This window comes from Callospermophilus lateralis, unplaced genomic scaffold (genome assembly GCF_048772815.1).
Source record: "Callospermophilus lateralis isolate mCalLat2 unplaced genomic scaffold, mCalLat2.hap1 Scaffold_2079, whole genome shotgun sequence".
NCBI lineage: Eukaryota > Metazoa > Chordata > Mammalia > Rodentia > Sciuridae > Callospermophilus > Callospermophilus lateralis.
Window position 1 is genome coordinate 133145 of NW_027513056.1, and position 144179 is coordinate 277323.

At 32.5% G+C, this 144179-nt stretch overlaps 1 pseudogene; it reads left to right on the forward strand.

Annotated features, from left to right (window-relative positions):
- Positions 1-11556: 11556 nt before the first annotated feature.
- Positions 11557-100063, forward strand: LOC143387546 (ephrin type-A receptor 6-like; annotated as a pseudogene).
- Positions 100064-144179: the final 44116 nt, after the last annotated feature.

The following is a 144179-nucleotide window of genomic DNA, read 5'->3' on the forward strand; positions in this document are numbered from 1 at the left end:
GTTGTCTCCATCTTGATTTTTAAGTAACCAAGTCTACATCTACAGCCCCAACCCCATACTCTCTCATCTTGCCTCTTCCTAAATTCTCTTTTTATCCCACCACACTGACCTTTTTAGAGTCTCTTCTATTTTCTGGGCAAATCATCGTGTTGGTCCTTTGCCACAGTCTGTCTGGGCACAAAATCATGAGCCACTCACAGCTTTGTAGATTCAAACAACAATTCTTTATTCCTGAACTCACACCGGCACTCTACAAACACGTTCAGGGGAAATCCACGGTCTGGGCCAAATCCAAGTTCTCTCTGAATCCTGGGAGAACTCACCGGGAACTACAGGATCGGGCAGGCCTGAGGCAGCAGGATATGCCCTATTCCCAGCAGGGTACACCTTAAACCTGGAACCGCCCTAAACCCTGATCTGCCCTAAACCCAGATCCGCCCTGGTCCTTGAGCAATTTTGAGACAGGGTCTTGCTAAGTGGATCAGACTAGCCTGGAATTTGTGATTCTCTTGCCACATCTATCTGGGCAGCTTTACAGGAGTCTGCCGCCAAGTCTGGCAAGATTTTGTTTTCTTAACTAGTAAAATGAAGGTAGTAATAGGACTTCTTAGTTTTAATAAGGTTGAAATAAATAGCAAATGAGTTAATATGCACAAAATATGTTTAGCAATGTGATTGACATGCGGAGATCATTCAAATTGTCAGCTAAAATTGTTTTATTACTAGTTTTAAAAATGAGACTTGAGTTTAGCTAAAATTCCTAGGCCAGGAATGTAGAGATGATGATACCTGCAAATCTCAACATACTAGTGGTACTTACTAGACTGTTTCCTGTGTGGCTTGTAGTTAAAGTTTTCTTAAAAACCTATTTGTCCAGCATTAGAGATGTCCAGTGTCAGAATTTCAGTTTTGTTGGCGCGGGGTGTTGTTTTAGATTAGGGAACACAAAGGAGGAGACATAAAGGGTAATCATAGTTCACTGCATTTTGGGTAGCATAAGGATTATGATGGAGTCTATGATATAAGTATCATGGGATGGAACAGCAGAGGCAGAAGCAGGCTTGTTGTGCCTGGGAGTCAGATACACATTGCATGCCATAGATATGGAACAGTAAGAATGGAACTGTCCTGGATCTCTTTAGAAGGAATACTGCCTTATAAGCTCATTTGGCTTCCTAGTCTTATGATGTGATCTAGGAGCTGAGGAGGAACTTGAACTGGAAGAAGCAGTATTTCTTTCAGGATCAAATTTTTTACAGCAGGAAAATTTCCTTAAAATGGTCACCGAGGAGAGACTCCCCTTTGACTATCTTCCAGTCTTAACAGAAAACCCAGATCAAGACCCAACCAGTCTTACAAAACCACACCCCTTGACTACTTATTCCATTGGCTTAATTTTGGTGAGTTGAAAATCATAGCCAGCTAGTGAGAGATTATGAGGAGAATCTAAACACATACTCCTTTAACACTGTAGGTTTCCATACCTTTGGCAAAAATCAGATTGATTGAGGAGAAAACTAATAGCAGAATTGTATGAGTTTTGAATTTTAGTCATTTTCTTGAACTTAAAATGTCCTATTTCTAAAATTTATAATATTATGAGCAAAAAGGCATGGCAAATTAATGCTACTGCCTTAAGATTACATTGGGTTGCAGGGTAAAACTGACTTACAGATATTTCTTGAAGGAATAGTAGCAGATAAATAAAATCAAATAAAATATACCTAAAAAGATGAACATACAAAATATAAGTAAAATAATATTGAAGTATAGCTCTTCCAATAAAAAGAATCACCACTTAATATAATCAAATATTCTTTGAAAACTATATGACACAGTTGTAGGAGATAAATGTCTTGCTGTCCTGCCCTGTATAAGCCCAAATATGTTGAAAAACATGGAATGTTCTGGAAGCTAGGAATATAGAATTTTTACAGCACAGTGGTAAAAGCACTATACCTAGGAATTTTAATCTGCTACTAAAATTACCTGAGTGATCTATAGTAAGACTCTTGATATATCAGGGTTTCTTATTCCTTATTAGTATGATGTTATCTTCCTTTTTTTCAAAAAGTGATAGTATGAATCAGAATTGGTATATAATGATGAATAAACATAGCATGTGAATTCTCATGGTGAACAAGAAACAGAAATTGACAGATATGTTAAATGTTGATAGGAAGGAGAGTTTACTGTGACCTTTCATCAGTTGGGGGAATTTTTATGCCAAGGTTATCATCATTTCTTATTTGGATTTTTATAATAGCCTTTTCATAGAGCTTTGCACAAGAATCTAGAAAAAATGTTGATGAGCAAGATGATTAAAGTTCCTAAAATTTTTAGTCTCACCATGGAGGTAAATGATCAAGTAGTTAACCTTGTTCACGCATTTTTGTCAGGAAATGTGTCTTGGCCTAAGGAGACCCTTTAAATGTGCTACTTCTGCACCATTAGACATAGGATATCAGGAGAATCATGTAAACTGAGACTGAGGATGAGTAAGTTAGTCATAAAGAGAAGAGCATGTTGGCTTGAAGGAAGGCTCAAAGAGTTTAATATTTTTGAGAAATAGAAGTTTTGAAAAATATGTTCAATAAGTTCTGGAGTGCTTCAAGGAATTTATTAATGGTAAGGGAAAATAAAAGACTTGGGAGTTGAATGTCAAAATATTGTATGAACAAAGCATAATATTGGTCACTTGAGACTTGCTCCTAATATATGTTGAAATTTAAGCAATACTGAAGAAAAATACTATATTCAAGAATGTTATAAGAAAGCCTCAAAGAATAAATGTGTATTTGTAAGCTGTATCTTTAATTGATCAGATGTTTTAATTAATGGTCGACCCTGCATATAGTGTATGATATTTTGGAATTGGTCTGGAGCACCTGATCTATTAAATTTCTAGATAAGAAAAACTGTTAAGAAAAAATTTTGGTTTAACATGAGTTCAGTACTATATAAGGAGGGCATACATTGAAGTTTAATTTTCTGGACCAGATGAATTTGAAATTGTCTCCTTAAATTACTGTTTCACAAGTTTAAGTCAGTTTACTAAATGTTCTCAGTTGCATTTCCATGATTTTGATAGCTCCCTTGATTACTTAATTTTTGGAATATCTTGCTCACTCCCCCAAAATAACTTGCTAATGCAAAGTGTTTTGCTTTCTATCAATTTGTTGCCCTTTATTCAAAATTTATTTGAGTTCCCTGGGCAGTAAATCTTGGGTTTACAGAGTATTTGCTGAACAGATATTGACCATGGTGTTAATGATAAGGCAGATATCATTGTTGTTGTTTCTCACATTGGAGCTTCTTGCCTAGGATTGGGGAATTAAAATTATTTAGTATTTGGGTTTTCTTAGTTATTTTATGAGTTCCTTCAAGTTAGCATAAACTTTTTAAAGGTAATAGTACCCAGTTCTTTGTAAATAAGTTGACTGGATAGAGAATATAGTGGATAATAGCTGATAACCCTACAGTAAGAGTATGCTACATCTTGCTGATTATTGTGATTTGTACTCCCTTTCTCAGAATGGATTACCAAGAAATAATATAAAATCTTGGCTCCCTAGAGCCTCCTGTGCTTCTCCATGTTCTCAGCTTCTTCCAGGCAACAGAGGTTATGTCATCAAAGTTGGTAACTGTATCTTACAGCAATGAAAAGTGTGGAGATTTATTTAAATTTATTTTCTGATGTTTCAGTATACCTAGTGTCTAATAAATTACCTTTACCAAAAGTTTGAATTTATATGAAAACTATATTGGAGCTCTGTTAAAGATATCATTCTGCCCACTTCCAGATGAAAGTGTCAATTCGGTAGGATCCCTATATTTAACTTCAAAGAAGTTGTAGCCACTTCTATAGCTCTTTTAAAATGACTTTAGATGTCATTTCATGTTTCTTTTCTTAGACAGTGTGTTATGGCCACTGAAGTTGGAAAAAAGCGATTTTTTTATGTCGGGTGCATCATAAGACTTAGTTTATTATGGATAGATGGTTCCCACTGTTCTTAGCTTTTTTTTTTTTTCCTGAAGTACTCTTGAGTGTAAACTTTTATGTTTGCATTTACATATAAACTAATATAGATAAATATTCCTGTGTTCCCACTGATTTATTTTGATCAAATTATTTACATGCCTGGATCATGTTTTCTTTTCGATAGTTTTTTTTTTCCTTTCCCATATGATCAGGACTTCAAGATTACTATTGTGACTTTGTCAGTGCTCTAAATTTTTTTTGGCACAATCTGACATAAAAGTACAAAGTATTTTTATTATTTATTGCTTGTGAACCAATAAATTTATAATTATAGTCTTAGCTACTCCTTCTCCAATGTACTCTTTTCAATACTCTTTTTCAGCTACTGAAAGTATACCATTTTTTCACTTACTCCAAGTTAGCCATTTTTAATCACATTTGAGCTATTTATTAACTGCAGATTTTTTATATGTAGTTATTTATAATTCATCAAACATTTATTTTCATTTTATAATTTCATTCAAATATTTGTATTTTTTAAAAAAGCCTTTCATTTTTTTTTCTGAAAATGTTTATTTCACTTTTAAGATAATTTTTTCCTACATACGGAATCCAAGTTTGACTTGAATTTCAACTTTCTGTTATCCCTAGCACTTCAAAGGTATTCCATTATTTCCTCCCCTTCATTGTTTCTGATGAGAAATCAGAAGTAATTTGTATCATTTTTTCCCTTATATGTATGTATGTATGTATGTATGTATGTATTTATTTTTAAGATTTTTTTTATTTCTTACATGACAATAGTGGAATGCATTACGATCATAATTTTCCATTCACAGCACAATTTTTAACAAAGTCTTTCATTTTTAAGAGCAGTTTTAGGTTCACAGAAAATTGAGAGGCTGTTATTTCATTTTTAAACCCTCAACAATGGGGAAATATATAGAAGTGAAAATTGAGTTCTGGCCTTCAAGGAATTCAGTCTATAGGAGGATATTTACACTAAGAAATGCATATATCATGGCAAAGTAAGAACATTACTCTTAGTCAAGCACTATATACAGCTTTCAGTGGATCATAGAAAGGAGGACATCTCCATCTTTTGGGGGTAAATTAGGGAAGGTTTTATATGAAGTCACATTTAAGCTAAGCCATAAATAGTGACTAGGATTCTATTTGTGGAATCAGTAAAGCAAGAGTATTCCAAACATAAAGGAATAGAATGAATGGAATGGTGGAACTGGAACGTGAGAAGGCAAGGTATGTTTGAGGATTAACAGCCACCATAGTAAGACCTAAAAACAACTTTAGTCTCTTACCTGTGGATAATGGGTAAAATAAAAATGGTGTATGCATACAATAAATAGAATAATATTGTAGAAAAGAAGGCAGTTGTGCTACATTGGACAACATGGATGGGCATGGAGGACATTATGTTAAATGAAATAAGCCATTCATCAAAGGACAAATACTATATGAGTTCATTTAGATGAATATCTTGAATAGATTCATTGAAACAGTAGAAGGTTGGCAAGGCCCGAGAGGAGGAGGAAATGGAAAGATGCTGTCCAATGACTATAAAGTGTGTTATGCAAATGAACTCTAGGTATCTCCTCTAGCATAGTACCTATAATGCTGTCTGTATACTTAACATGAGATCTCCCCTATTAAATTTTTTAAGTATTTTTTAAACAATCTCTCTCTCTCTCACACACACACACACACACACGCAAACAACAACAACAACAATAACAACAACAACAAACCCAAAACACCAAACAACCCAAAATGAAACCAGAGAAACAAACACAAATTGACCAGAAGAAATATTTGGAAGTGGTGAGGTGGTGAATGTTTGTCCTATACCTCAATAAAGCTTTTTCAAAACAAAGAATAAGGATCATAAACTAAAATTATTGGAAGTACTCTATAGACAGCAATCATTTAAATAGAAATTTAGATCTTTGTCAAAATAGGGAAAATTATTATTCTTTATATACTTTACATTATCAAAGATAATTTACATCATCAAGGATAATTTACATCATCAATGATTATTAAACTTTTGTAAAAATGTTTATAAAATTTTTAGCTAAACATAATAACACCCCAAAATATTCTTATTAAGGGACTACTATGAAATTATTAGAGGATAGATGAATGAGGATCGTGGAGACATGAGGTTAAGAGATTAGTTATATGAAATGAGCACACTGTACTGACTCCCCACATGTTTTCTTTTCCAAAAAGCCATCTGCCTGCAGCCCTGCCTGGCCTGAGTGGACAGGATATGTTGCAACTTTCAACAAACTGAGGCAGGGAGCGAGGGTCTGGCAGTCAGTGTAGGTAATGAATAAGGAGGTTGAGAAGATGAGGGTTGGTTATCAAAGCAAAAACAATGGGTTGGTAACAGCTAACACCACTGGGATGGCACTTTACAGCATAAGGAGTTGCTGCTCCTTCCTACCCTTAGGCACATATATGGAGAAGAATGAGAAAGTAGTTCATTCTGGGGTCTATAAAAGAGCAAGATGTACCCACTCCAGCTCTGGGTCCCCTTCTCTTCAGAGAAGAATCCTGCCTCTGTGTCTTTTAAAGTAAACATGCTTTCTACACTTGCCTTGGTGTTTCTCGGGTATTTAATCTTCAACACCAGTGGGACAAGGACCGATCCTGATCTACAAGACTGGTATCAAAATGTTTTAATGCATGTATACATTATGTAATGTTTAAATCAGGTTAAACCCATCAGTCCCCTTAAACATATATATTTATTCTGAAAACTTTCAAAATCCTGTCTTCTAGCTTTTTAAATGCATAGTAAGTTATTAAATCATCTGCAGTTTCTGTCCTGTGGAATAGCATACCAGAACCTCTTGCTTCAAAGTGTAACCTAAGTACCTGTTTTCTTGACCAGCCTTTTCTTGTTCTCCTTCCCCTGCCCCCAAACACTGTCTCTGGCCTGTGGTAACTACCAATTCATGCTTAACTTCTGTAAGGTCAACTTTTAGATTCCACACACGGGTGAGAAAATGTGGTATTTGTTTCTGTTCCCAGCTTAATTTACTTTGCACAATAATTTCCAGTTCTATCCATGTTGTTGAAAATGACAGGACTTCATTTTTTACAGCTAAATAGTACTCCACTGTGTCTGTTCCACATTTTATTTATTATTCACAGTTGATCAGTTGTTTTCATATCTTGACTATTGTGAATACTGCTGCAATGTACATAGGAATGCAGCTGTATTTTTTTCAAACTATTTTTAGTTGTAGATGGGCACAATACCTTTATTTTGTTTATTTATTTATATATTTTTTAATGTAGTTCTTTGGATCGAACCAAGTGCCTCAGGCATGCTAGGCAAGTGCTCTACCTCTGAGCCACAACCCCAGCCCCAGCTGTTTCTTAGTGTACTGATTTCATAAAGATCTGTTTAAATGGGAATATAAAAAAAAAAACTTTTAGAACACTTTGGAGATTACATGAAGGATATGCTATGTCCTTATTTGGTGACTGTGTATTGTCATTTTTCCCACCTCTTAGGGAAATAATGAGCTATTTCAAAAGTATGAAATAACATGAAACTTCTCAGTACTTTGAAGTAAACATGGATATTACATCTCTATTCTTTTGAATAGTGGATTATTTAGGATTCTTTAGAGAAACAGAACCAGCAGAATATATATGTGTGTGATTACAAAAATGGGATGTATTTCATTGGCTTACAGGATCAGAAGCTTAATAGTCCCACGATGGCCTTCTGCAGGCTGGAGACCCAGAGAAACCTGTAGCTCCTCAGTCCAGGCAGCTGGAGCTTCAGAAGAGGCATCAAAGATGCAGCTCCAGTTCAGTACCAAAGGACTGAAACTTCCTAGGGAGTCTTTGGTCAGAGTCTGCTTGGAAAAGTGAAGGAGCAGGAGTCTTAGTTTCTCTGGGAATCACACTAGCAATTGGAACATCTGCTCAAGAATAATAGCCTTTGCATCTGTTTGGCTTCCTCCTCCTCATTTTTGTTCCATCCAGTCCCCAACCTATTAGAAGTTGCTGTCCACCTTAGGCTGAGTCTCCCCTTCAGCTTGACTCTGTCATGCCCATAATTCCCAAAAACAAACTCATGGACATGCCAAGAAACTTCTTAATTTTAGGCATCTCTTAATCCAATCAAGTTGACAATCTGGATTATCCACCAGAGTACATACCAAAAACAAAAAGAACGTTCATTCAGTAACAAGATAATCGCATTGCTATTACTGTTTTTTATAGTGCTGTGTTTATCTTTTTGTCTAATATGTGAGATTATTTTTCTTGCATTGAATGAATCCATATTCGTTCACAGATTTGTCATTGTGTTGTGTGTGTGTGTGTGTGTGTGTGTGTGTGTGCATGTGTGTGTGTTTCATCCTTACTGTGCTTTTCATTCTGTTACTTCCAGGTTTATTAGAATTGTGTGGTAATATGGAGTAAATTAAACTACAAAAAAAAGACTTTTTCAAAGCTCTAGCTCTTTATATCTCCTTTTATTTCTTTCTGTGATGTTAGCAGACATGGAAAACCATTACCTAAATATATTTATTAATTATTACTAGCAAATGGTGTAGCCTAATTCAGTCATTCCTTCTTAATTTATTAACTGGAATATTTCAATAGGAGAAATGTCCTTCATTAACTGTTTTGTTGTGTAGAAGTAGTTCATGGAGAAAAGGATAATAACATATTTTACTCTTTTCAGTTTACTTAACCAGTTTTAAAAATGTTTTTCTAACATCCAGCAAAAGATAACACTAGGTATATAGTCAATTTGAATGCATGGATTTAAGCATATGTGAAGTGTTTCAGTCTCTTATGGTCATTAACCTTGTATATGCTCAAATTATTTATTTTTCATCAGTGGAAGCGTATGAAAGTTGATTGCTAAGTCGTTTTGTTTTATTTTCATGTTGATATTTTCCCTATTTTCTGGGATGTGGGCTCTGAAATACCACCAATGAAGTTGGCAGACCAAAAAAGAAAAAAATAAGTGTATCTGATCAAGTCACTAGATATAGATATATCTACCTATCTAAAGAAAATGGAGGAAATGAGGGAGTTGTTCAGTGGTATTTCATGATCAATTAAGAAAACCTGGAATGTGGGACAAAACAATCTTTTTTCCCCTAGGAATTTGATTTAAAGTAGTGAAAAAATAATTATTTAGTCATTAAGGGACATACATAATAAAACAACAAAGAAACTTTATAGCACCTCTGTCAGAACATCTTTAAAAGGAACTGGCTAATACCAGGGCCTGATAGGTGAAGAAAATGTAAAACCATACATTCTGCTATGGGGTATGTAAAATTTTGTGGCCATTTTGGATCCAATTTGACAGTTGTTTTTTTTTTTTTTTTGATAAGTATTCTCTGTATAACTCAGTAATATATCTCCTAGTTACTTCCCTTGTAATAATGAAATAGGTATTTTAAAACTTTATACATGAAAATTCATAGTGGCTTCATATACAATTTTCCCAATTAGAAACAGTCCATATGTTCATCAAAAGGGAATTACATACACTGGAATCATTGTCAGAGTAAAAAGGAATTAATACATGAAGCCACATATATGGATCTCAAAAGCAGAGTGCAAGAAACAGGCTCAAAAGGCAACATGCTATATGATTTGAAATTCTGGTAAAGAAAAAATTATAGGGACAGCAATCAGACTAGTAATTTCCAGAGGATAGTATGGGAAAGAGATTCACTATAAAGAAAGGGTCACAAGAAGTTTGGGAAATATTTTATAATATATATAATAATTAAAATATTTTATAGCCTGATTGTAGCCATGGTTAAATGAATGTGGGGGTTTGCACAATTCATAGAAATGTGCATTTTAGAAAGGGTGAATTTTATTGCAAGTAAAACCAATAAGTAACTGGAAAATATAATGGGAGATTTAATAGAGGAATGCCAGCTCATTGTAATATATAGCATTTATTTGGAGTTTGATTTCCTGTTGATTTGAGACAACAAAGCGTATTAAACATTGACTTGATATTTGACATTAAGGAATTATTGTCTATTAATTAAGATATAGTTAATATAAAATATTTTAGAAAATAAATCTGAAATTTTTACAGATGCAATGATATAATTACTAGAATTTGTTTCAGAGAAATCTTTCAGTGGAAGAGAAGGTAAACACACATAGATAAAACAAGATTGACCATACAGTTGGTAATTAATAAAGTCACGTGAATATTATATGAGAGATCATTAAGCTATTATCTCTTTTGAAATATGTTTGGAAAATTCTACAATAAAAATTAAAAAATTATAACTTAGTTTTACAAAAGAAAATTTTTAGTACCGGTATTCTGCAATGAGTAAATGTTATCACAGAAACTTAATGATAGTTTCATATTCTAAAGTTTATTAGTAAAATGTACCATATAATGCTACTCAAGTGAAGCTATGGAATCCTTACAAAGACACTAAAGAGTAGATGCCAAACGTCATAATCACATTGGCATTGTAATTTTTTTTTTTGAGCTCAATAAAACCCACCTTCTTTGCAAGATTAACTGAAATTAATGATGAGATATGAAAGCATTGTTTCTCAGTATAATCCATTGCCTACATACTTCTGTGGGGCCTGGGAATTAATAGATGAAAATATAGGTCTGATTATATCTATATTTCTCTCTATATATATATTCTTTCTTTCTGGAAATACTGGAAACATTACAAAATCTCTAATCAGGCAGTCTCCAGCCCCTTTCAGCATTGTTTCCAATCTCCTACTTCAAAATAATTTCCATTCTTAGTCTCCAGAAATTGAACAACTCTTTTTAGTCATGTCTCAGTTACTTTATAGATGGTTTTCTAAAATAAAAAAAAAACATTTTCACTACATGTGATTGAAGACCTTTGTCTGGCCTAGCTCAAGCTTTATGTCCTTTGTGAAGCCTTCCTGAGCTGCTTTCTCAACCTTAGTTCAACTTAATTGCAAGAGTGCTATTTTAGAATTTTAACAGAATATGTGCTTACTATTTGTTTACATGTCTGCCTTGTTTTAAACCAGATGGAGTTACTTTTTGTTACAAAAAAGGCACATAATTTTTGTTTTTGCATCCTTTATTAATTATTATATATCTAGTTATAATAATATAGTCTACTTTAAAGATAGCAGTTCATACTTTGCTGATAACACTTAAGGATATTTAATAACATAAAAACAGAAGTTTGTTGGCATTAAGATATTTTTTTTTAAAGTAAAAAAGACAATAAAGTGGAGATACACAGAGGTGGTTTTATCATTCAATATCTGCTATAAAAGGCTTTTAAATAGTTTTTAATTACATTTAGGTTTAACAATGCTGAAATAAGTATGTATATTATTTTAAAATTATCACTATTTCATTTATCAAATCATTGATCTTATTATATGCTAATATTTAATATGTAAAAACAAGTAATAAAATTATTTGGGCTAATGTGATAAATAATAAGGGTAGGTGATATTGATTTAAATAATTTAACATTTTTACAGAAGTTGAGAAATTCATCCAAGTCTTATTTATTTAATTCCAGTTGTGTTGCTAGATACGACAACTGTGCTGGGAGAACTAGGATGGAAGACATATCCATTAAATTTGGTAAGTTTAAATGTCTTTTAAAAATTATCATCCTTGTTAAGGTCTCTTGTAAGAGTTGAAGGAACAGTAGACTTTTGGTTCTATTTAATATGAATTTTGGCTTATAACTTAAATCCTATAGAAAAGATTAAAATATCATTAAACTGGTGATTGAAGGGGGTGATTCTAAATTAATGATTTAGAAGCCTTGCTCCTAAATTACATCTTATCCTTTAATGCTGTGTTTTATACATTGTAACACTAGAATTCCCCCATGTTTTCTTCAGAAATAAATTTTCATGTGTAGTTTTAGGCACTTTTCTGTATGTTACATTTGTTAATCTTCTGTTTGTGCATAAACAAGCTCCAGAGTATCACAAATTTGGTTTTGAATAGAAAATATGTCTACTAATGCAGTATATGTTTAAACTTGACAAGATGATGTACTGTGTTCTTAGCTGGAAATAGTTGATTTTGAAGGTTTATTGGGATGTTTGATTTACAAAATACAGTTTTTCATGTACTGACATTTTAGCTATGGTTGTAGTTGACTTTTCGTTTTGGCCTGTTTTGCATTTTCAAATTGCAGTGAATTTCTACATCTTTTGTTGATATTAGGCTAATATAAAAAAGTGGTTTGTGAAGTTTTTACTTGATATTTTTCTATTTACTTAAACTATTCAATAATAGGAACAAATGTTTCAGCTATGCTTGAGTTAATCTTTTTTCATAGAAACTGTATTTTCGCATTCATGATATTCTTTGTTCATAAGTTTTTCATTGCTTCTACCACTAAATCTGAAATTTAAATTTGAAAGGAAAAGTTGATATTTTTGGGGGGGATGTTTACATATTGCTGTTGAAATTTGACATTTTATTTCATTAAAATATATTTTTTCAACTCATAAAGCTTAGCATTAACACTTTATCATCCTATTTCTTACAGATTTATGTTCTGTATTTTTTCAATTTTCATTTTATTTCAATAAAATGCTCATCAGTCCATTTCTGAGAAATATATCTGTAAAAGTAAAATTATGCTTTTGTCATCATACTCTTCCATGAAAATTAATAAGCTTCAGTTTTGGGTTAAATAAACTTTGAGTTAATAACATCAGTTAATTAAGTATTAAATGGACCATGTTTATCATTAAGTAATAAAAAAAATGAATGAACATTTCTTTTAGAATATCATTCCAAGGTGTGTGTATGCTTATATACATATAATCATAAGAGATATACATCTATCTATCATATAGATATTCACAATGTATAAATATATACATAGATGTAATTTCTACAGTATACAAAATGACTTATAAACACTTCCAAACATTAAGTAGTGTAAAGCTCTTTTTTCCATTTTCTGAAACAAATGAGAAAAAGCAATTAGAGACTTTATTCTTGGCCTCATGTAGTCAAAGCCAGGTATCACATGAGGAACAGAAGATATGAATTTGTTCTAGTTAATCTATGTATGGCTTGATCAGGCTTCATTTTTGAGGAAACTGCTAATGCAGATACTTGGAGAATCATAAATGAAGTTGCTGCTGTCAGTCTTGTGATGAATTTTCTCTGGATATTATGAAGTAGATTTGGGAGATATGGAAGAGAGAGGGCAGGATTGTCAGGAAAGGAGCCACTTAGCTCATGGTTTTCTATTTTCCAGACACTGCGCTCAGCGTATTTTGTTTTCACAATGGCCTTTTGAAGTGTGTCCTATATTTATTTTCTTGTCAGAGAATCCTAGTCCTAAAAAAGAGTGAGGAATAGAAAACAGTAACAAATTTTGTAATACTAACAGCCAAATGGTGAATGGTGGAATATAAAACTAAGATATTTCTGACTCTAAACTTGTGTCTTTCTGGTGACTCTGCTAAGAGAGAGGCATGAAATCTTCATGAAAGACCTTTTACAAATGTGCAGTTTTTACCTAATTGATTCATATTTCTTTTCTTTGATACACTTACACAGACACAAACACACACACACACACACATACACACACACACACACACACACACAATATTTACAATTGGGACACTACTTAACTATTACCAAGAGGAAAGAGAGAAAGAATAGGGGGATGAGAAGAGTAAAATAGAAAATGAATAGATAGAAAAGATAAATAGAATGAAGTAGGAAAGTATTTGATGGTTATGTTTTATTGGACATTTGCCACATGCTAGACTTCACCTCAAAACACTTTACTCAGATCAGTCCTGTACATCAAATATAATTCATCCTCATTGGTACATGTGGAAATTGAGGACTCAGGTGCATTAAATAACATTCACAAGGTCACAAAGCTAGGAGGTAGTTCAGCAAAAGTCCTAAGCCAAATATATCCTAATATTGACACTTATGGATGGTCATTTCACAGCTAGTTACTTTTTATTTCTTCTAAGATTCTAACAGGTAAAGATAAAGGTCCATGACCAACATATTTAGACTGTGGAAGGAAAAGTAACATGTGGATTCAAACTTTAAAAAGTAAATAACTAAACCACGTTAAAATGTTATCATTAGTATGGGCTATAATACTTTTAGGTTATCTCCCAAATAATAACCTATATTTACTAATTGAGAGCAGTAGGACTATTTGAATATAAAAGCTCCTGGATATATTTCACAATATATGTGGATGAAACTATATAAATTTTAAGGTAAGATCAAGGGAATTCAAGGGAAAAAGTAAAATGGATAGAAAACAGTGTTAAAGAAAATGTACAATTTAAATTATCTTCTAATAAGGAGGATAGATTACTGGTAAGTATCAAACTTAATGCTATTTATAGGCTAAATGAATCAAATATATGAAATATGATACGTCAAGAGCTATGTAATGTTTTGAACAACTAATAATAAATAAAAAAAATAAAACTGCTGGTCCAAAAAGATGGACCCAGGCACAGATAACTCAAAAAAAAAAAAAAAAAAAGAACTAATAAGTAAGAAGGAAGAACTTTGAAAAAAGACTATTAAAAATTCCAAGAATGAAAATAATCTAGACATAATTGTAGCTTAAATGACTTATAAGATCTGTGGGAACCATTTATTACTATAAAACATTTAAACAATAATTTCTAGTCACTTATTAAAATTGAAATTATATTTATTTGGATTTATAAGACTCTTGAGTTCTTAGTTTTACTGAGTCAGACTAATTTGAACGAACAATTTTAACTATTATCTTTTTCAGGCACTAATTTAGGTAGTTTAATGAATATGTCATGTGTGAAAAAGATGATTAGATAATATAAAAAAGTATATCTAATATTTCTATTAGTAGATAGTAAATCTTGTATTTCTATTATTTCTATCTAACATATTCTACTATTCCTGTGAATTATGTGTTTCTTTGTAATAACTTTTTTAAATTGAAAGCTTTCTTTCTATATAAGAAACAGAACTGAGATGAAATACTAAAATGTACTATATAAAATAAAATAAATGTAATCAGTAATTCCATAAGTCTTTATTTTTTTCCTCCATTTTTAAGTTAAAGAAGCCAGATGACCAGGAGTGCTATGCTGATAGTTATAGGAGTAGGCATTCACAGTATGCCTTTGAATAGAATTGCTATGATCATTGGAGTAGGGGGTGAGCTTCCCTATTTTGTGAACATGGAAAAGGGATGAATAGTCTTGAGTGAATGACTTCATATCTTACAAAAGTGGAAACAGAATATGTTAGTTTTCTGAAACATTTGCTTGTATCAACATATAATTTATAGTTTATTTTCTTTTAACCATTTTCAGAATTCAATTTAACAAACTTCTTTTTTATGCTCTATGTGCCATGCATCCTGTTAAATGTGCTTAAATAACAGATTTTTCTAGCCTCAGGCAGTCTTACATTATAGAAATTATACTGCACAATCAGAAGGCCAAAGAAAGTGTCTTCACAGAGTTTTGTGTAATGTTTTGTGAAAGAATATTAAGGGAAGGAGTAATTCTGGTGAGAGAAAATTGGGTATGAGAAGTGTTCTATCAGCTTTTTTTTTAATAAAATGTGAAGGAATCACATATGGTCTGGAAGAGAAAATAGAAGGCACTGTCTAGGCAAAGGAATGGCTCCAGAAAAAACATGGGATTGTTAAACGTACGTTCTTAATGTGTATTATTATCAATTCTTATATATTAGTTCTCATACAATTCTTAATGTGTGTTAAGCTTCAGGACTGTTGAGACTCATTTGTCTCCTTGTAGTAGGGGGTTGCATTGGGAAATACAGCTGTCATCACAGGCTAAGCCACAGTGCAAAAGACAGAATTTAAGTGTCTTAGTTGATCTAATAGTGTGTATTTTAATTCTAATAAGTAAATGTGAAAATAAAACCTTTCTCAATTTACTTAAAAATTACTGAAGTTTTCTTTTGCTTAACAGAATAATGCAGGCCCTTGGAAATGAAATAGGCTTTGGAAAATTGGAAAGATGCTTTAAATATAAATGACATGACCTTCCTCAAATTATGATATTTGAAGCTTGATTTTAACATAATAAAATATAAAAGTCAAAATATATGCCTGTATTTTATGTGGGTGAAAACACTTTTTTAATGCTGCTCAAAAATTTAAATTTGTGCACATTTTTCCATTGATTTCCCTAGTATTCTGTTAGCTACTTTGCAAGACCTTAATCTTATCATCTTATTGTATTACACTGACAGATAAGGAATGGAATAAATTCCTAGAATAAAGTTCTTAAAAATTTTGAATTATTCTAAACATTGGACAGAACACTGTGTTAAGGCTTAATGACCATCGATTCCCAAACTCTGATTGAAATGTTAACTCTCATCTCATATGGACTTCTTTCCTTTTGAAGTTTTTACTTTCTCAGTTTACTTTTAGTCACTAAATAATTTTATAAACAAAGGGAAAATACAATTATTATAATAGGACCCATAGTTAAATGTCATAACTGAAACCCCTTCTATCCATTACAGCTTAGACCCCATTTATTATCACACAGCTGTGAGTCTGTCATATTGGAGCATCTTGGCCTAATATTAATTCTAACTAATGAGAAGTAACTGCTATGAACCAGAAGATTAGAAGTCTTCTCACAATACAAAAAGGAATTTCATGATTTAAAAATCCAATCTTGTTTCCTTTGAGCTTTGATAATTAAATTTACATTACTTGAAACTTAATAGTTATATATTTTCAGTTTGGTTCTATAATTCAAAAGACAGCTGGCTCTTTAATACATACTGTTTAGTAAGAGTAATTATACCTAAATAAAGCTTGATAATTATAATATATAGAAATTTCTTAAGAAGATTTCCCTAAGATATTTATTTAATCTGTAATTACAAATTACTGTTCTTGATAAAAATAATTTTATTTTTAAATACTCCATGAATTCATCTGAAATAGTAATTTGTTTTTATGTTTATAGTGATATTTTAAGCAAGAAAATAAATATTTTCTTGTCTCTGATTTATTTTCACTCTTTTGATTACTAAGAGGTAGTTATCTTTTAAAAGTTAGTCTTTAATGTTCAATGTTTGGTGGTGGATCATATCTTTGTTATGTAGTTGTCCTGGTATTAGATATAATCATCCAACATTAAAAATCAAATTTGCATTTCAATATTAGATGATTTTAACTTTAACAAAAACTTAAGAAAAATTTAATGTTAAGATAAAAAAGTATTTTGGATGTTAGTTTGCATTTTATTTTAATGATGAAAATTAGAGATTGATAAAAATCTGTTTTTCATATGTCAAATGTTGGTTTTAAATTCATTATATGTATTTTTTGTGTTTGTGTCTTTGATAATATTTAGGGCTTGGATAATGAAGGATCATGCAAATTATATGATCTTATCTGTTAGACATAGTCAGTTGATATTAGAGGATTTATCCTGAAATTCTTAGTGTATTAGAGTCCTCCAGAGGAACATAAAAAAAGGAGATGTTTTGGGGGTAGAGGATGTGGAGAGACTTCACTGACCCAAGCAGGATTGAGGCTTGCTATAGGACCTGGTTTATGTGATTATGATGGCTATATCCCCAAATGTGTTGTCTGCAAGTTGGAAAACAACAAAGCCAGTCATGTAACTCAGTCTTAGTCCAAAGGCTCAAGAACCAGAGAAGACAAGGGTTTCTCTCCAAGTTCAAGGACTGGGTATAAAGCTTACAAAAAAAGGTGTACTGATGAAATCAAGTCCAAAGGCCCAAGAACCATAAGTTCCTGTGTGTGAGGGCAGGAGAAGAGAAGATGGATGTCCTAGCTCAAGATATAAGAAGAAATTATAATTTCCTCTGCCTTTTTTGTTCAGTGGGTTCCATATTTGTGAGGAAGTACCTGCTTTGCTTGTTCTGTTGATTCAAATGCTAACCTCTTCAAGAAAAATCATCAGGGACACACCCAGAAATGTTTTACCAGCTGTATAGGTATCTCTGACTCTACTCAAGCTGACATAAAATTAATCATCTCAGGAAAATAGGAACACATGGTATTTATGTCTACATATTTGCTACAAGTGAACCTAGTAACTAAGGAATTCTATGATTAAAAAGCATACATTATAATTAACCTGTGTAGAAGCATACTTTTTTTCATGAATAAGAGCATCATTTCCTAATATCATTGTTTATGAAATTTCAAACACTGAATATATTAGAGAATGTAGTATCTAGTAATAATTTTAATTTGATATTATAGTTTCTACATTTCATATAAGAATGAATTTATCATGGTATAAGACTTCAGTATTGCATCTTGATTCATTGATAATTCATTGAAATGTTTTCAAACTACCATATGTTTGAATTCTGAAAATATGAACTTTAGTGATAATTTATACTGTCAAAGTGAACTGTTACTATTTTCAAAACTGATATATCTAAATGGTTTTCCACCAAGAAACTTCACAGCTTATGTGGTAATGTTCTAAATGTTCATCATGTTGATTTTAATTATTTTGTTTCATATTTGAAAAAAATGCATTAGGTTTCATGAATAAGTTTCAGTGTTAGCATCTCAAAGCTATATAATTTCTAATCTCCATCCATACAAAGGGCAAGGTATGATAATAGTATTCATTTTATTAGATTATTGTGATGATCAGCTAATTTAATATATGTAAAGAACTTTAACAGTATATTGTTCATAATCAACATTAACATCATTACTACTACTATTACTACTACTATTGTTATTGCAAGAACCCTAAATATTTTGAAATGAAGATTTCTGTATAGACTTTTTTACTTTCTTACTTTATACTGAATCACAATTTCATAATGTATTGCATATTTTTTTCTTCTAGAGCCACAAAATATTACTTTTTGCAGCTTTTTATTAAATAAGTACTTTTATATTTTCATTTTATCTAAACATATATAAAATATAAATATTAGCTCATTAATATAGTCACTCATGGCACCTAGATCATAGGAAAACCATTGTGCTGAGTAGTAGAGGTGGTAGTTGGGTGGGGTTGTGATAATTATAAAGTTACTGCCTTAACTGTAGTCATGGTCTTTATCTGAGAAGTGCATTCAGCTCATTATGTATAACATATTTTGATGATATATGGCGAATTTAACCTCACACCCAAGGATTGCCAAAGCAAATACTGAGTATAAATACAGACTCACTAACTTTAGTTATGAGATGCTAGTATGATAAAAGCCCCATAAAAGTTGTTGAATTGGAATTACCCAAGAGATAAGTCTGGAGGACAGTTTATTCAGTTTAAAGTATTACTTGAAAGCAACTCAATAGGAAAAGAATAAACCTGGGTTTCCCACTGGGAAGGGACTAAGGAACTACATGCAATTCTCACATTTTGTTGTTGTTGTTTTTGTTTGATGACTTTCATATATTTTGAAAGAGCAACCTGTAAATAAACAATCTGTGCTGGATGACTGCTGAGCCTTTTGATGAGGGTCAAGTGGAGTATCCAAGCATTCTCTTCTATTTATTCTGATTGAAGGAACATGATCTGAAAGCCACCTTTGCTTCTTGGGATTGCTCCTTTCAAGGGCTTGTCCCTATTTGAGACACATACCAGCATTGGTGAGCTCAGAATTGCCTGGAGACCTCCTGTGGCGCCTGTGGGCAAGAGAAAAGGGAAATTGGGCTATGAAAGATAGGGAAGTTTTTGAGGTTACATTTTCCTCTGCTCTTCCTTTAAGTAGCTCCAGATTTCTGAGTGTCTTTGTTTTCCTTCTTTCTGAAGAACTTCGTCAACATTTTTTGTAAAGTGTGTCTAGTAACACATCCTTTCAATTTTTTTGTCAGAAAATCTTTTTCTTTTTTATTTTTGATGGACATTTTGTAGGGTACATATTTTCAGATTTATTAGTTTTCAAATCTTTGTTTTATTGCTGAACATTACATATTTTACTCTATACTATTCTTGCATGATTTCTGGATAGTCAGATGTAATTTTATCTTTGCTGCTCTATAAGTAAGGTGTTCAATTTCACTGACTTTTTCCAAGATATTTTTTTTTATCTTTGGTTTTTTTGAAGTTTCATTATTATGTGCCTAGGTGTAAGGGGTTTTGTTTTGTTTTCTGACATCTATCCTCCTCAGTGTTTTCTGAGCTTTCCGGATTTCCTGATATTACCCACTATTTGCAAGGACATCCTTCTGGAGTTTTAACTATCAGAATTGTTTATGCTACACTCCAAGAAATTTGTCAATTAAGATTAGGTTTAACTAGAATTGTTCCTACAGAGTTTCTATAGGTAGGTTTCTGCTTCTCTGGGTTGTGATTCTCTGTACCCATTGTCTCTCCAATTTGGGGAGGAGTGGATTGCCTTGTGATTGTACTTCTCTGTTTTAAGAAGAGTTGAATTTTCAGTTCATTCAGATTTTTACCTATTAAAATGGAAAAGTAACTTCTATTTTTTTTGTATTTATTCATATTTATTACATAGAATAGAGGGGTAATTAAGGCACAGTGATATATGTGTATAACATAATTTGATGAACTTTGCTTCCCAGTACCTCTCCTTTGCTCTCCCCTCCTTCCCATTGCTTCCTTTCATCTACCCATTGGTTTCCCTTCTACTTTAATGATGTCCTCCATACCCCACACCACTAGCTTAGGTATATGAGAGGAAACATAAGACACTTGTCTTTCTGAGTCTGGCTCACTTTGATTTACATGATGGTCTCCAGTTCCATCCATTTTCCTGCAAATGGCATAATCTTATTCTTTTTTTGAAAAAAAAAGGTAGAAGAGAGAGAGAATTTTTTGATATTTATTTTTCAGTGGACACAACATCTTTATTTTATTTTTATGTGGTGCTGAGGATCTAACCCAGCACCCCACGCATGCCAGGCAAGCACATTACCGCTTGAGCCACATCCCCAGCCCAAATTTCATTCTTATTTATTTATTTATTTATTTATTTTGAGAGAGAGAGAGAGAGAGAGAGAGAGAGAGAGAGAGAGAGAGAGAGTGCAGAGAGAATTTTTAAATATATGTCAGTTTTTGGTGGGCACAACATCTTTATTTTTATTTTATGTGGTACTGAGGATCGTACCCAGCATCCGCGCATACCAGGTGAGTGCATTACTGCTTGAGCCACATCCCCAGCCTAAATCTCATTCTTTACAGATTAATCTAACTCCCATGTGTGTGTGTACAAAATCATATTTTATTTGTCCATTCATCTGATGATAGACACCTAGGCTGATCCCATAACTTGGCTATTTGTTGTGCTGTGATGAATATGGGTATGCATGTATCTTAACATTAGTCTTTAGTATGCCAACTTTAATTATTTTGGTATTTACCAAGGATTTGGCATAATTGGATCGTAGAGTAGAATTATTTTTAGTATTTTGAAAAACCTTCATACTGATTTCCATGTAGTTGTACTAATTTACATTTTCACCAAGGGTATGTAAAAGTTCCTATTCCCCTGCCTCCTTGTCAGCATTTATTATTATTTGTATTCTTGATGATTGCCATTCTTATGGGAGTGAGGTGGAATCTCAGTGTAGTTTTGATTTGCATTTCCCTGATGGCTAAAGATGTTGAACATTTTCATGAAAATGTTGGACATTTTTACTTATTCTTTAGTAACTTCTAAACTGCTTACAAGCTGAATTGAGAAAAAACTATTGTATTTTTGACACTCAAAATCATTATGTATTGGCTAAAATATTTGCTTAAAAGTTTCATGAATTGTGACTTCACTTAATTTTTGCTGACCTTTTTTATTTCAATGCACTAATTCTTTTCATTTTCTCTGCACTTCAATCACTATTGGTAGTGGTAAACTTGATTTTCAAGTTCGTTGAATTTAAAAAATAAATCACTGTTAGAACTTTGTATGCAGGAATTATTGTCATTATTCCTAATTAAAAAACAATACAGAAAGGCTTTGGAGTTTTTCTGTGGCGCACAATCTAAGCAGTAGAACATGACACACTCAGGAGCTCTTAGAAATTTAGTTCCTGACTTTACAGGAAGAACCATGTAAATTTCTGCCCTAGAATATTTAAGTTATTAATGTGGTGTTAGTCAAAAATAAGAACTGCACTGAGGTATTTTTTTTATATTTAGTATTTTTTGTTTAATCTTTGTAAATTGATGTAGTGTAAATATTTTTAGCACTATGTTATAGATGAAAAAAACTGACCCTGAGACAATTTTCAAAACCTGCCCAAGTTTGTAATAATAGTAATTAAAACCAGGGTTACCTCAATCCCAAATCTAGAACTCTTATCTATTATAAGATACCTATAACTATGGGTTGATAATTGACATTGATGCTGTGCAGGGTATAAAAAAACCTGTAAAACTGATCTAGCAAAGACTGAAAATAGTTTCAGTGTTGTTTGAAACAGATTTTGTTTGATGATACACGGTTATAGAAAAGTACTGAAAGGTTAATTCATCTTTGAAAGCATCTTAAAGCTAAGGATGGTTAATTACTATACATATTTGTTTAGTGAGTTGAATAAGGATATTTGTTGCATGTTTGCATTGAAAAACTAAAAAAAATTTCATAGGTGTGTCATTTTTAGTTTTATCTCTTTGTGTTTATATATTGCAACTATGACTTTATTACACACCTATTATTGCTATAATTTATAATTTAGTATAAAATATAGACAAATATAGTAAAAAACATACCATCCAGTAATAAGTACACTAGAGATATAAAAGTGTCTGTCACTCTCAAACCATCTTCTAAGTAAGTTATCTAATCAAAATACTTGCTAAGGAATATCAGTACCAGTTGGTGCTATAATGCCCTAGTGCATCAATCACATCTTATTTGAACAAAGATGGATACCTCATATAAAGGCATCTCAACCACTGAGCTGCCTGTCACCTCTCACATGTGGATTTTCATAAATGGCTAACCTAATTAGATTCATTTTGTTAGCAATTCAAGATTCCTATGTTAAGCACCCAAGGAAAATCGAAAACAGAGTCTTCTGCTGTAAAGATGTACAGAAAGATGCATGTACAGAAAGATACATGTACAGAAAGATACATCTGTAAAGATGTACAGAAAGATACTCTAACCCTTGTTAGAGTAGAGGGACTTTGATAAACTAGTCATGCAAATGACAGTTCTGGAACAGAAAAGAGCAACAGTGAAAGGGCAGCCATCAGTAGTAAGACCAAAGTAAAGGTAGAAGAAAAGCCATGAGAAAAAGAAACACTGGGGTAGTCAGTAACTCTTGAGCTAATTATGTTGCTGCTGAATCTCCAAGTCCAGTTCTTTCTCTGATTTGCTCCTTACAAAATGCATACTTGCATTAAATCATCACTTTATAATGTGTAAGTATGTACAATACAAGCATTACATGTCAGTTTTTTAAAAAAGTGAGTTCTTGGGCTGAGGCTTTAGCTCAGTGGCAGAGGGCTTGCCTAGGATGTGTGAGGCACTGGGTTCCATCAGCAGCACCTCATAAAAATAAATAAAGGTGTTCTGTCCATCTACAACGACAATTGTTTTTAAAAAAGTGAATTCCCTTAATTTAGAAGGCCAGATTGTAAATGCAGATTGTAATACTTCCAGTGGTAGTAGTAATAAATAATAATTACCAGGAATGAGCTACTGGCACTATTTTGAGGCAGACCAATAAACAAGAAAAGCCATGGAAGGTAGAATTTTCTCAAGGAGAACAGGGGAGAGCCCCTGGCTTATGCTGTCAACTCATGCATGAGTAAATAACCTTTCCTGTGTACAGGCAATGTGGGACACAGGTGATTGAATGTGCATAGTTTATTAGAGTGGATGAACTTTAAAATATTTAATATCTAAGCAACTACATAATTCATGTCACTTCTCTCTCTCCTAAGAGTATTCCTTTCTGTGAAGCATCATCTGCAAAGAAAATGAAATGCTGCCTTAATTTTCATTAGCTGAAAGAGCATGTATTAGATAATGATGGGCTTAATTCTATGATAAGGAAGAGAAGTGATGGAAAAGCAGCTTATAGTGATTTAGGAAATCAGATGTGAAGTGTTCACTGAATCTGTGAACATGTCATTAGCCTCATTTTTTGGTCAGCTGAAAGTATAAATCTATAAACTTCATTTCTCTGGTATCTCTGCTATTATTTTATGTATGGTCCTGAAAATTTCTTCCTGTAAACATACATTGTTAAAAAGGTATGAACTGCTTTAAGCCACATATCCTTAACTTACATCATATAGTAGTTTTTTAATTCTTTTTATTTTTGCATTACTACTTCAGTAGTTTCACTTCAAGTCTCCTACTTCTAAGAGAAGTTCTCATTTTTGAATATATTTATTTTTTATTTAATAATATGTGGAGATGAGGATTGAACCCAGTGCCTCACAAGCAAGAGGTGGGCACTCTACCCCCGAGCCAATACCCTAGTCCCTGAAGTTTTCATTTTTAAAATATGGGTTTCTATAATATAAAATCTAAGATTGTTTTATAAGTGTTTTAACTAGAATAAAATATAATATATTTCATTTTTAAATGAGTCTACATCTTAATCAAAAAAAAAAAGACATTCAAAACTCTAGGAGACCATTAGTGAAAGACCAGATAAAACGTGTTAGACTAGATGATTTATAATCATTTACTATTTTAAGTGACCAGTTTCTTCTTAGACCCCCATATCTAGCTACCATATCTTGTTTATTCTCTTAAAACTCCTTCAAGTATCATCAGTTTCATCTATTACTCTGTTAATAGTTTGACTCTTAATTATTTCTTCTACATATTGCCATGATGTGTCCTAAATTGATCACTTGCTGTCTTTCTCCAGCCCTTTCTCCAGGCTTTTCAATGCATACCTCAACCTGTTTGTAGAACTCATCTTCTAAATTGAATGTTTTATACCCATATCTCTGTCCTACCTCCTCCTACCTACCATTTAACCTGTAGATGCCTTTCTGTCTTCATCTTCTCACATCCTCTGATCTTGAACCATCTTGTTGCCAGCTATTCAGAAGCTGAGGGTTTCTTCCCTGAGATTTGTTTCTTGTTTCTGGATGAAGGATCATGTTATTGAGTCTGTCTGGAAAAACCTCTTTTATCTCTCCCTTTTTCAGTCTCTACCTTCTGGATCTCCCTTTCTCCTATTGGTCTTTAAAGGCACAAATGATTCTTCCCCTTTTCTGGAAATCTTTACATTGTTGAAGATGGAATTAGAAAACAACTTTTTTTTTTGGAACACCTGAAATTCATACCTGTCATTGCATTTATCTCACACTGTTCTAATGTCTGTCTCTTACTGGATTCTGAGTCCTTAGAATGATACTTTGTTTGATTTCTGTGAGTTAGGAGGCAGAATAACCACCATATAGCGGAAGCTCCCTAAAAATTGGCTGAATAGCTAAGTGGATTCACCAGAGGCACCATTTTAGATAGGACATTGCTTAAAGGGTGTATTTTGCAGTTATCTCTGGAATGGAGATAGTTTTGGAGGTATTATAATATACTGATTTCTACAGAATCAGCTGTTTAAAAGGTGAAAATTGAACTGAGTTCTTTTCATTTGTTTTGAGTACAAGTAGAAAAGTTAATGTATAAACTTTTATATTTGTATTCTAGACAATCCAATTCATCGCCTCATTATCAAATTTCTCACCAGAATGGGAGTTTAAAGGTGGAAGAAAAAGATATTTACCTATGAAATAAAAAAGACTATAAAAAAGCTTATAAGCTATTTAAGCAACACCAATCAAGGCATAATACACTTTCAAAGAATTAATGACTGGTTTAGAGCAGTTGATGATTGAATCACATGTGGGAGATATTAACCCCAGAAGGTTATTAATCCTGCACCTTGTTATTAAGATGAGAATAAAAAGAAGAACATATGGATCTTTAATGGTTGATAGATGGACTGCAAATTTTAGAGAATTTATACTAGCCAGTCAAGCTTTCAAAAAGCCCAGGTCAGCATTAAATGTTAAATGGGTTTTTATAATCTGTTTTTCATGCAATTAGTATTTTGAAGTAATGTACCATAGTAAGCAAAATAGGTTCTTAAAAGGGTTTGACTTTGTTTTATTTCAGCAAAGCAAAACTATTGGCTTATAAATGTAATGCTTAACATAGTCTTCATCTCCCCCGTAATTAAGAAGCAATGTATATAAAAATATTTCAATGAAATTTAAGTCTTTCAAGTAAAAACATAAAACTAGGAGTGCGTGTGTGTGTGTGTGTGTGTGTGTGTGTGTGTGTGTGTGTGTGTGTGTTGCTTTGAATATACATTCTTAAAGACAGTGTTTTGGAGAGCAAGAATTAAATCCATCATTGAATTAGCTCACTTAGTAGTGTTATTAATATAATTCAATTATATGCTTGCCTTAAATTCAGTACTTTCCATTGCACATTAGAAGGAATTTCCTTATGTTTACCAGTGAGAAATTGCACTATGAAATTTCCACATTATAAATCTCTAGTAAAGAAAGCTGCACAGCCAAAAGATTATATTTATTTTTTTTATTCCTGCTATTGGTAAACACTTTACTAATTGTTTGGATAGCCATAAGGTCTGGCTTGCCTGACAGAGTTCTGGTATATTTCAGTTGTCCTGGAAAAATAATGAATTGTGCCACAGATCATTTTTTAAAGTGTAAGATAAATCACAGGAGGAGGAGAATGCACACAATGTACTCCATGCTTAGGCCCAAACCTGACACATCATTTCTTACAGTGCATTGGCCAGAACTAGCTGGATGTCAGTTCACATCAAGGGGAGTAAGATTTGGAGGAAATTCAAGGAATAATTGGTGGGCATTTTTGTCAGTGCAATGTCAGCTCAAATCTCAGAATCCACTTTTAATTTTACGACTCAAGGGGTTTTCTTGTTTCTTCTCATCTAGAAAACTCTCAAGTATCATTCCCTCGTGAGTGCCATGAGATAAATGTTTGAACTTTTTAGTCTAGTCCCTATATTTCTTAAGTGCCCTTTCATGATTTTAAATTCCTTATCTCTCTCAGGTAAATCAGGATAAATAATTAGTATTGTATTCTAATGTCTCTGATTCTTTTTGCTGTCATCTCTTTTTTTTGCTTCAAATCATTCTGTACCCCCCTTTATATTTTCATTAAGGAGGTTTTTCTGTCATTGTCACTATTTGCATCTTACATGTGCTTATTAATCTTTTCATATTTATTATGAAATTATTTTCATCCATGTTTACTTTATGTTTTGGTTATTAACTCATTTGATTCACTTCTTTGGCCTTTTACTTCCTTTCTTCAGGTTGGTTCAGTTCCTTGCTGCCAAATTAAGTCTGCAGATTGCTAAGCACACAATGTTTGTTTTTAACTTCTTTTAATGTGTTGAAGTGAGTAATGAAATGGCATATAAAGTCAGATGTCCAGCAGTAAGCTTGGCCCCTATCTGCAGTATCACATGATTGACTTTTGTGGTTTTTGGGCTGACAGAAAAATTAAAAGTCCCTGCTACCAATCTTGGTCTTGCTTTCATACCAGAGTCTCTGCAGGCCTGTGGCATCTAGTGTTCTTAGTGCTTTGCATTCGTGTAGTTTTTCTTCTATGATTTCTTATTTTGTTTTTATCCTGTCTGTATGACTTTCAAGTTTTGCATTTTATTATTTGTTGGAAAGGGCAATGGGCATAGGAACAGGGGATTATGGTATCACTTTGATGGGAAATTTTTGAATATGAGGGCCTATTGTCTATCTAGTTTATGCAAAGTTTTAATTCATTAGAATTGAATAGTGTAAGCCATTTGTTTAAAATTTTAGAACTAGCCCTTTTGTAAAACAGCACTCAAGATTATATTTAAAAGCAAAGAATGTGAACATTTCTGCTTTATCATTAAATAACTACCACAAGCTTGAAATATCTTTCCCCAAATATCATTATAGCTTTTCAGGGAAAACATCATTATGAAAATATTTTAATTTTTTTGTAATCAAGAAATATTAAAAAAGAAAGTTGTTTAGAAATATATACTATTGCTATTCCTTCAAAGATATCCACACTTGCCAACACATTGTTGATGAAATTTTTATTAAAACATCATTTGGCATTCAATGCCAGTAACCTATTTGATGTGTCATATGAAGCTTCAGTTCAGCACACATGCCATTTAACAAGATTGTTGATACAAAATAGTGATCTTGCTATGTGTATTAGAAGACCAAATTTCTTCTTATAGTACCTCTTTGAGGACTATCTTATTTGTTTTCAAGCAGACCTAGGTAGGTACTAAAACCTTACCTTACTTACTTAACATACTTACCCTTTGTTTCTTTCTTTTCATTTTTCAGTTTGGAAACAGAAAGAATGGTATTCACTTTTAAATATATCTTTATGTATACTCAGCCCTGAGACTCACTCTCTGTTTGAAAAGGCAGTCTGTCCAGGTTGAGTCTCCTGAAAATATACTTTCCTGCAGCCTGTTATTCTGTATGAAACTAAATATGTCATTTGTCACTGAGTAGATGTTAACAAAGATAACAGAAACTCTAATACAGCTGCACATATAGAGATAATAGCAAAATAAATGGGGAGATGTGCTAATATAAAAATTCAGTTCATGACTTCCTTTATTTAAATTTTTTTCCAAATGGGTTGCGAAATGTATAAGTATTTTTGAGTGTTTTGATCAATATTATCAATCTATTACAGAAATCTTCACAGAATATCTTAGCATCTAAGGATATGTTAATTTGATAATTTCTCTCTTTGACCACAGAAAGTATAGTGGGCATGATGGAATGATGAGATCTCATTAGTGAAGTAGTTACTACTGTTACTTAGTGCCAGGCATTTCTCAAAACCTAATTGTTAAATCCTAAAATCTTTAGATTTTCAACCTGTAAATGAATAAAAAGGAAAACATTGATTTTTATCATGTTTTACATTACTTGGATTTTAAGAAATTACATTGTTTTTTATTTTGAAGTAAATATTGCTATAAAAAGGAAAGATCTGTGAAAAACAATGATGCATAGTTGAAATTTAACCCTTAAATGGGACACTACTGGAAATGAAGTTTAGTTCTTACATATTGTATTTTTTAGCTGTGCATTACTGTAATGATATAACCTGAGGCAATTAACTTATTAGCAATTTGGCTCATAGTTCTAGAAGTGTTAGTCTAAAATTGGGTGGCTCTATTCTGCTGTGCATCTTGTGAAGACACCAGATGGCAATGGTAGAGAATGTATGGTGGGATAAGCCATTTGTCATGGGCCAGGAGACAGCAAAAGAAGGACCTTAATCCTCCTTAAAAGCATGCCCCCCATGCAGTGACCTAGTGACCTCCCACCTCCTAAAGTTCGACAGAACCTACCCATAGTACTACCCTGGGGACCAAGCCTTTAGCAAATGGTCCTTTGGGATGGTGGACACTCACCAAGCCATGACACATATAATAAATTTACATTTTAATATTTATTATTCCAAATATACTTAAAATATTAAAGTAATAAACTCTACCTGCATAATTACTTTTGAGTATTTATATTGTGATTTAAATATTGTTAAAGGGAGCCATGCTAACTGTAAGAAATAAATTTATGTTGAAATAAAAAAAAAATACGGATAGAAGAACTCTGTTTTAACATACACAATAGGAGGTAATTTTGCAGCTTTGGAAATCTTTCCTCCTGCATCAATCAGGTTTCTGTAACTCTAACAAAATGCCTGAGATAATCAACATATATGGATAAAAAATTTATCTTGGGTCATGGTGTCAGAGATTTCAGTCCATGATCAAAGGACCTTTTGCTTTTGTTGGGCTGTTAGCAGTACACATGGTGAAAGCATGGTAGAAGAAACTGCTCACCTCATGGCAACCAGAAAGCACAGAAAGAGAAGGGGGCTAGTAGTGTTCTAATATCCCCCTCAAGGACATTTCCACAGGGACCTAACTTGCTTCTTCTAGGTCCTACCTCCTAAAGGTTTCACTAACTTCTAGTACTGCCACAGGCTGGGGATCTGGCCCTCAATACATGAGTCTTTGGGGGTCATTCAAGCTCTTAACTATAGCATCATTATCCACTAATTCCAGCTACCGTATTTCTCATTTGAGGAGTCGGTTTTCTCAAAATTTCCAAGGATTCTTAGGTTTCCACTGTTTTACATTCATAAATTATTTAAAAAATGTATATGACCAATGAATCTTTGTGTATGCATGTAAGAAGTGTAATTTGTAGATAATTCTAATAACACATTATGAGTAATCAGGAATTATTTTATAATGCTATATCTTAATTTCCTGTGGCTACCTTGACAAAGTATCAGAAACTGGTTGTTTTAATATAACAGAAATTTATATCATAGTTAATTTCATCTAACTATGAAATTAAGTTATTGGTAAGGCCAAGCTAGTCTCAAGGCTCCAGGAGACCATCCTTTTGCTTCCTTCCAAATTTTTGGTGTTTTCAGCCATATTTAGCTTCTTTTGCCTAACTTAGCTACATCATCATCCTACCTTCTGTCTCTACCTTCTCATGGCAATATTCCCTCTCTGTGTGTAGGAGTTTTCAGGTGGCCTTGAAAGAACTGTAGTCATAAAAGTTAGGATCTGTTCTAATTTATTATAATCTTAACTTGATTATATATGCAAAAACTCTTATTTAAAAATAAGGTCACATTTACAGGTTCTAGGCCGATGTGAAATTTCCTGTGACACTCTTCAACCACTATATGTCAGATTATTAATTTTCATTGTGATATAAAATTTAAATTTATGATTTAAAGTATAGCAGTGTAACAATCAAATACATCAGCAGATTCAATATGAGGTTAATACTTTCATTCACTGTCTCTTCAAGGTTAACACCTAATACTCTGATTTACTCATTAAGGAAAGCTAAGGAGAATTAAACACATAAGCATTAATAAAAACAATAATAATAGTAGTAGTAGTAGTAGTTATTTATCTGCTAGTGAAGTAATTAATTGTTCTGTGTCTTCTGTCCTGCATTTTATTATTAGCAGTAGTCCTATTGTCATTGTAGATGCCACCTTTAGTGAAGTCTGAAGAAATGCTATTAAATACAAGACACAGAAGAATGGAAACAAAGAGATGTTGCAAATTTTTCTCTAAGTTGATGAAATAATCTTAACTCACAACTTAGATATGGCCTCCAATAGCTCTTGCATGAAATTTGAAAAGTTTCTGAAATATGGAAATACATAATAATTTCTCAGTCATTACTAGTGGTCTTACACATTTCCCACTATGAGGCTTTGGTGTATTCTCTACTACAAATCATGAGAAATTAAATTATTATCCAACTTGTTTCTTTTGAGAATGAAGTGGGCACTGTTATTAATTACTCTGGGACAATTCATGTAAACAGAATGTTCAGTTCTGCTATCTATTTATTATCTACTAACTTTTATTGGAATAATATTTTTCTGTTACATGCTTTAACAGAGAAAAGTAATGACTAGATAAACTTTTTTAAATCATGGTCAATGAATCATAGTTTGTGAACGAACAAGAAAAAAAGGTTCTAATCAGTGGTATGATTGTGTAAATTGATGTTATCTGTTTGTAAAATCCCACAGAAGGTAGAAATTGCCTGTGTTACTTGGAGGAAAATGTAAAAGTTGCTGTGTGCTTAATTAAATTCTACATATAATGAATTAAATATTTTTCTTACATGCAAGTCTTTTTGATCTCAGTTATATTACTGCAGATAAAATTAACTGGTACTGAAAATCATTAATATCACTGAAAGTACTTTGAAGGAAAACTTAATTTTTTAAAAAATTAAAGAAAATTTTCCCCCCTTTAGCCAAGGTAACAACTCTTGCGGGGATAAAGGAAAATTATTTTTTAAATTCTCTGTTTCACATGACTTTAAGTTCAGTTATATGAGGTTATCTTTTTGAATATGAGTCTCCTTTAAAATAAAGGGTATTTTAAGAGATAAATATTTCATTAATATATTTTTGAGTCCTCAAGTATAAGGTAAGATAGTTAATAGAGGGAAAAGGAAGAAGTTAGTGAATACAATGAATGTGAAAGTGTAGGAAATGGGAAAGAAATAGGGGTTATGAGGAACGGAGAATTTGATGGTACTGGCAGGCATGGAAAAATATGTTTGCTTTTGGAAATTCCTCATTATCTTAAGAATGTTACTGAATAAGAAGCTTTACTTGGAATGTCCTGGTCACAGGAACAAGCTGTGACATGTGCCAGTGAGATTAAGCATCCAATTCATCTCTGTCAATCGCATCTGCTCAAAGACTGATTTACAATAATAACTTGTTATGAGGAGGAGGACATGAGGAAACATTTGAAAACACAAAGGTTTAGTGACATCATCAGTCAGTCCTGTAGCTATTTTTACAGTGTGAGGAAAAAAATGGAAATAACTAGAATATCCATGAATTCCCTCTTTCTGAATCATATATGAACATAACAGGACATAGTTTGAATATAAATTTGGTTTCATGACGTGATAAGAAGTTGGTCCTATCTCTTTTATTCTAAAGGCAACTCACATGTTGGCTGTGGCTCCACATTTGGTTCAGAGTGGAAGAGAGCTTGTATCACTTCTGTGCATAAGTAGTGACATTGCGTGATTGGAGGCAGCCTGCATAGAGAGGCTAATGCTCAAAGAGATTGAATCCTTCTGTGTCAGTTTGGGCCAATTTGATGAGATTCATCATCCAGAAGATTCTGAAAATCTCTGCCCTGGGCCCTAAGTTAATCCTAGTATAATAATGTGACCAGCAGTAGGTCCAAGCATTTAAGGATGCTCACTGTCATAAAAAGGGGAGATTGATAGATTTATATGTACAGATTTGTGAGGGATAGTCATGATATACGTTTGGCTAAATAAAAAGTTATTAAAAAAAGGATATATGTGTATCTCATAACCTTTGTAAAAACAATGCCTATAAAAATTTTGGAATTATTATGTTTGCAAAATATGCACACAAACATAAACAAATTATTTGGTGTCCTCTAAATTGTTTTATTATGAGAAGCCAATTATATCCTGGATTCAGGGTTGGATTTAAAGCACTCTGGGAGAAGATGGCTTTTATGTTTTTGTTATTTCTTAAAGTAAATAACATTACAGATGATAGTACATACATTTATATACTTTTATAATAAGTAAAATGTTTGGACCTGCAAATTTATTAGAATTATAGCAGATACTAAAAACAAAACCCTATGATTTATAACTTAAACTCCCAATGAAGGGATAGTATCCCTCCCGTGTTGCCAACTGGATAGTAGTGTTTTGGTTCTTATGTATAAAAGAGAGATGGTGTTAACAAATGTCCTATTGAATGGAAAAGAGAAGATCTTGGCTTCATTTATTGCATAAAATTTTGCAAGTTATAGTAATGATTTTTAAGAATTCTCAAGTCACTGTTAATCACCTTACAATCAATCTTAGAAATAGTGGTATAATGAACTATTTGGTTCTTTGAAACAGTTAACTTATGGGCTATCAGAACAAAATATTTTATCATAGTTTACCTGTACATTGCAAAATCTCATAATTTATGTTTATTAACTTTGTAAGTATATAAAGTATGTTACCAATGTAGAAATGTTTGTGTTATGCACACATGTATTCATCATATATGTGTGTATATATTATATAATATATATGTTTTATATGGATATATATGGATCCATATATATGTGTGGGTATATATGTGTGTGTGTGCTTGTGTATACAGCATCCTGAATTCTTTTAATTAAATGCAAAAATACATATTTAAAAATCATATGACATATTATGTCTTACTGCAAATGAAATAAATTCTAAATTTAGCTACAAGTGTTTAAAATAAACTCTTTCATATAATTTAAACTCAAAATCATAAAGACAACAATTTCTCCAGAAATTGTCTTGCTACATTGTATTAAATTTTAATTAATAGGTCTACTGAGTACAGATCATATTGATAAATCAGTGTGAAGACCAATTAATTATTCAAAAGATGTTTTATTCTTTTATTTAAAAATCTAATTATCCAGATTTAATTATCAAAATTTAAAAATTGCTCAGCATACTTTTTAAGAGAGAAGTGAGAGGTAAATTCTATATACCCTGCTTTCTTCTCCCCCTGCCCCCACCTCTCTCTCTTCATATTTTAAGGTTCAGACACCCTGTGTGCCACGTATTTGGTGCCTTATCAGATCTTGTTTAAAATATGTCTGTGTCTTTGTACCTCTGTCCAAAGTTTCCAACCACAAAATTTCTTCTTCGTCTTTACATTTTATGTTGCCTTCTGGGATTTATGAGACTACATAGTAGCAGTGGAATTTCACAGTAGGTGTCTTAGGGTAACTGTTGAGTTAAAAGGTAAAGAATTTAAAGATCAGATTTTTCTCTGAAAATTTATGACTAGTACAGAATATGACTCACTGGAAGTAAATAGGCGTAACCAGAACATTGGAAAGTTTGATATGAGAAAGGACACAAGAATCTCTAAGGATAAGATTATTGGAAATAGTTTTGCAAATAATAAATGATCTCCGGAATCTGGGAGAAGTAATTTGGTATTAAGGAAACATTTATAATCAAAAGTAGGCCTCAACATTAGCATTTATAAATGATGATTTCCTATCACTTGTCTTACATTCCTGGTGAAATATTATGGAAGTTCATCATGAAAGAATCTGCAGAAATCAAAGGAATGGAGAATTATAAATAATGGGCATGTCTTTGATTTTCATTTTTTATACATTAAGATGTGTTTAGCACTATCTTGAAAATTTTATTTGCATGCAGGTCAATAATTTCTTTGTAAGTTTTTTAAGGTTGTCAATTAAGTATCTTATATTTTATTACAATGCATTGATTATTATTAAAAGTGTTAAAAATTTACTTTTATTTCTTTGGATTTTTCTGATTCATCATAATTTTTTCTGGTTCATCATAATTGTGGAAAACTTATAAACTAGGATTTATTCACTTCTGGTGACTAGCTGCTATTTCTATACCTTTATCTGTTGCTGATAACCAGGGAGAAAGCCTGATTTGATATTTGTCTTCTGTTGTTTTATAATTGCTTCATGTTTTTATTTTTTGTTTGCATTGACATTGCATCTTTTTCATGAATCTTACGTTGGCAGTGATAATTTTAATGTCTTTATCTTTCATACTTTGTGAAAGATATTAAGTTTTAGAAAAGATTTGGAGATAGTTCGTATTTTAACTTGACTTCCGGTAACTAATGGTTATTTTGTTATTTTTAAGCTATCCAGTAGTTCTCCCCAAACTTATGTATTTTGTGTGAATGGAGCAAAATGGCTCACAGTGTGTCTGGAAATACACAACTTTGAAAAATTATCATAGTTCACAGTACCATTCAAATGAATAGGGTGAGGTCAGCTTTCCTGTACTTGTCTTCCAAGAGTCCATAATACTTTTTAAAAATATAGTTCCTTCCCAATGATCACTTTAGCTTCATTTATTTAATTAGTTCCCACTTTTCTATCTGTATTATAGAAATAAAACTCAACGGTCAAAGTTTTGCAAAGTTTTTCAGACACTTCTTGAAATATTTGTCATACTGTTTCACCAGTGATAGAGAATAACAAACAAAACTTGTACAGCTTTTCCATAAGCTTGGATTTTATATTGTCTACTTCTTACATTTTATGTACTTGGATAGATTATATTAGTTGTATCTGAGATTAGAAGGGTAAGATTCTTGTGCTGAATTGTGTCTAGCTGTGGCTAACTGAGTGAGCGAAGTGCAGTGGAATCTAGGGGTAGCACAGCACAGGAGTTGGTTGGGTAAAATGATTGTTGTACATAGAAGGAACTAAGTATTTGAGTTCCTTTTGAAATTTTTTGAACAAAGAAAACCATTTTCTGTGTGTTCTTGTTATTGTAAACTGTAGATGGCTTTGAAAGGAAAAGCAATTTGGGTTGATTAGGAGGCTCTTTGACATGAAAAGATTGTCTTAATCTGATTTTAAGGGAATGACTTTGTTGGGATTAATCTCTGAGCCCAGAAATAGTTTTCAGACCTTCATAATGTAATTGAAGCAGTTGGGAAAAGTGGAGAATAGGAGCTAAATTTTTCTTTTCTTTATATTGATTTGATTAGTGAGAAACAGTCTTTGTGGCTTCAGCAGTAAATACAGAGATGGAGACACTTAGATCTTTGATGGCAGATACAGTGTTTTTCATGTAATTTAACTGGCTATTTTTGCTCAACTCTTCTCTTAAAAAGTAGTTCAGAGATTTTTCAAGACAGCTAAATTTCATATAAACTTGGAATTCATTTTTAAACCATTATTATTAGTATAGATGACAGTTATTTGGGTCCATGTCCCATATAATTAAGAAAACTGCAATAATATTTCATTTTATAATCTAGTCTAGTAGAATTTTAATCTTTGAAATAGTTTTTAAAGTAAAGATAACCAGTAAAAAAAATTCTGGAAAAAGTAAAGAAAAATACACACGAGTTTTATTTCTCAAGCATCTTTCAAATCTGGTTTATTTTTATTGTTACTATCTCCTTCTCATTGGCTTTTGGGAATGCCAATATCCATATGTAAGATGTTAAAGTAACTGTAAAATGCATAAGTGTTTGTGATAAAGGAGTGTAAATCTGTGATTTTACCTACTGAATTTTTTAATATGTTGTCTCTTTTCGAAAAGAATATGTGGCAACTGATCATAATACTGTGATTTCTCTATAAATTACTTCATACATTATGAAATTAAAGATGAAATAATTTGAAAATACCATAAGTATTTCATCTTAGGTGTTCATTTTATGTTGAAGGTACTGAATATATATGCTGTATAAATGAGTGAATGAAACCAGAAGACATAATGAATCTCAAGAACTGAATAACTTTACAGTTACATTATGTGAGCAACTGCAGCATTTTGACCTAAAGCAACAACTTTCTTAACACACAACTGTAGATGGGAGTTGCTGTTGTCTCTGCTACTGAATTTTTGCCTGACCTTGAACAAGTCTTGTGTGTATCAAGGGTACATATTTCCTCAGTCACACAGTGTGATCATTGGCCTAGATATAATATAAGCCTCTGCCTTTCATTTGGTAGTGTTAGTAGTTTGTGTTTGCATAGCCCCCTAGCCAGTCCATCTTATATTGATCTAAAGAACTATCTTCTTATGTTTCACATTGTTCAAAAATATAGTGGGTGTGTCCTTGGTATATTAGTAGAAATTGTTGATAGATATCTTATATAGGGCTAGAGAGGGCACTCTGTTCTGGTTATATATAATATATCTATCTATATATCTATCTATATCTATCTATATCTATATCTATCTATATCTATCTATATCTATATCTATATCTATCTATCTATCTATCTATCTATATATATATATATATATATATATATATATATATATATATATATATCAAGAATAACAACAAAAATAATCTACGTAATGGCTCTGTCAGAGAATCTGTGATTCAGTCTTGGATCCTTTATACGATCAAAATACAGCTTCAATCTCACATTTTAAGACTATCATCTTCATCCTTGTGTAGCAGTAGTCTAATAATTGATCACTCTCCTGTTTCTTGACCTCCTCGCCCCAGCCCCCAGTAGGCACAATATTCCTTTATATGTTGATCATTTGGCTATTTGACATAACACTTCCAATAGCTTCTTTTGACCCTTGGGACAGAATTCAAAGGGCTTACTCTTTCATTCAAGGTTCTAAATGACTGTGCCCTGCCTAACTCTCCAACCCCTCATTTGTGACTCCCTCCATTCTTCACTCTGCACAAACCACATTGCCTTTTTCTTTCTTTGAACTTGACTTTAAACTTATTCTTCTGTTTGGATGCCCCTTGCCAAAGTTTTCCCACTTCATTCAATAATTTGTTTGCTCAAACCTTTGTCATCTCCTTGGAAAAGGCTATACACAATCTGTCTACAATAACCTTCCCAATTTATTCTTCTGTAACCCCTATCCTTATGCTTTTCTTGCTGACACTAGATAATTGTCTATGTCTCCATAGTAATGTAAGCTCCATGAGGTTTATCCTGTTTACCAATGTATGCAGAATTCTGGCCACAGTTAGTAGCACAATAATTATTGGTAACTGAAAGAACATTATTTTTCTCTAAAATAATATTTTATTTTCCTTGCATTTATATTTTGTGCTTTCTTTCTTTTTTTTATTGGTTGTTCAAAACATTACAAAGCTCATGACATATCATCTTTCATACATTTGATTCAAGTGGGTTATGAACTCCCATTTTTACCCCAATTACAAGTTACAGAATCACATTGGTTACACATCCACATTTTTACATAATACCATGTGCTTTCAAATGCTTTATGAACTGTTCTATTTTGAAATATTTTCTTAAAATATAATAGTAACATTTCGACTTTTATCTGAAAGATCAAGCTGTATTTTGGGGGAAAACACTGATAGCTCTTATATTAAAATGTTAGCTTTATAAATATTCAACACATATTGTTGGCTGTATTATTTAGCTACCATTTTATAAATTTTCCACTAAATCTAATGAGTACATATTGGTATTCATAAAAATTAAAATCAGGAATAAGTTGAATATATTATTAAACTCAAACCTTTCTTACCTATAAGGTCAGAAAATTAATGCTTTTTTGTGTTTGTTCAAAAATTCTTTAATTCAGAGACACTAAAATGTCCCAACTAATCACTCTCAGGTAATCTCATTTTAATGTAAGAATATGGTATTTTTTTAATATAGAAGGCTTTAAGTTTTAAGAATATATTTTAAGAGAAAAATTATAAATATATGTAATAAAATATGAAAAATGAACACTGAGTTTAAGATAGCAGTTACTTTTGCATATGCCCATGGAATAAAGCAGGAAATGTGACCTTTAGTGGTATTTGTAAAAGTTTATTTTTTGAAGCAAAAATATTGAATTAATAAAATCAAAGTTTAACATTTGTTCAAACATGGTACTAGGAAAATTCTTTCCTGTTTTATATTACTTATAACTTTTGATATATTTAATATGCTTTAATAAAAAGTGAACATTTAAAAATAAAATTAATGCAATACCATTTAATCCATTAAGTCCCAAGTTTACAGTTCTGTGAATATTTTTTAAATATTTATTTTTTAGTTGTATTTTAACATAGTTATCTCTATTTTATTTATTGATGTGGTGCTGAGGATTGAACCCAGGCCCTCTCACATGCGAGGCGAGCGCTCTACGGCTGAGCCCCTTCTGTGAATATTTATACAAAATCGATGTAGTTGTATTAAAATAGTTTGAAAATGAGCTAATGTATATTATTATATTAATATTATAATTCTGTTCTTAGTATATAATTATATTGTATATCATGAGCAGTAAAATGCTTAAATTTTTATGTGTGTCCCACATCTGGAACAATGAAACAAAATGAGTTGTCAGTCTATGGCCTAGTAATGATTGGCTCTGTGTTTAGCTAGAATTTTGCTGTTAAAATTAGAACATGTATTACTGTAGTATAATTTAAGGTCTGGTATTGTGATGCCTTCTGCTTCATTTTTCTTGCTAAGGATCATTTTGGTGATTCTGGGTCTTTTTTTTCCAAATGAATTTCATGATTCCTTTTTTGAGTTCTATGAAGAATGTCATTGGGATGTTAATAGGAATTGCATTAAATCTGTATAGCACCTTTGATAATGCAGACATTTTAATGAGGTTAATTCTGCCTTATCCAAGAACATGGGAGATTTTTCCGTCTTCTAAGGTCTTCTTCAATTTCTTTATTTAATGTTCTCTAGTTTTCATTGTAGAGGTCTTTTACCTCTTTTGTTAGAATGATTCTCCATTTTTAAGCTATTATGAGCTTGTGAGCTATTTCTAATTTTTCATGGCACCAAAACAGACATTTAGACAAGTGGTACAGAATACAAGACACAGAGACAAACCCATATAAATACAATTATGTCACACTAGACAAAGGTGCCAAAAACATACATTGGAGAAAAGATAGCTTCTTCAACAAATGGTGCTAGAAAAACTGGAAATTCATGTGCAGTAAATAAAATTAAACCCCTATCTTTGCCCTCAACTCAAAGTGGGTTAAAGATTTAGGCATTAGATCAGAGATTCTGTGCTTAATAAAAGAAAAAGTAGACCCAAATCTACATCATGTCAGCTTAGGAATGGACTTCCTTAACAAGACACCTAAAGTGTAAGAAGTAAAATTAATCAGAAGATGGGATGGAATCAAACTAAAATGCTTCTTCACAGCAAAGGGAACAATGAAGAATGTGAAAAGGGAGTGTAAAGAATGGGAGAAAATCTTTGCCCACCAGCACCTCAGATACAGCATTAATATCCAGGATATATAAAGAACTCAAAAAACCTAACACCAAATAAATAGATAAATAAATAACCCAGTCAACAAATGGGCAAAGGAACTGAACAGGCTTCACAGAAGAAGTAATATGAGTGGTCAACAAATATATGAAAAATGTTCAACATCTCTAACAGAGAAATGCAAATTAAAACTATGCTAAGATTTCATCTCATTCTAGTCAGAATGGCAATTATCAAGAACATAAGCAACAATAAATGTTGGTGAGGATGTGGAGAAAAAAGGACTCTCATACACTGTTGGTGGGACTTCAAATTGATGCAACCACTTTTGAAGTATGGAGATTCCTTAGAAAACTTGGAATAAAACCACCATTTTATGAAGTTATCCCACTCCTTGGTTTATAACCAAAGGACTTTAAATTAGCATGCTGCACTGATGCAGTTGTTAGGAGCCATCCATGGGCTGTGTGTATGAGCTATTGTGCATATGAGGGAATAGGCTGTGTGTGTGAGCTATTGTGCATATGAGGGAATAGGCCTGGCATTATCGCATGGTGCAGGTGCGCCTCCCTCTGAAGCTCTGCGTAAGACCCCACACAGCACCCAAGATGGTGTGATTTACCAAGATGTCTTGTGGTCAACAGATTGATTGACATCAGGAAGCAAGACTCCACTCTTGAAACCTTGTCCCCTGCCTTTTTTGGTAAAGAACATCCTACCAAACTCCTTTGTTAGTTCCCTATAAAAGTAGACCACCAGGTGCAGCTCTTTTCCAGTGCTCCTTTTTAAGCACAGAAGCTGGCCCTTAAGGTCAAAGTGCTGTCATACCCTTAATATGAAAATTACTCTGTGTCCTGTGCTTTTTACCCATTTTCTTAAGCTTAATGTTGCAGCGATCTCTTTTTGAACCCAGTTCATATCATCTGCTTGGGTGGCTAGTGGGATGCAGCCACATCAGTGTTTGTAGTAGCTCAATTCACAGTAGCTAAAATATGGAACCAGCCTAGGTGCCCTTCAACAGATGAAAGGATAAAGAAAACATGGTATGTATACACAATGGAGCATTATTCATCCACAAAGAGAAGTGAAATTATAGCATTTAGGTAAATGGGTGGAGTTGGAGAATATCATGCTATGTGAAATAAGCTAATCCCCCCCAAACAAGGGCCAAATGTTCTCTCTGATAAGTGGATGCTAACACAAAATTGGAAGGGGAACAGCAAGAACAGAAATACCTGGAATTAGACAAAGGGGAATGAATGGAAGGGAGGGGCAATGGGAATAAGAAAGATAATAGAGTGCATCGGACATTACTTTCCCTTGTGCATCTATGATTACACGACCATTGTAATCCTACATCATATACAACCAGAAGAATGAGATGCTATTCTTCATATACTTGAAAGAAGAATGTAGTTTGAAATATAATTAAGAACAAATAAAAAGTAAAATAAAAGAATTTAAACTATTTTTTTAAAAAATAATATACCTGTTTCAACATATATTTAATGCTTTTTCATATTTTGACATTATTTTCTTAAAATTATTCATTTTCTACCTTATATTACTTTTATTATAGGATATATTACTTTATGTATAGGATGTCTCAATTTGGTGCCTTATAAATGGAGAATTCAAGAAGTATGAACCAGACTGTACCCATCTTAAATAAATTTAGATTATTTAGGAATAGAATATAAGTAAATGAAATACACTTAAAATATTAAGATTCACTTTTCATAAGTTTTGTTTCTTTTTAACTTTATCATCACTGTGATAAACTTTTTCCAGGTCTTTATTTCTGACTTCCTTTAGTTTCTCATAAATATATATATGTGTGTGTATGTATATATATATATATATATACATACACACACACATATATATATATATATATATATATATAGATAGATATAGATGTAGATATAGATAGATATACATAGATATTTTATATATTTTACATATATATCTATATGTATTTAAATATATGGATACATTTAACTTCATTATCATGCTATAATTATGGTATAATATTTGTTTGCCCCAGAAGAGTCCTGTCATGTTGAAATGAATGAAATTACTAAAGTAAACACTTTGAATAAATCAGGGTCTAATTCCCTTTCAGCAGTGAAAACAGTAGACTTGCCATCATGAAATTTATCATCTTGAAGGGATTACTGAAAAGTGAAATTTCAATATTTCAGGAAATTTAAATATTATTATTCCTAAGTGTATTAATGTAAAAAATAGTAGATACTCTAAAAAAAGATAGAAGTGGTGTGTGTCCTAGCCACAGAAGTTAAGAAAATCTTATGAGATGTAGCACACAATGGAAGGCCATAATGGGTGAGTAGGATTTAGCTAGGCAAAAAAAAAAAAGTGGAAATACAGAGTTTTAATAGACATCTTGGCAAGTACTTAAGCAAGAGAAAGCCCAGTGACTGAAAGAAGCATCATAGTGTTTACTGTGCCTGTTGGTTTAGGAAGGGAGAAAGAGTGAAAGGTTAGAACTGAAAGTCTTGAGTTTTGAAAGACTTTGTGTATGCCACATAAGGAATGTGGATTTTATTCCATGGGAGTAACATCCAATTCACATTTAAAAAGTATTTTGGTGACTGAAGACCCTACTCCATTTATCTACTGTGATTTTTGTTCCCTCCATACTTTTTTACTGAAACAAATTAAACTTGTGTTGAAAATCATCTAAATTCTTCTGTGAGATGAGGAGGAAGAAGTAAGGTAAAATAAGAAAATAAAGTTTTACTTTAGCAAAATTATACATCCATATTTTTTATTTAAATTAGGGGGAAAATAAGCGAGGCATCATGGTAGTTCACTTCGGTAATCCCAACTACTTGGAAAGTTGAGGTAGGAGGAACACCAGATCAAAGACAACCTGGGCTACTTTAGGGAGACCCTGTCTCAAAGAATAATTATATATCTACATATAATTATAAGATCTGGGCACATGAAGTTGAGTGGTAGAGCACTAGCCTTGTGTTTGCCAGGCCCTGGGTTCAACCCCTAGTACCACACAAAGTAAATAAATAATAAATAAATAAAAAGGAAAATGATGTCATTGTTTAGAAAAAAACAAAATTTAGACAGATGATTTAAAACATTTTGGTCAATAGTACTTAAATATGTGCACCATGATTATATGTAAGTGCTCATTAATCATAGACATCAAGGCATAGGCTTTTAAAATGTACATCTATAAGAATGGGGTACTAATTAGAATAAGATATATTTCATGCTTGTATAATTATAACAAAATGAATTCTACTCTCATGTATAACTAAATTAAAATTTAAAAAGAATAAGAAAAGTGCAGATCACTGAAGAAATAAGGTGTCACCTTTAAAGGAAAATGAAAAAAGTAATTAAACAATGGCAACTAACAATAATATTTAAAGTAAGGGGAATGTCACATTATTCAAATACTTGTTTAATTTTGTTTTAGGTTTTGAATTACTTTATTGATGTATATTAATTATTTATATCTGAGGGTTAGTAACAGGCTGCATGTTACAGGCTTACATTTTATGTTAGTGATGCATGAAATACTGTAGGTTATTCATCTATCCCAGAAGAAAACCACAGTTCTCCAATGAAAGCTGTGAAATTATTGGCAGAATCGGGGAGAATAACATGTTGCTTGAATGGAAGGCAATGTGCAGAATAAATGTAAGGAACACTTATTATGTATCTGCTATTCTAACTATATATTCAAATTTAATTCTTACCAAAATGATCAATTTTTTATTCTTAGTCTCATTTTTTAAATAAGGAAACCAGCTTAATGAAGTATTAAAAAATTCTATAATACCAGCATCTCTTTTAGGAAGTCAGGATTTAAATAGAAATATGTCTTATTCTAATACATATTTTCTTTATGCTGCCTTAGCTCTTACATGAGGTTGGTAACAGTATCATTTGCAGAAGTAGCAGTGTGTATTATAGATACGTATATACTTGTGGTACTTACTATGTTCCAGATACGGTTCCTATGCATTTTCTATATTTAATTTGAAAAAGAACTCTATGAAATATCTACTGTTTTGTCCCAGTTTTTTAACAGATGAGGGGAAAAATCTGGGAAAGAATAGTAGGCACCATTACTATGTGTTTGTGTATAGTTTGTAGGGTTTTAGAGATGTAAAGTGGTGAAATGGTGGCCTTTAATTAAAAATTTACATGTGCTTTCTATTTCTACATTAAAATATGTCCATCTTTTAATAATTTGCTATTTAAAATGCTATAAATCAAGTCACTAAAATGCTTACAAAATAGTCAATTCTCTAAAAAAATGGAGAGTAAACATCTTTATATTCCTGAATGGGTGAAGAAAGGTATGGACATATTTGAGCTTCTTGGGTCTAGGGGCACCTAAAAGGAGTAATTGATTTATCTGATGATTTAGAATCTTGAGACAAACTTTTGAAGGTGATCAGCATTGTGAACAGGTATCCAACTGGAGATAGAGGGAAATGATAATCTAGATTTCATCTGTGGATAGAAAGAGTGAGTGATGGCATCATTGGTAATCTTTATAATTATAAATTCAGGGAGTTGTGAACTGCTCTTTTAGACTTCACAATTAAAATTATCTTTACTACTTTTGTTAATATTAACAGAATGGTATTGTTGTCTTAGTTGTTGGTTTATAAAGGTCTTGCTGAACAAACTGAAGGAAAAAAAAGTTACATATAGAAGTTTTGAAGCGACCCATAGAAAAGGCAGTGACAGAAGGGATGGTGGTTCCTGGGTGGAGTAAGAGGAGTTTGAAGGAACTATCCTCAAAAGGTAGGAAATGACATCTAATACGGCAGATCACACAGAAGACCATCTGATGAAAGGACTTGTTATTGCCTGAGAAGAACATATGATAACCTTCAAAAGAGAAGGCCAGCAGGTTCAAGATACCTGGCAATCAAGATGTACCAGAGACCTCACGCCATCAATGACAAATGAAATTTGCAAAATTAGAAATCAGTCTGTTTTACTAATTGATCCATGTAGTCTAGTACCAAGTAATTTCCTGAACAGTGAGAGATCTGATGTGTTTGAATCATGATAGTTGCCTTCAGAGGCTCTAATTCTATATCACAGCTAAAGAACTTCTTTTTCCTACAGAACTCTTTTATTCTTCCTCAAAGTATCCTTAAAATTTTATTTTTTCCATAGGCAGATATTATTTCCTTTGTAAACCAGTGCACATGCATATGTGCACACACACACAGACCTATTATTTTGAAATAAAAAAACAATACTTATCCTTGTTCTATCATAGCTTGCTTTTTCTAGTTATTTTACTTCTTTTCCTCTCACCTTGGCACTCATGACCCACCAAATTGTTTTAATGACCCAATCATTGTTGAAATTTGTGTTATATAGATGTTTCAGCACACAAGTTTATAATTTATAAAAAATTATTAGTAAATTTACATATATGCTAGAGGTTAAAATAGTTCTTGAAGAAAAATCTACTAGTGACCTACCTTTTCAACTGAATAAAAATTCAAATGTGAAATATTTGTAGTTTATTATTATTAAAACATGAAAAGGTATTATTTAAATTCTTAGCTTTAAGACTTAAGAGCTGGGGTGTAATTAATTAGGAGAATTTGTACTATCAGTTATAGCTAGTATATGAAGGCATTACTGTATAATATATAACGGCAACCACTTTTTTCAAATAGTGGAATTCTCTGAACTTTCAGTGATGGAAGGCATTGTTTAAGGCAGCAAAGAGATAAAAATAGGAAGCACATTAAAAATCATGTACAATCAATTTTATAATTTGGTTTCTTACTTTACAAAGCTTTTTGAAATTGTGTTTGAATCATATTTTACTTACGGTAATTTGTAGTTGGCTTTAATGATGTTTTAGTGAAAATAAATATGCATTTCACACTTTGAACATGGACTTGCAATGTGCATAAAACACAGAGAAATATCAGATGTTCCAGATATATCTGTGGACAAATTAGACAAAATATGTCCTAGAAACCCTTCTCAAAGGGACTTTGAAACAAAGCATTTGTGTAGATTCTCTTCATGAAGGTTAATGTTTAAATTTGATAAAGCAAATGACCAGAAGAAACTCCTGTCAGGCACTTTCACTTCTACCCTAATGGAAAAAAAAATGCTGTAGCTATGTGATATTTAATCATTTTTTATTGCATCAATGGGACTACAATATTTTGTGTAATTGATAGTAAAGAAAGCATAAAGTTTATCATTCTTAAATCTTAAACATCATTTAGTAGTTTAAAGTTAAACACAGTTGTCTTATTTTTACAAATTGTGCCTTAAGAATTACTTACCATTTTTCATCATATTTTACCTTAATCTATTTTTATTAACATTTAATTATATACTAAGTTACTTAGAAATATTATTCATTAATATGCATGCATTTCAATTTGTATGTTAAGGACTACCAAAAACAACTGTAGTGATGTGAAAGCATAATATATTACATTTGATTTAGTATTTTATTTCACATTCTTAGATGCTGAGGTATCTGAAATAGACACAATGGTTTTTTGAGGGATTATGTTAAAACCCATTATGAATTTAATGTGTTCCAGAATAAATTTTTTAAAGTGAACCCAAATACATAAATGAAGTATTTCTTTGATAGTATATTCATGTCACAGTTTCTTACCAGAAGGCAAATTTCATAGTTAACATAGAGTGAAATCTAAGATACCTCTCATTTACTTTGCTATGTTATTTATAGAAAATATGGGCAATTATAGAACATAGTCATTGTTTAATAAGTTTGTAATTGAAAAAGTCCTACTCATGGCTAGATTATAATATCTTGTAATTTTACACTAATATCAACAATAAATAATATCCCATATTAGAATACCATTCTACAAATGAGGGAAAATATGAGTTGTTATGAACTTCTCGATTTGAAAACCTTTTGGGGAACAATATATGCTCATAGATTGAGGTATGAGAGCAAGGATTGAATTTACATGTCTGTACATGAAGTATATAATAAAAGAAGTTTTAAGAATTCAATAAAAGTTTGTGATAGGATAATAAATTCCATAAATTCATAAAAGCACATTAATATTGTCTATAAAGGAATGTTGTCTCCTGCTTAAAAATGACTCTTTTAGTTTCTTCAATTAATTTAGCTTTAGGGAATTTTAAAAATATATTTATGTCTATTTCAATAAGCGAAACCATCGTTTTTCAGTCAATTGAGGCAGGGATTATAATTGACTATACTAATTTCTTGGTTTTGAATACTATTTAAAGTTTCATAGATATTAAAAAAAGCTATGCCTTTGGCCAGATAAGAAATGTATGTCCATCTCTAATAATACTTTTCTTACTATTTCTTCACTTGACAAATCACTTTGCTTCAAGCTTTGTGTGCTCATAAATACAGTTTGGATTCTTTTACTTGATCTTTTCTTCAGTTTGGTTCAAAAGTATTATTTTACTTTATAGAAGAAGAAAAGGAGTGTGTCAAAACATGTATATTTCTGAGGGTACACCTGGAATTTGTAACATTTACCTGTTGGTTACCCTAGTATTTTAATAAAATAATCATTAAAATTAAGTTTTAGACAGAAGTATATATAGTTTCAGGTTTTATTCTACTAAGACACACACACAAAAGATATGACTTTGAGGTTGGCAAAGATTTCTTAAAGTTTGCTCATAATACTTGTTATAAATCCAGTGAAGAAAAAAGGCAAGTGAAGTTATTTTTGTTTTTTCATTTCTGGTCATCATAAATGGTGGGTGGAGGGAAAAATTTTAAAAACATTTAGTAAGATTGTTTTGTATTTATGTGAATGTTCTGTCAGTGACATCTCATTCTGCAACAAAAGATGTTCAGTTTTAAATTTCAAAATAAATTTAAATAAATACATCAAAAAGTGATTAACAGGGGATGGAAGTGAAGCCCAGTGGTAGAGTGCTTGATTAGCATGCTCCAGGCCCTGGGTTCAATCCCCAGCACCACCACCCCCATAGAAAAAATGTGATTCAGAACAGAATATATAAAATTCTCTTTAATGTAGTGAAGAGTAGTACCAAAAATATTGAACAAAAGGAAAACATGCCTTCATGTATTTATTGACTGCATTCACAATAGATTTATTGATTGCCCACTTAGAGCCAAAAATCTGCTCTTCATAAGATTCTTTAAAATTGTTGTTGATCGTCTTATGGCCAGTTAAGTTCTGTATACAAAAACAAACAAACCAGCAAATTTATTTGCATATAAAATAATTATCATCTTTGATATATAAATATTTCCTTAGTATTTTAGTTATTATTTTAGTTATTATAATTTTAAGGAAAATTTATCTTAATTGCATGTGTATGTCTATAACACACAATATTTTAGTATGTTTGCAAGTTTTAGGAAGTGTATATATGCATGTGTGTATGTTTGTGTTTTGAGAGGGAAGGAACTACTCTATTGATTTAAATAAATGCCTCTATAAAATAGCTGGAACTTAAGTAAATTTGTTTTATTTCTCTAATAAATATTTAAATAATTATAATTTACAGACATGCGAGGAGAGAAATAATTTGTTCTATGTATACTTTAAGAAGAACAAAATTATATTTATTTCAGAATTTGATGGATAACCAAAGGATACTAAATTCAGCTCTTTTTTTTTTTTTTTTTTTTTTGGTGGTGGAAGGGTACTGGGTAGAATTCATCAAAAGATCTCATGCAGGTTAAGCAACTGCTGTATCACTAAGCCACATATCTAGCTCAACCCATAATTCTTTTTTTGTTTTTATTTTCAATGGGTGGGAGTACGAGGGATTGAACTCAGGGGCATTTGACCAATGAGCCACATTCCTATACCTACTTTATATTTTATTAGAGATGGAGTCTCACTGACTTGCTTAACGCCTCCCTAAATTGCTGAGGCTGGCTTTGAACTCGAGATCCTCCTACCTCAGCCCCCCGAGCTGCTGGGATTACAGGCATGCACCACTGTGCCTGACTACAACCCATAAATCTTTTTCTTTTATCTATACATGACAGCGAAATGCATTACAATTCTTACTACACATACAGAGCATAATTTTTCATATCTCTGGCTGTATACAAAGTATATTCATACCAATTCATGTCTTCATACATGTACTTTGGATAATAATGTCCATCATATTCCACCATTATTTCTAACCCCATGCCCCCTCTGTTTCCCTCCCAACACTTTGCCCTATCTTAGAGTTTTTCTAATCCTCCCATGCTCCCCCTCCCTACCACACAATGAATCAGCCTCCTTTTGTCAGAGAAAACATTTGGCATTTGGTGTTTTGGCATTGGCAAACTTCACTTAGCATTATCTTCTCTAACTCAATTCATTTACCTGCAAATGCCATGATTTTATTCTCTTTTATTGCCGAGTAATATTCCATTGTGTATATATGCCACATTTTTAAAATTCATTTTTCTATGAAAGGGCATCTAGTTTGGTTCCACACTTTAACTATTGTGAATTGTGCCGCTATAAACATTGATGTGGCTGTGTCCCAGTAGTATGCTGTATTTAAGTACTTTACATATAGACCTAGGAGAGAGATAGCTGGGTCAAATTGTGGTTGCATTCCCAATTTTCCAAGAAATCTCCATACTGCTTTCCACATTGACTACACCAATTTGTAGCCCACCAGCAGTGTATGATTGTACCTTTTCCCCCACATCCTCGCCAACACTTATTGTTGTTTGTGTTCTTAACAGCTGCCATTCTGACTGGATTGAGATGAAATCTTAGAGTAGTTTTGATTTGAATTTCTCTAATTGCTAGTGATGATGAGTAATTTTTTCATGTATTTGTTGATTGATTGCATATCCTCGTTTGAGAAGTGTCTGTTCAGGTCCTTGGCCCATTTATTGATTGGGTTATTTATTTATTTTTTTGGTGCTTAGCTTCTTAAGTTATACATCCTGGAGATTAGTGCTCTGTATGATATGTGAAGGGTAGAGATTTGCTCCAAAGATGTAGGCTCTCTCCTTATCTCACTGTTTTTTTTTTCCCAAGAAGAAACTTTTCAGTTTGAATTCATCCTATTTATTGATTATTGATTTAATTTCCTGGGCTTTAGGAGTCTTGTTAAGGAAGTGATGGCCTAATCCAACATGATGAAGTGTTGGGCTTACTTTTTCTCCTATTAGGCACAGGATCTCTGGTTTAATTCCTAGGTCTTGATCCAATTTGAGTTAAGTTTTGTGCATGGTGAGAGATAGGGGCTTAATTTCATTTTGTTGCATATGGATTTCCAGTTTTCCCAGCACCATTTGTTGAAGAGGCTATCTTTTCTTCAATGCATGTTTTAGGTACCTTTGTCTAATATAAGATAATTTTAATTTGGTGGGTTAGTCTCTGTGTCCTCTGTTCTGTACCATTGGTATATCAGTCTTTTTTGGTGCCAAAACTATGCTGTTTTTGTTACAGTGGCTCTGTAGTATAGTTTAAAGTCTGGTATAGTGATGCCACCTGCTTCACTCTTCCTGCTAAGGATTGCTTTAGCTATTCTGGGTTTCTTATTTTTCCAGATAAATTTCATGACTGTTTTTTTTTAATTTCTATGAGGAATGTCATTGGGATTTTGATTGGGATTGCATTAAATAGGTACAGTTCTTTCGGTGGTCTGGTCATTTTGATAATATTAATTCTGCCTATCTAAGAGGAAGGTAAATCTTTCTTATAAGGTCTTCTTTGATTTCTTTCTTTAGGATTCTGTAATTTTCATTATATAGATCTTTCACCTCTTTTGTTAAGTTGATTCCCAAGTATTTTATTTATTTATTTATTTTTGAGGTTATTGTAAATGGGGTAGTTTTCCTCGTTTCCCTTTCTGAGGATTTGTCACTGATATACAGAAATGCCTTTGATTTATGGATGTTAATTTTGTATCCTGCTACTTTGATAAATTCATTTACTATTTCTGGAAGTTTTCTGGTGGAACTTTTAGAGTCTTCTCGATATAGAATCATATCAGCAGCAAGGTCTTGTAGAATTCGGCTGTGTTTCCATTTGGTCCTGGGCTTTTCTTGGTTGGTAGGGCTTCTGATGGCATCTTTTATTTCATCACATGAAATTGATCTCTTTAAATTGTGTATGTCATCTTGGTTCAATTTGGAAAAATTGTATGACTAGAAATTTGTCGATGCCTTTGATATTTTCTATCTTATTAGAGTACAAGTTTCCAAAATAATTTATAATTATCTTATGCATTTCTGTAGTTGCTGTTGTGATATTTCCTTTTTCATCATGTATGTTTGTAGTTTGAGTTTTCTCTCTCCTTCTCTTTGTTAGCATGGCTAAGGGTCCGTAAATTTTATTTTTTCAAAGAACCACAATTTTTTAATTGTTTCTTTTGTTTCAATTTCATTGATTTCAGCTCTGATTTTAATTATTTTCTGTCTTCTGCTTTTGGTGTTGATTTGTTCTTCTTTTTCTCTAGGGCTTTGAGATGTAATGTTTATAGTCATTTATTTGTTGACTTTTTCTTCTTTTAAGAAATGAACTCCATTAATTGAACTTTCCTCTTAGAACTGCCCTCATAGTGTCCCAGAGATTTTGATGTTTTATCTGTGTTCTCATTAACCTTTAAAAAAAATCTCCTCCTTGATATCTTCTGCAAGCCAGTGTTCATTCAGTAACATATTATTTAGTCTCCCAGTGTTGGAGTAGCTTTTCTTATTTTATCATTGATTTTTAATTTCATTTCATTATGATCTGATAGAATACACGATAGTATCTCTATCGTGTATAGATAAATAAAATAAAAAATAAATAAAATAAAATAAAAAGTATCTCTTTTTTATTTGCTAAGAATTGCTTTGCCATAGTATATGCTCTCTTAGAGAAGGATCCATGTGCTGCTGAGAAGAAAGTGTATTTTCTCATTGAAGGATAAAATATTCTACATCTATCAATTAAGTCTAAGTTATTGATTGTATTATTGAATTCTATAATTTCTTTTTTGTTTGGAAGGTCTATCTAGTGATGAAAGAGGTGTGTTAGAGTCACCCAAAATTATTGTGTTCTGATCTATTTGACTCTTGAACTTGAAAAGTTTGATGAACGTAGATGCTCAATTGTTTGGGGCATATATATTTTATAATTGTTAAGTCTTGTTGGTATATGGTTCACTTAAGCAGTATTAGTGTCCTTCTTTAACCCTTTTGATTGACTTTAGCTCAAACTCTACTTTATTTGATATGAGGATGGAAACCCTAGCTTACTTCCACAGCCCATGCGAGTGGTATGATTTTTCCCAACCCTTCACCCCTTCACCTTCAGTCTGTGGATGTCTTTTCCTATGAGATGAATCTCTTGGAGACAGCATATTGTTGGGTTCTTTTTTTTTTTTTTTTTGGATCCAATCTGCTAGTCTACATCTTTTGATTGGTAAGTTTAGGCCATTAACATTCAGCATTATTAATGAGACATGCTTTGTATTCCCAGCCCTTTTTGTTTATTTTTGGTATTTAACGTGAGTTGGTTTTTACTCTGATTAGATTTTCCTTTAGTTTAATCTCTCCCTCTGCTGATTTTGATCATTGTTTTTTATTTTCTCTTCTTGGAATATTTGCTGAGGATGTTCTATATTGCAGGCTTTCCAGTTGTAAATTCTTTTGACTTTTGCTTATTGTGGAAGGTATTTATTTCATCACCAAATCTAAAGCTAAGTTTTACAGGATATAAGATTCTTGGTTGGCATCTATTTTCTTTCAGAGCTTAGCATATGTTGTTCCATGATATCCTGGCTTTGAGTGTCTGGATTGAAAAATCTGCTGAGATACGAATTGTTCACCCCCTACATGTGATCTGATTCTTCTCTCTTGCAGCCTTTAAGAGTCTATCCTTCTTCTGTATGCTACGCATTTTCATTATAATGTGCCTTGGTGTAGATCAGTTGTAATTTTGTACATTTGGTTCCTGTAAGCCTCTTGTATTTGGTTTTTCAAATCATTCTTCATGCTTGGGAAGTTTTCTAATATTATCTCATTGAAGAGATTGTGCGTTCTTTTGGTTTGAAACTCTGTGCCTTCCTCTACTCCAATAACTCTTAGATTTGGTCTCTTGATGCTGTCCGATAATTCTTGGATATTCTGTTCATGGTTTCTTACTCTCTTCATTATGTGATCAATTTTATTTTTTAGATTGTATACTTTGTCTTCATTATGTGACCATCTTTCTTCCAAGTGATCTAGTCATTTGGTTATGCTTTCTGTTGAGATTTTTATTTGGTTTCTATTTTTTTTTTTTGGTTTGTTTTCAGAGTCTCTATCTCTCTCGAAGTAATCTTTTGCTACCTGTGTTTGCTCTCTTATTGCTTTGTTGGGGGATCTATTTTTGCCTGTATTTGCTCATTTAGGTCATTCTTTAATTCACAGATCATTTTAATTATGAACCTTCTGAACTCCTTCTCTGACATTTCTTCAACTTCACTTTACATGGGTTCTGTTATTATAGTATCCTGATTTGGTTGGGGAACTTTCCTCTCTTGTATTTTCATGTTGTCTGTGTCTTCCTTTCTTGCAGTATGGATATGAGATATTACAGTTTCTACCCTATATTCTTGTAGTATCCATGCAGTTTGTCTGTTTCTCACCTTGATGTTGGGCTACCAGATCCTGCTGGTGTCCCTCAAGGTATACTACTTCAACTAAATGTGATGGCGGCAATAGCTGAGATAACTGGAGATAACTGTTGAGGTGCCCCAAGATGGAAGCAATGTCTTACAGAGATGGGGCCGGAAGGGTGGGCCTAACACTCTCATTGGGATGCCTGCTCTGAGATGCAGCTGCTTCTAGGCCCTGTCTGATATCAAAAAGGAGCTACTGCATGGGGAAGGCTATGGTGGTAACTGCAGTGTCCCAAGATGAAAGTGGGTTAGGCTTAGGTTCCCAGATGGGGGGAGGGAGGTGAACTCAGACCTTCCCTGGGCCTGGGTTCTGCGCCAGTTGTAGTGGGAAGATCTAGGCTGGGCCTGGGCTCCCTTGGTAGTCTGCTGGTCCCAAGATATGGTCCTTTACAGGAAGTTGGGCCCCTACTGATCAAGGAAAAGACTTCGGCCTACTGTGAGCCTGTGTTCCACACAGGCCAGTGTGGGTGGATCTGGGCCAGGCCTGACCACTCTTGGTAGTCTACTGGTTGGAAGGGGTGGTCCTGTGCTGGAGGCTGGGTCTGGTGGTGTCTGCTGGTGGAGGGTTGGAAACTAGCCTACTGTGAACCTGGGTCCTGTGCAGGCTTGTGTGGGTGGATCTGGTAAATTACTCTTTAAGGCAATTAATTATAAGAAATAAGTAAAGGAAGTCAATTACAATCTCTAATGGATTCATCCCATAATAGTGCCTTTTGTTTTGTTAGGCCTGTTATGTTATACTTTAGGACTAAGGATGTTGCATATAACTTTATAAAGATAAATATATAGGAGAATATATATAACAAAAACTCAGTTGTGGTTATATCTTTTTATTAATTTTTATTTTTCTTATATAATACCTTTATTTTATTTGTATGTGGTCTTAGAATAGAGCCCAGGGCCTCAGAACTGCTAGGCAAGTGCTTTACTACTGAGCAAAAACCCCAACCCTTGTTATTTCTTTTTATTTTTTGCCTTCCTGATCAGTACAACATTAGTTTCTAAATGTGAATAAAAACATGATAATTGAAAATCGGCAATATTATTCTTTTTCAGATTGTAAAAAAATAATTACTGAGGAGCAGAATAGTTAACTACAAAACATGTTTTTGTTTGTATTTATTATGACCTTTTAAATACATATGTTTGATTAAATATTTTTCAAATTCTAAAATTTTCAGAAAATTATAGGTAGTACATTGTAATAATCATTACTTTTCTTCTGCATATGTTAAGATATTTGATTGTTATGAATTGGCAAAGACTAATATCTCAGCACCTTCATGAAGCCCTTCAACTAGAATAATTGAAAAATGATAAGTTAATTTTAATTGATGATCTTGAAATCAACTAAGAGTCAAAGTTTTACTGCACTGAATGTGTATTTGTAATAAGGCAGAAGTAGCTTGATGGGGCTTCTATTGGCCAAGATTTATAGATTTAAACATCATAAAGAATATTGACTAAAGTTGATTGTAACTTGTTAAGTGTTTTAAAATGCATGAATCTGGTTTGATGTTACACATGGGGTGGGGTGGGATGTAGGGTGGAGAGGCAGGAGAAGGCCTAAGTTTTGAAGTTGTCTATTGTATAAATCTTTACTCTGAAAATTTGCAGTTAAAGATAAGAATAATTTATCCTCACTTTTCTGTAGGAACTCTTATTTCTGAGGAGCCAGATGGTTCTAGTTCATGATGAACAGATTTTCACCATAGAGAAAAACAAACAAACTTCTAATTAAAAACAGAGGGAATGATAAAATTAGATGTTGTCATTTTTCAATACCTAGTGAAATAATTAATTTACAAAGATTGGTAAAATCACTAGGCGAAATATCCACAGAAAGGAATGATTTAAATTTGGTAGAGACAATTAAATGTAAAATGTCCACCTTGAATAGATATGCAAGTGAATTTGAAAATAGAGTGTATATTTAGATAAAATTAAAGAATCAGTGTCAGTTTTATTACTTATGAAAACAATATTGTGGTTACATAGTTATGTGGTTATGTAGGAGGGTTCTTTTCAAAAAATCTGACTACAATATTTACAATTAAATGTTAAGATATCTAAAATTTACTTTGAAATGCTTCAAATAGTAAAAAAATATGGCATTTGTAATTACTGAATCTAAGCAATTAAATTTCTTCAACTTTATATCTTTCTATATACTATTTTGGTGAAAAATTTTCAAAATAAAATGTTAAAAAATCATTATATCATAGAGTTCCCCTCAATTATTCAGCCTACTATTTGCATTTTATTAATTTAACAAAAGCCAAGTAAGAGAGAACATCTTCTTAGTATTTACTGTGTTTACATTGCTTAAATACACAAAATGGAGATAATGAAAAAAATTAATATTCAATAAAAATAATCTGCAGATTTTAAAAGGAATTAAATTTCATTAATACATCTTTACTAATAATATATTTAATTATTTTATTTCTAAGTTTCAAAAGTTATAGACCTTAATTATTCGATATCTATTAAATATTTAGGCTAAATATGTTTATTAAAATTTAAACATTTTATTTTTATAATATTTTGCCATGGAAAAATATCTAGATAGCAAATAGTTTAGCTTTTAAAATTTTTATAAATCACCTCTGATTTCCTAAGTTTTACAAATGAAATGAGTTATGTTATGATAAAACTCTTGTACTATTTCATTAACATCTTCTCCCAGAAGTGGAAAAGTAGGAAAGATTCAGAACCAAGTTGTGAATCATCATTAAAGCATGAGGTATTTTAGGACATATAAAAGTTTCTTGAAACAGAAACTATCAATTATGAAATTACATTGATTCAGAGTAATTTTGTGACTGTGAATTTTAAATTGAAATTGGAGGAAAGCTAAATATGTGAAACATAACTACTTTTAGATTCAGGAGTCAGACAAAACATGTGGGTATTTAATATGTTTGGCATATAATAAATGACAGTGTGATGATATTTTAAATAACATGAAATGACCAGACAACAGTTTTCATTTATTAGAAATTCCTTTGTTACTATAGTGTATCAGTGACAAAATTTTATTACAATTGGTGAAAAGATTGCAGTAATTTAGGTGGTATAGTAATTTAATGTACAAAAAAACATAAATTGAAGATTTATTCCATCAAAAATTGTATTATTTACTGACATTTTGGCAAATATCAACAAAACTATGGCATTCTCCTTTCCCATGCATCCAGCTTTGAAACAAACACACACACACACACACACACACACACACACACACATACACACACACACACATGCATACATGCATACACAATCTTTTCTTGACAGTTTGGTTTTCTGGAAACAGCTGAATTCATGCACATATCTTTAAAAGAAAGAACTTTTGCAAAATATCTGCAGCAATCCACAAGAACTCTATAAACACCAATAATAATTTAAAATAGTTTCCTCAATAAGCCCTACAAGTGTATTGTATTTAAATCCAAATAATCTTCAAATTGTAATACTTTTGATTAATATCATTGCTCAAAGTAAATGCTAAAAAAACCCACAAGTCTTAGTTTTTCTGAGAGATTAATAACTATACTTCCATGTAAGAATTTTCACTAGTATTTTTTCTTTAATCATGTAAAATTTGACAGTAAAATTGTTTTAAATTGTAAGAATATGTGTATTAGACTTTTAGAGAATGATTTTCATTTTATGCAATGAACTGTCCTTGGTCAGTTAATAAATTTGCTGATGATGTACCCACGTAATTAAAATACTTAATTCTTTGCAACCAATCATATAAGATTTATATTTTTTATCATTGAATTTAAGAAACAAAATGTGGATTGATCTACTTTGTCTAATACTTTGCTTGATAATTGATCATTGATATTTCCTTTTGATAAATTGATCATACCTTTTAGTAGTTCTCAGAATTTCTGAATGACACTTTCTTTTTAGTTATTTCTCGTGTTTGTCTCTGAACTTCTGTGCTACAGTATAATTTTAATCATCATTAGCGAAACATTTCATCCTGTGAGACAGGTTCCGTATCTTCATTTCACTTTTCCACAGAAAGGAAAAAACAAAAACAAAAACAGAGTAGTATCTACCAGCAGTCCTGAAAGAGGAATGTCATATGCAAACAATGATGTTTCAAAATTGTATTTATAAGTTTACAGGGAAAAAAAGAGAAATGAAGACACGTCGTGGAATTCATTTGGCCCATTATAATATCAATACTTCCTGAAGTAGTCTAAGATGATGATGATGATGATTTTAGTTCTTTAGACTCGATTTCAATTCTGAAATATTTTCCAGTGTTCAATTCTCTTAATTATTTAGCAACTATTTTCTCTTCCAATAACTTTAATACATTTTTTAACCATTCAAAAATGACTAATACTAGTTTTCAATTTGGTTTTAGAACAAGCAAGTGATGTCTGTAATTAAAATCTCCAATCTGTACTTTTAAATAGAAGCAATGGTATTTTTTAAAATCCTGCTTTAAATTTGCTGAGCTTCCTAAATCTGTGGATTTCTCTCTGATGAAACTTAGAAAAACTTTGGTAATTATTTTTTTTAAATAATATATACATCATAATTTCTCTTTCCTCTCTTACTGAAATTTTATATATCTGTATGCAAGTCATCTTCATTCTGGCCTCAGGTCACTGAGGTTCTTTTTATTTTTTCCAATTTTTTCTTTTTTCTTTTCCTACTTCTATATGGATGGTTTCTGTTAGCCTGTATTTGAGGTTAATTAATTCTTTTTGCCAGTATATTTTTCATCTCAACTAATAGATTTTATTTTTCAGTTAATGCGTTATTCTGTTCCAGAATTTATTTTTAGTTCTTGGTTTTGCTTTATTTTGCTCTTTTCATATTTTTACTGAATTCTCCTTATCTTCATTCATTGTGGCCATCTTTTCTAATGGATTCCTTAACAGATTTATCCTGATTACTTTAAGTCCTTTTCACTAACTTCAACATTTAATTTGTCTCTTTGTTTTAGTTGACAGATTTTTTTTTATTTAGTCTGAGTCACATTTTCCTGTTTGTTACTCTTTATTTCATACTGGAAATAGGAATATTTTAGACAGACTGAATGTTACTTTCCTCCAAAATCTTTTGTGTTTTCTTTCAGCTGGGCATTAATTTGCTCACATAGTACTTTGAAGGCTTGGCTTTAGACTGTGTTAGGGCATTTTCATTCTATTTTGGTTTGTTCTTGGTTGTAGAGACAATCCTTTAATCTAAAGAGAAAGTTTTTATTCCTAAAATATGGCTCTTCTGCCATTTCAGTGGAAAGATGGAGAGTTTACAAAGCCTTGTGAATTCATTGGGCTTAAACTACAAATTCTTATTTCCCTTAGAGTGGGGTGCTGAAATCTGTTGAGCTCTTTCAGGCTGTCAGCTGCTTTCCCTGTGCTGCTTTCAGTCTCTTCAGCACAACAGCTTGAGTCAGGTGAGGATTGTGGATCTGATATGCAGCTTTTGGATTCATCTATTTCACAGTCCTACCCTCCAACCTATTTTCCAAGTGCTCTAACAGCCAGAATATTCAACCTCTGATTCCTCAATATAGGATTATTGAAGCTGCACCTTTCAGCTTGAGTCTATGTTTCATTGTAGACCTGCTTACCCTCATTGTTTATTGGGCAGAGTAGGAAATCCAAACTATCAAATATTCATAAATCTCATCCATCAAGGGTATTACCTCCTTTAATTTCTGCTTCCTTAAAGTGTCTCTCAAATACTCTCATTCTACCCCAGCCCCAGAGTTAATTTTCACCATTAGCCTAATATAAGTGAATCTACCATAATCAGAAGCTGAAAACATCTGTATAGTTCATTTTAAGCAATTCTTTAAGAAAACCTAGTATCTAATAATAGCATTTAAAACTACAGAGCCACAAAATTTATGTATTCTTTAAAATTTACTCTTGAGTCTGTATTTGAGATGCTCTGCCCACCAGAGCATCTGCCATCTTATCGTGGTTTTACATTACATTCACCTTCTGCCAATATTAAATGGAGATATTTTTATTATTGCATTATTCTAACTTTGTCCTTCCTAGGTAGTTCCAAATATCTTTACTATCATTCCACACTGTCAAAAGAACTTTAATTTTATTATTTTTGTTTTTTTTGTTTTTTTTTTTTTTTTTTTTGGTTGTGACTCTAGGATATAGTACCTAGAGTGGGAAATTCCCATGGTTCAGGGGAATCCTGCAGTCTCATCAGATGACTCCCAGTGGTCAGTAGAGTAGTTGTTGGGTGGATTAGTGTCCTTTCCTTCCCAGGTTCAAGAACTGAGCTTTGTTTATATCTTCTGAAAGCATCTCAATACCAGTTGGCTTTAGCTGTGCCTATTAAGCCAAAAATAGGTACACTGATTTGGATTTCTAGGTTACCTGAGAGATACAGGTAATTTGTAGTGGCAACTGCTATAGACTGAAGGATTGTGCCCCTCCCCCCAAATTCACAGATTGAGGCCTAATTCACAATAAGACGATATTTGGAAGTAGGGCCTTTTTGGGGTCCTGAGTTGTCATGAATGAGTCTAGTGTTCTTATATGAAGACACATGAGAGAATGTCCTTCCCCCGTTTTTCCTGTTTGCCATGTGAGAATACAAGGAGAAGCTGGCCATCTAAAAACAAGAAGAATACCTTCACCTGACAGTATATCTTCCTTGATCCTGGACATTAAGCCTTCAGAATTATGAGAAATATGTTTGTTTTTTAAGCCACCTGGTCTCCAATATTCCATTATAACTGCATGAAAGAAGACAGATTGGTACTGAGAAATGGGATGATCCTGTGACAAATACCTAAGAATTTGGAAACGACTTTGAAACTAGGTAATGGGGTGGAGGCTAGAAAAGTTTTATGACAACATACTAGAAAAATCCAATATTTGTACAAAAGGATTTTTAAAACTGATTTTGGTGAAGTTTCAAAAAGAAAAAAAAAATTGCTACAGAGAAAGCTCCTATTTCCTTGTTGCATACATAAATAATCATGTACAGAATGCTGGTAGAAATATAGACTATAAAGCTATTCTGCTGAGGTCTCAGACAAATGAGAACTATGTTATTGGTCAGTGGCAAAAAGAAAATACTTATTATTAAGTGGCAAGTAACTTACATGAATTGTTTCTATTTTATTTAATTGCGGAAGGTAGATTGTGCAAGTTATTATTATTTCTTTTCCTGAGTGGATTTCAAAGTAAATTATTGAAGGTTCCTTCTGACTGTTTACAGGAACATGTGAATAGAAAGAAATGAATTGAAGTTGGAATTGTTAGGCAAATGCAACTGGAACTTAAAAGATTTGGAAAATTATCAGCCTGCCCATAATGTAAACAATAAGACAGCATGATCGGAAGAGGATGCCAAAGATGTGGCAGAGAGACCATTGGGTAAGGAAATTGGTATGGGTATGAACAACAGATTTAATCAGCTTCTCACCAGAAGCCAGGAATAGAGATGGAATTGTACCAGTGGAAAGATTGTCATTAGGGCCTAATGTGGGATAGAATAGAGGAAGGCTGAGAATATGTTCTGTTGTTCAAGAAAAAGGAAAGGAAAAACCCAAAAGGCAATTCAGAGATCATCAGGGCCATAATTTAGGTTACAGTAGGACAAATGGCCTTAAAAGAAGCTACGTGGAGATATGAGGGCATGACCCTTGCCCAGCAGAGACCTAAGACATGGATAGGGCTATTACAGAGAGCTACCACGTAGGCAGAATTTTCTGAGCCATAATGGTGGCATGGCCATCCTATTGAGTCCCCAGAAGTTTTAACATGAAGCTAAAGAGGATTATTCTCAAGACTTTGGACCTCACAGAGCTTACTAGGTTTTTTACTTGATTGGGATGTAACCTCCTGCTCCCTTCCTATTTCTCCCTTTGTGAATGGGAACGTCTATTATATATTTTGGAGACATATAACTTTTGTTTCACAAGTTGACAGCTAGGAATTTGCCTCAGGAAAAATACCCAATTTTATCTGCATCTGATTTAGGTAATATCTAGATGAGATGCTGGACTTTAGAGTTGATACTGGAACAAGATAAAATTTGGAGGGCTATTAGAATGGAACAAATGTACTTCACATTCAAAAAGGACATCAATTTTCAGGACCCATGGGTGGAATGTTATTCCCCCCAATTCATGTGCTGAAGCCTAATCTTCAGTGTGATGGTATCAGAAGATGAGGCCTTGGCTGGTAATTAAGTCATCAGGATGGGGTCCCCATGACTGGGTTTTATAACTATAAGAAGAGAGTTTACTTTATCACTCTGTTCTTGGTTGTTATGAGAAAATGGTCATCTGTAAGCAAACAAGAGTGCCCTCACCAGAGACTGGGTTTACCAGTAGCTTGTTCTTGGAATTCTCATCTTTCATAACATTGAAATAAAATCATTTTTTACTTAAACTACCTGTTTATGGTACTTGGTATTGCAGACCAAACCAACTAAAAAAATAAGCTACTTGATAGAAAATTTTGCTATTTTTCTACCAGAAGCATTGTCCATTTTCACATATACTATTTTTAGCTCCAGATCAATATTATCCAAAATATTCACTGTAGAGAGATGTTTCATGATGTATTTTGCCAAAAATGGGGGCATTAGGGCATTATAGCACATCACCCCAGTCTTAGATTCTAATAAAAAGCACACAGTCCTGATGGCTGTTAAATGATGGTTATTTATATTTTTGAAGGCTGAAACCTGATATCAGGGTGAATTATCAGATTCTGGTGAGCTTGGTCTGTTTTGGTGAGGGCCGTCTTCTGAGTTTTCTAACTGAGTTTTCTGAGGTGCAATAATAAGGGCACCAATCCCATTTGTGAAGGCTCTACCCTCATGATCTAATTTACCAGAAAAGGGCTTTACTTCCTAATAACACCATATATGCGGTTAGAATTTCAGATATGAGCTTGGATAGTAGTAGAAGACACACATTGCCTTCCAGCATCATTGGTAAATTTAAAATACTTTAATGCCAGATAATTGTGTTACTCTTTGTTTTATACCATAGGAACACTTAATAATGTTCAACAGCTTGCTGTCATTCTCTTGCTTCATTTGTCTATTCATCTTTGTATTTGAAGAAACAGTATGATTAGAAAACTCCACCTTCCTTTGAACTGCAGTTTCTATTCTTTTAAAAAATGCTGCTTTAAATTGCCTGCAACAATTTTATGTATAGTCTTTAAATATTTGCTGATATCAGTACACATGTGTTCTATTAATTTGAGATAATTATACTAAAACCATGTATGTGCTAATATGTCATTTTCCTCCTGTTATAGCACCTTACTTAGTCTGTACAGACTGCTATAGCAAATTATCATAGGTTGGGTGGCTCATAAAAACAGAAGTTTATTTTTAATTATTCTAAAGACCTGGAAACTTCAAATTTAAGGCAGAGGAAGATTCGGTGACTGGAGAGGGTGTGTTCCTCATGCATAGATTGCTCTTTATTTTACTGTGCCCTCACATTGTGGAAAGGCCAAGAGTGTTTGAGGAGTGTTTTTTTAAGGGGACTCATTCCATTCATGGTGGTGTGTGGGGGAGTCAATCCTTATGGGGTGGCAGAGGGGTGGGGGAGTCAATCCTTATGACCTAATTACCTCCTAAAGGTTCCATCTCCAAAAATCACCACATTGGTCATTGCATTTCAACATATTATTTTGGGGGACTGAAGTACCTGATGTTTGTTGAACATATATTCAGTATTTAAGTCAAGTAAAATAAAGTGATCATTAGTATCAGCTCTAAAATGTGCTTAGTTTATATATTTTATAACTGAAAAGTTTTCTCAGGGACTATTTTTTTTCAGTGACAAAATTTTCCCTGGTTCTTTTTGTTGGTTTTCTTTCATAGCATGCTTCTTTTAATCTTTTGAATTTTGCTTTCCTGAAGAAAAATGACAACATGATTGGCAGAAATTGATGAGAGCCCTTTTTCAAATCAAACTAATCTTTCTGTTTTTCTTTGTTTGAACTGTGACTGCTTCAGATTTAAAAGATGTCTTTAACAGAGAATTCATTTTATAAATGAATTGGAAAGCTTTCATTTGCTTATGTTACAACTACTCTCTATGACATCTGACCTTAGTTTGAAGGGTTTTTGTCACAGCTGCCTATCTTTGACCACATTTTCAGTTCAGCAGGTTTTTTTCTGATTGTTTAGTGTTAAATTATTTTATCTAAATATCTGCAGTATCATCTTTGTGGACATCCTCACTGTAGAATGCCGCAGTCTCTGGCTGGGCACAAATCATGAGCCTCCACACAGCTTGTAGATTCAAACAGCAATTTTTTATTCCTGAACTCACACCGGCCGTCTACAAACACGTTCTGGGGGAATCCACGTTCTCTGCCCAAATCCACTCCACATGGGCTTCTGTCTCCCAAAATATACTGTCTGACCCTAAGAAACTCAAGAGGAACTCAGCAGCAGGATACGCCCTATTCTAAAGGGGGAACACCCTAATCTCCTATTATGCTAAACTGCCCTATTCTAAAGGGGGAGCACCCTAATCTCCTATTATGCTAAACTTCCCTGGTCCTTGAGCAAGGTCACCTTTCAGAAGTCCTTCCACTAGACAGCATGGGAGTAAGCTGGCAAGGAGATTGTCATACCTACTTGGCTGATGGCTCCCAGCATCTCCCCCCTTCTGATTAATTAAACAACAAGTAATGTGGCTTAAGGACCCTGCCTGGTAGGTTGTCCAGTTCAACAGTAGAATTTTTCTGTTATTAAATCACCGTTATTCTCAATAATATTGTATTATTCATGCTAAAATACGCCATCGATAATGTTTCTCTTTCAAAATGTGCAATACATTTTCCTGTTTCAGTGGGTTTTATTTACAAGGAGAAATAAATTTGCACATATTTCAGCAAGAAAGAAAGCTGTTTGTAAGTAGAAACTTCACTTTGTTTAGTTTTTAACTTCATTAGTCAGAAGGATAGTATGAATTTCTGTCAGATTTTCCTTGGTTGCAATTATAATTCTCATTTCTGCTTTTAGATTTCATTTGTAATGACTATCTTGATTTAATTTTATTCTGACACACTATTAAAGAAATTATATTAACACATTTGTAATTCCTAATTTTAGTTGTAAATTACCACTTATACAAGTGATAATTTGTTTTTAAAAACTAATTTTTTAACATACCTTATTATTTTATTAACCATGACTTTGAAATAGTCAAATACAGACTTTTAGAATAATCAGAAAAAATGTATCAGGAAAAATAATAAGCTCTGATAGATTTGTATTTAATAAATAAAAGACATTGAGTAGCTATATTTTTTTTCTATATATGACTATGCTGTAGTCAGTCATGTGTAAGTAGATTTAGAAATATTTGTAAAAATTCATGTTCTTCATGTGATTTTTAACAGTAACACAAAATAATCACATACTTCAGATGTCCCTTTTGTAAAGGACTGTAAATCTTAAATATAAAAATATAGGTCGGTAAAAAGTCCTTCAACTATGATAGCTTTAAATTATTATCTTTCTTTGTAGCTTTGTAAAATTTAAACTGTTATTACTTGTTTTTATTATTCTAGCCCCCCAAAGAAATGAGGGAGTGATATCATTTACAATTTCTGTGCACTGCATTCATAATATAAGGATTTAAATAGTGTTATTTCTTCAATGTTTACTCAAGCCTTGTGCAAGTAGTAATGATCCAACAACACTGAGAGCATTTAGATTAATGGTTACTATTTTGGCAAACTCTCTTCCTTAAATATGTATTATCATGTTATTTTTAAATAAAGCTAAAGATGGTACTCATATGAATAGCATTTTTGTATATTTTAGTAAAAATATTGTGAATATATTGAATCATCAATTGTTTACCTACTTGTCACATCAATATTGGAGAAAAATAAAAACATTTTTTATGTTATAAATAATTTTAATATTTACTTGAAGAAATTATTGATCATGTATGATTCTATGATACCTTTTATTAATGAAAGTCAAAATATAATTAGATATATTTTAATTTGGGATTAGCACACACACACACACATATGAGCTTTATATGTGTATATATATTAAAATATTCTATGTAGTACACATGGGAATACTTCTTATTAGACAATTCATCTCATATTTTTGTTTAAGAGCATATAATATTTAATAAGTCCAGATTATAAAGAGAGTCTAAAAAACTCCCAGATTGTCCTTAATCATCATATTTCATTTTGTATTAAAATACCATCCTAAATAGTTCAGCTTTCCCTAGAAACTGTATATATGTATGTGTAGTTATAAGGAAGCCTTTATTTAATTCACACATGCATATTTTCAAATATATCCTAATTTGAATTAATATAATGTAATTTTCTTTATTTTGAGGATATTGTTAATTTGACATGGGAGGACTCATTAGTGAAAATGAATATTTAATGTCATACCATATAGCACCTTCACCATGCAAAATTGATAAAACAGTATGGAAAAAACCTCCTAAGGAAAATTTGATATAGCTTTCCTATGCTTTTCCAGACCTATTTTCAACACTGCTAAAAGGGGGGAAAATTCAAGAAGGCACTGAAAAGACCACCTCACCAGACCCCGATGTTACTTCTCCTCTGGATGTACATGCTGCAGCTCCATAGGAGCCAGGTTGGAAAAGTTTCAAGGAAAACAGAATATACATGTATAGCATATATTTTTAAGTAGAAAGATTCAATTTCTATGGCAGTTTGTCATTTTTAGCCCCCAGATTTGAGTACATTAAAAAGTCCACATTTTAACTTGAACTTAGCCTTTAAGGTTTTTGGTTTTTTAAATATCAGTGAAAACTTTTGGCTTCTCAAAAATATGTATTAAATGTAATGATTTTAAAGCATGCAAAATTAGCTAATCAAAAACATAAGGTGTTTGTTTTATGCAAACTTTTAGAAAAAAATGTTAAGCTGTTAAGAATACATTATGAGAGCATGATGTTCAATTATAAATTATAAAATCTTTCTCAAAAATTTCAAGTTCTTGTATATTATTTAAATGACAGTAGGTAATTTCCATAGTTCTCTTTTTTGTATACTTCAGGTTCAAGGAAATTTATAGTAATGTTTTTGATTTTTAAGTGAAATTTTAGAAGTAATAAATATTCACATGTTGATCATTTGATAAGCTTGGATAGACTCTGGAGATAAAGTCAGGGATTTAGCAAAATGAGTTTGAAAGTATTTTATTTTCTCTTAAGACTAATCTCAAGACCTGAATTCAGATTTTTTTATACTTTTGAAATTAGAGTGAATCACCAAAACATTGAAGTCTGTTAAATAAAAAGGAATGATAGCCATTCTATGAATAGTGGTTGCATACAATAATTACAAGTATAAATAATGTATTTATGATGCACAGTTAGGATATTTTAAAGATGTAATTGCCTAGAAATAAATTTATAAACATGAAAAAGGCAAAAAATTTTGACAACAGAGACATGAATTCACAACTAATGAATGCAGTTAATTTTTAAATAAAGGTCTAAGGAAGACAATAGGAAATACCCTGATATTTTTATTCTGAAATGACAAGTACACAAAAAAATGGGAGTTATCTTTGCATGTGTGTAAAAACTATGTTAAAATGCTATTATCTATAGATCTACTTAATGAAAATGTGATACTTCTAAAGTTTAGGACACTTTTAATAGGAAAATTATACAATGATCAATATACTTGATTAATAGCTTTATCACATTTACATTGTATTATAAATATTGTTTTAAGGGGATTCATGTTGTTATTCTTTTCTCCCTAGCATTAAATTATAAATCCTTTGAGAGTCATAATCATATCTCAAAATATGATTATATTTTTATCTCCCATAAGCCCTAATAAGCTGATTTTAAGTGTTAATAATTTATAAAGTTTGTTGAAGAACTAAATATTCAAAGTCAAGCCTTAAAAATAAATACTTGCTTTATTGACTTGTTTGAAAATAGGCCACCAGTTCAAACCTGTTTGTGTTTATTAATTCAAGGACTTTTGAAAGTCCATCTTCCTTAAATCTAAAGCAATGTTGGTAAATGTGGCTGCTCTAGTAGTTTAAGCACTGCTGGTGTAGACAGACCTAGAATGGTGATCCAAATCATATTTTAAAATTCTGATAACAATATCTTGTATTTAGTACACACTCAGTGAGACTGACTTGTCCATTTATCAGATGTATTTAAACATAAAATAAATAATAATAATAAATAATAATGTAAAATTCTTTTCATCATAAAGTAACAAACGTAACTACTCTAAACTCTGTAAGTGTGGTATGGATTACTGAAATTTAATAGAAATAAAACAGTAATTGTTAGAGGGAAAATGGAACAATGAGCACAATTTTGTAATAGGTTTATAGCTTCACCTGTTTACTCCATAAATAATTTGAATTGGTACATTAAACATATTTTTTCAACTAAGAATAATGGGTCATAAATAGGTCAGCTTCAAGGATAGTGACTTGAAAATAAGCAATAGTGACCGAAACACATGCTTCCAATGAATATAGCAAATCTGCAGGCAGGCTTTAAGAAAGATTTTATTGTCTCAGAGACAGTTTGGTGGCTAAAAGATAATTTGGTTCACCTGTTCATTTGGTCTTATAATAGTGACTATATCTACTTATATGTGTGTGTTTGTGTGTATGTGTACATATATCTTGTGCTTCTATGTTTATACACATGTGGGTCTGTGTGTGTATATATATATATATATATATATATATATATATATATATACACATATAGATGTATATGCATATATATATATATATATATATATATATATATATATATATATGATGTATATGTACACAGAATGGTATTAAAATATAAATGAAAGACAGATTAGGAGCCTACATTTTGCTGGAGAAGGAAATGTAAAATTTCTAATGAAATGAAGTTGAAGGTGATAACAATAAAATCAAACTTAAGATTTTGGACTCATTATTGAAACATAAGGGACATGAATTATGTAGTTCCTGGTATGTATTCTTGATATCAATAGTGCTCTGTATCATCAATTGTGTTACAACCACCAGCCTGTATGTATTATGTTACTATACATATCCCCCTCCAACCACTATACATTTCTTTACAAAATTTCTTAAGAAATTGTCTATATATTGTCTCCATGAGTGAACCATCTATATTTACCATCTTCTTTCACAAAACCTTATTAGTTGACTTTTTCCTGCACCAAAATAATGCAGGATCATCTATAACACTCACATGGTCAAATTCAAAAGTCTAATTTATTCTTCCTCTTATTTGATTCATGGGTAGCCTTTTTCATACATATTGACTACTTTTACTTTAAAATAGCCCTGTCCCATGGCTTCCCTGACATTATTTTGTTTTTCCTTCTACCTTTTCCATTTCCTTGACTGGTTTCTCCTCCAGGAATAAAAACTTCAACCCTTATATTGTCATATATCCTCCACATGACTTTATTCATTCTCAAGGATTTAAACATATTACTTGAAAGCTGGATGTATATTTCCAGGCTTGGCTTCTCTGAATTTCTTATCTGAATGTCTTTTTCCAGTATATAGAAAACTGACCCATCTCAACAGCTTTTTCCTCAGTCTTCATGGTTTCACAAAAGAGAAATTCTAGAATCCCCTTCCTCAATAAAAAAATATTGGAGGTATATTGAGATCATTTTACAGACTGTACAATCAATCAAGAAAACACATTTCTGTGACATTGCTTTAAAATAAACCCAGAATTAGATTACCTTTGACCCCATTATTGCAATCCATAGTCAAAGTACCATCATCTTTACCCTGTGTTGGTGAAATTATTCTCATAAGTGTTTTTTTCTTATTTCATATCTACTTTCCCATCCAGTAGTCCTGTATATGAGAGTGCTGCCCAATATGGATGTCAGAGCCAACAGGTTCCCTAAAATGAAGTACTTTTCACTCATGCTTGAACTGTCTGAATTGTGCAGCCAGGGAAATATTACTATCAGCTAATTTATATTTGACTCAGGTTAATGAAGATTTTCTTAAGTTATGTCTTGGAGATTTAATAGGTTACAAGCTTACTCAAATAAATAGCATATATTACTAGTTCTATAAAATAAAAATAGATGAGTTTGACTTTGCTCATGTTCATTTAACTATGTCAACTTATTTTATTCTTATTTTCCTAGTCCGTAAACTAACTAAAATATTGCTTACCTTTATGGGGTTTTTTTAGGAGTTAAGTGAAATGATAAATTTAAAATATTTGGCATAGCACATAAATGTCATTCTAGATTTATAGCTATCATTAAATGATGAAATATGTATGCAATTGTCAATAAAATTAGAAGATTAAACACCACAGAAAAATGAAAGAGAACAGATATATGACAAATAAAATCATTTTAATTCTGGTATTTAGAAAATATTATCAGTCTTCAAAATGTATGTAGAAAAGAGAAAATGTGGCAAATCTATACTAAATTAGCATGTTCTCAGTAAAAAAAAATCTTCAGGTTTTCTCCCTTTTTAAAAGAAGAGACTGTATTTTTAGAGCAGTTATATATTCACAGAAGTCTGGAGCAGAAGGTGCAGAGATTATCCATAAACCCTTAACCTCACACTTGCATAGCTTTCCCCAGGGCTTCAAAATTTCCCACCAGTGTGGCACATTTGTAATGATCAATGTATCTGTATTGACATATCATTATCACTCACAATCCATAGTTTATGTAGAGTTCAATACATTAAATGGATTTGGATCATTATGTCTTCTAAATAATGAAATTCTGTTTAGGGGAATAGTCTTAAAACCTTCAATGACTAGTCAGTATCCCAAGTAATGGTGACTAGCAGATATTAAAGGTTCATGGAAACCTGGTATTTGCTTATTTTTTTATGTCCCTTCTTTCCCCATTGGCTTTATGTTTCAACCACAACAACTATTGTTACATCCTGTGTGATAATTTCTCATGTGCTTATTTATACCTAGTACTGTTTCTCTTAGTTTCTAGTTCTTACTTTGCTCAAAACTATTCCTGCCTTAGTTTGAATACTGATTCTTTGCCCTAATCTATAAAGCCTATGACTGCTTAGGCAGAGATAATCACTGATGTTCCCATGGTACCCTTTGTGCAACGCTAGGGTAACCTTTGTTGCCCTTGCTGTTCTGAGGCGCACTGAGTTGTGGCTGACTCCTTCATGAGGTTTTAGCTTTGTGAAATCAAAGACTGTGTCATTTTCTCAGTTGTGATATATTAGTTCATGGAAAAATGACTGTGGTAATTGGATTTTCAAAATTAAAACAACTGAACAATGGAAGTTGAAGAGAAACAAATCATCATTATTCATGAATAGTAATCTAAGATTTCCTTACTCTTTAATCACTAATTATTTCTCAACTCTTTAACCTTATGATCTGTAAAGTCATTTTTTATTATTACTGTTTTAGTTTATATGTCCAAGTTCAACTTTATCTACTTTTTATTACTTTACAAGTAGTCTGCATTGCTGCCTAGACATTGTAACTGTCATTCTCCATGTTGACAATTGTCTACTGATGTCTAATATGTCTAATTACTACTTCATTATTAAACACTGAAATAATTTCTGTTAGAATTAGTGATTTAAGAGAGGTGGTACTGGCTAGATATAATTTTCTTATAATTTAGCCCAGCTTTATTTTTCATTCTTTTACTGTTCTTGTTTATGAAATCTATTTTACTGAGAATGTTTTGGTTTTCTTTTTACTTAATGAAGAACTGATATTCAATGTTGGCAGTATTGTTATGATTGTGGAAAAAAAAGTTCATTACTTATTCCTTAATTAATTCACTGTTTCAAATTTCTCTCTTTTTTTAAAGATCAAATTCTTTTACCTTTATTTTGTTTATTATGTTTATGTGGTGCTGAGGATCCAACCTAGTGCCTCACACATCCAAGGCAAGTGCTCTAACACTGAGCTACAACCCCAGTCCCTCAAATCTCTTTTATCAGAATAAATAATTAAGAAATTCTCTGGCAGAAGGCTAGTCCCCCTCTCCCTGCCCCAGCATGGTCAATATTGCTCTTATATGCTCTTATAACTAAATGACACAAGTCCAGTAACTTCTATTTGTCTACCCAGCACTTTTTTTTTTTTTTTTGGTGTGCTGCGGGGTTGATCACAGAGGCACTTAACTGCTGAGCACCATCCCTAGTCCTGTTTGTTTATTTTTTTGATACAGAGTTTCTCTTAGCTGCTAAGTTGCTAGGGTTGGCTTTTAACTTGTGATCTTCCTGCTCAGCTTCCTGAGCCAGTGGGATTACAGACATGCACCACTGTGCCTGACTACCCAGAATTACTTTTTAATCTCTCATTTGATTCAGTTCTCTTTTCTTGCATACCTTATCTCATATTTGGGACACAAAGAAATTATAATACACCTTTGAAGTTTTATTATCTTTTATTCTAATTAGGATGAATTTTTGGTAAATGTATAGTATTTACAAAATGCTTCTAATTAACTACTCTGTTACTAATGCCTGTTGGTAAAAATGCACATACTTTTTTGCTGAAGAGGATTTAGGTATTTGAGAGACAATCCCTGATGTTAAGATGTTTATGATAAACTATCACTTGGGGTGGTGATGAAAGTAGCACTGTCTTTAGGGAGGAAGGCAGAAAGGAGACAAAGAGGACTGATAAAGTCAAAGGGGGTTGAGATGGTTTTTCAGCAGTCTAGAAAACTGCAATGTACTTGAAACAGAGAGAGAAAGAAACTATATGGCCAGAGTTCTTGGAAAATGTAATCCTTTATTATCATCAAGACTGGCAATTTTTCCTTTTGTTTTATTGTGTACCAGGAAGAGACTGTCATCATTAAGTATATCCCACTGCACTCTCCAACCAAGAGGGTGATACTTCTGAATGGTCTGATAAGCACCACTCAGTGCAGTGCTTGACAAAGACCATGTAGATTTTCTAAATTTATTTATTATCCAATGTCTTAGGAAATATTTGAATACAGGACATTTTATTCCATAGCCTGTTTTTCCACTGTACTATATGCTGATAGGTTTCCCATGCTGCTTGGTATACTAATCAAATGTTCTTTTTCTTTTTTAATTTTAAGTGAGATTACATTTGGAAATACAGCTTAGCTTCTATGTCATAGAAAAATGAAGATGGTAAGATTTATATATCCAATGATTAAATTACTGTCAATTGAAAAGTTGTATTTGGAGATTCATTTAGTATTTATGGTATTGAAAATTCCAAGTCATTTATCTGAATTACATTAACTTCTAATTTAAAAACTCATCATCCATGTTTTAATCTCTTTTTTCTTCCAGTGAGTTAGGCTTTTACAATTGCTTTAAAAGTTATGTAGAGGGCCAGGGATATAAAACTCTGGTAGAACAGTGCCTTGGGTGTGCAAGACCCTGGATTCAACCCCCAGTACCACCAAAAAATAAAAACATAATCAAATAATAATGAGATGGATAATACATGCTAGCATACTCAATAATATCAAAATCAGTGGAGTCCAATGTTCAGATTTCCACCTTCTGCCTCCATTTTTTGAAGGAAAAAGTTGGCATTTATTTTTCTTGGCCATTTTAGAAATAAAAAATAGAGTGATTATACATATTTTTCTGCCATTAAATCTTAATATCTACCTTTCCAGATCTCTTTTTCTTAATAAAATGTAGCCAATATACACATTTTTTTCTGCAGATGTCTTTTATCTCACCTGACAATATATCACAGACTACCTTCTATATCAGAATGTGCTAATTTATCTCACACTTGACAGTTCCTCTTTTTCTCTTGTACACCATATCCAAACCATTAACAAATCATGTCGGGATGACCTTAAAATCTATCTGGAATCATTTCTCTTGCTGTAGCTCTCCTAATTCAGACTCTGTCTCCCTCCACCTGCACCATTTCAATAGCATCTTAACTGGTGTCCCTTCCTCACTTCCTTCCTTCAGCCAATTATCTAGACAGCAACCAGAGTGACCCACTTAAAATGTAAGCCAGATCTTGTCATTCTTCATGACAAAACCCTATAGTGGTTTGAAATCTTACTGTAAGTGAAAGCCACAATCCTCCTGACAGCACGCCAGAGTCTTTGTGATCTTACTCCCCAAAGCTCTCTGAACTCATTTCTTACCACGCCCAGCCTTGCAAGCTGATCTCTAGTGCACTGGCCCCTTGCTGTTTCTCAAATAAACTGTGTTTGCTCTTCACTTGTGCCCTTTGATCTTACCTTTTCCTCTTCCTTTTGAGTTCTTTGAGATCGCTTGTTAGCTTGCACTGGAGTCAGGTTTCAAATATCACCACATCAGAGAAGTGCTCCCCATTACATCATATAAAAGAACACCTCCATCATTCACTCACCCCTATCTTACCTCACTTTATTTTTCTCTCTAGCACTTTACTACTGGTATTTTTTTTTTAATTTCTTTCTAAACAGACTATCTACACTGGCTGAGGCTGTGGCTCAGTGGTAATGCACTTACCTGGCATGTGTGAGGCACTGGGTTTGATTCTTAGCACCACAGATAAATAAAAAAAGGTGTATCAACAAATATATATTTGTGTGTGTGTGTGCCTATATATATATATATATATATATATATATATATATATATATATATATATATATATTTATTTATTTAAACTATCTACAAATAAATTTTCATGGAAGCAGAGAATTTATCTTAGATTTTAACTGATATGTACCCAACATAAAAATCGATAAAAGCAGGTTTTTATTAAATACTTTTTGAATGTGTTATTAAATGTTTTGAAGGATTAGTGAGCTATATTAACATTGATAGTATACTCATAAATGTAGGAAAACTGTAATTTATCTATTTACCTATTCTATATATTCCATTTGTACTAATTTTTCACAATAAGAAATACTGAGTGTACATTATTGTGGTTTATTTCATAGAATATATTTTTAATAATGTAAGTACTATATCAAAGAATATCAAAATTATAAATCTGGTGAGTGCTGACAGGGTTCCCTCCAAAAAAAGTGACCATGTGTGTCTTTACAGTTAGAGTTTTTATATCCTTGGGCTTTTTATATTGCTTACATTTATTCATAATTCTATGTATTTTAATATCAATATTATATATGACTATAATTGATATTTATTTATAATGTTTATGGTACTTTAATATCAATATTATATATGAATATAATTGATATTTATTTATAATGTTAATGGTTTTTCATTGCCTATGCAGGGAATGTTTATTGTATTTGGTAAAGTGTATTTTCAAAGAAAGCAGAAGGAAAACAATTTTTGATACATAAAGAGTTTTCACAAAAATTGTGCAAGTTATGTTTGTTTATATTCAGTTGTACCAATACTCCTAGTGTTTTCTTAATTCATTTTTGGAAAATTTCAAATTTAATTGTGAAAAGTAAAATGTGATTTTTAAAACAATCATTGTGCTTTTACATGCAGAGAAGCAGGCAGAACTTTGAAAGTAGGGGTCTGTACAATTTTTATTGAAAAAATATTTTCACTTCACAGATGGAATTCAATGATTTAAAAATATATAATGAACAAAAACTCAGTTTTTCATCCATGTCAGTAAGTCCAATATTTCCCACCTTTTTATACATTATGCTAATTACTTTTCAGATGAATGCATTTTAATTAAAAAACAGTTGTCTGGGCTGGAGCTATAGTTCAGTGGCAGAGCACTTGCCTAGCATGTGTGAGGCACTGGGTTTGATCCTTATCACTACATAAAAATAATAAATAAAAATGAAGGCATTCAGTCCATCAACCACTACAAAAATTTAAAAAAAAAAGTAGTCAGTTGAAAAGCAATCCTCACAAATAGGAGCAGTACAAACTGTGGTTTGTGTGATATGAAAAATGCTTTGAAGAAATCAGTAGAGGAATCATTTGTTGGTAGCTCTAGGGAATAAAAATGTTAAAAACATATCCTTTTTCATAGTTATGTGAATCATATTTCAGTGGGAATGGAGTAAACATGCCCTCTTCATTCCTGAGCAAATATATCAGCAGGTCAGTGTCAGAGGTTGTTAAACTGAAAAGTGTTCTACAGCGTAAAAAGAACATGAAAAGAAAATTTAAAACATTATTCAGTAAGTATGAATCTCTACACAAGTATCTTCTAAACTTTCTTAAGTAACAATCCATGTACATAGAGAAGCAGCTAAGAGATTGGTATTAGCAGAAAATCCTCCTTTTCACATTCTCCCCTCTTTTAGAAGCTTATTAAGAAATTGTTCTAGTAAAGGGCACTCAGGTGATAATAAATACTCCTAATGAATGAATTAGAAAGTGTAACTGTGCCCAGACAGCTACGGCCCATTGATCTACTAAACAATGGTGAACAGATTGATTTGAAATAGAAACAAATAATGCACTTACCTCAGAGCTCACTACCATCATATTTTCCAGGTTCTGTAATGAAAACCAATAGACTCACATGGAATTTTCCTTGTTTCTAATTGAGTATAGTAACATTTGAATGAAACTAAAATATATATGTAAACAGCAAGTTACGGAGTTTAGAATTAAATTTTATATGCATTGATATGGTAGAAGAATTGTCCTTTTTATCAGAAAGGCATTAAAATAAAATTTAATTGAAAGTGAAAAAAAAATGTCCAGATATACAAACCACAACACAGGAGTGGGAAATTAAAGGTACAGAAAATCTGAACCACAGTGATAAGAAAAATATAATTTTGATGAAATAAATAACTGTTGGAGTTAGCAAAATTATGCTGAAAAGAGCAGGAATAATATGCCGAGTATTTGGAAACAAAAATAAGTGAATGTTAATAAGGAGTCATTGAAGGGAATTTGAATAACAGTAATGCAGTGACAATGGTGGATCAGAACACAAGATCCAAAAGAGAGGGAATCTAAGAGGTTGGGGAATATTTGAGTAATAAATAAAGGAAAAAATATCATTGAATATGCCAGATAGCTAAAGACATTAACATATTGGACACAGACGCTTTCAATTTTGAATATGAAAAACAAATGAAGATACAAAATTGAGTCTTTGATATTTGGAAATACTTTCATATATGCAGAAGTGTGCTTACTATCAATGAAACTCTCCTGTTTCACTATATTGTCTATAATTGGAATATATCAGAAACTAGGAGAATCTTATGAGTGAACAGTATAATTTGCGTTATTAAATCTCAGTCATCTGGTAATGCCTGTCATCATAATGCTGACTGGTGACTTGAAAATAATGGAATCCCTGGGAGTCAATAACCAAGTCACATTATAGTTCTTTTAAGTTAAAAAAAAAAGGCACCTGGAAAAACTTTATTTTTGTGAATTTTTATTTAACCTAAGTAGAGAGAATTTTTCTAATAATGACACACATACATGACATCTTCCCCCCAAACTGAACTATTGGACCTCAAGACAGAGAGAAAATGTAGTAAAGTCATGCCTCACAGCAACTATTTCAAGAGAGAACCTGAAGTCTTGGGAGTGAGAGTTAGGAGGTTTGCACTCTTTCAAGATAATGTGATTCAATTGTTCCTAGAATTTGGGATTCTCCATGCACTACTGTCATGGTGCCTTTTAGATTTTAATTTTCAGTTTATTTGCAATTTTTCAGCATTTGGAATATAAGACTCAATGTCCTTAAGACTCAGTCTTCTTAAATGTAAATTGTGGATAACACTAGTACCTTCTTTATTCGATTTTTCTGAGGATTATGGGTAACATTTCTTACAAAGTCTTTGTATTTATTCAATAAATACTATTAATAACATTGATCAATAATATTACTAATATTGATGGTGACATATTTATTGAATGATTTCAGTTGTCTTGTACTGGCTATTTATATGGCATTATTACTGTTTGTAGGAGAGAGGTATGGGTATTAGTGAACCATGACTATGAAGTGCTTGTTATTTCTATTGATAAAATTTAGAGTCTTCATTATTGATGAGATCCCAATAATTGTATTATTGAAAGTCATTCTTGTTTTATTATGATTATTAAGTTGATTATGAGAAGTGCTTTAGGGAGACTGATTGGATGGAGATTGCAATGGTGCCAGCAAGAGATGGTGATGGTTTCATTTAAATTATTAGCAAAACAGATGGAGAAAATTGAATGTATGATGTCTGTGTTTAGCTCTTGAATAAATGCCACATTTGAAGAGGGGACAATAAATGAAGTATTATTCTTAGACTTTGGCCTTGGCTTTATGGCAGATTGTGGTTGTGTTTACTATAATGGATAAGACTGGCCGGGTGGGGGGATGTGAGTAGATAGAATCAAGAGATCTGTTGCACCCATTACTCATGATACATATTGGGCAGATATCTAAGTATGTCAAAAAGGCTGCTGTATACATAAATTTGGAATTAAGTGAAGAGTGAGATGTCTAGGTATAAACCAGATAGTGAGAAATCATATACCAAGAGAATGTAGAAGTAAAACAAGAAGTGGGAAGAATTTATAGTTTTAGTTATTCCCACTCATCTGTTTCTTCATCAGCTAAATTTCCACATTATTCACATTGTCTTTATAATTATGCTATATAATAAACTTTCAGATTTACTTTCAAATAGTTACTACCAATCCCATTTATATCTCACCTCCCATCTCCTGTTTCTCAATTCATATTTTAAAAGGGAATATCTGATTGGCTTATATATTAACCTAATGGTTCCTGACTATTACCTTACCAGCATACTTTCCTTCATTAACATGGATGAATCTCCTTTATTTTAGGAACCAATATTTTCAATATATAATGCATATTAGCTATTATGCTATGTCGCATGTTATTAAATTATTAGAATAAACTCCTGATTATAAGTATTATATATAATATATTTTGATTTTATTAATAGTTGAGAACCAAAATGAATCTCCCAGATCACATAGTTTTTATTCATATGCCAGGTCCATAATTAACAATCGTATGTGACTCTAAAGTGCAAATTTAAGAAAAAAAATATAGGGTTTTAAGCTCTGAGTTGCGTAGCTGTATTTATATCCATTTGTATTAACTCCATGTACTGTAAGGGAGACAAAAGTCAAGAAATAAACACTGGAAACCAGGACTGTGTCATAACAGTTGACTTCTGGAATATACTTTTCCCTGAGACAGTCTCCTTCTTTTCCAGAAATATTACAGAAATAAGACAATTATTTTTTTCTCCCTAAGATTGTTCAGCTTTCAACTACACCATCTTAAATAATACAGACATAAGGTCAAAGAGGGAAAAGAGTGAACATTATGCAACATTGAATTCAAAAAGATAACTAATAAAGATAAAATTAATGTCATATGAGAGTCACAGTATAAAGTATACAATTAATAGGTTTTTGTATATTCACAGAGCTGGGCATTCATCAACAAAGAGTTTAAAAGTGTTTTCAGCATCCTAGAGAGAAATTCTGTGCTCATGAGGAGTGCCTGCTCAACCCCCACTTCCACCCTCAGGCAAAAAATTAACTGTTTTTGTTTTCTGTTTCTATGGATTTATCTCTTCTTGACATTTTATATAAATGGAAACATATAATAAATGCAGCCTTTTGTGTCTGGCTTCTTCCAATTAGCATAAGATTTTCAAGATATATCCATGTTGCTATATTTCTTTTTATTAGGAATAATTTGGCAGTCCTTCCAATTGACAAATACTCTTCAATTGTGTAAATATACCACATTTTATTTATCTATTCATCAGTTGATGAATATTTGGGTCTGAACATTTGGCTAGTATGAAGAATGCTGCTATTAATATTCATGTATAAGTTCTTATATGGAAATATTTTAAATTCTCTTGTATAGATACCTAGCAGTGGAGTTAAGGGGTCACATGGTAACATTATATTTAACATTTTTAAAGAACTGACAGATCATTTTCTATAGTGATTGTGCCTCTTTACATTCCCAATAGTAATGTTTGAGGGTTCCCATTACTCCATGTTTTCATGAATACATATTATTGTCTGTTATTTTGTTTATAGGCATCCCAGTTTGTTTGGAGTAGTTTTATACTTTAGTTTTGGTTTGGGCTTCTCTAATGGAAAATGATTCTGATAGCTTTTTATATGCTTATTAGCCATTTGTCTATTTTCTTTGGAGAAATGTCTATTCAAATACTTGGCCCATTTTTAATTTATTTAATTTTGTTTTTTAGTTGACAGGACACTTTTTTATAACTAAGAAACCATTGAATAATCTAAAGTAAGATTCACTTCTGTGTTTTCAGATATTTATAGTTTTGGCTTTTACACATAGGTCTGTAAACCACTTTGCATTATTTTTTGTGTATGACATAAGAAAGAGGTCTTGACTTCATATTTTGCATGTAGATGTGCAGTTGTCCCATGTAGTATGTTTTTCAGTAATAAATATGTTGCTCAGGAAATAGAAAGGGAAACCAAATATCCACACAAACAAAACTCATATTTGATTGGAAATATTGGGAAGTTTTTATTTTATATATAGTTTCCTTAACTGTGAATAACTTTGAACATGTAGAGAGAAATATTAGGGTAAGAGAATTATAGGAATAGATAAAAAGAGAAAGTAACAAAAATGTTATAGTGATGATTTCATTTTTCCCTGTTACATGCTTTGCAGAGAACCTGGAACCTGATACTGACAAAACGGCATAAAGACAATCATATCTTTGGGGTGTCTTAGTTATGCCATTCAGGGCATGTGAGCTGGTATAATTGTTACCTAATCCCCTAGGGTCCTTTGGTGAAGGATTTTAACTGATATGTACCCAACATAAAAATCGATAAAAGCAGGTTTTTATTAAATAGTTTTTGAATGTGTTATTAAATGTTTTGAAGGATTAGTGAGCTATATTAACATTGATAGTATACTCATAAATGTAGGAAAACTGTAATTTATCTATTTACCTATTCTATATATTCCATTTGTACTAATTTTTCACAAGAAGAAATACTGAGTGTACATTATTGTGGTTTATTTCATAGAATATATTTTTAATAATGTAAATACTATATCAAAGAATATCAAAATTATAAATCTGGTGAGTGCTGACAGGGTTCCCTCCAAAAAAAGTGGACCATATGTGTCTTTACAGTTACAGTTTTTATATCCTTGGGCTTTTTATATTGCTTACATTTATTCATAATTCTATGTATTTTAATATCAATATTATATATGAATATTATCGATATTTATTCATAATGTTTATGGTTTTTCATTGCCTAAGCAGGGAATATTTATTGTATTTGGTAAAGTGTATTTTCAAAGAAAGCAGAAGGAAAACAATTTTTGATACATGAAGAGTTTTCACAAAAATTGTGCAAGTTATGTTTGTTTATATTCCGTTGTACCAATACTCCTAGTGTTTTCTTAATTAATTTTTGGAAAAATTCAAATTTAATTGTGAAAAGGAAAATGTGACTTTTAAAACAATCATTGTGCTTTTACATTCAGAGAAGCAGGCAGAACTTTGAAAGTAGGGGTCTGTACAATTTTAATTGAAAAAATATTTTCACTTCACAGATGGAATTCAATGATTTAAAAATACATAATGAACAAAAACTCAGTTTTTTATCCATGTCAGTAAGTCCAATATTTTCCACCTTTTTATACATTATGCTAATTACTTTTCAGATGAATGCATTTTAATTAAAAAACAGTTGTCAGGGCTGGAGCTATAGTTCAGTGGCAGAACACTTGCCTAGCATGTGTGAGGCACTGGGTTTGATCCTTATCACCACATAAAAATAATAAATAAAAACAAAGGCATTCAGTCCATCAACAACTACAAAAATTAAAAAAAAAAAGTTGTCAGTTGAAAAGCAATCCTCACAAATAGGAGCAGTACAAACTGTGGTTTGTGTGATATGAAAAATGCTTTGAAGAAATCAGTAGAGGAATCATTTTCTGGTAGCTCTAGGAAATAAAAATGTTAAAAACATATCCTTTTTCATAGTTATGTGAATCATATTTCAGTGGGAATGGAGTAAACATGCCCTCTTCATTCCTGAGCAAATATATCAGCAGGTCAGTGTCAGAGGTTGTTAAACTGAAAAGTGTTCTACAGCGTAAAAAGAACATGAAAAGAAAATTTAAAACATTATTCAATAAGTATGAATCTCTACACAAGTATCTTCTAAACTTTCTTAAGTAACAATCCATGTACATAGAGAAGCAGCTAAGAGATCGGTAATTAGCAGAAAATCCTCCTTTTCACATTCTCCCCTCTTTTAGAAGCTTATTAAGAAATTGCTCTAGTAAAGGGCACACAGGTGATGATAAATACTCCTAATGAATGAATTAGAAAGTGTAACTGTGCCCAGACAGCTTCGGCCCATCGATCTACTAAACAATGGTGAACAGATTGATTCGAAATGGAAACAAATAATGCACTTACCTCAGAGCTCACTACCATCATATTTTCCAGGTTCTGTAATGAAAACCAATAGACTCACATGGAATTTTCCTTGTTTCTAATTGAGTATAGTAACATTTGAATGAAACTAAAATATATATGTAAACAGCAAGTTACGGAGTTTAGAATTAAATTAGAAGACACATTTTATATGCATTGATATGGTAGAAGAATTGTCCTTTTTATCAGAAAGGCATTAAAATAAAATTTAATTGAAAGTGAAAAAAAAATGTCCAGATATACAAACCACAACACAGGAGTGGGAAATTAAAGGTACAGAAAATCTGAACCACAGTGATAAGAAAAATATAATTTTGATGAAATAAATAACTGTTGGAGTTAGCAAAATTATGCTGAAAAGAGCAGGAATAATATGCCGAGTATTTGGAAACAAAAATAAGTGAATGTTAATAAGGAGTCATTGAAGGGAATTTGAATAACAGTAATGCAGTGACAATGGTGGATCAGAACACAAGATCCAAAAGAGAGGGAATCTAAGAGGTTGGGGAACATTTGAGTAATAAATAAAGGAAAAAATATCATTGAATATGCTAGATAGCTAAAGACACTAACATATTGGACACAGACGCTTTCAATTTTGAATATGAAAAACAAATGAAGATACAAAATTGAGTCTTTGATATTTGGAAATACTTTCATATTTGCAGAAGTGTGCTTACTATCAATGAAACTCTCCTGTTTCACTATATTGTCTATAATTGGAATATATCAGAAACTAGGAGAATCTTATGAGTGAACAGTATAATTTGCGTTATTAAATTTCAGTCATCTGGTAATACCTGTCATCATAATGCTTACTGGTGGCTTGAAAATAATGGAATCCCTGGGAGTAAATAACCGAGTCACATTATAGTTCTTTTAAGTTAAAAAAAAAAAGGCACCTGGAAAAAGTTTATTTTTGTGAATTTTTATTTAACCTAAGTAGAGAGAATTTTTCTAATAATGACACGCATACATGACATCTTCCCCCCAAACTGAACTATTGGACCTCAAGACAGAGAGAAAATGTAGTAAAGTCATGCCTCACAGCAACTATTTCAAGAGAGAACCTGAAGTCTTGGGAGTGAGAGTTAGGAGGTTTGCACTCTTTCAAGATAATGTGATTCAATTGCTCCTAGAATTTGGGATTCTCCATGCACTACTGTCATGGTGCCTTTTATATTTTAATTTTCAGTTTATTTGCAATTTTTCAGCATTTGGAATATAAGACTCAATGTCCTTAAGACTCAGTCTTCTTAAATGTAAATTGTGGATAACACTAGTACCTTCTTTATTTGATTTTTCTGAGGATTATGGGTAACATTTCTTACAAAGTCTTTGTATTTATTCAATAAATACTATTAATAACATTGATCAATAATATTACTAATATTGATGGTGACATATTTATTGAATGATTTCAGTTGTCTTGTACTGGCTATTTATATGGCATTATTACTGTTTGTAGGAGAGAGGTATGGGTGTTAGTGAACCATGACTATGAAGGGCTTGTTATTTCTATTGATAAATTTACAGTCTTCATTATTGATGAGATCCCAATAATTGTATTATTGAAAGTCATTCTTGTTTCATTATGATTATTAAGTTGATAATGAGAAGAGCTTTAGGGAGACTGATTGGATGGAGATTGCAATGGTGCCAGCAAGAGATGGTGATGGTTTCATTTAAATTATTAGCAAAACAGATGGAGAAAATTGAATGTATGATGTTTGTGTTTAGCTCTTGAATAATGCCACATTTGAAGAGGGGACAATAAATGAAGTATTATTCTTAGACCTTGGCCTTGGCTTTATGGCAGATTGTGGTTGTGTTTACTAAAATGGATAAGACTGGCCAGGTAGGGAGATGTGAGTAGATAGAATCAAGAGATCTATTGCACCCATTACTCATGATACATATTGGGCAGATATCTAAGTATGTCAAAATGGCTGCTGTATACATAAATTTGGAATTAAGTAAAGAGTGAGGTGTCTAGGTATAAATCAGATAGTGAGAAATCATATACCAAGAGAATGTAGAAGTAAAACAAGTAGTGGGAAGAATTTATAGTTTTAGTTATTCCCACTCATCTGTTTCTTCATCAGCTAAATTTCCACATTATTCACATTGTCTTTATAATTATGCTATATAATAAACTTTCAGATTTACTTTCAAATAGTTACTACCAATCCCATTTATATCTCACCTCCCATCTCCTGTTTCTCAATTCATATTTTAAAAGGGAATATCTGATTGGCTTATATATTAACCTAATGGTTTCTGACTATTACCTTACCAACATACTTTCCTTCATTAACATGGATGAATCTCCTTTATTTTAGGAACCAATATTTTCAATATATAATGCATATCAGCTATTATGCTATGTCGCATGTTATTAAGTTATTTGAATAAACTCTTGATTATAAGTATTATATATAATATATTTTGATTTTTTTAATAGTTGAGAACCAAAATGAATCTCCCAGATCATATAGTTTTTATTCATATACCAGGTCCATAATTTACAATCGTATGTGACTCTAAAGTGCAAATTTAAGAAAAAAAAATATAGGGATTTAAGCTCTGAGTTGCATAGCTGTATTTATATCCATGTGTATTAACTCCATGTACTGTAAGGGAGACAAAAGTCAAGAAATAAACACTGGAAACCAGGACTGTGTCATAACAATTGACTTCTGGAATATACTTTTCCCTGAAACAGTCTCCTTCTTTTCCAGAAATATTACAGAAATAAGACAATTATTTTTTTCCTCCCTAAGATTGTTCAGCTTTCAACTACACCATCTTAAATAATACAGACATAAAGTCCAAGAGGGAAAAGAGTGAACATTATGCAACATTGAATTCAAAAAGATAACTAATAAAGATAAAATTAATGTCATATGAGAGTCACAGTATAAAGTATGCAATTAATAGGTTTTTGTATATTCACAGAGCTGGGCATTCATCAACAAAGAGTTTAAAAGTGTTTTCAGCATCCTAGAGAGAAATTCTGTGCTCATGAGGAGTGCCTGCTCAACCCCCACTTCCACCCTCAGGCAAAAAATTAACTGTTTTTGTTTTCTGTTTCTATGGATTTATCTCTTCTTGACATTTTATATAAATGGAAACATATAATAAATGCAGTCTTTTGTGTCTGGCTTCTTCCAATTAGCATAAGATTTTCAAGATATATCCATGTTGCTATATTTCTTTTTATTAGGAATAATTTGGCAGTCCTTCCAATTGACAAATACTCTTCAATTGTGTAAATATACCACATTTTATTTATCTATTCATCAGTTGATGAATATTTGGATCTGAACATTTGGCTAGTATAAAGAATGCTGCTATAAATATTCATGTATAAGTTCTTATATGGAAATGTTTTAAAATCTCTTGTATAGATACCTAGCAGTGGAGTTAAGGGGTCACATGGTAACATTATATTTAACATTTTTAAAGAACTGACAGATCATTTTCTATAGTGATTGTGCCTCTTTACATCCCCAATAGTAATGTTTGAGGGTTCCCATTACTCCATGTTTTCATGAATACATATTATTGTCTGTTATTTTGTTTATAGGCATCCCAGTTTGTTTGGAGTAGTTTTATACTTTAGTTTTGGTTTGGGCTTCTCTAATGGAAAATGATTCTGATAGCTTTTTATATGCTTATTAGCCATTTGTCTATTTTCTTTGGAGAAATGTCTATTCAAATACTTGGCCCATTTTTAATTTATTTACTTTTTGTTTTTTAGTTGACAGGACACTTACATATTCTAATTTCCAGTTTATTCTCAAACTTGAATTTTCAAATAGTACCCCAATGCTTTGGGTTGTTACTTTCTGTAGGGTATCATTTAATGCACAAATTTTTTAATTTTGAAGTACAGTTAATCTATTCTTTTTAAGTTCTTTTTGGTTTTATAACTAAGAAACCATTGAATAATCTAAAGTAAGATTCACTTCTGTGTTTTCAGATATTTATAGTTTTGGCTTTTACACATAGGTCTGTAAACCACTTTGCATTAATTTTTGTGTATGACATAAGAAAGAGGTCTTGACTTCATATTTTGCGTGTAGATGTGCAGTTGTCCCATGTAGTATGTTTTTCAGTAATAAATATGTTGCTCAGGAAATCGAAAGGGAAACCAAAAATCCACACAAACAAAACTCGTATTGGATTGGAAATATAAAGGAAGTTTTTATTTTATATATAGTTTCCTTAACTGTGAATAACTTTGAACATGTAGAGAGAAATATTAGGATAAGAGAATTATAGGAATAGGTAAAAAGAGAAAGTAACAAAAAATGTTATAGTGATGATTTCATTTTTCCCTGTTACATGCTTTGCAGAGAACCTGGAACCTGATACTGACAAAATGACACAAAGACAATCATATCTTTGTGGTGTCTCAGTTATGCCATTCAGAGCATGTGAGCTGGTATAATTGTTACCCAATCCCCTAGGGTCCTTTGGTGAAGGACTACTTTGAGGTGTGTGTTATGGTAATGGGCTTGGGGTATGAGAACTGGTGCACTGCAGAAAGTAGTCTAGAATAGTGATTTTTTTTTCATTGTCGGAGCTGACAGCCTGTGATGGCATGTAGTCTTGAAATTCATTGGTTTTGTAGGTCTTGCAGTACCCTCTCTGGCTTCCCATCTGATTAATTCCTGAGAATAATCTGTTAGCTAATGCCACATATCCCTAAGTTTGCACTGAAACTTGGCCACCTATTTTGGCACTTAGAATAATTTCACTCATCTTTCCTCTTCTGGTTAAGTCTTGCCTTCTGGCCTCTGATATTCCAAAATCCTAGCATTACTATTGACACTGGGGAACTACTTTCATAAGCAAACGCTCCCTACAACCTTCAAATCTGGTCTGTAAAGAACAACCAAGACTGTTTTTCAAGATGAAGGTGTTCTCCTTTGCACGTTTCTCTCCCAATATCCTATTTCCTTCTTTTCCTTCCTTCCCTTCCTCCCTTTCTTCCTTCTCTGGCTTACCTGTTTTATGAAAGGGTTAGGCACAGGAACATAGTCAGCTGGCACTTCCCTAGTGTTATGTAATAAACCCACTCTTGTGCACTCCGTTGTTGGACTCTTTTGAACCCTTTATCTAAACTTTGAACAAATATTATCCTTTTGATTCTAGGTCATCATTCCTCCTCTGACATGCTTTGAAGAAGTATCCTAATAAAATAGTATATCATACCAACTCCAGCTCCAGCTTCCATTAACCCAGAGTCCTCAGTGAATAGTCACATATCATTCAACTCACTGTGATCTGCCTTTTTTTCCTCTATTGCCCAACAGTCTCAAGATCCATTAAAATCCATGGTTTTGCAGTTCTTGCCTGAATACATTGTCTTGGTCCTTTGGTCCTTCAGATGAATAATCCCTTCCATTTCAATGAAGGCAGTGTATATCTATATTTGGTTTATACCCAAAATTGATCTTCATTATTGGTTTTGAATTCTTAAGTTTTTAGGGAAGGACAGCTCTAATGGGGCAGATTTCATTTTGCCAGACACCTGACTGAGATGTTGCTTTTGAATGTCTCCCAGACAAAGAAAGGCTGCTGATTGTCTAGCAATAATGAGGGAGTCACATTTGTACACACACAGACTTCAGGAAAATCTCAGTGTTTAAATACAAATGTATCCATCTATAATCAATCTAGAACTTAAATCCTTCCCTGTCCATCCTGACTTTACTGCAGGAGATACATCATGGGTAAACAGTCATCTTTCTCTACAGTTTGATTCATTGATGTCAACTCCTGATCTTGTTCTGCATATCCACCTGATATTATTAACACCTTCTGTGTCAGAATATTTCATGAGTTGGAGGTTGGATCAGTTGAGTATGTTGTTGTTCTTTCTTCAGTGCATTGATAGCACTTAACAATGACTATTGTCCTTATGAATTACCTTTGCTATTGGAATGCAACTCACTCAAATCCTAAATATATTACTTACTCGAATGTTAGCCTCTGCCTATATGAAATCCCACTTTAATACAGAAATAATGTTGGCAGTTGAGATGCTTCAGAATAGCAGCATTCATTATTATCTCAATAGCAGTGGAGTCCTTGGCCATTTGGACAGTGAGTAATACAGTTACTGGGGTACCTGCTTCTGGGAATCATTTTCATGCCCACTGTCTTATTCTAGGTCCTTCATAAGCTAGTGCTGAAACAAAAATTTGGTAGTTTGTTTGGAAAATTCAGGGGCATGGATTGGGGAGGAAAGTAATGCAGAAAGAAGATGATGTCAACATTAAAGGGCACTTTATAAAACTGCTTGATACCATAGATAATTGGTGCTTAATTCCACCAGGACATTCAGGGAAATGGTATAAAACATGTCTCATTCACTAAATTCTACTAATCATGTTTTGATGATTTTTTCCCTAGGGGTATTAATTTCTTAGTACTGCTGACCTGTCACGTATATGGAGAAAACTTCTATAGTTTTTTTTTTTTTCAGGGGTTCAGCCTTCATACATAGAGTTGATGTTAGCACATCCTGAAAAGTTATAGGAAATGGGCAGAACTCTGACAGCATCTGCTTCATGGAAGAAGTGAAATGAAACTTAACTGAAGTCAGCTCATGAAGCATCAAATGCCATTTGAAGAAGTATATGTAAACCTGATTTTCTTTAGAGAAAGAATTTGATTAGCTAAGAATTATGCCTTAGGAATATTAAACTGAAGTAGTTTATAGGATTGTTTGGAGAACAGGATTGGGTAGTGTTATGGTTTGTGTACAAAAAGTTCCCTGAAAAACTCATGTGGCAATGGAGGACAGGTCAGAGGTGAAATGGTTAGATTAGGAAAACTATAACCTCATCAAAGGATTTATCCTTCTGGTGGAATAATACATTACTGGTGGGAACTGCAGGCAGGTAGGACATGGCTGCAAGAAATAGGGCCTTGGCTCCTTGTGTTTGCTCACACACACTCTCTGTTTTCCAGCTGCAAAGAGCTTTGCAGCTTTCTTTTGGCATTCCCTTCCACCATATTGTTCTGCCTCATCTCAATCCCAGAGCAACAAAATCAGCCAGCCATGGACTAAACCTCCAAAACCATCAGTCAAAATAAACTTCTATGAGTTTTTATTATCAGTAATTTTAGTCACAGCAAAGAAAAGCCAACTACCAGATAGTATAATGGAGAGGGCGTAACATGATGATCTTATTTCTATTTCTAGTTCTGACTGGGACCTGCTCACAGTTTTAATGCTAAAGCAGATTCCAGAAGACTAGCATTCTGAGCACATGCCAACAATAGTATTTCAGATGAAAGAGATTTCATTCTCAGAAGAGCTGAGAACTTAGAATGGAAGCAAACATTCCCAGATTACTTTTTTTTCTGTTCTGTTTATTAAGAGTCATGGGAAATCTTCACCCTGTCATTCAGACTTCAATATGCTGTTTGAGCTAAAGCACATTAACCTAAACAGAAACAGCCTTGTACGGAGAGAGTTAAGGTTGTCCTTGCCTTTGCTTTCTGGTAGACAGTACTGTCCAGCAAACTCTTTGTGACCTTTAGCACTATTTAGCAATACTTCATTCCCAGTAGTGGTTTACCAAGACAAAGGAACAGAAAAAAGATAAGTCAGAGAACAAAGACAATGAAAAAGGATTAAGTACTAAGAAGCAATTTTTTTGACTAATCTGAAAGCTGCTTAGAAATAGAAGAGCAAAAACTAATAACATACTTCATATGTTAAGCACTTATCTAGTAATACTTATATTAATTTATCATCCTCATATAAAACACCAACAGGCATATGTCAAATTAGTTTAACTCAGATACTCCCTTTCTTACACAAGCTTTAATTTCCTACAAATCTTTAGCAACTTCACCTATTTCTGGGGCTTGTAAAGACCTACTCTTTTCCATTGTTGAGAACCCATTCCTGGAATAGGTTTTCTTCTTTTCTTTTTTTTTTTGGAGGAATTTCTACCAGTATTTAAAATTAATTGTAACAAAATCTATTGGAAAGAATTCTCCAGGGTATGGCTGTTTGCCAGATCTGCTTGGGTATTCCTGTATACACAGTGCAACTTGAGTTCATTTCCAGAAAAATTATATGTCATACAATGGGTTTCTTTCTGTTTTCTCCCACCTATTATGTAAAAGTGAACAGATAAGCCAAAATGAAAAGTTTTGGGAAAATACATGATTTACTCTGATCTTTCCTACTGTGTTTCCATGAAATAAACAGTAACATCTTTGGTTATTAGTATATATACAACTCTAGCTTTGGGTAAAACAATATCATCATATCCCGGTATATCATAATCCCATTTCCCAGTATGCAGAGAATAAAGAAAGCATAGTCATTTCAAGTGGTATGCTTCCAAATCTTCAAATATCTAAGTGGATGTATTCATGCCCCATAGGTAACATCTAGTTAGTCTTATCACTTTTGGGAGAGAGGTGTCCCCTGAGGTGTGGAGACCTAATCACATACCCCTCTGAATGACAGTTCAGTGCCTCATTATCATCACTGCTCTCTGCAAATCCTCATTTGCTTTATTTTATTTATTATTGCTGCTCTTTTACCATTTGACCGTTCTGTTGTGTTTGTGGTGATCACAAACAGAGTTCATATGTAGAATTCTAATGTTGAACAAGGTTGTCCTACCAGAAGTCATCCCAGTGGGACTGAAGTCTTAAAGTTTTAATTTTAATATAATTGGAAGATCTAAGGTATTTAAAATAAGAAGAAAAAAATATAACTGTGAAGTGTTAAGGCAACATTAGTGGGCCAAAATTTGACCAAATAAGGTTTATAGAGAATCATGATCTTACCCTGAAAGATTCTCTACTAATTACTTTTCTCATTATGTGTCTGCAATATGAAATAGCTCTTCTCCAGATTTCTGCATGAAGATGAATGCCATAGCAACATTTCATCAAATGTTTTCTTGTCTTGGCCACCAGTAACTTCTCTGTTAATAATTGCAGTATACATTGAGCTCTTTATTTTACTACACCTTTCAGCAGCATTTAATATATTTAAATATTTTCTCTTTTAGTAATCATTTTCTTCTATAACATGCATAGAACATCACACATGTATCTCACAATTTGCATTAATATGTACAGTTTGAGTATTTTATACTTGATATTTGCAAGAATTAACAATTCATAAATTAATGTATTTAAATGCTGTACCTTTTACTTAAAATATAAAATTAATTACAGTTACAGCTGTGGACGATGGACTTAATTAAAAGTTAGAGCAAAGATGGATGATTTGACAGAATCTATAAGTAGTCCTTTTTTATTAAAATCCTGCTCAATTAAAGGGTACTTGCCAAGCAGCCTTGATTGCATATGGCCTGCTCGGGTCACTATCTCTCCCAATGCAAACATATGTTCCTAAAATAATTTTTCTGTCCTCTTTCTTTGCTTACCTCCATTTTGAAAACACACACACACACACACACACACACACACACACATATGATATATAAAGAGGGAGAGTTCTAAACTTGAATTTTCTTCTACTAAAAATCTTGTGCATTAGCATAATGCCCCAAAAGCCATTTGTTGTTTCTAGGCTTCAGCTAAGGCATGGCATCTGAATTATCTATAATCAGCTACATTTTTCTGATATCTTTAACATAACATTTCTGGTTTGGGAGAGTGCTAAAAGCTTACATATTTCTTTACATGTATGATATTTAGAATCTTGACCTAAGAAACAATAAGTCTCCACATTAGTAGATGCATTGAGAATTAATTTAGAATTCAAGCCTCGTGCTATTCACCTGAATATTCAACAAATACTAAGAACCTACTGTGAGCTTTGTAAATATTCACTTGGTAATGGGGATGCATTGATGAACAACACAAAGTCTCTACTTTTGTAGAATTAGCATTCTACATACACTTATTTTAATTTAAAGCTTTCATATGGGTCAGCATAAATTTTCAGATACATTTGATGTTTAGTCTTGTGTTTTCTTTAAAATCTGAAGTGAGTTAATTCGTTCTTCAGGTCAGTTCCTTCATCTCTAAAACCAGGATAAAATGCTTCATACAAATGCTAATGTATATAAGTTCAAGAATTAAATTAAATGTGGCTTGTGAGATAATTATTCTGTGCTTTCTATATTTCTGAAGTCCCATGAAACCTAGCATGGTCCTCAGGTATTGTTGAATATTAAAGCAGAATAATTTAGATGAATATTTGACATCTCTTTACTGTAGTATTGGTGTAAATATTCAAAGATGGTATTTGCAGAATTTTTATTCATTTGTTCAGTAAATTCTTGACTTCTGATAATGCCAGTTAAGATCTTTGGATATATAGAAGGCGGACTCTATTATCAGACATTTAATCTTCATGAATATTTGATGTTTTTAATGGGATGATCTTTTCTTCTTAGTGGAAATAATCCTCATTGCAATAAAATTTGGTTCTATTAATAGGAATAATCCACAAAAAGTAATAAATTTATTTGTAAAACTTACTCAGTCTCAGCAGTTGTCTTCTAGATACTAGCGAATTCATATCTTTTTAAATTAAATATCTTTGTAGTACTAATAAAAGAGTTTTATGTTTGCCCAAAGTGAAATAGAAATGTATCTGCACATGATACATTTTGCTTCTCATTTTATTCTCTGAAACTAGTTATCATTTAAATGCAGAGCCTTTGCTTTTCTGCTGCAAAAACAGATTTATGTTATTAACCACATGCCTAGCAGCAGTATTCAGGGCACTAATTTTCTAATTTTATGTCAGTATATTGACTCAAAGTGAATTTTTAAGTGGTTGTGAGGAAAATATCATATTAGAATAAGAAGGCCCTTTAAGAAGCTTTTCATTGATAGAAAATATTAGATGTATATGCTTTAAAAAATTAAGCCACCACAGAGTTACATAATAAGCTGCCTGTGTGTTCAATAACTATAGTTTATTTTTCTTATGCAAGGGTCAGGAAGAATGTTCTGAACAAATCAGATAGACGTCATTTTACCAAATGAAAGCTTCTCTTCATTCTGAACCATTCTTTTTCTTAGGATGAATTTGATGGTTTACTTCTCTCTTGCTCCTTTTTCTAATAAACTTGGTTATCTGTGGGACTAATTAGTTAAGTCATAGACTCAAAACACTGTGGAACAAATTACATAGGGAACCTGACAAGGAATTAAAGATTCATCAGGAGTTTGGTTTTGTTTTATTTTAACCTATCTTTAGATTAGTGTTCATTGGGGAAAATGAATAATTTGCTTTTATTGCAAATTGTTCTGCAAATTGTTTTATTGCAAATTGTTCTGCCAGTAAGACTAGACAACTTGAAAGGTGATTTACTTTTTTGGAGTCATACATTCAAAATGGTGCTTTGTTGTAGTCTTTCCTCTGCATGGCTTCCCTTTTATATGTTTATCACAACCACATTTTGAGGAATAAAAAGATAAGAAAAAAACATTTCTCAACAAACTTTTTTTTTCCATTTTGGCATGAGTTGGGATCTGTTACAGTTTGCAGCAGAAATAAATTCAGGAATCAATAATTTTATTAAAGCACAGAGTGGAGAGGGAGAAAAAGTTTTGATCTACATTTGAATACTTATTCTTTAGGAGGCAGAGGTAAAGACCAAGGTACTTCTGTACAGCAATCTTTCTCCAATGTTTTTGGAGTGTTTTCTGTCTCATTCCTTCCTATCAGTACATATAACATTACTTTTTACAGATTTTTATTTTTATTCCCCTTGAATCATCAAGCCCTGCAGCTGTGTATGGTCCTCAGATAGTCAGGGCATGACTTTCCTCCCTACCATGTATTTCTAGGGATACAGAGGTAAACCTATTAGTCTGAGGGTGATTGATCTTTTCGTTAGCTAGTTCTTTAAGTGAGTTTTTAGGACTTTCACTTTCTTTGAAAATTTAATTAGCTTTGCAGTAATTCATTTCATTTTGAGAAATTATGTGCTTTTATCTTAAAATTTCAAAGTTTACTATGGAATAAAATTTATATTCCTGTTGCATTCTAAATATTTTTCAAAAGAAGGAAGATATACATTTGAGACATTTATATGAGGACTTGGATATATGGTCAGTTTATCAATTTATTATCTGAACATTCCTTCCCTACAAAGGCTATGTGTTTGACTTATTTTAATATCTGTGAGAAAAGAAAGCAGTCTGATTCTTCAATGATATTTCTGCTTTAAATATTAATTTTCTTGTTCTAACTTTCTATTATCAAAAGTAATTCAGTTTTTTGCCTAGTTTATTTGACTTGTTATGGAAACAAAAACTTCATATGTGGGTAGGGATTTTTTTTTTAAAGAGAGCGCTCAGATATAAATGCACTACAGACTATTTAGAACTCTGTACTCCTGTCAGTTCTAAGAAATATTCAATTGAGATGGGAATGGCAGAGCTCAGCACTAAGATAAATGCCCTGTTGTATGTATCCAGTGGGTAAATGCTGTTGGCCCTAGTAAAACAAATATACTTATTTTCCAGCTGTGAAATGTTTAAATATACATGAACCACCTAAATGTTGAAAATATAGGATGAAAATAATCAAACATCTCATTAGTTCTGCTATTATATTGGTCAATTCCATCAACTGTTTGCTTTTATAGAGCAGGCACTGAAGCAAAATATACTGATTCCTTCTTCATGAATTCTTTTTTTTTCATATTTTTCATGTAAGACTAACAGTATCATAATATAAAAGCAATAAGCCAATGTATAATGTACAAAAAAGCTCAGAAAACCAAAAAACCAAGTCACTGAAGCTTCTTCATAGTAGAGTATCTTGTAAACTATGTTTGTTCTTACAGCCTGTGTAAGTAGAACAAAGAATTTTTTTTTTGCAGTTCTTTATGAGTTGCTTTCTTTGGGTACAGGATTGGATATATGAATTATAGATGATGAGTGCAAGTTTTGTCATGTGAACTATCTTGCTTAATGAAAACTGTTGCTTAAGCAAGAATGAGTTTTCCTTCAGAGATTTTCTGGGAAAGAATGTTTTAAGAGTCATATGACTATTTATTTTAAGAATGTGCATGTTGAATATGTTATGATATAGTTACGGTTGGATAAGTTATGATATAGTTGCGGTGTCTATAGCAGGAAAAGTAATATGGCTTTGGAAGATTTATATACTCATGAGTCCCACAGAGGGAGTCTGTACATTTCTTTACTCATGACTCCCACAGAGGGAGTCTGTACATGCCATGAAAGACAATAGAGGTTTTGGTGAGATGGTAGATGGCAAAACTCCAGGCCAGAATTCTTTAATGAGATTTCCAAGGTAAGGAACTGCATAGTAGGCACTTCAGCATGGTTAGTTTAAATAATTCCTGTGGGATTTGTACTTTAAGAGTGATCTCTAAATGCCTCATACCCAGCCTAGGATGATTTAGAACAAGAGGAATATTGGAATATTGGCTGCCTGTGTGAGAGTTAGATAAGTGGGTGTTTTGGGATTTAGACTTGGGGTTGGTTGTTTGGCATATAAAAGATTCACTTCAGGTGAGTTCTTTGCAATCTCTAAGAATTATCTAGCCCTGGGAGGGAAATTTTTTCATCTGCTCAACTCTCTCCAGCAAGCTTTATAAGATGCGAAAACATCATAGACTATGGAAAATCAAGCCAGAAGCCTTGGTTCTAGTTCATGGTCAGTACAAGTACAGCAATGAGCAATTACTTTAACTTGGGAGCCTTGGATTCCTTACTGATATCATGAAAATGAATACCATTAAGGTATGAAAATCTGTGCTACTACTACTACTACTTTTTTTTTGTCTTTCTTGGAACTGGGGGTGGAACCCAGGGCTTTGTGAATACAAGACAAATGCTTTTCCAATGAGCTACATCCCAGCCCTTTCTATGCTACTTTAATGAGTATAAAGCTTTAATGAGTATAAACTCAGTGTATAGTTTCCTCAGAGGTCATTACATCCAAGATGAACTTGTAGCCCAAAGAAATAGTCCTTTGGACTATACCTAATTCTTGCTTAAGCAAAACTTCTTACTGATCATGAAACTTGAAGTTTTTAACCTTTTCTATCGCTTCGTAATTCATCTATCCACAACTTGATCTAAAGAAAGGGCTTAAAAAATCAAGACAAAAGAATCTCTGTCCTACCTATGTTGGCCATAAAAACAGAAATGATTTGCAAATGTATGGTTTGCTTTACTAAGTTTTTTTCTACATTGTATCTTAGCAAATTTTTATATAATGGTGTGTTAGATTTTTTTTTCACTGTGACAAATACCTGAGATAATCCAATTATAAGAAGGAAAGTTTTACTTTGGCTCACTATTTCAGAGGTTTCAGTTCATGATCACTTGACATCACTGCCCTTGGGTCTGTGGCAGCACAGTACATAATGGAATGAGCATGTGGCAGAGGAGCTTCTCACCTCATGGCAGTCATGAAGGGAAAAGAGAGGATGTGTGTGTGTGTGTGTGTGTGTGTGTGTGTGTGTGTGTGTGTGTAAAACCAATATCTCCTTTCAGAACACTCTCCCAGTGATCTAATTTCCTTCTATTAGGCCAGTCTCCCCAAAGTGCTACAGATTAGCAATCAAGTCTTTAATATGGTGGAGATATTTCAGATCCAAATTATAGCCAATGAGTATACTATTTTATTCCAACATAAAACATATTTGAAAAAAATTAGTATCAGGAGATTAAGGAATTAGAATATTTTGGGTTCAGTGACTGCAATGCAGCTGAAGCAAATTGTCAAATTAATGGCAGAATTAATGGTGGTTTTATTTGTATGTTTCTCTAATTTCTACCTTTATCTATACACATAGAAAATGAATTATGTATTTGTTTTGAATGAAATTTTGAAATTTAATCCATTAGATATCTGTGGTACAATCTTAAAGTTTTCTCAAATTGTAGGCATGTAGATTAGTTTTATACATTAGCTTCAACATCTTCCCCTCTGCCTTACTGAATTGTTTTAGTCTTTAAGGTGCATGTCAAGTGCCTTCTTCATTGCCAATCCTTCCAAACCACTCCAATTCATGAATAAGTTCTCATTTGAGCACATATTATGTTTATTATATATCCCATTCCATTGTTACTTATAAACAAACCTATGCTATCAGTTACATTTTCTTATTTTTTTATTTTAAAGATATAATAATATTTCCACTGAGAACAAGCCTTGTATCCTCATTTTCACACTTTTATGGAACTTGACACATACAATAAATTCATTAATTATTAACAAGTGACCTGTAAGATTCACAGTATATTTTATGAAGTTAAAAGTGTTTTGAAGTAAATGTTTACATTAACCGACTAATAGTGAGGTAGAACCTACTGGGTTCTTTAAATATTATATTTAACTCTGCATGTTAAAAAAGAATAATTATAATATTTTCAAATTCCAAATTGGGGTACTCTTTATCTTCCTGTCATCTTTAGACCCAGAAAAGGAAGGCCATGCTCTGTGTCTAGAGCTTTTCTTGATCTTGCCCTTTCTCTCCTCTGGCCTCACTCCTCTTCATGAAGCTCTAACCTTGAGGGATGAGGAGATTTGCCACATAAATCCTCTTTCATAAGACCACAGATAGTCAAGACCCCATAATTTCTTTTTCAAGCTCAGGTTTCCTTCAGGAACTCCATGTCCTTTTGAGGTCCATCCTCCAATGGAAATACTGTGCATTGTTCTGCTCATCTCAAGCTAAATGGAAGACCAAAGTTGGCAGCTTTGGGTAGCAGGAAAGGGGCACAGCTTGTACCTGAAGGCTTATAGCCCACCATATGTACATGGTGAAGCCCTCATGGATTGATATGGAGCTAGAGTCAAGGAATGGAACAGCAGTAGGACTGACTGAAGTTAGAGGCTAGCCCTCTGTGGACCACCACATACTTCCCTTGCTATTCTAAAAAATACAAGTATTTTTGCATTGACCTGGCATCTGAGGTTGTTAGGAAGTTGTCTTTACAAAGTAAGAATATAAAATTTTAAATTTTCATCTTATTTAAAGTATGATTTACTATTTAAAAATATTTATACACTTTGTATGTAAGGCCTTAAACTTATATTCTTGTCTCAGGTCCCAATTTCCAGATATGTTAGTAAATTTCATATTCTTTTATAGTTGTACCAATCTTGAATTTATTTTCTTATTTTAGGAAATCAAATTCAAATTTAGAAATCTAATGTAAAGTATTTTCTCTCTTCTTGGTTAAGATGAAATTTATCAATTGCTTTGGTATTGAGTCCAATTCTAATTTCTTTATTTCTCTTTCTTCCTTTCTTCCTCCTCTTCCTCCTCATCTTTTTTTCTGTCAATGATCGAAGAAACAATTTTTTTTCACAAATTTGACATAAAGGATAATGCACAACTTTAAGTATCATTATATACTGTCTTTGAGTAGTTTCATATTTCTTGTGTGATTTTTCTGGCCCTTTTCTCCATGTAAACATCCCCCCCAAAGAACCATGTAAATATTTTACTGAATACTGTAAAAAACATCATGATGTGATGTGGGGCAAATTGGATATGAGGACAGATGGGGAAAACAGAGAGCATATATCGTGGGTCTCATTGTTTTCTTTTCTTTTTTTTTTTTAATCAGATAATGAATGCTTCTTTATGTTCTTTTAGTGTTACAGGAAATAATTAAACTGCTCTTTATGTATTTATGTAGTATATACTTTATAACAGTCCTATAAAATGGGTAATATTAAGTTTAATTTTACACTTAAGGAAATTAGAGACATTAAATAAAGTTGCTGTAGGACATACAATTTATATGTAAGAAGGCAAGATTCATACAGGGATGGTCAATTGCAGAAACCATCCTTTCAACCAGAGGCTCATGATTAAAATGCTGTTGCATTATTGCTTTGAACAGCTTCATTTGTATCCTTTCAATTCACTTTTTGTTAAAACTTTTGGAAGTTTCCGTTTCACCATTATCATTTTATAATTACTTAATTTTTTTCTTTTCACAGTGGGATGCCATCACTGAAATGAATGAACACAATAGGCCTATTCATACTTACCAGGTATGCAATGTAATGGAGTCAAACCAAAACAACTGGCTTCGAACAAACTGGATCTTACGTGATGCAGCTCAGAAAATTTATGTGGAAATGAAGTTCACACTAAGGGATTGTAACAGCATCCCTTGGGTCTTGGGGACTTGCAAAGAAACCTTTAATCTGTATTATATGGAATCAGATGAGTCCCATGCAATTAAATTCAAGCCAAGCCAGTATATAAAGATTGGCACAATTGCTGCTGATGAGAGTTTTACCCAGATGGATTTAGGTGATCACATCCTCAAACTCAACACCGAAATTCGTGAAGTGGGGCCTATAGAAAGAAAGGGATTTTATCTGTCATTTCAAGACATTGGGGCATGCATTGCCCTGGTCTCTGTTCGTGTTTTCTACAAAAAGTGTCCTTTCACTGTTCGAAACTTGGCCATATTTCCTGATACCATCCCAAGAGTCGACTCTTCCTCTTTGGTCAAAGTACGGGGCTCTTGTGTGAAGAGTGCTGAAGAGCGTGATACTCCTAAACTATATTGTGGAGCAGATGGAGATTGACTGGTTCCTCTTGGAAGGTGTATCTGCAGTACAGGATATGAAGAAATTGAGGGTTCTTGCCATGGGAAGGAACATTTAAATAATTTATTTTGCATTTAATTATTTTTTAAAAGTAAACATGTTCTACAATAATTTGAAAATAGTAAACATTTTGATACTGCTCCTAATAGCTAATTACAGAAAAAATCGACTCCTATTATCTATATGAAAAATGTATAATCTGTTTATTCTTCCTCGGAAAATATATTATTTTTATTTTGATAAAGGAGTGAAACACTATGTATTGTGGTTTTCACCTACTTTTATAAAGAATACTAAAATAAACCACAGTAATAAAAACCAATGGGGATTCAAAATAGGATTTGCCTGATGCCCCGGTGTTGGTGGTTTAGAGACACTGTCATGTTGAAACACCATTAAAAAATGATTGCATTTTTCATGTTGAAATATAATAAAAGAATAGTATTTAAGTGTACTTAAACGGGTAATTCATATGTTTTATTTTTTTAAAAAAAATAAGCTAGTTTATACAGGTGTTATGTGTTTGAAGGTTGAAGGTTGAGTATTGACCTTTTCAGAAATTAATTTATCCCTTGTTATTATTAAGTACACTTTCCAGCCACATGACACATTAATTATTTATTAAAATAGCAGTATTTGTATAAGTTCCAAGTATTAGGATATATTAATACTGCATAATGCTAGTTAAGTATAGCATTACACAGGGTTAGATAATGAAAGACCTGTAATTTTAAAAGAGAGACATTTTTCCTTTTTTATATGAAATATCTTATGAGGGTTTATTAATTTAATGAATCTATATAAAGATTTTATATACCCTTGATAAAGATCATCTATTCAATTATGTTTGTATTTAGTACTCAAAAACAAAACACATATATAGAAAAAAAGTTATTTTCTTGGTAAACTGTAGCATACTAGAGTTATTTCCTTCTCAGAGATAAATTATATACAGATGTTTGCCGGCAGTGCCATATTAAATTTTTTGACATCTTGGTTGATGCTATATTCACATTCATTAAAAAATTCAGAGAAAATAAATAAGGAAAAAAAATACTTGTTTTTATATAAGGGTCATGGGTAATATATATGAACTTTCAAATAATTTATCTACTCATAAAATGTTTGGGTTCTTGATTCTTGAAAAGTTTGCTAGAGGCTCCAGTGATCCTCATGTTTTATAGTTGGAGAACATTAATATTGGCATGAAAAGTCAGTAGTGTGTATTTTATAAAGCATGAACTAGTCTTCTTCCACTATTTAATCACTCAAATATTTCATTCAGATTTATCGATATACATTGAACCTAAAATTTTTACTCACCTAAAACAAAGATTTATAATGGAGAAAAAATAAATCATAAATGATCCTGGATAGATTTATAAAATACTTTACACTTTTTACTATATTTTTAATACAATAAATATTTTATACATATGAAAAATTATTCAGTGAATGGGAGGGCAATTAGAACTTGGAATAAAATATACCTAAGGAACCATACTGTTTTGCCACATTTTAAAGTACATAGAAGTTACAGGCTTTGATTGATTAAAAATAATCAAATTTTAAAAATATTTTAAAAATTGTTCAATAATCCAAGGATTTATGTGATTAGCTTTTACTATATTTGTATTTTTATGGCATAGACCACATGATTAAAGTAACCAACCATGATGACTAGATATCTTTTTACTTGACATGCTTGTTGTGTGAAATTTTATTCTTTGTATATGCCCTAATATTTCTTTATTGTCTGGCAAAGGTGATTTTGGACAAATGATAAACATACTCAGATTGTCCAGTGCTTCTGCATGTCTATTTTTATGTCTTGTTATCTTTATTCTTATTTACCTGGTTACAGAAATATGAGGAAGTTGGGATAGTATAAATGTTCATCATCTTCTTGTACTATATGCCAGAAACTATAAGGATTGAACTTGAATTTTACGTCCATGGCTTACTAAGTTTGAAATAAGTTTTTGTATCTATTTGTTATTTTGTAAGACTGAAAATAACCACATATGGTTTTAATTAAATATAAGGACATGCTGTTAGCAAAGAAAAGGGAATTTGAGTGGATGCAGAGACTAATTTTTTTATTTGTTCTAATAACTTACTCATGACATTAGAATGCATAAATGGAGTGTAATTTCTCATTCTTCTGATTGTACATGTTGTAGAATCATGCTGGTCATGTAATAATATATGTACATATAGTAATGATGTCTTATTCATTCTACTATACTTACTACATCTATACCCTGCCTCCTCCCTTCACTCCCTCTCTACATAATCCAAAGTACCTCTATTTTGCCCTAACCACACCATTCCCCTTATTGTGAATTAGCATCCACATATCAGAGAAAACATTTGGCCTTTGGTATTTTGGGATTGGCTTACTTCACTTAGCATGATATTCTCCAGCTCCATCCATTTACCAACAAATGCCATAATTTCATTCTTAAGGCTTTGTAATATTCTGTTGTGTATATATACCATATTTTCTTTATCCATTCATCTGTTGAATGTCATATAGGTTGGTTCCATAGTTTAGCTATTGTGAATTGAGCTGCTAAAAACATGGATGTGGCTGCATCAGTATAGTATGCTGATTTTAAGTCTTTTGGGTATAAACCAAGGAGTGGGATAATTGAGTCAAATGGAGGTTCCATTTCAAGTTTTCTGAGGAATCTCTTTCTGCTTTCTATATGGTTGCAACTATTTGCAGTCCCATGAGCAATGTATGAGTTTACCTTTTCCCCCACATCCTAGCCAACATTTATTGTTGCTCATGTTCTTGATAATTGCCATTCTGACTTGAGTGAGATGAAATCTTAGTTTTGATATGCATTTCTCTAATTCCTGGAGATGTTAAACTTTTTTTCATATAGTTGTTGATCTATTGTATTTCTTCTGTGAAATGTCTGTTCAGTTCCTTAGCACATTTATTGATTAGGTTATTTATTTTCTGGTGTTGAATTTTTTTTATATATCCTGGAGATTAACATAGAGACCCATTTTTAAACTTTTTTTTGTGACACCATCCTATGTTCTGTACAAATTATTTGCTTACAATTCTGTAGTCAGGATATCTGGACTAGGTTCACGGGGCGGTTCTTATTTGGTCTTAAATACAACTAAAGTTATTTGAAGATTTATCAGAGCTGGATGTCTAAGAATGGCTTCATACACTTATAATTCTTTATCTTGGATCTTTGAAGTTCTAAGGTTGCTTACTGTCTACATCCTAATTACACTCTTTTAGAGTGTTTTATTTCAGATAATTATTCTAGTATTTTTCTTTATTGGTATGCATATTAAAAGTGATTATTCCCAATAGTATTCAAGTGACTTCACAATTGGACCCTGTTCTGTTCTTTTCCTAGCCTTGGATAATTCTGTGTGCTATTCTATTTTTATTATATTTGAAACTTTTCTGTGCTTTTCCTGTCCCTTTTTTTCAAATTTTATTTAGCTGCTCATTGCCCTTTTCTTCCTTTTTCTGCAATGGCATTTTATTGATCCGCCGAAGTGTAGCAGAAATGTCCTATGTCTGGCTTTTCAATGAGTTAACAGCTCTCTTCTCTATGTTAACAGTTTTTACTAATTGTTTATTTGCCTGTTTAACCTGGCTATCAGATAAAAGAGGTGTATTTCAACCTTGCCTGTGTAATAAAGGGTAGGAAACTGGTTGATGGGAATGTTTTTGTGGCACTGAGCGTGGACTCTCCTGAGTAAAGGTTTAGCTTCTGGTGGAGCTGCTCCCTGCACTGTTTATCCTCATCTATGAAACAAGAAAGCTCCTTTCAAGGAGGGTTTCAGTATTATAGATCTGGAAGGCCTTAGAAAGTACTGTCATCTGTGATTTTATGACTGGGCACTAAATTACTAAAAACGGAGCTTCCTTTTCTGGGGCCTACAGTAGTGACCAACCCTAGACTGAGAATTGAAGCTCAGATGTTTCTCCTATGGGCTGTTGTGAGTTTTTCCTGTCTTTTTTCCTCTATTCTCCCTTTCCTTCCTCCCTCCCTTTCTTCCTCTCTCTTCCAATCAGTGGTGCTCTTACTTTGTATTAATATTTCCTGTCTGCCAAGCCCAAAATAATGGAGGTCTGTTACACATTATTTAAGACCCCTTTCAAGCTGTTGTTTATTTTCTGTAGTCCAATATACTTATTGTTAGGACAGAATTGACACATCCATTATGAAATTTAGGCTGCCAAGAATAATGGAAAAAATACAGATTTATGTGGAACTTTGCAGATAAAGATCACAAATAAAAAAATTTACAGTGAAGCTTTGTATACTTTCATAATTTGCTTGAATTAATTTGAGAGCTCTATGCAGTAGACACAATAAGGTGGTTTAAAGTTGAATAAATTCATATATATCTATATTATCTGTATCTACTGAATGATATATAAGTACCATGTTTATATAATTAATTATTGTATTGTATCCTAAAGAATTATATCACTGAATGTTTGAATTAGTGATGCCTTTCTCCAATATTAAGGCACATCTAGATCCAAATTCTAGAAGCACAAAATGAGAAGTATTCTTATCCTTGTAGTATCAATCAAGTTTAAATAGAAACTTTATTATGGCAAATATGATAAATTTAAAAAAAAATGCAGGGATATAGGTTACTGTATTGTACCTAACAAGCATTATTATAATTTTGGCTTACAAATCAATTTATTTTTGATAACTATTTTAATTCTATTTCATAAGTTCCTAAGTGAAACTGTCATACTGGGCATATGGATATTAGACATATAATTTGTAATTTATTTATTTTACTTAATGTCAATTCTTGTTAAGGATTTGAATTAAAAATGAAGTTGATTGGACTAGCATTGGAAATGCTAATTTACATCAAATAGTCTTTCACTTTACATATCTAAGATTATTTTAAGACTATATAAGAAATGACTGGATATGACATGCAAAGTTGAACGTAATTTTTGTTCACTTGTCTGAGTCCTAAAGTGACATGAATCCCTAAGAATCTCCTCTGGAACATTAATTTAAGATAATCTCATTAAGGTTGTAGCATTTCTACTTTGAGTTAAATAAAAATTGACAATTATCTGCATCACCTAAAAATTTTTTTTTTAAATAAGAAATGTCAGTTTAAGTTTAGAGTTTTATATCTGTTGGGCATACATACATACTACAAGGATACTTTCTTTAAGTATAACATGATATGATTAAATAATATTTAGCTATGGAAATTATAGTTCTAAGACATTGAGAATTTTTCAAAACCTTTGCTTTTTTCAAGAACATGGTTTTATTTGTTTATTTTCTTTCTAGTGCTGCTTTACAATTCAGGAGGAAAGGATGGTGGCATTTCTCAGACCATTGCATTATTTTGCATAGAGGTGAATGGGATATACAAGGCCTTTAGTGACTTAGCTATTGATTTGATCTTCTGAAGAGTGTTGTTATAAAGGCTTCATGGCACAGTCCTCTGCTGCAGTTCAGAAACATTTATACTCTGAGTTTATGATCTTCTGTCTAATCATGGTATCAAAGATGACTGTGGAAGCAGAAAGCATAAAGACATTTGAGAGGCCAGGATTTGCTAGCATTAAATAAGGGGGTTTGAGGATATGATGAAAAGCTGGAAGGTGAGATTGGGATCAGAAAAAAAAGGGCAGACTTCCTGGCCCAAATAGTATTTTCGTTTTCGAAAGGCTTTCACATAGTAAATATAAACTCTTGCAATATTACCTTCGATTCCAAACAAAGATGATTTGTCATGAAGCAATTCCAGGCTTTCGTCTGACTTGAGAAGAATATGAAATCAAGAAGTTTAAAGGAATCTAAAAATAGAAGGAATTATTGCTAAGTGAGACACAGTAAAGGGGAATAATTACATTATTCTTTGTTCTTTACAACAATTTTAAAAATAGGTCAAAATATAAACTGTCTTGAAATGAAAATATTGATGAACTTATTTAAATAATATTTAACATTAATTTTACTCCCTATATTGTTTTTCTGGCTTGAAAACTATAAATTATGTTTTATAGGGGTTATGCTTAAATTTTAAAATATTTTGAGCACATATATTTCTGGAAAGGGATAAATTGATCTAATATCTGTTCTTTTTCCAAGCATGAACTACCTTGCAACACACTGGAATTGTGACTTTCCTTGTGAATATTGCCTAGAATTTTATTTTATCTTTAAACACACACACACACACACACACACACACACACACACACACACACACATTATTAGCTGTGTGGAGTCAATACTTAGTTACACAAAGACATACTAACAATTTTTAAACTCATCACCTTTCTGAATGTCTCCTTTTTTTTTCACTGAAGTATATTCTTTGGTAGTTCTTTTGGCAGGATTCTATGAGTGGATATGCTCTTTAATGGATATCTAAAAATATCTTTAGGGCTGTGTGTGTTGCTCAGAGGTGGAGCACCTGTTAGGCCCTGGATCCAATCTGCACCTCCTAAAACACACGCACAAAAAGCCCTTTGTTTTCCTTCCCTGCTCAGTGATTGCTTATTTGGTCATAGAATACTAGGTTAGAATTGTTTTTTCTTGAGTACTCTGAAAAAAGTACTCCTTTTCTATGACAATGTGCTGCTTAATGATGTGCTGCTGTCCTGACAGTTATTACTCCTGAGATCTTCTGTAGGATCTGTATTTGCTGTTCTTCATTTTCAGGATGATGTATCAAGATGTATGTTTACTTTTCCTCCTGCTTATTGTGGGTTTTTTTTTTGTGTGTGTGTGTGTGAGGAGTATTGCTTTCTTCTGTTTTTTCTAGAATTCTTATTAAGATTTTTTGAACACTTTCACTCTATCCTCTTTGAAATTCTATTCTGAATATTTCAATCCCAGTACCAATTTTCATGAATTTTCACTCTTGACAGCACCTAGAAAAGAGTTTATTGTATCTATTGAGGCATTTTTACCTTCATTGGTTTTAATTTTTTTGATTCTCTTATTGTTTCTGCTCTGCATACTCTGTTTTGTAATTCATTTCTCTCTTTTATGGATTTATATTATTTCTGATAGATTTTCAAATCATATTGAAATAGATTTTGAGTCAAAATTAATCTCCTCATTTTTATTGAGGATATTGACCATATTTCTAAGCATTTTTGTCTATAATGTCCTTTGGAATTCTAACATAGGCTAATTTGTCTGGGAATTTCACATTCTGTTTTCTTTACTTTTTTTTCCTTTTCCTTTGTTGATTTATTAGTTGCATCAGCCCAGTCCTTAATTACAGAAAAAACTTAAGAGGCATAAGAAATTTACCAAAGAATTTATATTAGTATCCTGGTTGACAGGTGGGTAGTTCCCCTTCATGCAGTGACTTGGGGACCAGACTTCTTGCATTTCTTAAAGCAGCTATCCCTGAGAGCTTGGAAGTGGTCTGTGTCCAGCTCAGAGACTGTAGGAAACACACGTTCCTTTTAATCAATTCGTATTTCAAGAGACACAGATTTCTTTCTATAACAAACCAACAGTAAGAATTAATACATGACCAAACCTGGCTGTAAATAGGGAGTAGGATATTCTTAAATGATGTCCCTGCTCAGTAATCACTTTTCAACAATAGTTTCCAAACATGGATGAGAAAGTCTAAATTTTTCTATAAAATTGTTCATCTTTGAAACAGTCTGCCTCCTCTCTTACAAAATGGACACACTCATCTTCATATGTCTGATAATGCAGTGTTTTATCTATCCGGTTTAAATATGTCTTCTTGTCATCTGGGGATGCACAAATAAATGACAAGCCATCTATTACTAACATAAAATATACGATAGTGTAAAAAATATAGAATATTCCCAGGAAGAAAGGGGAATAATGCTGGAGGTTATGTTAAGTGACTAAATGAGATACAGGAAGGTAAACACACAATGTTCTCTCACCTATATGGATATTTAAAAACAAAATCACTTGGAATATATAATAGTGATTACTAGAAGTAGGGAAAAATGGGGGGAAGAAGAATAAAGCAAACTTTGGTAACAGGCACCTAAACACAATTAGAAAGAAGTTCTAGTGTTCTACAGCACAGTGGGGTGTCTGCAATTCATAGTAAACTTACATATTTTATGTGTAACTACTAGAGTGGATCTCAATATCTTCAAACACAAAGTAATGATAAGGAGATGGAAATCTTGATTACATTGATTTGATCAGTACATATTAAATGTATTGAAATAATCACATTTTGCTACACAAGTATGTCCAAATTATGTTAATTTTTTTAAAAAAATGTTAATAGAGATGGAAATATTAATTTTCCTAATTTTATTATTTTATAATATATACATGTATTAAACTATTAAACTGTACCTCATAAATGTGTAGAATTAAAAATAAGTCAAATGAGGAAAAGGGGAACACACAGATGTGACTGCACCTTAGCAATGATGGACCCTATGGGGCAGGCACTATGAGGTTCTGAATGCTGATTCAGTGGTACACTATTATGCATTGTCCTCAGTGTCTCCTGGCTCCACTTTGTGAGCTTTTTTTTTTTTTTTTAATCCTCATGACCATTTCTGATATATTGAAGGGCGAGCAGCTTTTATCGTAATGCTCATCCATTTCTGGAGTGCACGAATTGTTTTACTCTGTAGCCTCTTTTAGTCTAGACTCATGATTTGTTGGCAGTAAGATTTCTTAAAATTCATGGCATCCTTTTGATATATTTGTCAATTCTATTTGCCAGAATCCACATACCAAGTCCATAGCTGTTAGATGTGCTCCATTTATTAAGTTACCCATTTGCTGCTTTACTCAAACTCCTCCTTTAACTTAATGCAGCTAAGTTCGGGTCATCTTAAACACTATTTTTCTTATTTTTTTCTGTTTGATATTGAAAAAAAAATCATCCTTTATCATCCTGAATCAACTCATGTTCAATTCTTTCCAGTTTTCCTTTTTTGTTTTTGTTTTTGCTCTTCTTTCCACTAGCAGCATAGCTAATTATTGCCTGGGACCCTCTCTTCCTGAAAGTATCTTCTTAAACATATATCAAGTAACATTCTACACACACACACACACACACAACACACACACACACACACACACACACACACACACACACTCCATACTCTTAGCCTGCTTTCCAGCTCAAGATTTTTCCAAAAATATTATTATTACATAATAGAGGTTTGCATTTATTTAGCCTCCTCTTAAGTTTACTATATCGCTAGCTCCCTGATTACTGAGCTTAATGTCATAGTTCAAGTTGTTTTTACATGTCAGTTGAAGGGCATAGCCATATGTATTTTTAATACTTGAGTTAGGGTACTACTTAAGAGCTCAGGTAACAAAATCAAATTCTAAATCCTAGAATCTTAATATACAGAAGTTTGTTTTTCATTCACATAAGAATTCCAGGTGTGCCTGGTTTCCAAAGCATACATTTTTCATCTCCATTATCATCTATGGCCTTCCAATGAATGTAAAACTAACCTCATAGAAGACACAACTGTTTCTTAAAAGTCTTGGCATACATGTGTTATATAAGCTTGACAAAGTCATGATAGCACACTTGTAAAAGTTATATAATTAACAAGGTAAAGGTTCTGAGTGCAAGTAGCAATATTAAGCTCCATCCAGTGCAGGTAATAGAGAATTATCTTTTTTGATCATCCAACAAGCAGTTAACACATGTATAAATGTTCCATGAAAACACAAACTGAACTGAATATACATTCCTAATTAAACATTAAAAGTCATTTTCATAAATTTAACCTCTTTTCCATAGCAATAAGTAGGATTCAAGTCTTTTGAAGAAAGTGTGATTATTTCCATGTACAACCCACAAATAGCACCAGGGAACAGTTGGAGTAATTTGCTCACTAATATATTTTGTTGTGCATTGAAGGTTTAATGTCAAACCTTTACCAAAGAAAACTGTCTTAATTTTATAAAAATGCAGTATAATATAATTGTAAAATATTGTACTTAATAAATATGTGCATATTAAAGAGTAAATGATAATCATCATACTAATAAAATTAATAATGTATTCCTGTATAACTAATAAATTATGATAATTATAAAACTTAGGGGATGATTTGAAGTTATACGTTCTTTTTTCTCTTAATATTTTATTTAATATAAAAAAGTTTTTTAAATTTTTTTATTTATATATGACAGTGGGATACATTACCATTCTTATTACACATATCTCTGGTTGTAAACAAAGTATATTTACACCAATTCATGTATTCATACATGTACTTTGGATAATAATGTCCATCACATCCACCATCATTTCTAACCCCATACCTCCTCCCATACCCTCTCACCCTCTTTCCTATCTAGAGTTTGTCTATTCCTCCTATGCTCCCTCTCCCTACCCCACTATGAATCAGCCTCTTTTTATCAGAGAAACCATTCAGCATTTGTTTTTTGGGGGATTGGCTAATTCACTTAGATTTATTTTCTCTAACTCCATCCAATTACCTGCAAATGCCATAATTTTATTCTCTTTTATTGCTGAGTTATATTCCATTGTGTATATATGCCCTTTTTTTTTTTATCCATTCATCCACTGAAGGGCATCTAGGTTGGTTCCACAGTTTAGCTATTGTGAATTGTGCTGCTATAAACATTAATGTGATTGTGTCCCTGTAGTATGCTGTTTTTAAGTCCTTTGGGTACAGATCAAGGAGAGGGATAGCTTGGTCAAATGTTGGTTCCATTCTCAATTTTCCAAGAAGTCTCCATACTGCTTTCCATGTTGACTGCACCAATTTGCTCCCACCTGCAGTGTATGAGTGTACCTTTCCCCCACCCCACATTCTCGCCAACACTTATTGTTGTTTGTCATCATAATAGCTGCCATTCTGACTGGAGTGAAATGAAATCTTAAGAGTGGTTTTGATTTGATTTGCATTTCTCTAGTGATGATGAACATTTTTTTCATATATTTGTTGACTGATTGTATATCATCTTCTTGTAAGTGTCTGTTCAGGTTCTTGACCCATTTATTCAGTTATTATAATAATAATAATAATAATAATAATAATATATTATTATTATTATTATTATTATGTTTAGTTTTTTGAGTTCTTGATATACCCTAGAGATTAGTGCTCTGTCTTATGTGAGAGGGGTAAATATTTGCTCCCAATATGTAGGTTCTCTATTCACCCCACAGATTGTTTTTTTTTTTGTTGAGAAGAAACTTTTTCTCGTGAGTCCATCTCATTTATTGATTCTTGTTTTTAATTTTTGAGCCAAAGAAGTCTTATTAAGGAAATTGGGGCCTAATCCCACATACTTAACTAAAAAAATATGATACTTATAAAATATAGGAGCTGATTTGAAGTTATATGTTTTTTCTCTATATTCAGAGCTAGCATTGAAACTACAGTGGTATGATTGATTGCATATATTCTATTTGAACACTGAATAAGTTATTTTAGGATATTCTCACATCTAAGCTGTATAGAAGTATACTTAGAAGCACTACAGAGTTTAAGTTTCCAGTAATAGAGTATATAAAAACCAATGTAAAAATTGATAGAGAAAAAGAGATAGGTGGTTCAGGGTTTAAGAATAGGGTATATGATGTAAATACACTTTAAATGTTTATTTAAGATAAATTGTATCTTTCATGCAAAAAGAGCATTTTAATTTTGGTTATAGCTACAATTACTACTATTTTCTGGAACAGTATTCTGAAGGTAAATATATGTGTGTGTGTATATATATATATATATATATATATATATATATATATATATCATATAAAATATATAAATATGTATTGTATATAAAATAAGAGTATATATTATGGTGATGGGGAGAGATTCTTATTTTAGAGTTCTTTGAGACAGTGACATAATACAATTTTAAGAAATTTCTTGTGTTCTCAGTTATGCCTGTGGCCTTTTAAAGAAGAAATTTTTGTACTTGATTTTTCTTCTATTTTGGTTGTAGTACTTTACAAGGAAAATTTTTACTATTATTTATAGTTTTCCATCATGATTTTGTGTGAAAAATAATTTTGATAACTGATTACTATTTTCAATCTGAATTTAGTAGAAACCATCTGTTTTGAGAATGAGTCTCAATAAATATGGAATTACTACAAATGTTAGTCTATAACTAGAAAAGGTAATCTCAGTTTTAAAAGCATGAAAAACCATGGTGCAGTGATAAGTTTAGAGGAATGGAGATTTCCAGTTTCTTGTTGTTCTACAAAGACTATCACCACATAAAGAAGGATGGAATAGCAACAACTGATGGCAACTTTGGGAGCATAAAATCTGTTTCATCTTCAGCAGTTGACAAGGAAAAAGCATGATTAATTCCCATTATTTGATAATATTAAAAATAACTACAGTAAAAAATCATGAAGATCTCTTGAAAGATGTAAATCTTTTGTGTTGGACAGAGATAATTACCCATTGTCTTGGACAGAATTCTATAATAGAATCATAGTACTTTTGGTCATTTTCTTAAAATGATTAATATCCCTTCATTTCTTTGTCTTACTTCTAATATTCCTCTGAAGTAAGCTGCTATACAGGATTAGCTATTTTGTATCCAAATGAACCAAAGAAGCCTATGTTCTTTGTATCAATGTTGACTAATAATTTTAATTCAATTAAGTATAAAAAGATTAGTTAATTTGTTAAACTTTGAAATTGCAATAAATGGACTATGTAAGAGCTTATTCTCAATTAATTTAATAATTGCATTATGACCAAGAGCCTACTCTTTTTAAAGTCTAATTGAATGTGGGTGTATTCCATGTAATTATAGATTGTTAATGTGAACCAATTTGCCATGCATATGAAATTCTATATTTAATTATGCAATTTTCAAAATTATCCTTTAAAATAAATAGCAAATAACACACACTACTGAGGCAAATTATTGAGAGTTTTCATATTTGATCATAAGTTCCTTTTTTTTTATTTAGATGACCATTAAATTTCCCTACTTATCTATTCATGAATATGTCATATATTAATGTATTCTCTTAATTGACCCATATTTGATTCATAGAATAACTTGGTCTTGATGAAATATTACTTTAATGTTAAATTATATATATTCTTTATAGAAAATCTGGATGAACATATTCAAACTAATGCAGTGAATCACAAAATTTTTATTAGTGATGTAAAAAAGAGTAAAATAATTAGGTTATTGAGTTCTTGGATGAGAAATTTAGATATTTGGAAGATACAAATGTTAATTGAGAGTTATGAACAAATCACATTCAATTGTTACTGTTTTGCCGCTTCTAAATCAGCAGAAATGACTCCAAATTTTATTCAAAATAAAAATGGAATGAAATGTAGAAGAATGTTGAAAAATAAAAAGGGAAAAATATCTGAACAATAATTCAGTAATTGAATTAAAATGTATTCAAGGGAAACTTGAAATGTATAATATCAACACCTCAAGAGAAATCTATATTCATAGTTCCAAGTAGAAAGGGAAAATAGGTTAAATTATATGAAGTAATTAAACTATGGTAAAATAGAGATCATTGATTAATGGAGAGAGACTAGATGTGCTAATTAATTCAGTGAATCCTACTTACAGAGATTAAGATTGGGTTGGGGGAGCAATAGTGATTTGGATGTGGGGATAGTACTGCCACCTCTTAGTAGGGCCCCAGAGGTGATGCCTTCATAGTTTAAAGCAGCTTTCTTTAGAATGTAGGATATTAGTATCCAGTGCAGTTCAGGGATCTATTAAGAGGCAGAGAAATACCACAGAGGATTTAGCATTGCAGTAAAACAGCTCTGAGGCAACATAGTGATTTGTAGGATACAAATTGAGGCTTTCATAGACACTTACAACTCTGACAAAACATTAACTTAAAAGAATCAAAAAGAAACATTACTAATATAATAAAACAATGTTGGCATAAATTTAATCCTTTATCTGTTTGTATTATTAGGAAGCAATCACCTAGGTATTTACTATGGATTATGATCAATCAGAGGAAACTTTTGAGAGCCTGCTTGCCAATCACAGTCTATTTTTGTAAGTGAAGGTTTTTTGGAACACACCCACATCCATTTGTTTGCATGTTATCTTTCCAGGCTTTGAAAATAAATAGCAGAATTCAGTAGTTGTGTGGGAAACTCTATGGCCTACATAGTATAAAATATTTGCTATCTGCTTCTTTACAGATACGCTTACAGATTCTTGCTATATATCTGGAAATACAAATGAGGTGGTCAAATGTGTTAGTTTTAGGAAGGTATTAATGTGTAACTTTTTTAATTTTTTAACAATTAAACATAGCATAAAACCTCTAGTGGAAATATTGTCCTCGGTGTTAGCTGTCTTTTTATTCATTAATTTAATTAAAGCATCTGTGCTTAAGGAATAAAATTTCAAAAGTAATTAATAAAGGATTAGATATTGATCTTTTAAGATAAATTCTATTAAGAGAATCTGAGAGAAAAGAACATATTCATAAAATAAATCTAAAATGTGTGTGTGTGTGTGCACGTGCACAAATTTTTTCTTTGGGGGTTGTTGGTACAGTGTTACTGACTTAAGAGAGTACTTAAGAAAATTCTCCTTAGTACTAGCTGTTGTTTCATTCAGCAAAATATTAACTATTGTCCAAGCTAAACACTAAAAATGCATTTCTTAAAAATTGGTAAGTAACTTATATTCCTTGTAATAAAGGATGTAGAGAAGCAAATGATAACTAAAATTTAGGTTGTCTTTTACTTAAAAATTACTAGAAAATGGATTTATGTGAACCAAAGACTTGATTTTCAGTAGGTTTTCAGGTTTTATTTCTACCTTCAGATAATATTGAACTTTCAGCAATGTAAAAAAGCGTGTTTATTAAGGTATGACGTAGAAGTAGCAAAAATGTATTGCATATTTATCGTACTCTGGAAACTACTAATTAACATAGTCCCTGTAAAATAATACACACATGACATTCTATTCAATACTATTTGAATAATTTGCAGTTACTTTTATTATAGGAATATATTTATACATATAATATATAATATGTTTGTATATTATATGTATATATTATAAAATATATGATTAAATTATATACATACAGATATTCAAAAAATTCATCATAACTAAGGATTTGAAAACTAATTTGACATTTAATCTTAAAATAATTTTCAGTATTTCACTGTGGACATTATTATCTCCTTCCTAAGTGTAAGTGGACCTTATGGTATTTGCCATTTGAATCTTTGTTCTTCAAACAGAACTCCTTCCTTTCTTTCTTCTTTTCTTCCAATATTCCACATATCCTAGGATACATATGCAAAATCTTAATAGATATGGAGTAGATTATTTGATTTATCCCTCCTTCCATTGAGGGTTTTTTTCTTTCTTTTTTTTTTTTTTTGGTGTGTGTGTGTGTGTGTGTGTGTGTGTGTGTGTGTGTATGTTAATGATGGATATCTGGCTTCCATTGGAAGGCAGTATGATTTTTGAAACAGATGCTAAACACAATTAAATGATCTGCTTATAATTTAATAATTATCATACCAACAATGAAATGCTAAAGAGAGTTCAACATTTGGAATGTCTTTTTAAATGAATATTACTTCAAAGGGCTAATGACCAAAATATGTAAGAATTCTGAAAGGAGAATGTGGTACTACTTTGAGAGAATTCTCCTTAATATAATAGCAATGAATGTGTTTTTGTACTTATTGTCTAGTGGTGATGGAATTGTAGTATTTCATGAAAAATATCTTAATTTTTTTGTGGCAGCTTGACTGTTTTCCCAGATGGTCAACATTTCAGAATTTGCCTTTTATATATATTCATAAACAAGATGAAAGATTTAATTCTAATTAATACAATATCATTAGTAGATCTCATGAACTCTCCAAGGATAAATAATTAAACTGAAGTTTATTGAGAAAAATTTTGTTATTAGATAAAAAAAATTACCAAATTATTGACTTATGTTTGTCAACATTTTCACTCCCTTTTCATAAGAAGTTATTAATTAAAATTAGGAGCAAATGCTCATGTAAAAAAGAAATTAGCATTATACATCATATCAGAAGAAAGTCTTATTAGTTGACAACTTCACTAAAAGAAAACAAAGGAAATGTATACTGCATTGAAAAAATCAGTACTAAGGCAGCAACCTGAAATGATTTTCCTGACTCTTTCTCTGAGTACGGCCACAAAACAACAGTGGTACTTTTCTTTAGAAACATTATATACATTTGTATCTTTTCCAACAAATATATAAGGATCCAGGAGTGCTTGCATTACTGGGAATTCCACTTCTAAATTAAGAAAGTCATTGGGACCTATCTAGTTCATTTTTCAAATGCCAAAATAAAGATGCTTTTAAAATTACAAAACTATTATAAAGGCAAAAAAGAAAAAATGCCACCACTTCCAATTTAATATTAAAAATATTCATATATGACTAATTAGTATGAACTGTGTGAAATCCTGTGAGCTTATATGTGATAACTGAAAGAAGTATGTTACTAGGTGTAGAATAGAAAGGGCTCCAGACGGGAGAGAACACTACTGGTGAGGTTGGTGCTTGAGGGAATGGCCCTGTGTCCAGGAAGCCCAGCTTCTCGGGAGTTACATGTGACTCCCAATCCCTAAGACCTTTACCATGTTCACCCATCTCACAGAAAGCAGTAGTTTTAAATTTTTATTAGCAACAGGAAAACATCACTGATAGAAAATCTGTGGGAAGTGAAACTTTTCAAATAAGGGAAGACATTTAAGGAAATTCAACACTGTTAGGTTTTATTTCAGAATGGCTTGAGTTATTACCTTTCCTTGGCATACTTAAAGCTTTTCACAGATATGCAGGTTGTTCTTTCTTCCATTGTTCATTCTCTCTGAAGAAAAACTAACAACTTTGTTCAAGTACAATGATAATTCCCCAAATGGTGAATGAAGTAAACATTGAGAATGTGTATTGTACTAACCAGCTTATTGCACTTGTTGGTGCTCTAGGATGTTTTTGCCTGTGATGGTTCATTTAATAAACACAGTGATTGGACAGGAAATCCTGTGAGGTCATAAATGAAGTGATAGTATAATAGTAAGGAATTAGAAATAATTAAACATATATTGTAAAATCTTATAGCTGTATTTTCTAATTTTTAATAGAATATCTTAGAAGTGATGGGTCTTAATTTTTGCACCTGGCTCATTAATAATTTCTGCCCACTTTGTCGTTATATATGGCTTTTTACATTTGATACTTCGGATAGTCAAATAGTCATCTATATAAAAATCAAATTGTGCAAAATTCAGTATGACTTCAAATAAGTACTATATCTTTCAATATTAAATCAGCACTTATGGTTTTAATTTTAAAAAATCTGAATTTTCACATTGAATTCCAAGCCTTTTCTCTAAATATAAATATTTTCTACAGAATCTAGACTTTAAAATATTCCTTTTAGATTGTTATTAGCTTCCCAGTCTATTTCATTTCTATCAATTGAAGTGAATTTTCCTTTTGAGCTTTCTTTTGGCACTCCACTTTTTAAATGAATAAAAACTATTTTACCTCCAGGTAATTTTGTTTGTTTTGGTGCTGGGAAATGAACAAAGGAGAGCTAAATGCTTGAGTGCTGAGCTATATACCCAGTTCAAGAATTTCTTGAGTTTTCTTAGAGAAACTCTTCATCTCAAGGAGATAATTGTCTAATTAATATTAACTTCCCAATTTTAGAAAAGAACTAAACTGATTACAAAAATTCTACTAGAATTATTTACATTATAAGACATTTGTTTTCTTTAAAGTCCTGAACATTTAGTTAAAATTGAGACACATTTAAGGCTTTTTAATGACAGCCCTGCAAATTATAATGACATAAATTAAACTATACTTTTAAAGTAGTAATTTCATAAGCACTAACATTTGTTTATAGTTCTGAACACATTTTCACAATCGAGATGATGAACATATTTGTTGTTCCCAAATAATTCCTTTCTCCTGCTATTCCCTGTGGTCAGACTCTGTGGCTTTATACATTAGTGTCTATACATTGGTTCACATTTTCTAGAATCTTATATCACAAGGTAATATACCATTTTTCCCGACTGCTTTGATTCAGCATAGTTATTTTTAAATTTTTCATGTGTTTGTTTATTTCAGTAATCAATTTCCATTTATTTGAGTGTAGAACATTGATTCGATACCAGTTTATTTGTTGATGGAAATTTTGGTAGTTTTCCATTTGGGATTGTTACAAATAAGGTTGTTAAGGATATTTGTATGTAGTTCTTCAATTGGACATATATTTTGATTTCTCTCAGGTAAAGAATTGAACATATAGGTTATAATGTATAATTACATTTTAAATACTTTTTTTTAAAGTTGTTGATAGACCTTTATTTTATTTATTTATATGTGGTGCTAAGAATTGAACCCAGGGCCTCACACATGCTGGGCAAGTGTGCTACCACTGAGCTACAGCCCTAGCCTTGTATAATTACATTTTAAAGGAAATACCAAACTGTTTTAGTGATTGTTCATTATACATTTTCATCAGTAGAATAGGAGAGTTTCATTGGATCCATATCCTCAGTGGTTTGTCTTTTTCATTTTAAATATTCTGAAAGGTTATAGTGGCTTCTCATTATGTTATCAATTTTAATTACCCCAATGATTAAAGGTGTCTAATATATTTTCATGAGTTTATTTGTCATTTTTGGTAAAGGGTCATTTTAAATTTTTTTAGTTCTATTTATTGGGTTGTTCCTTTAAATATTTTTGATTACTTTTTTTCAGTTTATTTATACAAACCTATGAATGATTATTATTTCAGAGTTCTTGACATACTCCTTCATCAAAATTAGGAGTTAAATTTATTTTTCCTCATTCTATTTCCTGTCTTAAGAAATTTCCAAGTCTTAATTTTAATGAATCCCTTTAATTGATCTTTTTTTCTTTTATGAATCACTTTTTTGGTAGTAGCTGATTGATTTTGTTCTGTTTTTTGTTTGTTTTGGGTAGTCTATTCTCTTTGCTGGAATTTCTGTTTTTGCTTCATGTAATCGTTCAACCCAAAGGCTACAAATGCTTCAAGGATGCTGTTTTCAAATTCCAAAGAAAGAACTTGGTTGGACTCAACAAAAAGGTCTTGGACATTTCATTACTTACTCACTCCTGGGTGATGGTGGGCTGGAATTTAATGGAGGGCCATGCTTGCCTTCAACCTGGGGGAGTATTCATATGATAGTTTGCATACACACTGTGCAGGTGACTTTCTTCAGATGTTGTATGAGCATATTCCTTTACTTTACAACTAAGGTCACTCTCTCTTCAGTGCCTCTCCCAGGGACTGGAGATAAGCCAAGTGGCCAGCTATCTCCCCTTCTACATCTCCCTCATCACCACAGTCTTTCAGAGACCTTCTTGTCACTCTGCAAGCTTTCCTAGGCACTGATTGGTGTTTAGCCCAATAGTATTATGAAAAGTCTGTTGTTAGGTTCATAAATGTTTAGGATTGTCACATTCTCTTGATGAACTGATCACTTTCTCTTAGTGAAATGACCTTCTTTGTTCCCGTGTGATTGTCTAAGGGATGTGTGAATACTGGTGTGATGTCTGAATATAGAGGTGATGTTTGAATACAGGATTCTTCATTTGAATTTTTGGTCCCTGTTATTAACCTCTTTGTGTTGTTTATATTGTTTCCCTTTGAACTTGGCAGTCCTTTCCATGAAGTAGCAGGAGTTTTTTTTTTTCCTGAGTCCTTGATTGTGGCCTCCCCTATGTATTTCAAAAAATGAAATGGAATATAAGTTATAAATGTGTGCCAGTTCAGAATCTGTGTCTCAAGAAATTTAGCTTGTCTTGACTTGTTCTTCTCTCCGTCTGTCACTACCAGAAGAGCTTTCCATGCATTTATTGGAACAGATTGATCCACTACCCCATAACGTTTCATTATTTACTTTATTTACAACACAGCTCTTTGTACAGTTCTTCCTCAACTATGGTCTGTTCCCAGAATTACGTAGCTCTTCAGGACCATGGACCTGCCTGACTCTGTTTGCCTATTATTAAGATTATTATCTCAGAATTGGGCTTGACACATATGAAGCAATGAGAAAAACATGTTTTGAATGAATGCGTTGTCCAATATGCTACTTTATGGATATGACCATTTCTGGGTATGCATGCCGCAGTCTCTGGCTGGGCACAAATCACGAGTCTCCACACAGCTTGTAGATTCAAACAGCAATTCTTTATTCCCGAACTCACACCGGCTGTCTACAAACACGCTCTGGGGGAATCCACGTTCTCTGCCCAAATCCACTTCTCCCAAATCCACTCTCTACCCAAATCCACTCCGCATGGGCTTCTGTCTCCCAAAATATCCTGTCTGACCCTAAGCACTCAAGAGGAACTCAGCAGCAGGATATGCCCTATTCTAAAGGGGGAACACCCTAATCTCCTATTATGCTAAACTGCCCTATTCTAAAGGGGGAACACCCTAATCTCCTATTATGCTAAACCGCCCTATTCTAAAGGGGGAACACCCTAAACACAGATCCTGCCCTGGTCCTTGAGCAAGGTCACCTTTCAGAAGTCCTTCCACTAGACAGCATGGGAGTAAGCTGGCAAGGAATTTGTCATACCTACTTGGCTGATGGCTCCCAGCATCTCCCCCCTTCTGATTAATTAAACAACAAGTAATGTGGCTTAAGGACCGTGCCTGGTAGGTTGTCCAGTTCAACATATGGCTCTTACCCGTCATTGGAAAACTGACCTTTAGGCATCAGCCTCCTGTCTTAGGTTGATACCACTGCAACTGGATCATACCCGTCAGTGACTACCGGTCCAGCATACAGCCATACTTGTGGATAGGTCTATGCACCAGTGGGGGGGTGAGGTTCTTTGCCTCACCTCTGTTGGCCCCCAAATTTGGCCTTGGTGCCAGTGGGGGAGTGAGGTTAATGTGGCTTAAGGACCGTGCCTGGTAGGTTGTCCAATTCAACATATGGTTCTTACCCGTCATCGGAAAACTGACCTTTAGGCAACTGACCTTTAGGCGTCAGCCTCCTGTCTTAGGTTGATACCACTGCAATTGGATCATACCCGTCACTGACTACCGGTCCAGCATATAGCCATTGGCCCCCAAATTTTAGACCATCACTAGCAGAAGGGAGGAGGATAAAGAAATGCCACGACACCAAGCCAATTGACAGTTCCTTTGGAAAAATTGCATCATTGGTGACACCATCAGCAAAGATCACTGGTGACACCATCAGCAAAGATATGCCAGCATTACCACAATTTGCTGCACTAAACGTAGTTACATAGTCCAGGCAAGTTCTGTAAGCAGTTCAAAGGGGAGGAATCTATCAATCTGTCCGTGTCTTCCCAAAGTCCGTTTCCTCCCAAAGTAAGTTGACTCCTTGATTGAGCATACTTGTTGAGTTATATTCATTGGGATGAAGATAGGAATTCTGGCAATGATGCTAAAAAGACATTAACCTGAAAAGAATTATTAAATATAATGAAAAGGAAAGGTGAAAGTAAACAAACAGATCTGTTAACCTCCTTAAAAAACAATCCTTAACAGCTGTTTACCTGATTTAAATTAGTAAACAAGCAGATCTGTTAACCACCTTTAAAAACAATCCTTAACAGCTGTTTACCTAATTTAAATTAAGCCATTTAAATCACGTGAATAAAAAAAATAATAATAATTTGGATCCATTTTTCATGAGCGCTCCTCATATGAGATATGGACATATGCACACACAGACATATAACACAAAACACAAATGTGCAAACAAACGTACAACACATAAGATAATAATAAAGGCCTTGTAGCTTTACCTAGGTGAAATCTCCATTGCAATGTTTAAAAACTCCATAGTCAAAAAAATAAAACTGATCAGAAAAACATTAACCTAGGTTTGTATGAGCTCAAAAAATAAAAATAGAACCTTATGATGTGGAAAATGCAATAATAAAATAGATATTGAAAAAAGCATCCTGGTTAATCACAGTCACAGATGTAAGAATGGCCAAGCTGGAGTTCTGGATATCAGCTGTTATGGATTTGAGTCAAATCATCTTCTTTTCGATCTGTAGAAATCGTTTTAGTTAGTCTTTCTGGAATCCAAATCGGCTGCTGTTCTCCCTGTGGAAACACGCAAACAGAGCCCCGACTCCAGACAATCACTGGGTCTGGACCTTTCCATTGTCCTGTTAGAATATCTTTCCAAAGAACTTTAGGCTTATGTACATTTTTTGGATACATATGTCTTTCTGCAGCACTAAGTCCTGATGAATCCAAATTTAAAAAGTTTAGAGTAAAAAGGGTTATTTTATCTTTGGGGGATATATACCCCTTTCCAATTTTTAAGATTAACTAGGCTTCGAATGACGCAATTTTTCCTCCGTCATGAAGGCATCTTAACCACCTTCAAATTAACCTTTTAAAGTCTTACAATTATTATCAATACTGTACTTTTAAATGTACTTTTTCACCACCTACAGCTTCACTCTTTTAAACGAGGCTAAGATTCTGTTTAAATCGCTTAATGTTAGTTTACATGGCTGTCCTTCAACCAAAGGCCTTTTTTACTCCATTAAGAAGCTTTTTCTCAATCTGCCATGTACAAATATCTTTTTCTTCTTTTTCCTTTCTCAAACTTTTAAAGTAAGTCTAGTTTCCTCAAAATCTTTTTAAATGGCATTTTACAACTTTTTACTTTACCACACAGAGATTATCTCATCTAGAAACATTTCTTTTTCTTTTAACCTTCCATATTAAAATATATTTTCACATCTTGAATCGTTTTATATCTCTTTTTTAACCATTAACCCTTTTTATAAATTCACATTCTGAAACAACCCTTATAAAATTTCCGATTTAGACAAATTACTCCACTTTAAGAAGATGAAAGACTTTCATGTTTTTTATGGTACTATAATACTGTAATTGAAACCCAACTGAAACTTCTTATACTCTTTGTATGTAAATTACACCTGATAGAATCTTAACACTTAGTAACCTTGTTTCAGCAAAGACATAGACCAAAGCAATATTAAACTTTTTTCCATTTACCAATTTATGAAAACACACATAATGTTTAAATATATTACCTTATGGAACTTAATAAGTAAAGAGTACTTGATTTTATATTTAGTGGTTGATATTTTAACACTTTAGCTTTGTAAATTAATCAGATGTCTGTAAAAACCAAGATCTTAGACAAATGTAGTAAACAGAATTAGCCATCTCTTTCTTGTTGAAGAAAAATCCTTCTACAGGATACCATGATGGTCCCATTGATATATTTAACAACTTCTCGTTTAAAAGCCATGGGCTGCATTTTTGTATTGTATCAACATACACCCTAGCTGTTCTTGGTCTTACTGGGGTGCCTTTTTTCTCTAACAATTTCTCTTCCTCGGAGGTGAACAACTTCAAACTTTGAGTCAACCATTTTCCCCAGTTCGCCTGAGAAAGTTCTAGGAACAGGCAACTTGAAATAAAAACAAAATAAATCAGAACAAGAACACATTGTTTTTTGAAATGCTCACCCATTCTTTCGCTCTTCCTCGGGCAAAGAATTTTACTTACCTTGTCTTCAGATGTTCGGCGTACGAGCCACCAAATGCCGCAGTCTCTGGCTGGGCACAAATCACGAGTCTCCACACAGCTTGTAGATTCAAACAGAAATTCTTTATTCCCGAACTCACACCGGCTGTCTACAAACACGCTCTGGAGGAATCCACGTTCTCTGCCCAAATCCACTTCTCCCAAATCCACTCTCTACCCAAATCCACTCCACATGGGCTTCTGTCTCCCAAAATATCCTGTCTGACCCTAAGCACTCAAGAGGAACTCAGCAGCAGGATATGCCCTATTCTAAAGGGGGAACACCCTAATCTCCTATTATGCTAAACTGCCCTATTCTAAAGGGGGAACACCCTAATCTCCTATTATGCTAAACCGCCCTATTCTAAAGGGGGAACACCCTAAACACAGATCCTGCCCTGGTCCTTGAGCAAGGTCACCTTTCAGAAGTCCTTCCACTAGACAGCATGGGAGTAAGCTGGCAAGGAATTTGTCATACCTACTTGGCTGATGGCTCCCAGGAGTATGCCACAGACTTTAATAGAAAACAGAGCTTTCTGTTCCATGGTATTATCCAGAAAGACAGAACACAGTAATGTTAACCTGAGTATAGAAAGTACAGTAACTGATGTATTAAGGAATTATGACATGTTGTTATTTTAATAGGATAGCATTTTAAATTTTTCCAATAATTGCCCCAGCTATGTTCTTATGAGATTTCACTTTTTCCTCAATAGCATCTTTCTTGTCTTCTTCTTGGACCAATGCCACAACTTTTCAGCTATGGCATTATTAGTTTATTCTATTACTTATTCATTTGAAAATGTCAATTTCAAATTTTACTCAAAGCTTTTTTGACATTTCCCATCTGTGATAACAGCTCTTGTAATTTCATGAGTACTTGGATATGGGTGGTCTTGAAGATATCTCTTTTCTCTGCATCCTCTATGCCAGCTCCCTCTCTAATGTGACAGGAATGGTCAAATGTCTTGACCTGACTTGGAGAGATTGCAGTTGTCTTTTTGCTGGTTATTTCTGCTTCTCAAGTTGATGATCACTTCAGATGTCCTCAATTTGCCTGACCTTTCAGTGCCTAATTCTCTTGTGTATGTGCTTTCTGCTGAGAATTATGTAAGATGTGCCCATTTCATGGATCACTGGAGAAGCAGGTCAAGATTCAGCTCCATATATTTCATCTTTCTGTTCTTCATTAAAATCCAACAAATACTGCTGCTGGGGTACCTTTTCCCAATGGCTTCTGATTGAATGAATGTTAGCAGGTCAGCTTAAGCCCCTCAGCCTTATTCCTATCTTTCTGGCCCAAGGGTAGTTCATAGCCTTGCTTCAGCATACAGTGGGAAGGCAGGGTGCTCACAGAGCTCATTTTCTTTATAGATATAAAGGGAACTTCCAACTCTCTATTTTGAACAGTGTCATGACTAAGCAGCAATAAGTTGGTCCATTTACCCATCAATGTTTCAGAAGAGAAATCTAATTTAACAAGTCAAAAGAAACATTGTGTTAATTTACCTGAGATAATGGATTTGTTATGAGGAAAGATTTATTTTCACTCATAGTTTATAGGTTTGATCCATGGTCCTTTGGCCATTTCTTTGCACTTGTAGTGGCACAGTACATGGGCAGTAGTACATGTTAGAGGAGGCAATTCACCTAATAGCAGCCAGAAAGCAAAAAGAGCTAGGGACAAGGCCCAGTGAGCCCTTCAAGGACACACACCAGATGACCCAACTTCTTTCCACTAGTCCCTGCCTTTTGAAGGTTCTACCACCTCCCAGTAGTGCCACAGTTAGCAACTCAGCCTTTAACACACAGGCCTTTGGACCATCAATATCCAAACTATAGCAGACATTTTAGGCAACTTCAAAGATCTTTCACCAGATTGTACTCACATTATTCCAAAGTCCATTCATTGTTCCTTATTGCTCTGTTGACTGGGGATACTGAATCTGGAAAAACTTGATGAACAATTTAAGTTATCTCTTCCCAGGTATTGGACTTTGTGAATTGGTAGATTACTAGAAATGATCAACTTCAATTTGGTGTTTGTTAAAATTGCTGTTATGTTAGAGCACAATATATTGTTGTGCATATTTCAACTAAAATGGGTGTTTTTTATGAAAACATTTTCTACTTTTTACCCTTTTTATTTTAATTTTGCTAGTAAAATGATTCATACTTTTAAATATTGTGAGATTAAATTATTGTTACTATTTCATACCTTTCACAACTTTATTTTTTTTAATTTCTATGTTGATTTTTTTAAGTGTTCTAATTCCACATTTTATTTTTTTGTAGTGGGGATTGAACCCAGGAGAGATTTGTCACTGAGTTACATTCCTACCCCTTTTTTACTTTTTATTTTGAAACAGGGTCTTGCAAAATTTGATGAGGCTGGCCTCAAACTTGTGACCTTCCTGCCTCACTCCCAAAATGCTGGGATCACAGGATGGAGCCAACAAGGGTGAGAACACTATAATTTGTTATGCTTGTATATCTACTTTTTCAATTAACAATTTATTTCCCAGAACCTGATTTAGATTTTGGGCATTACATTCTTATATTACTTTCATTTTGTAATTTGTCTTTTATAATTTGTTTTTCATATTCTGATATCACTACTGTATCTACTTACGTGGTGAAATGTTAGATATAATATAAGCTAATAAGAGTAGTAAATTTTAGAAGTAAAATTTTAGACTTAAAAATAATTTACAGTGTTTCTTAAAAACTTATTGTATATGTGTATTCACTTACATACAAATCCTCAAATAGGGAAATCTTGTTTTCTCTTTTGAACAGTTTTATAAAATTCTGTTATGCATACAATCAGATATCACCCTGAGTAGACAATCAACTGTAAGGTTCGCAGAATTTTTGTAACATTTATACTTTAAACCCTGAAGTTGATTTTTAAAATGTATTTTAATGGAGGATATGTTTTACATTCTAGTACATTGTATTAGAGAGTAAAATGGCAAAGCTTATCCCTCTCAGAGTTCAGTCTCTGTCCTTTCTTTCCATGTTTTAGAGAAGTCTCTTAGGAGAAGATATGGTGGTCAGTTCATTGCACATTCTTTTAGAACAATTATTTGCATATCAAAGTCCAGATGGGAATAAACATAATCTGTGGTCCCATCTGCTGATCTCACTGTTCTGAGACCTAGTATGGAAATAGCATTAGATTAGAGAAGACAGTTTAATTTTTCAAATAATACTGGTTTCTTTCAAGTGATAAAATACACAAGTATTTGCTATATGTTTAAATTATTAGTTATTTGAGATCACTGATACCAAAATAAATTATTGTTCTCAGTTATGATAAGAGGTGGTAACATGTTATCAGAAGGTCTTTCTACAGCTTGCTTGATTTCATATATAAAAAATTGTCATTAAATGATTATCAGCTGTAAGCATTTGAATAAATCACTTTTTATTTTCACAGTAGACACAAAAATCCTGGCATATTTTATATCTAACTGACCTGGAAAAAAATCTTAAAGATGAACACTTTACAATCTCAAACATGGAGAGTTTGAACAATGCATGAAATGAACACATGGATATTTGTTTTTTTTTTCTTTGAGGAGCTAAATTTAGAATCTAAATATAGAAGATATAGTTTTTTTGAACAACCTACAATAAAAATTAATTAAAAAAAAGAAGATATAGTTTAAAATTTCAAACTCAGGAAATCAAGAAGAATGTTTACAGGATTCATTTTACTGACATCTTCTATGAGCCAAGATAACCCATTGGCACAGTCTCAGCCCACCAAGAGTTAACATTCACAAAGCTGCTGTCTTATTGCTCCCAGGGTATTTTTCCTTCCTATTTTAGTGTTAGATATTTTCAGTGACTCTTGATTCCAATTTTTCTTATTTGAAATATTGCCTAGAAATAAAACAAACACAAAGCCACTATTTGGTGATGAGATTTCTGGTTTATTAAATCCCTGCAGAATGAAAGCATTCTGTGAAACAGTAAACCCATTTAAAGAGTTATTTATGATATAATGTGAAATGCCGCCTCTATGAGTAGTTTTAAAAAGATGTTGTGTAGTTTGGTGGGGAAGTTTGCAGGCTGTGAAGACAAGTTGACTGAATCCAAAGCTGAATTCTGCCACTCATAGAGCAGTGTTCAGCCCCTATGATGAAGAGGAGATAGCATTACATAAATCTTGAGGTTGTTATTAGGAACAAATGAGGTAATGTACACAGAGGATTTAGCATAATACCTTTGATTTTATAAGCAGTCCCTATTGTTATGCCAAATGTTAGACTCTTTTCAAATTTTATAATCTAGTAGCTTAAAATTTTTACTAGAGAGAGAGAGAGAAGACAGAGGAAGGGTGCAACAAAGGAGGGAAAGAGGAATGGAGTTTGTTTTGGGATTAATGGAAGAATTAATTAAAATATAGTTTTTATATGAGGTTTGAAACTGGATAGAAAAACTTTATATCTCCTTTTTTCACGTGTCCATGTTCATGTTTCCTGAAGAATATTGTTCTCAATAGAATTTTAGCTATTTTTACTCTGTTAAGAATTGGCATGAATAAACATTAACATGTTAATGAAACCTCTGTCTGAAAACAAAGGAAGCCAGTTACTTGTTTAATGTACCAAAACCCAACCTTCTAATGCTTTATAATGGTCTCAGTTCCTGTCTTAGAACTGTGAGGATATAGATTCTGTCCAAGAGGTATACCGCCTTTAAAGAAAGTCTATTTTTATTAACATCCCTTTGTGACTATAACTCCTAGTATGTGGTTGGAGTAAAATTTATCTTGCTGATGACCCGTTTCTAATAGTTCTTAATCAAGAATGATTTGCAACATGGACACAAATGTCTTATTTTTTTTTCCACACTTATTCCAGTTTCCCACATCCTGGTCCCCAAAGTAAAATTGGGTGTCTAGAATTTTTGCCATTAAAATTGTCATTGACTAAATCTTCTCTGCTGCCTAACATTTTAAATGTGTTTAATATCATTTTGGAACTTTGATTAGTTTTATTTTGCTATTCTAAAAGTGAGGGGAAAAAGAAGTTAGATAGGATTTGAGGGTAGGAATAACAATGCTTGATTTACCCATCAAAAATTATTTGAAGGAACTGGTTCATTTGCATGGAAGAGGAAAACTGAAGACTGATTTAGTCATTAAGTAATAGCTAAGAGGGCAGAACTAAACTGCAGCATTTTATTCCATGGGTGAATTTGTAAAACGTAACCAGTTTACACAACAGTTTACTCATTTGCCAGACGCAGATAATACTTGCCAAAGGACTATTGGATTAAACAAAACAATATAAATTAAATACTGTATATAGTGTCTGGTAATAATAGGACCTCAATAAAAATACTCTCCTTCCATCAGCCTTCTTTAGTAGGTGGTGTGATAACCATGAATATCAAAATAGAAAAGTACAGTTGTGCTTACCTTAATCATTCAGAAAGATTTTCTGTATTATACTACAATAGAAGGTTGTCAAGTATCCTTTCTTTTTCACTCTAAGCAAAAATAAACAAACAGAAAACACACCTGATTATATTTCTGTAACATTCATGCAAGCATATAACATAATTTGTTTATATTTATCTGCTCTTTACTTACCCTTCCCCTCTCCTCCCCATTCCCCAGGTCCACTTACTCTTGTCTAATACTCTCCCCTCTATTTTCACGTTGCCTTTATTTTATTTTTTTCCTTTCTAGATTCCACTTGTAAGAGAAACCATGTGATAATTATCTTTCTGGTCTGGATTATTTTGCTTAACATGATACTTTAAAGTTCCATCCATTTTCCTACAAATTAGATGATTTTGTTCTTCTCTATGACTGAATAATATTCCTTTTTGTATATATGCCACTTTTTCTTTGTCCATTTATCCAGTGATGGGCACTGTTGTAGTCCGCTTTTTTTTTTGCCAGTGTGACCAACAGATCTGAATGAAAATTTTAGAGAAGGAAAATTTTATTGTGGGGCTCACAGTTTAAGAGGTCTCAGTGGAGATGATGGGGACTGAGACTTATGTCAGCAAGGACAAAATAACTATCCCAAAGATATGTCCCAATGGCCCACCTCTTCTAGTGGCACCCTACTTTCCTATAAGTTAAGCCAATCAGGATTAATGCACTGATTAGGTTAAAATTCTCATAACCCAATAACTTCACCTTTAAATCTTCTTGCATTCTCTCACCCCTGAGCTTTTGGGGGACACCTCATATCTAAACCATAATAGACACAGATTTCAGAACTTATTTATTATGAATTGTGAAGCAATAAACATTTGTATGTATGTAGGTGTCTCTATGGTGTTCTGATTTAATTCCTTTGATAGGTATGAAGGAGAGATATAAGTAGATCATATGGTAGTTCTATTTTTAGCTTTTGAGGACTCTCCATACTTATTTCCATAGTGACTGTACTAATTCGAATTCTTATCAACAATGTCAAAGGGGTTTCTTTGTTGGACATCCTCTCCAGCATTTATTCTTTTTTTTGTATTCCTGATGATCACCATTCTGACTTAGATGAGATGGAAGATAATGTAGTTTTGAGTTGCATCTCTGTGATGGCTAAAGATATTGAACATTTGTGCTTCCTCTTTTGAGAAGTGTCTGTTCAGTTCCTTTGCCCTTTCATCAATTGGGTTATTCGTATTTTTTTTTGTTGTTTTTATTTTTTTCTTTTTGGTGCTCATATTTTTAGTTCTTTTTACATTCTTGAAACTAATCCTTTGTCATAAAAGTAACTAGCAGAGATTTCTCTCCCTTTTTGTAGGCTGTCTCTTCACTCCGTTGTTTACTGTGTAATTTTTTAAATTTGTCAATTCTTGCTATTATTTCCTGAGCTATTGGAGTCCTATTCAGGAGATCATTGTGTCAATATACGGAAGTATCTTCCATGTTCTAGCAGTTTCACATTTTCAATCTTAAAGTTAGGCCTTTGATCCATTTTGAGTTGATTTTAATTTATGGTGAGAGAGAAGGATGTAGTATTTTATTTATTTTTATGTGGTGCGGAGGATTGAATCCAGTACCCCGCACCTGTGCACCTGCTAGGTGGGTGCTCTACAGCTGAGCCACAACCCCAGGCCCTTAGTTTCAGTCTTCTACATATGCATATCCAGTTTTCTCAGCACCATTTGTAGGCTCTCTTTTCTCCAACATGTTTCTGGCTAGAGTGTCAAGAATCAGATGGCTATAACTGTGTGGATTCTTCTTTCTAGTCTATTCAATTGGTTTGCATGTCTGTTTTTATGCCAGTTCCATGCCATTTTTATTACTTTGGCTCTGTAATGTATTTTGAAACTGAGTATTGTCATACCTCCAACATTGCTGTTTTTGCTCAATATTGTTTGGCTATTCTGGGTCCTTTGTGCTTCCATATGAATTTTAGAATTATTTTTTTCTAATTCTATGAATAATGTCATTGGTATCTTGCTAATAATTGCATTGAATTTGTTGATTGCTTTTGGTAATATACCACTTTAATGCTATTAGTTTTGAAGCCCTTTAGATTTTGGATTCCATTTTCTTGTATCTTTTTCAGTTTCTTCCTTCAATTTTTTTTTTTTTCTGGGGAGGGGGTCCTGGAGATTGAACCTCTGCGTACTTAACCAATGACCCATATCTCTAGCCCTTTTTATTTTATTTTTTATTTTGAGACAGGGTCTTGCTAAGTTGCTCAGGCCTTGGTAAATCACTGGGGCTGTTCTCAAATTTGTGATCTCTACTGCCTCATTCTCCCAGGTTGCTGGGATTACTGGAGTGTGCCACTGTGCCTGGCTCTTTAGTTCTTTAACTTTCTTAGTTAAGTTTATCCCTAGCTACTTAATTTTTTTCTAAGCTATTGTCAATGAAATTGTTTTCCTAGTTTCTTTCTCAGCAGGTTTGATATTGGTTAAAAAAAAGCCATTGATATTTGTGAAAGTCATTTCTAAAGTGCAGTATGGCACATACCTATAGTCTCAGCTACTTATGAGGCTGAGGTAGAAGGACAACTTGAGCTCATGAATTTGAGAACAACAGGGGAAAAAAAACATGAACACTAAAACCCTAAATAAATGTTATTTATGAATGAGCTAAAAATATGAAATGATGATTTTTCAGTTTATTAAAGCCAAAAAACAATTATTAATGTGCTATTTGTAGATGCCATTTTATTTTAGTTCCTGATATTTTTTTTTCTTTTTGGGGGGTACCAGGAATTGAACTCAGGGGCACTCAAACATTGAGACACATTCCCAGCCCTGTTTTGTACTTTATCTAGAAACAGGGTCTCACCAAGTTGCTTAGTGCCTTGCTGTTGCTGAGGATGACTTTGAACTCAAGATCCTTCTAATAATTTTTTATTAAAAATAATACTAATTAAATAATATTTCTTACAGATATTCACACAAGCAATTAATTACTTATATTATTAGAGAACATAATTAAATACGAACTTCACATTTTTTTATAATTTTAATTCTTAAACTGATAGAAACCTTGTCCTTAAGTGTGAGTGCTTGCTTGTCTGAGCCAATATTTTTTTTCCTTTAAACTATTGGATAAAATTGATGCAAATATTTACAGGTGAGAAACAAATGATATAACTCAATTTCATAAAATAACTTTAGTTGCGATATAACAGAACTAAATCAATTTTATAATTTTTTTATTTTACAAATTTTAACATTTTTATTTGTTTTTTAGTTGTGAATATTTGCATCAGTTTTACCCAGTAATTGTAAAATAATAAAACCTTAATATGTATGAAGCATCCTACTTCAACTTTGACTGAATGTAGAAAGAAAATACAACAGATATTTATCTACTTTGTTAAATATTGAAATAATATAAACGTGATGGATAATTCAATAAAATGTGTTTTCTTTATTGTTTTTATAAGCTCTCATTGTTTAGTTATTAATATAGTAAAAAATCTTAATTTGTATAGAAATTTAAATCCCATGTGATATATTTAATAATTTATATTATTAAAGACAATTTTTAAATTGATTTCAAGATAATTGAGAAAATAAAATGGGCTAAAATAATTTATATGAGAGATAATGGTACTAAATTCTGAAAAATCAAGGTGCTGAATGAGAGAAACTAGAAAAGGATATATAATGAAGCAGAAATAAACACATACCAATTGATGTATAATTTTTAGAAAACAAACTATTGTGTTCTAATAGAAATGAGACCAGTTTTTCCCTAGAGTGGAGCCTGCTGGGAGGCATGTATTTCAAAGAAGCAAAGAAATGCCTGAGGATAATGGTGATATGTTATAACTCTATTGTGATGATATTTTCATCAAAATTCATCAAATTGTACACTGATTAATTTGGCTGCAGTTTATTTTACATGAATCATATCTCATTAAATTTGACTTAAAAGAACATGAAGAATAATTTTACTGCATGAGTTTTGAAGCAAGTAAATATAAGAAATACAAGGAATGATTGTGTTTTTAAACAAATGGATTTTTTAAAAATAATAAACCATAACCTAAGAATAGCAGTAATGGTATCATATAAGTTTACTGATGGTAATGGTATTAGTTGGTTAGAGTTTTGTATAAGCAATTTTCAGTGCATTTCTAAGGTCATCAAAAATTTCTAAACTTTTGAACACACACATTCTACTGGAATATCCCCAAATGATATAAACCAATATGTAGGAAGACTTTCATTTCAAAGTGGATTCTTTGGTGGTATCAAACTTTAGTTCAAATATTAAAGTGTGCAATAACATCTCTTTGTTTTTCTCCTTTCAATCTAAATTTACTCTTAGACTACATTTATGCTAAGGAGCAGAAATTTAACTTGAATCATTATTGTTATCAGCTTTACCTGTAGGACACATTACTGTAACCTAACTCAATACCTGTGAATCGGAGCACCTCAAATGACCTCCCATTGGTTCACCCTGAGTCTCATCTACCCTCTACCATTCCGGGATTTGCTACTTTCCTGCCATTCTGAACAAGGCCATCTTTGGAAAGGATAAGGCATCTTATACCTAGAATCTATGTGAGCTCATCTCAAATCTTTCTATAAAAAGATCTCTGTCTTGATAATGGTTTTAAAAATCAAATAATTCTTTCTAAGCTTTATTCTGAACAAAAGAAAAACAAGAACTCAGACTTTGGATTTCAAGGGGTTTATTTGTCTGTTTAATTCATTTTTAAACTTACTGATCACCACAATCCTTTTTATATCCCTTAATCTCGTTATAGTCTAAATCTATAGTCTGATTCTTAGACATTGGCATTTTAGGAGCAAAATACTTTTCAACAAATTTTAATTTAAGCATTCTCTTCTCAACTGCCAAAATTATAATCCATCTTTTAATTTTAAATTTGTGTTTCTGTTAAAAAATTCATGAGATTATAGCAATGAATTTTTTATTTTCTTACCTTCAATGAGGTGTTTTGTTGTGGACAGATCTGAGCAAAATAACTCTGCTTTTGTTTTTTTGGGAGAAGCCTCACAATCTTTGCAATCATCAGTGCCATTGCTGTACTTCATCACAACCTAAATATTTTCCTGATTTAGAGAATGAATATATAAAATCATTTACTGTCCAAGACCACATCAATTAATATGGAATGACCAATTGATTCATCCTTTCTCTAAAATGACATTTCAATTTCTATTAAATCTTTTTCAAATTCTGAATCATCAGATGTGTTGTTTTAAAGGCATTATCCTTACTTGAAGTCACTTCTAGCAATAATTGTTGTTCAAAACATTTAGAATATAGTTCTTTCTGAGAAGATGGCTCTTTTGTCTTTTTCTTTAGCTGATTGCTTAAAATTGTCTGGTTTAGCTATTATTTTTAGTAGACTGCCTATACCAGTTGTTTTGAAGGCAGTCTACTAAAACTAATATGCACACACACATACTGAGTACTGATTTTAGATTTCTAACTGAATTGTTCCTGTAACTAGAATATGTAAATCCATTAGATGGAAAGATCTTTTGTATTTTCTTTTGAACTTTTCTGAAACTTCAAAGCAACTAAGGTTCCTCAAACCACAGTTTAAAAACTTCCTTTACCATTGTACTGTTTGAGGGTTATTTTGAAAGAAATAAAATTATACCCATATTTTCACATGCAATCATATTTTCAGAATATAATGCCAGATTTCTAAGAGCAATTTAAAAGTAAATGTAAATCCTACTCACTTAACACCCCATTCCTTATTTTCCTTTCAATTAAGTTTGAGATTTTTTTAGAAACATATATTAGAAAAAAGCAGAATCCTATTAGAAATAAGGTAAATAGGGTAGGGGATGTGGCTCAGTGGTGGAGTGCTCACCTGGCATGCATGGGGTACCTGGTTTGTTCCTCAGCACCACATAAAAATAAAATAAAGATATTGTGTCCATCTAATTAAAAATAAATATTTAAAAAAAGAAATAAGGTAAATAATTCTTTATATAAGGTAACTTCTATTTGTCAGAAGCTTCCCTGTTTTCTCCTAAAGAAGGGCACAAATATTCAATAATTTTTAGTTATTTTTGGCTCCTCTCAGGTTTCCACTACCTTCCTCTTCTTTTTTCTTGTGCCAAGGCATGCACCCTTTTAGCAATTTAATCCCAGGGGGCTTTGCAGATAAAATTTCTCTTTTGTAAAAAATGCACAGATGAAACGCAATCTCTGTTGATTCATAACTTATAGACATTTGGACTTTGTACATGGCGCCCCTTTCTCATCATTTCTATTCTTTGTACCTCCCTAAGTATACTTCGAAATAGGGCATGTTCCTGTTCTTCTATAGTAAAGGTATTACTTTTTTAAAAAATTCTTTGGTATTCAATATTCAACTCATGTATCTAGATACCTTGCAACTATAGCCCTCAAGACCCCATTTTGTAAACAGAGTGAATTGATTTAAAGAAATGAATTGTGACTTAGAGCTATAAACAGGATATTTTTATCATTATTTGGAAAGTTGAGAGTTTAGCCATAAAAATTGCAAGAATGGATGTGGCAATGCATGCCTATAATCTCAGCAACTTGGGAGCCTGAGGGAGGAGAATCACTAGTTCAAAAGTAACTACAACTTAGTGAGGTCCTCAGCAACTTAGTAAAAACCTGTCTCAAAATAAAAATGGGCTAGGGATGTGGCTCCCATTGGGTCAATCCCTGGAACAAAAAAAAGAATTTTTTAAATTTTTTAATTTAATTTTTTTATTATTGGTTGTTCAAAACATTACAAAGCTCTTGACATATCATATTTCATACATTGATTTAAGTGGGTTATGAACTCCCATTTTTACCCTGTATACAGATTGCAGAATCACATCGGTTACACATTCATGTTTTTACATATTGCCACACTAGTGACTGTTGTATTTTTTTTAAAAGCAAGATTTCTTTGTGGCATATTCCATATTTTAAAATAATTTTCTTTAAATTTTAACTTGTCTATAAAGATGAATATTTGTTGACAGATATAAACTTTTAGAGTTACATGAACAGTTTTATTCTTTGGTCATTGGATAATGTATCAGACTGTTTTCTTAATTTGTTATAATGAAATACATAATAATATTTGTTTTAATCTTGTTTTTATTTCATTATTTAGGATATTGGGAATCAAACATTTTCCCTCATTTTGAAATTTCATTCTCAGTGTGGTAGTATTGGGAGGTGATGAAGGTCATGAAGACAGACTTTTCATGAGTGTGAATAGTATTCTTATAAAAGAGAGCATTTGACCCAGCTATCCCACTCCTTGGTTTATACCTGAAGGACTTAAAATCGGCATACTGCACAACGATTGTAATTACAGGACCAAAGTAATTCTACATCATATACAACCAGAAGAATGAAAAATTATACTCCATATATGTATGCTATGTCAAAATGCATTCTGCTATCATGTAAAACTAATAATAAAAAATAAAAATAAAATAGAGACCCCAGACAGTACCTTTGTACTGTCTGCCATTTGGAGACACTATAGGCATATAGACATCTATTAACATGGAAACATGTCCTCTGTATACACTAAATCTGTTAGAACTTTGATCTTGAAACTCCAGATTCCAGAAATGTGAAAAGCAAATTTCCTTTGTTTGTAAGCTATATAGTTTATGATAATTTTGTTAATATAGCCCCAAAAGATTTTTAGAGCAATTTAAAAATCAAAATGTGAATTATATCATTAATATTTTTAAAATCTATTTCTTAGTCTGTGCTGCTATAACAATTTAATGGAGACTGGATAATTTATAAAGAAGAGAAATTAAATTTTTACAGTTCTAAGGTCTGAGAAGTTCAAAATCAGGTTGCTAGTAGTTTGAGTTGTTTGATAAGGAGTGCATCCTCTAGAAAGGAGGAACCCTGTCTCCTCAAAGGTAGAAGTCAGAAAGCAACAAGCCTCCAATTCTTGAATTCTCTTTAATAGGCCTGAATCTCATTGGTGAAGGAGGTGCTCTCAGGGTGTAATCACTTCTTATTCTGGCACATTGGCAACTCCTTAGTTTTGGAAGGTAAACATTCAAACCATAGTATTTTCTGAGATATGGAGATGATTTTATTCTCTTTCTTTCAAAAACTTAGCTTACAATAAAATCATTTTGTATAGAATGAAATACATCAGTTTATTTTACCAGTAACAGTAATTAATAACACAAAATCTAGTACTAGGCTGGCCTAGTTTGATCCAATTATTTCACTTGCTGTTTGTTCTTGGGTAGGACAAAAGTGATATGGCTTACCATTTTAATCTATTTAAATAAAATAACAATAGTGTCTATTCCACTAGGCTATTAAGAGAGTTAAACATGAAAATGCTTTCAAAGTACTCAGCATATTGACAAGCATATAATAAGCACCACATAGATAATAGCGAATATTATCTCCATTATTATTAATTTCATTGTTATTTTGTCAAAGTTAATACAGCAAAATCATTAAAAGCTTCAGTTTTGAAGCCAGGTGTGGTGGTACACACCTGTAATCCCATCAACTTGGGAGGCTGAGGAAGAAGGATCACAATTTCAATGCTAGCCTCAATAACTTAGACTCTGTCTGAAAAAAAAAATAAAAAAATAATAAAAAAAGCAACAAACAAAATTCCTGAGTTTTGAGCATTTTCACATTTTAATATTTATGTTTATTTCATTATATAGGTTCAAAATATATCTTTAACAAAAAACTCATTTGTTTCTGTCTCCCAACTTGAAAATCTTTCAGTTGTATTTTATCCCCTTTGTAAACATAAAGCTGGATTAACTTGAGAAAAAGTGTGGTTTTAAATTTATAATCTGGACTGAGCCATTTGCTGAAATTTTCCACTGAACTATTCATTTAATATTTTGCATTTAATTTTATATGTGACTTTTGCAATATAATAATGTTCCAGTAGAACAATGAGTCATGTTGAAAGTGGAAAGAGATGGAGTTAGAAAGACAAGAAAGTGTATGAGCACACAGAATTGATTACATGCCATACTAGGGAACTTATATTTTGCTCTACTTGCTATGAGAAACCACTGAAGGATTTTAAATGGAGGGAATTGGGATAATAAGATCTGATGAGATGATAGTAAATCAATTATCAGAAGTAAAAAAGGAAACAAGGAAACAAGTTAGATTATTGTCAAGGACTGGGTGAGAGATCATATTGGACAGAGCAAGGGTAGTGACAATAAAGAGAAGAGATATTTCTGAAAGAGTATTTGAAGATGATCAAGTGTGTAGAAGAAAGCAGGGTGCTGAGGTGGACTGAACACAAGTAAAAAAGGAGGAAGCAAGGATATGATGGCAAAATTGGTGAAAAAAACAGATTTTAGGAGAAAAAATATTTAATTGTGGGTATGTTCAATGTGAAATTGTAGTATGACATTCAAAAGAGTTGTATATAACTGTGTCGATGGACTGAGAATATTTATCTAAGAGTGAACATCATAAAAATAATCTTTGAAACTTGAAAATCAATGTGCTAAAGTTAAGGAGAGAGTATGGAGAAAGAGAAAATTACTTACGACATGATTCTTTAAGGTGGCCAGTAAAAGCCTTTAGGAAGAAGAATGAAAAGGAAGAGTCAGTGAAGGAGGAGGAGACAAACTGAGTCAAAGGGTGAATGGAGAAAAATGAAGAAAAAATCTTACATATGTTCTACTACATTGAATGCTGCATAATTGAATGTTTGGGAATAGATCATTGACTTTGAAATTTATAGGAATTAAATGACCTTAAAATAAAATATGTGGAGTGGTAGAGACACAAGCAGTTTGAAATGGATTTAAGAATGAAGAAGTGAAGATGGAATTTGTGGAGAAGGGAAATAATTAGAATGGAATATGAGAGTCATGGAAACATTTTTTAAAGAACTGGAAATAGTAGACTATTATTAATGGTGTGTGTATTTTTGTTACATTTCAAAATTTACTCAGTTTTTAGTATTTTATATTTAGTTTTTAGTTTCAATAAGCCTGAAAAGATTAGATGGATTTTAAATACATGTTTATGTAAAACTTACTTGTAACAGGTGGTATAAAGAGTTAAGGAAGAAATGAGGCAGCTGTTTGCTACAAGTTTACAACTTTGGATTTGACTGTTTTATTGCAGACAGGGGATACTTTGAAGTAAGCTGTTAGGCAGGAAGTCCATCTAATGTAATTGGGAACTGAGCAAATTGCAGTTTCAACGGAAGCCCTGGTAACCTTTACTATGATGTTCAGGAAACGAAGAAGATGAAGAAGAAACACAGTCAGAAAAGAGAAACAATATGGAGCAGTCTAAAGTTTGATCTACCAGGTTGTTATTTTAGACAAACTATAACTTCAGTAGGACATCTGCTAATTATGATTCTAAGAATGATAAAAATTTATTGTAATTATTGATGTCTACTTGAAGTAGTGTAATTAAGCATTCTCAACTCATTATTGACTTTAAGTAATTTTCAGATACTATCCATTCACATCTCAAGTATAGAGAGACATTAATGAAAATATACTCATACAGAAAGCAAATCTACAATAGGAATTTTGTATGGACTTTAATATCCTAAATATAGATCATATTTCATAAAATAAAAGAACCTCATTATACCTAAGATTTTCATCAAAATAGGCTCTTAAAGTAAGACACAAACAAAAGAAAATAGGTTATGATTAAAGTGTCCAAGCCATTTTTAATTTATCATGGCCTTTGCTCTGAAGGATAGAACAGCTTATTATACATTCTTCATGTTATAGGAATTTGAACTCCTTGGAGTGTTTTTTATGTTATTGTTTCAACTCCTTTTCTCTGATAAATCCAAACTAATTTTAGCATAGTTATAATGATCCAAAAATTCATATTACCCCTGGAGATGATTCCTGAAAAAAACATAATCTAGTTCCTTGGCTATGTCAAATCCTCAAGAAAGAATTTATTGTATAGTAACACCAAAGAAACAATGCAGTTGTTTACTATGAAGTGGGGAAATTGCATTAACCATTCTCTCTGTCTTACCTATGATTCATATATGCCCATGAATTCAACAAAAACTTCATATCATTGCTAAATATATTGTTAACTATGGTATTTAGAATTTAAGACTGACACATTTGAGAGGAATGTAACACCAAAGGACTTGTTCACCCAGGAATTATAGCAACCTTTACTCAGATAATTTTCTCTTTTTCTCCCTTTGGCAATTGCTTCTTGTTTCTATTTTTGCTTTAGAAGATTGAGAAGCGTTGGCATGCTACCTTTAGTTTTGTTTCCTCTCTCTGTACCAAGAATCCAAGTCAAAAACAACCAGGTTGACGAAATGACTACTGGACCAGCTTTCTCACAGTTCTCATGTAGTTTTATATTTATTACATACCCTTCTCTTTACAGCATTTATCTCATGCTTTTGTAGTGTACTTGGCACTTGACCATTAAATACTTGAAATCAAATAGCTTCCCTGATTCTTCCACATCTTTATTTCTATGTTGTAATGCCTAGGGTTTGCAGAAAACTCAGAAATTGGAGTCTATTAGCCATTACTGCTCTTTTGGTATTGATGATTGCCTTTTTATTCACTGAGTTGGTTCCTTACTATCAGAGAGACAAATTTAGTGGCCTTGAAACCATAGATAAGTCATAGTTAACCGGTGTATAGTATCAGAGGTCTAAGTTCTTTGACTAAATTGATATTTGCTCCTGTCTGGATCTTGTCCAGGTATTAAAGATTTGGTACCCAGGGTTGTGCTTTTGGCAGGAGATACAGCCTTGAAGAGGGGGGGTCTCATGGGAGGTCTTTTAAGTCATTGGGTTTTGTGCCCTTGAAGAAGATCCTGGGATCTCTCCTTGCTCTCTTTTGCTTCCTGGCCATGGGGTGAGTGGTTTAGCTCCAACAAGTGCTCCTGTTGGGATGTGTGGCCTCTCTACAACCCCAAAGTGATGAAGCCAGTGGATTGTGGACTAAAAACTCCAAAACTATAAGCCAAAATAAACATTATCACTTTATAATTTGGCTAACTCAGGTATTTTCTTACCTCAGATTTTTCTTTTATAGTGACAATAGCTAACACAGTATAGTTCTCATCTAAATCTCTCTCATTCCTTGAAATTTCACACTATCTCAGCCCCACCATTGAAGATTTTGCCTCTTATTTATGTTTATTACACATCTCCATGTGTCAGAGCTCCATAGGCTGGAAAGCCACACCTCCGTGCTTGCCTCCTTGTAGATCTGTATCCTTGGTTCTGGCATTAAATAGTTTCCTCCTCTTTGAAGCTGGTGCAGTTACTCAGCAGCAGGGACATTGCACTTTTTGAATCTCAGAGTATGTTCTGAGTACAATGGTGAACACTTAACTACATCCAAATTGGAGTAATAAGTTCAGATATACAGCCCTGTGTATACAATCAGATCAAACTAAAATCTCAACAACTCTCTTGCCACTCAGATTCTCTGCAGCAGGCAGTCTAGGTCCTGGTGTGAATACTTAGCCTAGCAGTATAGCTATCTGCCAGTTTGATCTCAGCAGGTGAGTGCTTAGAGCAGACAGAAGGTAGCAGAAAGGTAACTGCAACAGCAGAATGGTAAAGTGAAGCAACTTCCCCCATCTACTACTCAGTCACATGAGCATGGCAGTGATCTTGTATTCTGTTTTTTTTTAATGCTATAACTTATTTTTCTCCAAGAAAAGAAGACTGTACTGTTATTCTTTGTTTTTGAAATCCATAAATATATAGAATTAACCCCATGGTCTTATTGACCTAGTGGTTTCATCATCTTCTGGAATTTGTGAACCAAAGACAAGTTAGTTCTGGCCTATATTCTATGCAGAACTAGAGAGTGGATGTAATATTTGAGCAGTGCCTCTGTGGACAGACTCTCCCTTTGTGGAGACAGCCTTTCAGCTGGGTATTCTCAAATCAAAGTTGCCTGTTCTCACCTTTGGGAACTTTGTTAAGCCATGTATATCCCAGAGAAGGAATATAATGGTACATGAAAAACATAAATGGATCATTCTGTGTATCTGGAACCTTGGAAAACTTTTCCAAGATGGTGGAATTTCCATAATGATACTCTCAGCAAGTATTAAGAGAATATTAACTTGTACCAAAGAGCAACAGGTACAGCACAGTGCTCCATAACTGAATCCCTTCTTCACTTTTCATCTTCCCACTGTGAATGACTTCTACACTCTGGTTAGGACCTTTTTGCTTGTCTAGCTCTTCAATAACCAATGCATGTTCTGATATCCAGTTAAGATAAGAAACATCTAAAATGTAGTGAGTATAAAACAAACATTTTTGCTATAAAATCTATATGATATTGGAAATTTCAGCTTTATATTCAACACAAACTAAGCTTCTTAACAGGGCATTTATAATTCTTTACAAACTGTTTTCCTACAATATCTCTTCCTATTTCTCCAGTGCACCATAGCTTCCAATCATGTACTCTTTCCAGTAGAGTTTTCAACTGCACACAAGTGCAGACTCTGCTTTCCACACCTGTCATACTTTCCTTTTTTTTCCATCTGGAAATGTCCTATTTTCCTTTTGGTTCCAGCCAAATATCCATGGCTTATCTTTACAGACAGCTTTAGTTACTTTTTTTTATCTTTATTCATCATTTTGTTTACACCATGACTTGGTAATGTTTCATGTTGAATGTAATTATATTGTCATTAATCAAACACTCTGAGCAAGAATATGAAATTAACTTTTGATTAATCAAATTTTATATGACAAATATGGTGCTTTTCATTTTTACATACATGATTGCATTTAACCCTCCAAGTTGTGCAAGGTAGGTAATCTCAAAGCCATTTTTGCAGAGGAAAACTGATAAGGTTAATCCTTTAACTTTGTTAAGGTGAAACATCTGGTAAGTGATGAAGAATAGTTTTGTATCTGTCCTTACCATTACCTCAGTTCCTTGAAACCCAGTCTAACATAAAGATGCCTATTATAAATTTTTAAGAATAAAAGTAAGAAGGAAGAAAAGATGGAAGGAGGGAGGCAAGCAGGTGTGAAGGGAGAAAGTATAAAAAAATGGGGATCTAACAACCAAACACACTCTGTGATGGGAAAAAAGTCTGGACATGCATGTGTTAAACATATTTACAGCTCTTGGCTTTTAAATAATTATTAACCTATACATAAAGATCATGGATACAAAATATCATATATTTTATAAAAATTAAAGTACATGTATTAAGAACTTTGTAAACATAAAAATTGGCAAATCATTATAAATTCTAAGAACTTTTCTCCTGTAAGTAAACATACAGAAGAATCCTTTATTGTGAAGAATTATATCCATTTTGAATCAGTGGAAATCTAACTGTTGTGATTGATACAAATTAATATTTCCAATTCTATAAATCAGTTTTAATTCTGTAGTTAAATGTGTATACAAATAATTTATTATATTGTACTGTTTCTGTGACTCCAAGTGATCCATAAAGCCTCATGCACTGATGATAATATTCAGCATTGTGTAGTTAACAATGTAGGTTCTTTTCTCAAATGTATCATTTTAAAGAAAATATCACATACTGGTATTTTGTAATATTGTGGAGTTCAATTAAGATTATTTCCCTACCAGATGGCTACATCCAAAACTAATTACAATATGATGGGGAAGGGTTGGAGTATCACAAAATGATAAATTACCATAAATAGCATAGAGCAAAAATCACAGTCAATATTTATCCGATAGTCTTTTTGTAAGTGATTCAAAGCACTAATTTGTTTTATCCATTTTGACCTAAATTTGTTTGTTCATTTACCTATAAGAGCTCTTACTTTTTAAAACTAAAATAAATTCCAGCTATATTAAAACATGATTCACAAATAAAAATTTTGTATTTGTAGGGTATACAAGATGGTGTTTTGATATTTAATTATACAATGCAAAATAAATAACACAATCAAACTGACATATCTATCACTTTGCCTTGTTACAATTTTTATAAATAGTCAGAACAGTATTCTCTGTGATTCATTTTCATTATCCAGGCCAATAGATTCGGAATTATCTACTAGCACTGTGCCTTATGACCTGCATTTATTTTCATTTTTCTTTACCATTCTTGATTTTTTCATAGTTAGAAAAGAAGCTAGTCAAATACTCAAAAGAATATTGTTA